This window comes from Oratosquilla oratoria, chromosome 3 (genome assembly GCF_046742065.1).
Source record: "Oratosquilla oratoria isolate Oo_2021 chromosome 3, ASM4674206v1, whole genome shotgun sequence".
Classification (NCBI taxonomy): Eukaryota; Metazoa; Arthropoda; class Malacostraca; order Stomatopoda; family Squillidae; genus Oratosquilla; species Oratosquilla oratoria.
The window spans coordinates 28,925,364-29,059,530 of record NC_134779.1 but is presented as its reverse complement, the minus strand read 5'-3'; the positions used below and the strand labels follow the sequence as shown (position 1 = coordinate 29,059,530).

Here is a 134,167-nt window from a genome sequence, read left to right as displayed (position 1 = left end):
ATATGTTTATACATATATATACATATATATACACATATGTATGTATATGTATATGTATACATATATATATATACATATATGTATATATATATATATATATATATACATATAAATATGTATATATAATATATGTATCATATATATATATATATATATATATATATATATATGTGTGTGTGTGTGTGTATTTACCTAGTTGTATTTACCTAGTTGTATTTTACGGGAAGGGGAGCTATGCTCGTGGGGTCCCGTCTTCATATCTCATTTTATCTAAACTATTTTTAAATTCATGTATTGTTTTTGCACACACCACTTTCTCATCTAACTTGTTCCAACTGTCTATTACTCTGTGAGGAAAGCTGTTCTTTTTCAAATCTCTTCTATAGATGTCTTTTTTTATTTTCTTTCTGTGTCCTCTTGTATTTCTGTCATCCCATTTTATCAGATTCTCTCTATCAGTAATTTCTATGCCTTTCATGATTCTGTAAATAGCTATCAAATCTCCTCTCTCTCTTCTTTGCTCTAGTGTCTGTAGTTTAAGTTTTTGTAGTCTCTCTTCATATGATAGTTTTGAGAGTGTTGGTGCCAGTTTTGTGATTGCTCTTTGTATTCTTTCAAGTTTTTTTTATACATTTTTTTGTACTTGGTGACCATATCGTTGCTGCATATTCCAATCTTGGTCTTATCAGGGTGATTAGGATTTTCCTCACCATTTCCTCATCCAGGTATGTAAATGCCACTTTGATTGTTCTTATTAAATTATAAGTTTCTCCAAAAATCTTATTTATATGTTTCTCAGGTGACATATTATTCATAACAATGACTCCCAGGTCCTTCTCATTTTCTACTTTTTTTATTCCTTCTTCTCCCAAATTATATGATCCTGTTATTCTGTTTTTGCATTTTCCAAATTCCATTATACTACACTTTTTTGTATTGAACTCCATCTCCCACTTCCTACTCCATTCTTGTACTTTATTTAGATCTCTCTGTAGTGATTCACAATCTTCTTCAGTTTTCACTCTTTTCAGTAGTTTTGCATCATCTGCAAAGAAGCTCATATAGCTTTCAATTCCTTCATCCATATCATTAATATATATAGAAAACATTATTGGGGCCAGAACTGTTCCCTGCGGGACACCGCTTATTACTTCATTCCATTTTGAGTGCTGATCTCTTATCACTACTCTCATTTTTCTTTCTTGCAAAAAGTCTTCCATCCAATTTAGCAATTTACCTTGTATTCCTCCTTCATATTCTAATTTCTTAAGCAACTTCTTATGTGGTACTTTGTCAAAAGCTTTTTTTAGGTCTAGAAATGCACAATCAGCCCATCCATCTCTTTCTTGTATTATATCTATTAGCCTTGAATAGAAACATATTAAATTGGTGACACATGATCGTCCTTGTCTGAATCCAAATTGCCTTGGATTTAGTACGTTGTTTTTTTCCAAGTATTTTACCCATCTACTTTTGATAATTCTTTCACAAATTTTTGCTATTGTACTTGTTAGAGAGACTGGTCTATAGTTGGTAGGTTCTTCTTTATTTCCTCCTTTATATATAGGTACTATATTTGCTTTTTTCCAATCTTCTGGAACTTTTCCTTCTTTTAAGGAACTGCTTATTATGCTATGTATTTTGTCTGCCAGTTCATTCCTGCATTCTTTCAGAATCCAGTTTGCTATTTCATCTGGCCCATGCGATTTTCTGACATCTAAATTACCCAAGTGTGTCAATATTTCATTCTTTGTTACTTCTATTTCTTCCATAGGGGGGACTTTTTCTTTCCACTCAATCTCTTCAGGTTGTATATTTTCCCTTGTAAACACTGATTTAAAATGTTTGTTCATAATTTCTGCCATTTCCATTTCCTCAGTGTATTCAACTCCTCCTTGTCTTAATTTCTCCAAGTCTTGTTTGTTTTTCAGTTTATTGTTTACAAATCTGTAGAATAGTTTTGGTTGATCTTTACACTTTTCTATAACATCTTTTTCATATTTTCTTTTTTCCTCTCTGCACTTTTGTACATATTCATTTCTATAACCAGTATATATTTTCCATTTTTCAGGTCTTCTGTCTTTTTTCCATCTGGTCCAGGCTTTGTCTCTTTTGTCTTTTAACTCCCTACAACTTTTGTTGTACCAGCATTTTACATATTCTTTTTCTTGTTTTTGTCTTGGGACATACTTTACCACCACTGATGTTTCTTCTTTGTATATTTCTTCCCAGTTTTCTTGTTGGAAGAATTCTCTTATTTTATCAAAGTTTGTTTTTTCATACATCATTCTTCCTCTTCTATATTGTTCATTTCTTTTCATATATTTTTCTTCATTAAGTTCCAGTTCAATCAATATGTGGTCACTTTTACCTATTGGTGTTTTATATTCAATCTTGTCCACTATTCTAGGTTCAGATGTAATTATTAAGTCTAGCCTCGATGGTTCTTCTTCATTTCTATACCTAGTGTTCTCTTGTATCCATTGTGTCATTGAATGGTCAGTAATCATCTCAAGTAGAGCATTTCCCCATGAGTCATCACCACTCTTTACTGTCATTTCTTCCCAGCAGATTTCTTTGCAATTAAAGTCGCCCATCATAACTATTCTTCCTCCGTCTTCCATTATTTTAGTTAATGCTATCTTTGTGTCCTCTAACATACTTTTATATTCACTCTCCTCCCATGAGGCTGTTTTCGGAGGCACATAATTGATCACAAATTTTCTGCTCTTCTTATCTCTGTCTTCCACTTCTATCATAATCATCTCTACTGTATTCTTTCCATATATGACACCTTTCACGTTTATATCCTTCTTAGTCAGGAACATAACTCCACCCCCTTGCTTTTTCTCTCTGTTTCTAATCCAATAATTGTATGCATCATGTCCTACACTGTTGGGTGGTAGTGGGCCTTTTAATTTTGTTTCTACAATTCCCATTATGTCCGGTTCTTTTTCTTTCAAATAATCATTCAGCTCATTCAATCCTGTTATTAATCCATCTATATTTGTGTAAGACACTCTTAGTTTTCTGCCACTTCCATTGTGTTCTCTGTTTCCCTTATGTTTTTCTTTTGTATGTCGAACTTCCTTAGTTTCATGTTCACTACTCTCCAATAGAATCTCTCTTTCTCTGACTCCGTTCTGTTCTCGTTTTTTGCCTTGGCTTCCAGTCTTTTCTGCTTTTCTTCCTCTCTTTCCTCTTTATTCATTTCTCTTTTTATCCATATCTTTTTGTATTGTTCACTTGTTGCTAGTTTCCCTGTTTTGGATAAGATATTCTCTGCCGTTGTTTGTGACTTGAATTTAATCTTAATTGGTCTGGTCTTGTCTGTGCTATACTTTCCGAGTCTAAATTTCTCTTCGATTTGTTTCATAATTCCTGGTTCATCTTCCTGAACTGATTCTAGTAATTGGCTTACTTTTTCATTTTCCTCTTTGATTCTTGTGGTTCTATCTGTGTTGTGTTTCTCTTCCATTCCTAATATAATTATACATTTCTTCTTGTCTGCTAAATCCCTTACTATATTCTCCTTTTGTCTCATCACTTTAATAACTGAATCTTCAGTATGTTCTTTCAATTGCTGTTTGACTATGTCAGTGAATGAAACCTTATTTCCTTCTTGGGTTTTCTTCCAATTTTTACTTTCTTTAGCTATCGTTTCTCTGTTTTCTTTACTATTCTTCTTCAATTCCTCATTCTCCACCTTTACCTCTCTTAACTGTCTTTTTAGGTCTTCTATTTCATCAGTTAAGTTTTTATTCGCCTTTTCCAGTTCTTCCAATCTTTCAACCCTTTGTAAAATGGTGTTCATATGACCTAACCTACTCTCCAAGTCCTCGATCACCTTATCGACCTTCTCTTCTAGTCTTGTCAGTCGGGGGGGGGGGGTTGTGTCCCCCCCACCCTCTTTAAATCCCTTGAAAATATTCTCATCACTTTCTGCTATATTGCTCCTATCTATACCTCTAATCTTCACATTCCTATTAGACATGTCGTCATCATCCAGCTCGTCTTGGGGTCGTTTGTCTACCTTACGGCGGCCCGTCAGGGCCATTTCCTCCACCTCCTCATTACCTTCCATTTCCCCAGCAATCCCTCCCCCTCTCCTCTTTCCTCACCTTCCCACTACCCCACGAGCAATTTCCCCCCACCCTGCAAATACAAAAAGGCACTTCTCTTTGCGTTGGGATCCACAATCTTCACTCTTCTTCAGAACGTTCTTCAAGCCGTCCGTTCGTTGAAAGTGTGTGTGTGTGTGTGTGTGTGTGTGTGTGTGTGTGTGTGTGTGTGTGTGTGTGTGTGAATAATAATAATAATAATAATAATAATAATAATATACGGTTTATTGGGTATAGCAGCATTACTGCTGAAAATGCGTGTAATATATATATATATATATATATATATATATATATATATATATGCATATATATATATGCATATATATATATATATATATATATATATATATATATATATTGCAGTATTTCACAAATGACACGTGAATATAATTTGCAGAAAAAACACTGGTAAATAAGAAACGTAGTCCAAACGTTTTCGTCTATTTAAGACATCATCACGGGAATACAGTAAAGGAGATACAGACAGTATATATACTACAAAAGTAAAAATGTTGTAAGGAACACGGCGAGATGAATCACACAAGCCTGAGAAAATTACGCAGTCCTCAGGTCACAGATTGACCAAATGTCCGGGCAGGATAACATGTAACAATTTTCCTTGAAATAAAATGATCAAGCCTGTACATACCATAGCTTAGATTGATATTTTGATCAAAAGTTCGTTTCGTGTGGCTTGACTCAATGATGTTCCTTTCAGTAAAGGAATACAAGAGGTTATTTTACTGGCATTTTTCCAGTCAATTACACGATCTTGGTCCCTCACATGAACAAAAATATCACTAGACATTTGACCACTTCTCACACTGTATTTATGTCGGTTTATTCTTCCTTGTAAATCAGCCAGTTTGTCCGATGAAATTTTTTTAGCACGGAATGACATGGAATGGTGTATACGCAACCTTCAGTATTATGTGGAGAATTTTTAATTAGTATATTTTTAACAGTGCTATTGTTCTTAAAGACTACATTTATGTTGAATTCCTTAAGAATTTTTGGTAGTCTTGCCATACTCACATGAAAAGGAAGCACTAGGTTCTTATTACAAAAATGATTTTTCTCCTGTGGAATTTTATAGTAAGTTTTTATAGTCATAGTGTGGGAATTGTCTACCAAATGCTTTAGATATTTTAAGTCTGACGCAATGCTGTATATCTTGCTCACCTCATTATCCAGAAATTCAGGGCTGCAAATTCTGTACGCTCTGAGAAACATAGAACTAAAGACAGAAAGCTTAGTTTTTTCACTGTGAGCAGAGTAATAATGAACATTAGATAAATTATTAGTGTTTTTTTTTTCTAAAAGCATCATACTTAAAATATCTTCCGCTTCTGTGTAGTAAAATATCTAAAAATGGTAGCTTATTATCTATTTCCGTTTCGATGGTGAATTTTATTGATGGAACCAGATCATTTAATTTACAAAGAAAATAATCTAAATTGTGATCTACCGGCCATATGCATAAAATGTCATCCACATTCCGCTTCCACAAAACAAAAGGGGGAGGAATCTTGGGCAACAATTCTCTCTCAAAGAACTTCATGTATAGGTTGCTGAGTAATGGAGGTAACGGTATTCCACTACCTCCCAAAACCATCATTGAATTGATTAAGTTATGTATAGTTATAGTTGATGCAAAATTTGTTTTTAATGAAGGATACTATGTACAAAAGTTCGGAATTGCCATGGCTAATCCGCTATCTCCATTACTCAGCAACACCTTCGAGTCTGGCTTGGAGAGGGAGGGTGAGAGCCACAAGAATAGATAGAACTTCAGTCTCCCAAGTCTTGAGTGAAAGCCCAAGAGGCACAAGAATAGATGCTATGTACAACAGCTATACCCGGCCAGGGAGGGAGGGAGGGAGGGGGAAGTGGTAACGGTTTTTTTTAGGGAAGACCACAGAAAAAAGAGGTGTTTACCATCAATATCGTTAAGTTTAGACTAAACTAACTCCTCCAATACGGTGACGTTATTTATATATTTTCTACTGGCCAAGACCGTGATATTTCATGCAGACTTTTGACTTGATTTTATGACGTTTGTCTCCACGGTCGAGAGGAAAATGACACTTCAAGATCTTGTAGTAACGGGCGCTGCGGTTTCAATTTCTTTGAACTGCTGACGTACCTTTCAAGTGTTCAGAGGAGGTATAGTCGTACATCGGCTTGTGCTGAAGACATTGCCAAATGCATGATAAACGCACTTAAAGATGGACAAAACACCATAAGTTGAACAACATTCTGAGGGACATGAGAAATGCGATGACCAATTCTTTAAGATAACAAGTAAATCAATTAATAGATAAACTGTAGTCAAACTAAAAAAATAAAAACTGATAAGTATTACCTATGTTGAAAAATGGCTAAAAATGGAAATAGCTACGGATCCCCATCTCTTCTTACACAACACAACAACCTGATGCATAAAGCAGCGCCATCTTTCGAAATGGAAAAGCCCAATTCTAAAATTGAGAGTCACATCCACTTATGATAAAAAAGAAGAGAGCAGACCTGTTGTGTCTCGACTTTGTGAAAGCCTTTGATGAAAATTATGAGGTTCCGCCTGAGTAGTTGCTGACGAAGCTGCTTGCATCCTCGTTACTGTTGGGAGTTAAAGATCAGAATGCAAACAGATGAAGTCATTTTTCCAAACCACCCACTCCCTTCTAGAGACGGTTTCGTAAAATATCCCAGTCGATTCCACCATCGTAAAAGTCATATTTTAGATTAAAATACGTGTGTATAAAAGCGGATTTCCGAAGATCCCCAAGACGTGCAGCTATTCATCACGCATCAACAGAACGTCACAGTAGTCAAACATTGTATCTAGTTAATAGCGTCAAAGAGGTGATTACTGCGTAAACTCTCGCGGATTCTATTGAAAAATGTCGAAGAATATAACGGAATTTGAAGAAGCGGAGTTCGTTCATTATCCTTCCAACCATATATGTTTGAGCCCATAATACGATGTCAAAAGGCCAAAAGATGACCAGGAAATGACTGGACATGCTGAAGTTGGCCTTCTTGACGATGATGGCAATAAGGAAGTCCGACTATAGTAGTGAATAAAGTGGGGAGGAACAGGATCAGGAAGAAGAAAACCAGGGATACAGGACAGAAAGAATAGGAAATACGGATTGGTATGTCTAGGGGTAGGCTAGGTCTAGGACGAAATTAGATCATCGCCTTATTCTTAGTGTTAACCTAATCAATGAATTGGTGCTGTGGCCACAGGCCAAAGTATAACTTTACTCACCCCCTCCACTCCCCTATCCGGGCCAGGGAGGTGTGTGTGTGTGGGGGGGGTAACTATAGGCCTAGGCCTAGTACCAGTCATAATAGAATCAATTTCATGTCACGTAGGTTTAGGCCAACAACACAGACTATAACTTGGAAGAGTTGGGGCAGTCATATTCAGCTCAATGGTCTATCATAGGGCCTAGGCCTAGGCATATCATTTGTGTAAGCTGTCATGTACATTTTGTGAACATGCACATATTATGAATATTCATTAAAATGTGGAGCACCAATTATTTCATAACTGGGTGCACAGATAATGAATCAATTAGACATGCACACATTATGAACCTAATCTAACTTTTTACGAATCTTCATGTGTGCATGTCATATAGATTTGTTATCTATGCGCCCAATTATGCACATTTTATGAATATTCATAATCTGTGCAGATTCACAAAATGTGCGTTACACAGGCTACCAATCTATTGACTGTGTATGTGAAGGGTTGTTCTCATGTGCGCTGAACGTCCCCTAAGTTACTTTTCAGAATTATAAACTAGACCATAAGAAAAAAAAAAAGGGGGTAGACTTTCGCTACCCTGGCAATAACTGAGAAAATTACTCTTTCTTATGTAACCCTCTTGTGTCCAAGGAAAACTAGCATGGAAAAATGTGGCTGAAATGGGCATAGTCTTATAAGGGGAAATTCATCGGTCATCTAGAATTATGACATATATGTGTATATATATATATATATATATATATATATATATATATATATATATATATATATATATATATATATATATATGTTTAATCTAACTAGACTTTGCAAAAGAAATTGATACCGTCCCCCACGAAAGATTACTTACTAAATTAGCTTCACACGGAACAAGCGATAGCCTATTAAATTGGACTAGTTTGGTTGAACGATCGAAAACAGAGAGTTGTTTTAAATGGAAAAAACTTCTAGATGGAAAAAAATACGAGTGGAGTTCCTCAGGATTCCGTTCATAGGCCACTTCTATTCATAATATATATATATATGATATAGACCACGAACTGAAATCTAATGTCCCCAGATTTGCCGATGATACAAAACTGTGTGGAATGGCAAATTATCGCTTAAACCAATTAGATATTCAAGAAGACTTAGATATATTACAGCTATGGTCTGAAAATGGCTAATTAGATTTAACACAAGTAAATGTAAGGGTATGCACATAGGTAAAAATAACAGTAAGTACGATTACAAGTTATTTGGAAATTCGTTAACAAAAGTGGATAGTGAAAAGGATCTCGGGGTAATTATCAGTAGCGATCTCAAATCATCTAAGCAGTGTATTTCAGCCTCTGAGAAAACAAGATTCTAGGACTGATTGCACGATCTTCTGACTTCAGAAGTCCATCTCTCATTAACAACCTATATAAATCGTCAGTTTGTCCACATTTGGAATATGCTGTTTCCGTATGGTCACTGAATCTCATTAGATATAGTGACAGATTGGAAAAATTACAACGGCGAGCCACAAAACTGTTTCTAAATACCAAAAAATAACCAAATAAATCATACGAAAATCGACTAAAACATATGAATCTGTTTTCCTTAAAAAAACGTAGACTCAGAGGTGACTAGATACAGGTCTTTAAGATTCTAATGGGAATTGACAACATCAAAAGTAACACAATTTTCACACTGAATGAGAATTCGACAAGAAATAATGGTCTCAAACTGTCAAGAAATAGATTCATTTCATTTTGGAAGTGGGTAGAAACAACTTCGCCAACCGTGTAGTTAATGAATGGAATAAACTTCCTGCAGACAGTGCAAAGTACTTCAGTTCGAAGCTTTAAGATTCGTACATATAAACACCTAAACAAGATGCTGTAGTGCCTGCCACTTATTTTATATTATTTATTTGTCTGTTATTGTCTGTTCATTATTATTTCCTTGATTATTATCATTTACTATTACTTATCTGTCAATTTATTAATATTTACTATTTACCTGTTTGTTTATTATTTAACTTTACCTATATATTTACTTTATCTTATTACAAAATTTTATTTCGACCGCAAGGGTCTTTCAAATGACCGTTTCCGCCTATCAACAGTGTCCAACTTTCACTCGATGAACAGGATCTGAAAGCTGGGGAAGAAATATCTCCAACTTTGTCGGCCATTGTAGAATTCCTTGAATTGTATTGACTGAAATTATTCCGTGCGGCCACTGCTAACGCAGCCGTGAATGCTCGCTTCTGTAATGCCAAGACGTCAGGCACTAAAATGTCGACATTTTGGGAAAAGTCTCGCGAACAATCGCATGGACGATGTGATGAACGCCATGCACTGAATACTTCAACCATAAAAGATGAGCACCCTGTGACAGGCGTAAACGCCACATTAAACGTGGGCGGTTTGTTGAAAGTTTTGGTTGCGACGTAAACGAATATTTCGAGGGAGACTGGCAGATATGAAGAATGATGGGGGGCATTGGAGGGGAACGTGTTTACGTCGATGTTGGCTCGTCCGCCACGGCCAGGGAGCACTCCGCTCGGGTCAGGCGGAAGACAACTATTTCTACCCGAACATGACAAGCCAATGACGTCACTTGATGAACCAATACTCCTGGAATATGACGGCAGTGGCAGCATCCTGCTCATCATCGTCAAACTCATGAAAATTGAAATAGTAGACAGAAAGCAGTCATACAGATCTCTCGGCAAATTGACTGTCGGGAGGTATTTGGAAGGGGAAGGGTGGATGCATGGGAGCTTGCTCGGGGAGGCCGTAAGGGTGGGGGGGTTGGCATTGGCGTGTGGGTGAAGCGACGCCTAACACCCCCACCCCCCACCCCCCCACCGGGATTTCCTCTCAGTTTAGACCAACCTATTTTATAGAACTGCGCGACTCTTTTAAACTCTGGACAACACAGTAGTGATGCAATATACATATGTGAACAGACACCCACCCACACCCACACACGTGCATGTGGGTGTGCAGGCAGGTCGTGGGGGTGTCCCCCCGTCCGACCAGATTATTTCCGAGGTCGTCTTGCATTGGACACGAGGGTTCTGACGACGGCGTGGCAAGAACCACCACCCGACGAGGGAAGAGCTTCGACTTGCAGACCTCAGAGGCTGAATTAAGTCGCCTGGCCGCCGCCAGCCTGAATGAAAATTCAAAGATGGGCGTGGCGATGAAAGAGTAGATTTTGAAAAAAAAAATCAGTTTTCAATGGGACAAGGGCACCCCTACTCCTCTTCCTCCTCAGAGGCTGAATGAAATCGCCTGGCGGCATCCTCCATGTTAATATAACAAGTAAGTCGACTGTGGGAGGTGCACAGTGTGAGGTGGTAACTACAGCTCCCGTCATCATAGCCCAGTGAAGACTTCGCCGCAACCGAGGCCGCCACCTTTGCCCTGCGTGCTTCAACAGCCCAGGAGGAGCAACCTAGAGCTCGGTTAGAAATGACCTTTGGCTGGTCAAAGTTAAAGAAAGAGATTAGTTATTATTAGTATAATGTGAAATGACCTTTGATATTCTTTTTATGTTCCCTATGATATTCAACTCGGAGGCTTTGGGTTCCACTGAACTGCTACATGTAGTGTGTGTGTGTGTGTGTGTGTGTGTGTGTGTGTGTGTGTGTGCTGCTCCTCGACATCGTGTGGCGCCGCGGAGAAAAATCCAATTCCAGCGACGTAATCACTTAATTTCATTACGACACAGCTGGGAGCAAAAGTGGCGCTCACAAACAACAGATGGTGATGCGACAGCGGCGGGTCCTCACTATCCTAAGGAGACTGGAAATGAATGAAATGGCCCGGCTCTAGCTCCAAGCCAAGAAGCTCGCTCTGCCTGCTGTTGACCGAGAGGAGCCTGGTACAGGTCGGTCGTACTTTGAGATTGGCTGCCTCTATTCTTGATCAGTCGTTTTTGAACTGACGCCCCACTCTTATGCATTGCTGTTGTTCAACCTTACCCCCCTCCCGGAGAAGACCACACTCACTTCTTCTTCTTCTTCTTCTTCTTCTTCTTCTTCAACAATGACTGAATTGTACCCATAAGCCTCCACTCTCTCACCACTGGTTAGTGGACCACATTGTGACGCCCTGTGGTCCACTAGGGGTCCACGGACCAGAGATTGTGAACCAGGATGACCCAGACCACTGGTCTTGCCAAGCCCAGACAGACGATGTTAACCCCTCCGGCGGCGGACGACGACCACCTTGGGGGTAAAACGAAGAGCCCATCGATCGAGATCTCCTGTGGTTCTCTCGCAGCTGAATGAAGTCGTCTGTCTGGCGTCATGGCAGAACAGAGATCCATGAAAGGAGCGCCATGCCACGGGAGACCTCTCGTCTTGCGACTCCGGTAGGCGGAGTGCGCCGGCGCGGCGCGGCGCGGCCATCAGTTCCGCCACTTGGGAGGGGGGGGGGGGATCCGGCGCGGCGGTGTCATGTGTGGGGCATCACAGCGGCGGAACTCCGTCACCCACCGCCCCCCCCCCCCCCACCACGAGGGAGGTGCCGACCCATCACACCCCGATCCTCCTCCCTCCACACCTGGTGAACCATGCAGGTCGTCTCGTGATTGACTCGTACCCTTTTGACAGTCATGTTTGACCTAACTGCTGCTGCTGCTGCTGCTTCTGCTGCTGCTGCTGTTCGGTTGCAAAATGATGAGCTTCCTCTCCCTCGTCATGCTTCTGCTCCAGTATCAATGAGAGCTTGCTGGGTCGGTTGGCTAGGAAATTGGGCTACCTGTGTGCTTCTTGTGGTTGTTTCATCTGCATTTCATTTATTGCATTGTACACAGCCCGTTTACGAATGAGAGACGCGTGCCAGGAGAGGTCATCTCCTTTGAAGACCCTACTTTGGGGATAAGTAGATAACTTTGTATGCACACTTGACATTCTACCCATGAAAATGCTGTCAATAGCAAATGTCAGATCAAATAAATGGACATTGGAAATTTACTTTCTATTACCTTTGACTTCGAAGACGATATGAAAAATAAGAGGCATTCTACAAACTCAAGGTACATTTATAACTTTCAATATATTTTTTATTATTATTATTATTATGATTATAATTATTATTATTATTGTTATCATTATTATAATTCTTATTATCATTATTATTGATATTATCATTATCATTATCATTATAATTTTTATTATTATTATCATTATTATTATTATCATTATTACCATTGTTATTGTTATTATTATCATTACTATTACCATTGTTACTATTACAATGCAAGGAAGTGAGGGAGCAGGGGATGGGAGGGGTAGGGGGTAGGGAGGGAGTGGGGAGAGGTTGGTTAGGTGTGAATAGTGTTTTGACGCAGCCCAAAGGGATTTCTCCCCGTCTTCTCTATTTTCCGCATGAGGGGACGGAGAGAGGGAGGTCGCCGAAGCAGTGAAGCGGCCTTGATATTGTGGATGTGGTGTGTCATCCCTGTATCCCGCAGTGGGCGGGCGCAATACAGGGATGACCCATCGTCCATGAGGAGGAGGAGGAAAGAGTGGTGAATGGGTGGGAGTGGGTGGGTGCTGCCTGCCTTTTCACTTGGCTACCTCCCTTGTTTAAAAAAAGAGTGAATGGATAGATCGATTTATTATGGACGGGGGTGGGGGTGGGGGGCTAAGCCTGGCTCGTCCCCGGGCGGGGGTGCCAGCGAGCGAGCGAGCGAGCGAGCCTGCCGATGGGTCGGGGGATCTTCGCGAGAAAATTCCGGAGGAGGAAGGGGGTGGGTGGGTGGGTGGTTCCAGGGGTCCCAGGTCCAGTGACGGGGGGTGAGGGGTGGGGGGTGGGGTGGAGTCGAGGGTAGAGGCCGGGAGGGGCGAGCGGGTTTAAACGCGCTACATCCTGGGGCGGCCATTGTAAAGGAGTTTGGGTTAAAGGTTGCGTCATCCGGGTTCTATGATCCGCATCCGCTGCCGATTCGCACGACAGAAGTTGGCTATGGTTAGGTTCCCCAGTGTTGTGCCTCCTCTTCGGGGGGGGGGGAGCAGCATCTGTCCAACCTCTCGTCTTGGTGGCACCTTCGCTCACCGCCATGATGAATCAAGGTCTTATTTCTATCAAACCCCCGCTCCCCTTATTAACTGGACAAAGGCAGCAGATGATGTTAACCAGAATAAAGTCACATCATCTTTAAAATGTCTGTTGGCCTCTAGGAAAAATCTAAAGCCAAGTTTACGAATGAGAGACGCATTCTCTAGCACATAAAATAATGAAGACGCATTCTCTACCACATATACTAATGAAGACTAGTACAATGAATAAAGTTTAGCTAACACATAATACTGAAAACGAACGACATACAGTCGAAAAAAAACACTTCGGTCTGTACTAAAGTCCGTTCGCGCCTACTCTTTATTCTTGCTATTGACTCTTCAAACCTATTGGGTTTCTTCACTGAATATGCTGCCGTTAGGTTTTCGTCCATTCAGGTGCATCCACATCCCCCCCCTCTATACAGAAAGTTGCGACAACTCCAGATACGTCGCCATTTTGTGGCCATTCTGCGGAGTTGTCGCAACTCGGTATAAAGGAACTCTAGTCTGAAGATGCGGTGCCGCCGCCGCCGTTGCCATGCACGGAAACCTCACTTGGCAGCAACTGTGATTTAAGTCCAACCTAATCCTGAACTGCTCCACGAAGATCAAAGGCCGCGAATAGACACTTCCCCATTCTTCTCGTCGAGGTCTAGGTTCTCATTCCGGCTCTCACAGCATCCAGCATCCCACTACAAGAAAATCCATCTTCGCTGCATCGTCCAGCATCGCACTACGAGGAAATCCATCTTCGCTGCATCGTCCAGCATCGTACTACGAGGCAATCCATCTTCGCTGCATCGTCCAGCATCCTACTACGAGGAAATCCGTATTCGCTGCAATGCTCCCACGAGAACATGGCGCACATCATTCGCAGTCATTTCCTCATTCCACACGGGTTCACATCCCAATTCTACGCTGCGCATCCTTGAGCATCATACCTAGGCGGTAAGTCCTTGTCAGCACGAGCCAACAAGACTCATCCTCGCCTCCCCACAGCACGAGCCACGAGACTTCTCTTAGCCAGCAACAGCCAACGTGCTAGAAAAAACAGACTCATTCCCATTCCTAAAAATAGCAAGACTCGTGGAACATTAAAGGAAGTATCCTTCCACCAATCAAGCCAATTTGCCTTAGTTATTTAAAAAATTACTCTTAAGTGAATCCATATATAATACGCATTCATATTTCTCATTTTCTTTTAGTGTCCTATAACTCTATCTCTCACCAGCTTTAGCCATATCATAAGATTGTATATTAATGCCCGACTTATTTTACAGCATTGATTTTTCACACTAGTTCCTGTATTCAGGTTAACTATTGAAAATTTCTCCTAAGAGCCAAATTCTACATTCTCCTGACCTCCTTGTTTTCAAATAAGGAAGTTCCTGCGCACCACCCTTAAGTAAAAGACGTGTGGAAGACAGGTGGAGGAAGTGAATATAAGTGGGTGACCAAGGATGAGATGGATAGATGGGGTAAAAGAGGCACTGGGAAAGAGGGGAATGATTGTTGAGGAAGAGAGAAGACAGAAGATAGGGGTGACTGGAAAATGGTCGTATATGGATGATGCTGTAATGCATGGAAGGGAGTGAGTGGGGAATGGAAGAATATGTGTGAATGGTATTTGACGTATCCCGAAGGGATTTCTCCTCTTCTCCTTTTCTGTATAAGGGGACGGAGAGAGTGGGGGGGGGTCGCCGATCAAATGAAGCGGCCTTGCTGTGTCTTGCTACATTGCTTCTGACCCAGGGGAGTGGGGGAGATGCAGGGATGACCCCCCATTCAGGAGGAGCCAAGAAAAGAGTGAAGGAGGGGTGGTGAATGGGAGTGGAGTATGAAATGGGGATGAAATAGTGGGAGTGGATTTATGCCTTTGATTTTGGTTACCTCCCTTGAAAGGGGGAAAAAGTCCTTGGTATGTGCATATATATATATATATTTATATATATATATATATATATATATATGTATGTATATATATATATATATATATATGTATGTATATATATATATATATATATATATATGTATATATATATATATATATATAAGAACTTTGGAAAACCTTATGAAAAAGTTGAATAACTGAGAATGCTGTCGTTTTCAGCTCTTATATGTATATAAGATAACCTGCTCTCTTACTTCTCCAATATATACATATATATACATATATAATATTTATATATATATATATCTATATATACATATATATATTTCATTGAATGAAATGGCAAGCTTGTTGTGACAAAGATTTTTGCCAATCTTCTCTCTCTTTCGTAAGGCGACTTTGCCTTCCATAGGTAGGAGTCCGAGTAATTCGCCGTATGCCTCGATATAGAAATAGGCATAGTCGAAAGCCAAAACGCGTTTTCACACCTGGTGCTTCTTCAGTGACAATTGAAGTAATGGAGATTCCATGAAGATAAGCAACTTTTATACTCGACTTCATACCATCTGACATCAAGTGCACCTAAGAATCACTTCAAAGATACTCACCACACCATCTTACGAAGGGAAACCCTGGTCAACAACACAGAAATTTTAGCCACACACCAAGACCTAAGAAGATTACCTATCCTGGAGGCTCTTTACATAAAATATCTTTCCCCAAATCTTAATATACAAGCCCATGACCTGCAAGCGTTACAGCGTTACGAGGTCCGCCCATTACGGTGCTGGGGCGCAAACTGATGACGTCACGCACCTCTCAGCCAATGGGAGAACAGACCGTACCTAACCCGCAGCAATCCAGCCAGTCACCATCCTCCTTCCAGGTATAGAAGTTAGTGATCTTCATGGAATCTCCATTACTTCAGTTGCCACTGAAGAAGCACCGGGTGTAAAAACGCGTTTTGGCTTTCGACTATCCCTATTTCTATCTCATGGCATACGGCCAATTACTCGGACTTCTGCCATTTCATTCAATGAAATATGTTTGAGAGAGAATCTCCTGCCCATTTATACGAATATATATATAATATATATATATATATATATATATATATATACATATATATATATATTTACATACATACATACATATATATCTGCTGAGGTCCATATATTGATATGTTCCAGTTTGATATTTTTCGTGTGGACGATGGTATCATCAGCTGACTGAAATCGTCTAGCATCTTTTTACATTCATAGAATTTTTCATAGAATGATGACCGTTTGCGTAAAATCTAGTTCCTAAGAGTTAGTGTATAATGAGACAAATTTACAATTTCACACATCCCCTAAGTTGGGTACGTAGTCTTTAGAATCCGTTCATTCATTATCAAGCAACACAAAGTAAATTTCCTCTTGGGAGGGGGAACTTCTCCCTTTTACCAACCCCCCCCCCCCCCCGCCACTGCTTGACTCACCCATCCGGACGGTCACGGTCTGGCATCAGTCATAATAGAAATATAAACAGTAAAGTTCAGGAACATATCTAATAAGATGGGCCCAACTCTCTCTACGGGAAATGGGTGGTAGTGTCTGTCAGGTAAATACAATAATTTGACAGTAGCTGAAGCAAATGCGCAAAAAAAAAAAAAAAAAACGCAGCAAATTGAAGAATATAATTCTTCCCAGTTTTTTAATCCAGGCGTTTTTTTTTTCTTCCCGGAAAAAAATAATAAGTCGCTACGTCGTTAGGAAAGTTTTCTTACGATTTTCTAAAACCTCGCCCCTTTTTTTCTCTCTCTTGACCTCCCCTGTTTATTGTGCAACGAAGAGCCCTTCTGGCCCCCTTCATCTCCTTGAGAAGGTAGAACCCCCTATTGTAATAATGCGTAGTTTTCTCCTGCGCGCGCATTGCGGAGAATGTGGCGTCTTTCTAAAACGTAAACCACGACCAACTTTCCCAGCGAGTAGGCTTGCGAAGCAGCGTTCATTTGATATAAGCGGTACAGTCAAGAGCAAAAACTCCACCCCCGCTCCACCACCCCCACTCCCGCCCTTGATGGTCCGCCCGTCCTCATCCCATTGACTGGAGGGCGTTGAGTGCTCAAGGGGCAACGCTGTCACCTACACGGTATTATACTCGTACGGTGGGATCATTTTCTTCTTTGTCCTCTCTGCCCTATCCATCTCGCTCGCTCGCTGTCTCCCCTCCAACCCTCCCCATTTCTAAGAACACTATAGTACCCTTACTCTCTCTTCGCCCCCTTCTCTTTCTCCCTTCCACCATCTTCGTCTACACAGTTTCCGAAAGGTCTTTCCCGCTCGTATCTGCCTGCATCCTCGCTCTCACTCATTTGGCAAGGAACCTCTGTTGTATATTATATGAATTACCAGAGCTGATGCATACATAGTATTCATAAGTGATACAGTTTTTGAAACGAATTTACATGCAAAAATAAAGTAATTTGGATGGAATATACTAACCTCAAGATTACAATAGCAGTAACCAACATTAAATAATGGATGTATCCAATATAGGAATATTTTTAGACTATATCTCTCAGGCTTAATAAGTAATCTTGTCGAAGTCGCCATCTCTTTCATTATAATCACATGGAAAATATAAATGCGAATTCTGTCCCTCATCTGCACCGTATGAGAAATGTGTGGAGTTTTTGCATACGTTGTTCTTAGGTTTAATTGCTGTATGAAAAATAATACATTACAGTTCTGCTTCCAACATCGGTGCAGATGTAAGGCACTGGGACTAGCACAATAGTTTTCACTCTTCATAGTATGGAATGAACAATTACAATTAGTTATCTGAAACAAGACTGGAAATAACAATACAGTTGTCACAGCAAAACAGCACCTTTAACAAATCACTATAGATTCTCTAGTTGTGACAGTATGATTGTTGACACAAAGTTGTATTAGTAGTAATGAGGAGTAAGAATATTTATGCCATTAAATAGTGTTAATTATACCTTCTTCGAGTAGACTATGCGAATTCCCATTTCATCCAAGATGATGATGAGCACGCCCTTCTCAAACGAAGTTGTCAGACGTAAAATTCTATACATTGAAATAAAGTGGAACAATGCAGGTACAGTATGTAGATTTCTTATAATTATGTGCCTCGTCGTGCATACTATAAAGTTACATTACAATTACACATCAAGAAATCTTCAAAAGCTGTACGATATGTTTTCCGTATTTCGCCATCACAAATCTTCACCCCCTTCAGTGTAGTTAGGTTGTGGTTCACGAGTGTTGTGGGTTATGTTGCAATCCCGAGGTAATTTCTGCAGCCTTCCTTTGTGGAGTATATTCAGGAGTGTTCTCAATAGATCATCGTAGATGGTGTGAAGTGTTAATGGATGCAGAAAATTGTGCATACGGGCTACAAAATCCTACTGGTGAGAGTTGCCAAGGCAGCCAGCCAATGAGCTGTGTTGCCTCTTAACCTTTTCAAGGCTCTTCTTTCACATTTAGAACAAGTTACTATATACATAATTTTTCATCTGGATGAGTATGTAATGAATGTCAGTGTGTCGAAAAATGAGGTGGGCGTATGGTCATGTGCACACGAACGAATATTACGGGATGCGATCAGAACGGCTTCCATTATTCACAGGGTCTGCTAAAATAATAAACAGCGAGGACATGCATACGGTCATTATTAGTCAATCTGTAAATGCATCCTCATGTAATGGTTCGGATATAACATGTTCCTGTGGAAGTACTTCGTCGTAACCAATCCCCTCCATTCACTGGCTTTGGTTCGCGTTACTACGTCATGCCTTTCTCCAGGTCTCCAATTTTGTTGATTAAATCCTCACGAACATTAAGAGATTCAAGTCTTACAGGTAAAATATAATTTTCCGGTCGTTACCGAAGTAAAAGTCAAAAGGTTACATGTCGTTGGGTTTGTTATGGCATCGAAGTGGCCATTTCTCGAAAGGTACACCACAAAGACTCGGAGGAGTTTGTTTACAACCCAGGTGGGAATTAGGCCTATAGGTTATTGGCATTCCCAACCCACTCCCAAATATCCGCTCGTCTGTATTACCACTTATTTCGTTGGCTATGGTTGTCCATGAAACTAAGTGGGGTTTCGTCGCGGTATGGAGGTCATGAGGGAAGTAGAAATGGGTAATCATCTCTCGTTGTCGTAGGTTCACCCCCAGGCCCAGTCGAATTCCAGAACTTTGATGGGATCCTCTAATGTCTACTCCAGGTAGTGATTTTTTCAGGGCGAATGATCTTGATGCATTACTGTGACATTAATGTTGACCAGGTATTTACCTGAGTATTACAACTAGGCTGGATTTGAAGCAAACAAATGTATAATTATAGTATTAAAATAAGTTTCCCTATTATTATCTATCCAGTGTAATAAATTGACAGTTCTGTTCCAGTGTCACAGAAACATATTTTCACTTTTTTTTTTATTTGAAAGATGTATTTTTTGTGGAATGGTTAGGTTAGGAGTATTGGACGATGATTATGAAATTTCATGTATACATAATGTATGACCATAAGATTTATGGTCATACCGTACATTATACAGTTCAACAGTGCTTCCAATATTTATGATAAATGTTGGAAGCACTGTTGAATTGTTAGTTATGAAATATACAATATTGGCCGATTTTTTTTCTTTCTTTTTTTTTCCCTCCTGTTTGCAGTTCTGATCTAACATCCTCTAGGCATTGTTGTCTGAAAACATGGCTTATTGTTCACATTTCTATAAGGTTTTCAGTGAGATAGGTGTCAATGATATTCCCAATCAAACTACTCTTGACCCACCAAAACATCAAGAAAAGAAAAACTGTTGTTAAATCACTACTGGGACATGGTACCACCAATGCTTAAGATTGCTTCATATATCATTATTGCTGAACAGGGACAATAGTGGATAGGTTTAAAAAAATCAACCTACATTGAAATAGCATCATCAACATAAGGTTACTTTCTAGAAATGGCACAAATCAAATTGTCTGCATCCCTTCAGATGTCTACATTGACATTGCTTACCCATGACTGATAATAGATCAAAGAAGCACCCAGTGGTGTAATTGAATCGTCCTTGTCTCCTATTAGACAAACACCCGTCAAATAATTGGCCTGTTCATACTGATTATTGTCCTCCACCTTTACATCTTTCACCTTCCTCCAATTTTTTTCTACCACCAAATGGGTATTCTCAGTCTCATTTTACCTTATCATTTTATATTGCAGGTTAGAATGGTTTGAAATCACAGAACTTGTGGGGATTAAATACCATATTTGTATTTTGTAATGTAGGCCTTGGCTGGGTTGTCCAAATCACTGGTTTAATGCTATCTTGGCATTAAATCAACCAGACTTAACTGAAGGATTTAACATGGCCAATATATAGACTGAAGGATTTAACTTGGCCAATATATAGACTAATGCTGAGTAGTTAATGTGACAAGAGTTCCTTGGAACAACTGGGCCCAGACCTAGGCTACGTCAAAGCAAAAACAACTCTGTTTCAGTTTAATCCATGGTGATTTTTAGGGATTATTTGTTTGGCTCCTAGACCCTTGATCACGGCATGAGATAACTTGTGAAAGGCTTAATAAACTTATGATCTGGCCAAAAACTAATACAATTTGGGCTGGGTTAAGAATAATTATTCCTCTGATAACCCATGGCACACACTTCTTTGCAAGAGCTCTTGAAATTACCCATCCCTTTCATCACAGTACATAAACATAGCCTATCAAAAGTAACATAAAAACAACTCCAGCAGTATTCTGCAATAAGTTACTCCCAATACCCCACAGTGCTTCTTTACAAAACAGTACACACATGGATCTCATGTTACATTAAGTGTAATGTGTTTATCAAATTGTAGTATACTTTGGGCTCATATCTCATACTTTTCATTTGCCGTATATAGCTTTCAATTTGGCTATGAATGTGTTTTAGTAGAAAAAGGTCAATTGGTATTATATTGGTTATTATAAATTTATTGTGGTTAGGTTAAGTTTGTTAGATTAGGATAGGTTTTGTCATATTGTTGGGTGGGATTTCCAAATTACTACCATTTTTATGAACAAAGATAAGCTCGTATTTTGACATTAATAACCAGCGCTTTCTCCTTGGGGATAATATTGTGCCAATGAGGGGGAGAACATAAGGCTTTGGTGTTGGATAGAAAACTTGGCATATTATCTATTTTTGACCTATTTTCTTCCAGAAACTGCTGTAGCAATGGCAGTATCATCACCTACAGTTCTGGCTGTAGACTTCTTTGACCCATTCATGCAGTTCAAGAAAAGGAAGAACTTTTACTATCATAGTTGGGAATTAGTGCTTTCTAAAATTGCTTGACAGACTATATTTTCATCTTTTGTAGGGTGAATATAGCATTGCCCATAGTTTTATATCCCAATCCCAGTGAACTTGTACTGATTATTTGTATTTTACAAAGGATTACAAAGGAGGAGCATGTCGACAGGAGACCTTTTGGTCCGAAACTAGGTCGGATGTGAAAAATGATAATGATAAATGAATAAATAAAAATAATAATAGTATAAATAATAATAAATAGGTAAAGTTTGATAATAAACAAACAGGTAAATAGCACATACATATACCAAAGGCTTTTTCCCCCTTACAAGGAGGTAGCCAAAAAGAAAAAGGCATAAAAACCATTCCCACCTACTCCATCTCTAATACATTCCACTCCCCTCCACCCTCTTCCCTCCCTCTTATCTTGGCACCTTCTGGATGACGGGTCATTCCTGCATCTTGTCCACTGCCCTGGGTCAGAGGCAGTGTTGCAAGACACAGCACACCCACAGCAAGGCTGCTTCATTAAATCAGCAACCCCCCCTCTATATCCCCTCATGCAGAAAAGAAGAAGACGGGGAGAAATCCCTTCGGGCTGCATCAAATTTTTCTCACACATACTACCTCACCCCCCACCCATTCCACCTCATGCATCAGAACATCATCCAAATACAACTATTCTCCATTCACCCCTATCTTCTATCCTCTCCCGTCCTTCCTCAACAGACATTCCCCTCTTCCCCAAAGCCCCCTTCACCCCATCCATCCATCTCATCCTAGGTCGCCCCCTCATGTTCACTCCTTCCACATCTGCCTTCCATACCTCTTTGACTAGGTAAATAGTAAATAATAATAAATGGACAGAGAAATAATTATAACACAAATAATATAAGATAAATGGCAGGCATTACAGCATCTTGCTTAGGTGTTTATCTAAATGAATCTTAAAGCTTCGAACTGAACTACATTGCACTTCCTCTGCAGGAGGTTTATTCCATTCATTAGTAATACAGTTGGCGAAGTTGTTTCTATCCACTTCCAAATTAAATCTATTTCCTGGACAGTTTGAGACCATTATTTCTTGTCGGATTCTCATTCAATGCGAACATTTTGTCACTTTTGATATTGTCAATTCTCTTTAGAACCTTAGACCTTTGTCAAGTCACCTGAATCTATGCTTTTTTTTATGGAAAGTAGATTCATATGTTTTAGAAGATTTTTGATATTTAGAATCAGTTTTGTGGCTTACTGTTGTACTTTTTCCAATCTGGCAATGTCTTTAACCCCTTCCATACGGTGCCGCACACGTAGGCGTCATGGACTTGGATCTCGGTGGCAGCAGCCAATGCCAGCCGTACGACGTGTCGTAATAATACTCGCATCATAAAATATAGTCACCGCTTATATCGATCGTTCTCTCTTCACCCGTGAATTTTGATAACCATAGAAAATGCGATTACAAAAGAATTAGAAAGAATGTAATTATGGAGGGGCGACTACAATAAATATAATCAAGACGCCGATATGGCAGCCTCGCGAATACACTCGCTCCCCATGACGCCTACGTGTGCGGCACCGTATGGAAGGGGTTAATGAGATTTGGTGACCTTATGGAAACAGCATATTCCAAATGTGGACAAGCTAACAATTTATATAGGTTGTTAATGAGAGATGGACTTTTGAAGTCAAAAGATTGTGCAATCAGCCCTAGAATCTTGTTTGCTTTCTCAGAGGCCGAAATACACTGCTTAGATGATTTGAGATCATTACTGATAATTATGCCAAGATACTTTTCATTATTCACTTTTGTTAACTAATAATTGTACATATGTTATTTTTACCTATGTGCATAACCTTGCATTTACTTGTGTTAAATTTCATTAGCCACTTTTCAGACCATTGCTGTAGTTTATCTGAATCTTGAATATCTAATTGGAGGAAATTATCATTTGCCATACTGCACAGTTTTGTATCTACAGCAAATTTGGAGACAATAGATTTCAGTCCGTGGTCTATATAATTAATTTACACTATGAATAGAGGTGGCCCAACAACGAAACCCTAAGGAACTCCACTCTTAACATTTTTCCATCTAGAAATTTTCCCATTTAGAACAACTCTCTGTGTTTGATTGTTTAATCAATTACTAGTCCAACTTAATAGGCTACCACTTATTTCGTGTGAAGCTAATCCTGTAAGTAGTCTTTCATGGGGGACAGTATCAAAAGCTTTTGCAAAGTCTAGATATATTAAATTTATATTCTTTGGTCATAATTTGAGATGACTGTGTTGTAGAATTCAAGTAAGTCACACAAGAATGTTTACATCTGAATCCATGCTGACCATTTTTCCCTACAATTGAAGTCAGGCTTATAGATCTGTAGTTATTTGGTTTCTTTTTGTCACCTTTTTTGAATATGGGAGTAATGTTAGCTAGCTTCCATTCTCTTGGGACATCTGGATATGATGGATTTCTTAAAAATAATTTCTCATGGAACAACAATTTAATTTTTTATTTCCTTTAAGATTCTTGGGTGCCAACCGCCAGACCCTGGTGTTTTAGTAACTGAGTTTCCTAAACACCTTTTAATTTTTTCTTTTGTTATATTTACTGTAGAAGTTCACCTGAGACTTTTCACAGGTTTCAGTTTGGAGTTTACAAATACCAAGCTAAAATAATTGTTTAGAATATCACACATTCCTTCATTTGAATATTCAAGTTGACTGTCAGCAGATAATAGTGAGCCAATGTGATTCCTAATAACCTTTTATCTCTAATATAACTGTATTATTACATAACTTTCATAGTCATTAGGTGGACTTAAACACTTGTATTTCTTATAAGCCTGTCTCTTTTTAGCAATACTTTTTCACTTTCTTTGTCAAACCATTTTGGGGGTGTCTTTCCTTAAATGGGATGTAAGTATGAGTCATCTTAGTAAGCGTATTATGAAATATTTCCCACATCTGATCTACAGGTCTTTTGCTTAATTTTGCCTCCCAATCTGTAAACTGAAGCTCCTGATATAGTCCCATGAACTGAGCTTTACTGAAATCAGGTGTTTTAGATAACACAAGTGTCTATTCTAAAACTTTTTAACAGTTTGAATCTTAAGTTGTGATCACTACTTGCAATAGTTTCACCAACTTCTACATTGGTTATCATGCATTCATGACTAGTGATCAATAGATTGAGTAAATTTTCATGTCTTGTGGGCTCTCTTACATGCTGAACTAAGTAATTGTCACCGAGAAAATCTATCAAGCAATATCTAATCAATGTCAGTAAAATTGAAATAACACATCATCAGTAAGTCTCGGTTGCAAAAACTAGACAGTTCTTGAAACACCAGTTTGTTGTCTGCTAATGATAATGTTTTTGGCCTATGTATTACACTTACATTCATCTTTTATCCATTTGTTTGGGTTAATTCTACTCACAAACTATCATATGCATCCTGTTTTACTTTCTCTAAAACACAGGCAAGGACATTGCTTTTAATGTACAACAGAACACCCCCCCACCTTTCTTTCGGTTTCTTAAGGACCATTTACATGGTCAAATGGTTTGTCAAACATGTTTGATCATGTGAATGGAGTATTTGGTTGTCAGTGATGTTAGTCAAATGGTTTGAGGCAAGTCTAGCTGAGCCTGATTTTTGTGGGCATCATGACATAATCAACAAACAGTTTGGTTGTGAGGACAATTGTTAAACAAGAAACTACTGTAGCTGTTCACATCTTGAAGTGGACACAACAGTTACATCTGTCAGAAGTATGGATGTGGAGAAATATAATGGAAAGGGGCATGAGAGGGAGGTGTTATTAGAATTTGTCCACAGGTATAGAAAGCCTTCATCTTTATGGAAGTTGAAAAAAGGAATATTCTAATTGACTAGCCAGGAATAAGGGATTATCTGGCTCTAATTTTAAATTGACAGGCAACTGTGTCTGTGAACTGTCTCTTTTCAACAACCAACCCTTTGTCCACTTTGATCTTATCTCTTTCCTTAATACATACATACATATATATATATACATATCAAAGGCCTTTTCCCCCTTACATGGGGGGTAGCCAGAAAGAAAAAGGCATAGAAATCACTCCCACCCATTTCATTTCCCATATATTCCACTCTCCTCCACCCTCCTCCCTCCCTCCTATCTTGGCACCTCCTGGATGACGGGTCATCCCTGCTTCCTGTCCACTGCCCTGGGTCAGAAGCAGTGTCGCAAGACACAGCACATCCACAGCAAGGCCGCCTCATAAATTTGGCGACCCCCCCCCCCCCCCCCTATCCGTCCCCTCAGGAAAGGAGAAGACGGGGAGAATAATTTCAGGCTGCATCAAATTTTTCTCATACATACCTCCTCAACCCCCATCCCCCACCCACTCCCCCTTGTGCATCACAACCTCATCCATACACAACCCTTCTCCATTTACTCCTATCTTCAGTCCTCTCCCATCCTTCCTCTACAGACATTCCTCTCTTTTGTAAAGCCCCTTTCACCCCATCCAACCATCTCATCCTAGGATGCCCCTTCATATTCACTCCTTCCACACTTCTTTTACTAATCTTTCTTCACTTATTCTTTCCATGTGTCCAAACCATCCTAATACTCTTTCATCAACCCTATCTCCCAACTCCTTTTTCACCCCTGTTCTCCTCCTCAACTCCTCATTTCTCACTCTATCTAGCCTAGTAACCCCTATGAAGCTTCTCAGACATTTCATCTCAAACACATTCAAACTCCTTCTCTCTCCCTCTCTCATGTTCCATGTTTCTGCCCCATACATTGCTGTTCGCACAATCACTCCTTCATGTAACCTCCTCTTAGCATCCATTCCCAGATGTCTATTTCTCATTACACTTTTTAATGCACCAAGCCATTTACTCGCTTCTCTCAATCTACATTCTACCTCCACCCCCACTCCTCCCTTTCATGTCACATTCGCACCCGAGTACATGAAACTATCCACTTCCTCCAGTTTCTCACCCTTAATTCTCACTTCCAGCCTGCTGTCACTCTCTCCCCTTGAACATCTCATCATCTTACTTTTACCCACATTTATCTTCAGCTTCCTTCTTTCACACACCTTCTCAAACTCTGTCACAAACTTCCTCAATCCCTCCTCTGATCCTGCTACAAGCGCAGTATCGTCAGCAAACAACAACTGGCTCACCTCCCACTTTTCTCCATTTTCTTTAACCCCTTCCATACGGTGCCGCACACGTAGGCGTCATGGGGAGCGAGTGTATTCGCGAGGCTGCCATATCGGCGTCTTGATTATATTTATTGTAGTCGCCCCTCCATAATGACATTCTTTCTAATTCTTTTGTAATCGCATTTTCTATGGTTATCAAAATTCACGGGTGAAGAGAGAACGATCGATATAAGCAGTGACTATATTTTATGATGCGAGTATTATTACGTACGTCGTACGGCTGCCACCGAGATCTAAGTCCATGACGCCTACGTGTGCGGCACCGTATGGAAGGGGTTAATCATCTCCAACCCCTGACCCACTTAATGCAATCACTAAATCAATAGCAATTGATATGTCTTGGTTGAGAGGGATCTATGCTTAACAACTGCATGAGTCACCCTGAGGTTGGATGTATGTTTGGTATGATTAGATTTCTTCCTTTTGTGCACTAAATAGAGTTTACATTGCCCAAGTACTGCCTGACCCTGCCCTGTTGCATCTTGAACCTATTTAATCCAGTGATGCATCAGTGGTTGCCTTCCCCCACCCACTGGATAGAATGATAACCACTAATACCTCCAGAAAAGAGTGACCATTAAGCCATGGCTATCAGCTGCTTCAGCCATATACCATTGAAAGATATCGCTTTCCCCAACTTAGCTAGTCCTCAAGTTTTTTCTTGACCACAAAATTTCTAATTCTCAACATGACCAGTGGACCATCCCTTGCTTTCTAATATATCTTTAACCCCTTCCATACGGTGCCGCACACGTAGGCGTCATGGGGAGCGAGTGTATTCGCGAGGCTGCCATATCGGCGTCTTGATTATATTTATTGTAGTCGCCCCTCCATAATGACATTCTTTCTAATTCTTTTGTAATCGCATTTTCTATGGTTATCAAAATTCACGGGTGAAGAGAGAACGATCGATATAAGCGGTGACTATATTTTATGATGCGAGTATTATTACGACACGTCGTACGGCTGGCATTGGCTGCTGCCACCGAGATCTAAGTCCATGACGCCTACGTGTGCGGCACCGTATGGAAGGGGTTAAAGCAAATAGACTTTAGCTTCATAAGGTAAACTCCATCAGATGAGTCCATAATTGTGGATTTCTATTAAAAAACATAGTACCAGGTATAACCAGGTTCAGCCCATCATAAATCTTGCCAGTACATCAGCCCACAACAAGTCCCGTACAACATTCATCTTGTGTGGTGATGTGATTAACAGCCCATATGCATTACAATACAGATATTTTGAACTCCTTGAACTTATCGAACTAAAGGTAACCCAAGTCTACTACCCCAAATGAACAATTACAGCACAAAGTTTCTGTTCCCCTCATACTAATCTTTGTCCACCCCCATATCTCTACCATGGAGGATAGTTACTGTTGGAAATACAAAGATATTATCCTTGTCCATGGCACTACTTCAATTTGCTAGTTGTTTGGCCACATCAGACAACAATGTTGCCACCTGTGCACTTCTCCATGATGCAACCAAGTCATGTGTGCTCATTGTGGGAAAAACTACGGTGTCTTCCCAGTTCTGCACTGTATCTCATTGAACATGTCCTCTGCCTCTAAGCAACCTACTCCATCTCTCACCAGTTCACCTTGACTTTAGATGCCATGATTTTTTTTCCATACACCTTGCTACTCATAAACATGCCATTTAGTGAAAAGAAAAAACTCCTACAAGAGACAGCAGCAGCATATTGCACAGTATGGAGAGAACACTATGCCTGTAACCTGCCCACTACAGGAGTGCCACCAAAGTAATCCCATCTCAGAAATGAATATTAACCTCCTAGATATATCCCCCTCCTTTTCTCACAACTAAATGGGGCATGTGCCACCTCTTAGTTTGAGGGGAAATACTGCCCTGCCTGGCAGCTCTTTGGTATAACATTATCCCCAAAGATAGAAGTGCTTGTTGTTGCTGACAAAATATTATGGGTCTTTAATGTCAAACCTAGGCAACAGCAACTACTTCCTCCAGTTTCTATACACCCCACACAAGTTGTCTATTCGTACCACCCCAATGGTCCTCCCACCTGCTTGTGCAGACTGGAAAACCTTTTATTCAGCATCATGTATTCCCCAAAAAAGGAAAATTCTCATCAGCATTGACCCACTTGATATTTCACTTGGGACATAATAGGTCCTTTTTTTCTCATCTATTGACTTCACTTGGATCTCAGTGCTCCATTCCATGATGCAATATGGAATGCACCATATCACCAAGGATGCCTCCCTGAGAGAATTCCCATCACTTCAAAAATGAAGCTCGTGCCCAATGGTTGATGTGCCAAGCATACCAATCATTGTACACCTACATCTCATCACCTCTCAGAGCCTCATCTCCAAAAGCATGGAGATGAATACAGAATACCTACTTTTCTCTATCCACCACAATGATAAACAGTCATCTCCACAGCCCCTCAAATGGTAGATATTCAGAATAGAATAAGATTATCATTGACCAGGAAAAGGTGGAGTGAAGGTGGAGGTAGAATGTAGATTGAGAGAAGCGAGTAAATGCCTTGGTGGTTTAAAGAGTGTAATGAGAAATAGACATTTGGGAATGGATGCGAAGAGGAGACTGTATGAAGGAGTGATTGTGCCAACAGCACTGTATGGGGCAGAAACGTGGAACATAAGAGAAGAAGAGAGAAGGAGTTTGAATGTGTTTGAGATGAGGTGTCTGAGAAGTATGGTGGGGGTTACTAGGCTAGATAGAGTGAGAAATGAGGAGGTGAGGAGGAGAACAGGGGTGAAAAAGGATTTGGGAGATAGGGTTGATGAAAGAATATTAGGATGGTTTGGACACATGGAAAGAATGAGTGAAGAAAGACTAGTAAAAGAGGTATGGAAGGCAGATGTGGAGGGAGTGAACATGAGGGGACGTCCTAGGATGAGATGGATGGATGGGGTGAAGGGGGCTTTGGGGAAGAGGGGAATGTCTGTTGAGGAAGGAAGGGAGAGGACGGAAGACAGAGGTGAGTGGAGAATGGTTGTATATGGATGATGTTGTGACTGCATGAGGAGGAATGGGCGGGGGGGTGGGGGGTGGGGTAGTATGTGTGAGTAAATTTTGACGCAGCCCGAAGGGATTTCTCCCCGTCCTCTCCTTATATGCAAAGGGGGACGGAGAGGGGGGGGTCGCCGATTAAATGAAGCGGCCTTGCTGTGGATGTACTGTGTCTTGCGACACTGCTTCTGACCCAGGGCGGTGGGCAGGGTGCAGGGATGACCCGTCATCCAGGAGGTGCTAGATGAGAGGAAGGGTGGGAGGGGTGTGGAGTGTATTTTGGGATGAAATGGGTGGGAGTGTTTTTATGCCTTTCCCTTTTTGGCTACCTCCCTTGGAAGGGGGAAAAAGCCTTGGTATATGTATAAACTACAGAAAGATCAAACTTGAATTTCTGTCTCATAAGAGTTCCTTGGATCCTTTCCACCATAATTTACCCCTCTCTCTCGCTCTTTCTCTCTCTCTCTCTCTCTCTCTCTCTCTCTCTCTCTCTCTCTCTCTCTCTCTCTCTCTCTCTCTCTCTCTCTCTCTCTCTCTCTCTCCATCTCCATCTCTCTCCATCTTTTTGATGTGTGGTCTTAATTTACTACCATGACCTCTTAAAGCCCTCCCATCTTTAATCAGGATCTCTCTTCTATCTATGCCACCTATCCCCTTTAGTAACCTGAACACTGTAATCATGTCACCTCTTTCTCTTTAATCTTTCAAAGTTGGGAGACCCAGTACCTTTAGTCTTTCCTCGTATGGTTTATCTGCCAGGTTGGGGACCAGTTTGGTTGCTGCCCATTTCCATTTCTCTCAATCGTGCTTATATTCTTCACTCTGGGTTGGGACCATACTACTGATGCATGTGGTCTTGGGTGTATCAGGGTTTCAATGAGTTTTTTCATCATCTCTTCATCCATATAATAGAATGACACTTTAATCTTCTGCAGTAGTCTGTATGTCTGTTCCACAGTCCTGCTGATATGTTTGTCAAGTGACAGGTTGTCTTTCATCAACACTGAAGTCTTTCTCCTCTTTTGCTTTCGTAATGTGTTTGCTTCCCAGGGAATAGTTTAAGGATGGCCTTTTGCCACTATTGCCCATTTCCAGTACTTTACATTTTTGGTATTGAGCTTTATTTCCCATTATTAGAGCTTGTGTTAGGATTAGAAATGGAGAGAGTGAATGGTTTGAGGTAAAGGTGGGACTTTGTCAGGGATGTGTTATGTCGCCCTGGCTGTTCAATCTTTACAGGTGGTGCGAGAGGTGAATGCAAGGGTAGTGGGTCAGGGGTTGGAGATGAGTAAAGAAAATTGAGAAAAGTGGGAGGTGAGCCAGTTGTTGTTTGCTGATGACACTGCTATTGTAGCAGGATCAGAGGAGGGATTGAGGAAGTTAGTGACAGAGTTTGAGAAGGTGTGTGAAAGAAGGAAGCTGAAGATAAATGTGGGTAAAAGTAAGGTGATGAGATGTACAAGGGGAGAGAGTGACAGTAGGCTGGAAGTGAGCATTAAGGGTGAAAGACTGGAGGAAGTGGATAGTTTTAGATACTTGGGTGCGAATGTGACATGGAAGGGAGGAGTGGGGGTGGAGGTAGAATGTAGATTGAGAGAAGCAAGTAAATGGCTTGGTGGATTGAAAAGTGTAATGAGAAATAGACATCTGGGAATGGATGCTAAGAGGAGGTTATATGAAGGAGTGATTGTGCCAACAGCATTGTATGGGGCAGAAACATGGAACATGAGAGAGGAAGAGAGAAGGAGTTTGAATGTTTGAGATGAAATGTCTGAGAAGTATGATAGGGGTTACTAGGCTAGATAGAGTGAGAAATGAGGAGTTGAGGAGGAGAACAGGGGTGGAAAGGGAACTGGGAGATAGGGTTGCTGAAAGAGTATTAGGATGGTTTGGACACATGGAAAGAATGAGTGAAGAAAGATTAGTAAAAGAAGTATGGAAGGCAGAGGTGGAAGGAGTGAATATGAGGGGCATCCTAGGATGAGATGGATGGATGGAATGAAAGGGGCATTACAAAAGAGGGAATGTCTGTGGAGGAAGGATGGGAGAGGACAGATGATAGGGGTGAATGGAGAAGGGTTGTGTATAGATGATGCTGTGATGCACAAGGGGGAGTGGGTGGGGGATGGGGGGTGAGGAAGTATGTATGAGAAGAAATTTGACACAGGCTGAAGGGATTTCTCCCCGTCTTCTCCTTTTCTGCATGAGGGGACGGAGAGGGGGGGTCGCCGAATTTATGAAGCGGCCTTGCTGTGTCTTGTGACTCTGCTTCTGACCCAGGGCAGTGGACAGGATGCAGGAATGACCCGTCATCCAGGAGGTGCCAAGATAAGAGGGAGGGTGGAGGGGAGTCAAATGTATGGGAAATGGAATGGGTGGGAGTGGTTTGTATGCCTTTTTCTTTTTGGCTACCCCCCATGTAGGGGGAAAAAGCCTTTGGTATATGTATGTATGTATTAGTTCCATGTAAAAATATCTAGATCTTTTTGCAATAGTCTACCGTCCTTCAAAAAAATAATTAATTCACATTAATAGTTTGCTTCCTAGTCCTCCAACATGCTCCACTTTCCTCACAAGTCAACTGTGAAGTATCTTATCAAAAGCCCTCTCTTGGTTTAGGTACACACAGTCCACCCACCCCTTTCTCTCTTGCAGCATTGCATCAATCACTCTCGAGGAAAAGCTTAAAAGGTTTGACACACATGACCTTCCAGATCTGAAGCCAAACTGAGTGTCTGTCTGTCTGTCAGAATGTTTATCTTTTCAATATTGGTCCATCGATCTTTCACAATCCTTTCACATAATTTCATTATTGTGCTGGTTAGTGATACTGGCCTATACTTCAGTGGTATTTCCTTGTGTGAATGATATTTTGATGCAGCATGAAGGGATTTCTCATCTTTTTCTGCATGAGGGGGGTTGCTGATTATATGCAGTGGCCTTGCTGTGCATGTACTGTGTCTTGCTGCATTGCTTCTGACCCAGGGCAGTGGATGACCTGTCATCCAAGAGAAGCCAAGAAAAGAGTGAAGGAGAGGTGGTAAATGGGAGTGGGGATGAAATGGGTAGGACTTGTGCCCTTTGGTATATGTATTAGTTAACCTACTAGAGAGATTTAGGTAAGCACTGGATATGCAACACAGGATCTACAAGAATGTGTCTAAACATCTTGCAGCATTCTTGTCAATCCTTGAAGGCCAAAGAGAATTTTTAATGAAAACCTCAGAAAATGAGGGAGGAGTCCTCACAGGTTGAGGCTGTGATATCACTTAATATCTTTTACAACTGGTTAGGGACCAATACATAAATATAATGGCTATCTTCATGTGGTGGTCCTGCAACATGGATAGTGCAGCTGTCCATTTTCAAAACAGCCTGTCAACCCCCCTTGCCTCTGTAACATTACATAAATGTTACTTGGACTATGGTGATGAGGGAGTGAATGAAGCTCAAGTGAGATTCTTGGCTTTATTATGGTTAGTGCGAGTGTTGACCTAGGCTGGGTCGGCGGTCAAGCCCCAAGGAAACCCAACTGCGAAGTTGACTGCATGTCCTTGGGTCGCGCTCTATTGAGTTACAAGTACTGAAGAGAAGTGCCTATGGAGACCAAAACCTGGCTCCTTATATACACAGCCGGGCTATGCTAAAGTAGGCGGTGGTGACGTCAGTCTGTTGATTGTGTCGTCAAGCTACGGCGATTGTGACATTGAGTGAGGAGGTGGTTTTGAATGGTGTGCCATAGTGGCTGTAGCTGTGAAGGCTGTGGTGATTACCACAGTGGTTGACAGTGTGGTGGCTACGACTGGTGTGGGGTTGAAGAATGTCCATGGAGTCACACAAGTTGTTGATGAACCAGATCAGAAGGCTGGGGTGCACTCGTGTCAAGACTCCCGGGGTCACCAATGTAACATTACATGAACATTACTTGGACTATGGTGATGAGGGAGTGAATGAAGCTCAAGTGAGATTCTTGGCTTTACAGGAGTCCCTCAAATAACGCAGATTCGAATAACACAGATTCAATCAGACGTGGATTTTATTTAAAAACCATCTCAAATGTAGAGAACTGTTTTAAATTTCGCGCTGAGTTGGGCACGCATACGCACACATGCGGCAACATCGCAAACATTTGTGGTGACTGCTTTCTATTGTACCATATACAGTCGATCCTCATATAATGCGGTCATTATGTACACTGGGAACTGCTCAAACAAGGGTGTGGGGAGAGGGGATAGCCGTGGGTGGCTGCCTGCGGTCACGTGTCAACTTCCGGGTACTGATGCAAGAGGGAGGGGGGGAGTAGGGGGGTAGCCAACAAGCTTTAGCTTGTCGATTCCGCCACCTGCGCCGTGCTATCGTGAAATTTTACCGCCCTAACCTGTTGAAGTGTAATGTTTTTTTCGTTTGGAACACAACTAATAAATCTGATAATGACTGCGCTTGTCGTGTCTTAATTTCTCTTATGAGGTTCTTGTTGTTACTGGTAGTGGTGGTTTGGGAGATCAAAAACAGACATATACACGCTTACACACGTGTAGACATGCACACGTAGACATGTGTTAGACAACCAGTGTATGTTGTGAATGTGCGTGCGTGTACACACAAATATGAACACAGACACACGCACGTACATGCTTACTTGTACATGTGAACAGACACATACACGCACGCATGCACACACACACACGCCACACACACATACATATGCCACATACACATATACATATGCCACATACACATATACGCCACATACACACACATGTATATACGCACAAACACATACATACACCACATACACGTGCACACACACACGCACACACACACACACCCTTTTGTCGAATGGACGGCGAGAATTAGTGTTCCGAGGAAAAAGGAAAATCTGCGTGGATCTCAGCATCCAGGAAGTGCCTTATTGTATTTATAGGGAAGGGGAGTGCTCGTGGAGTAGTGGGGTAGTGATAGAGAAGGAGAAGGGAAGGGATATTGAGGGAAATGAGGAAGAGGGAGACATGGTCCAGGAGGCCAGGAGATTTGTAAACAAAAGGCGAACTGAAGACAATGACTTTGGAGAGGACGGGATCAACAAAATTGTAAAGATTAGAAGTATAGATAAGAGCAGCACAGTGGAAGGTGATGATAATAGCTTCCAGGGATTTAAAGAGGGTGGGGAGGATACCAACCTCCCCCGATTGGCAAGACTAGAGGAGAAATTTGATAAGATGACCGAGCATTGGGAGAACAAGTTCGGTAAGGTAGCCAAAATTGCACAAAGAGTTGAAAGATTGGAAGAACTAGAGAAGGCGAACAAAAACTTAACTCTAGAAATAGAAGAATTAAAAAGACAGTTAAAAGAAGTCAAAGAAGAGAATGAGGAATTAAAGAGGAATAATAAAGACAATAAAGAGGCTATAGCAAAGGAAGCACAGGACTGGAAAAAATCCAAGAAAACAGTAAAGTTGCATTTACTGACATAAACAACAAATGAAAGAACAAACTGAAGACTCAGTTATTAAAGTGATGAGACAGAAGGAGAATATAGTAAGAGACTTAGCAGACAAAAAGAAATGTATAATTATATTAGGAATGGAAGAGAAATTTAACCAAAATAGAACCACAAGAATTAAAGAGGAGAAAGAAAAAGTAAACAGTTTACTAGAATTACTTCAGGAGGATGAACCTGAAATAATGAAACAAATTGAAGAGATGTTTAGGCTCGGAAAATATAGTACAGATAAGACCAGACCAATTAAGATTAAATTCAGGTCACAAACAACAGCAGAGAATATCTTAGCAAAAACAGGGAAGCTAGCAACAAGTGAACTATATAAAAAGGTATGGATAAAAAGAGAAATGAATAAAGAGGAAAGAGAGGAAGAAAAAATGAAAAGGAAAGAAGCTAAAGAATAAAACGAAACTAGAACGAAGTCAGAAAAAAAAAAGAATTCTACTGGAGAGTAGTGAATATGAAAGTGAGGAAATGGACCATAACAGAGAGAAACAAAAAAGAAACATGAAATACAATGGAAATAACACAAAGTTAAGAGTGTCCTACACAAATATAGATGGATTAATAACAGGACTGAATGAACTGAACGAGTATCTGAAGGAAAAAGAACCGGACATAATGGGAATTGTAGAGACAAAATTAAAAGGTCCACTACCACCCAACAGCATAGGACACAATGCATACAATTATTGGATTAGAAACAGATAAAAAAAAGGGGGTGGAGTTATGTTCCTGACTAAGAAGGATATAAACGTGAAGAGTGTCACATATGGAAAGAATAGAGTAGAGATGATTATGATAGAAGTAGAAGACAGAGATAAGAAGAGCAGAAAGTTTGTAATAAACTGCGTGCCCCCAAAAACAGCCTCGTGGGAAGAGAGTGAACATAAAAGTATGTTAGAAGACACAAGAATAACATTAAACAAGATAATGGAAGATGGAGGAAGAATAGTTATGATGGGCGACTTTAATTGCAAAGAAGTCTGCTGGGAAGAGATGACCGTTAAGGGTGGAGAAGACTCATGGGGAAATGTTCCAGTTGAGATGATTATTGACCACACAATGACACAATGGATTCAAGAGAACACTAGGTATAGAAATGAAGAAGAACCATCGAGACTAGACCTAATAATCACATCAGAACCAGAAATAGTGGAAAAGATAGAATACCAGGCACCAATGATTAAAAGTGACCACATATTGATAGAACTAGAACTAAATGAGAAAAAATACATGAAAAGAAATGAACAATATAGAAAAGGAAGATTGATGTATGAAAAACCAAATTTTGATCAAATAAGAGAATTCTTTCAAAATGAAAACTGGGAAAGAATACACAAAGTAGATACAACAGTAGAAGAGAAATGGAATATTTTGACAAAAATTTATATAAAAAAAAAAAAGGAGTGGAAAAGTATGTCCCAAGACAAAAACAAAAAAAAGAATATGTAAAGTGCTGGTACTACAAAAGTTGTAGGGAGTTAAAAGACAAAAGAGACATAGCTTGGACCAAATTGAAGAAAAACAAAAGACCTGAAAAATGGAAAATACATACTTTTTATAGAAATGAATATGTACAAGCGTGCAGAGAGGAAAAGAGAAAATATGAAAAAGATGTCATAGAAAAATGTAAAGATCAACCAAAACTATTCTACATATTTGTAAACAAACTGAAAAACAAACAAGATTTGGAGAAATTAAGACAAGGAGGAGTTGAATACACAGAGGAAATAGAAATGGCGGAAGTTATGAACAAGCATTTTAAATCAGTGTTTACAAGGGAGAACATACAACCTGAAGAGATCGAATGGAAAGAGAAAGTCCCCCTATGAAAGAAATAGAAGTAACAGAGAATGAAATAATGAAACACTTGCGTATTCTTGATGTCAGAAAATCGCATGGACCAGATGAAATAGCAAACTGGATTTTGAAAGAATGCAGGAATGAACTGGCAGACAAAATACATAGCATAATAAATAGTTCCTTGAAAGAAGGAAAATTTCCAGAAGATTGGAAGAAAGCAAATATAGTACCTATATATAAAGGGGGAATTAAAGACCCTACCAACTATAGACCAGTCTCTCTAACAAGTACAATAGCAAAAATCTGTGAAAGAATTATCAAAAGTAGACGGGTAAAATATTTAGAAAAAGACAGCGTGCTAAATTCAAGGCAATTTGGATTCAGACAAGGACGATCATGCGTCACCAATTTAATATGTTTCTATTCAAGGCTAATAGATATAATACAAGAAAGAGATGGATGGGCTGATTGTGCATTTCTAGACCTAAAAAAATCTTTTGACAAAGTACCACATAAGAAGTTGCTTAACCACTTCAATACGGGACTTAAATCTCGCGGGCAGCAGCCAATGCCAGCCGTACGACGTAACGAAATAATATTCGCATCATAAAATATAGTCGCCGCTTATATCGATCGTTCTCTCTTTCACCCGCGAATTTTGAAAACCACAGAGAATGGGATTAAGGGCGCATTTGGGAGAATGTAAAAACACAGGGGCGACTACAATAAATATAATCAAGACGCCGATATGGCAGCGTCGCGAATCCACTTGCTCCTCATGACGCCTACGTGTGCGGCACCGTATGGAAGGGGTTAAGAAATTAGAAACTGAAGGAGGAATACAGGGCAAACTGCTTAAATGGATGGAAGACTTCTTGCAAGAAAGAAAAATGAGAGTAGTGATAAGAGACAAACACTCAAAATGGGATGTAATAAGCGGTGTTCCACAAGGAACAGTTCTGGCCCCAATAATGTTTGCTCTATATATGAATGATATGGATGAAGAAATTGAAAGTTATATGAGCTTCTTTGCTGATGATGCAAAACTATTAAAAAAAGTGAACATGGAAGAAGATTGTGAGTCACTACAGAGTGATCTAAATAAGGTATGGAAATGGAGTAGGAAGTGGGAGATGGAGTTCAACACTAAAAAGTGTATAATGGAATTTGGAAAAAGCAAAAACAGAATAACAAGATCATATAAATTGGGAGAAGAAAGAATAGAAAAATAGAAAATGAGAAGGACCTGGGAGTCATTGTTATGAATAATATGTCACCTGAAAAACATATAAGATTTTTGTAGAAACTTATAATTTAATAAGAACAATCAAAGTGGCATTTACATACCTGGATGAAGAAATGGTGAAGAAAATTCTAATCACTTTGATAAGACCAAGATTGGAATATGCAGCAACGATGTGGTCACCAAGTACAAAAAAATGTATAAAAAAAACTTGAAAGAATACAAGGAGCAATTACAAAATTGGCACCAACACTCAAAACTATCATATGAAGAGAGACTAACAAAACTTGAACTACAGACACTAGAGCAAAGAAGAGAGAGAGGAGATTTGATAGCTATTTACAGAATCATGAAAGGCATAGAAATTATTGATAGAATCTGATAAAATGGGATGATAGAAATACAAGAGGACACGGAAAGAAAATCAAGAAAGACAGCGATAGAAGAGATGTGAAAGAGAACAGCTTTCCTCACAGAGTAATAGACAGTTGGAACAAGTTAGATGAGAAAGTGGTGTGTGCAAAAACTATACATGAATTTAAAAATAGTTTAGATAAAATGAGATATGAAGACGGGACCCCACGAGCATAGCTCCCCTTCCCGTAAAATACAACTAGGTAAATACCATTACACATACACGTACACATATATATGGTTCTCAGTATTTAATATGGAAAGTCAGCATACGCGGTAATTTCAGGAACCTAACCCCTGCATTATTCGGGGGATTCCTGTATTATGGTTAGTGTGAGTGTCGTCCTAGGCTGGGTTGGCGGTCTGGCCCCAAGGAACCCCAACTGCTAAGTTGACCATGTGGCCTTGGGTTGTGCTTTGCTGAGTTACAAGTACTGAAGAGAACTGCCTATGGAGACCAAAACTTGGCTCCTTATATACACAGCCAGCATACGCTAAAGTAGCAAAGGACCCAGCCTCACCAAAACATGGCTTGGCAGGGCCTAGTTGTGCTTTCATTTGGATACAAATGTTTGTAGTACAGGCATAATATGGACTTAATCTACACAATAGTAATATAAGGCTAAAGGCCAGCGGTTTCTACACAACATATTATTTCCTTGTCCATCCCATTCCTGCAGTGACAATACTATAAGCCAAAATGTCATGTAGATGCACATGTGGGGGACTCTGTTCATCACACCTCCATCAGGAGGTCAGGGCTGACACTTTCTGGACTGCTTCTCTCTGTCAAATTTAGCTGTGTTTCTTACTTTTTTCACACAAGGAGAGCTGACAGCTGGTGACTGCTTCCCCCCTCCTATCACTTTTAGCTGGCGATATAAAAATAAACCCGCATTTCCACAGCACAGAAAACAGTCCAAAGTTTCTATCCAGAGAGGTTTGTGGGAGGGCCTAGGAACTGTTGCCAACTATTGCTGGGCTCCAGGTCTACTTTGGGTAACATTTAATGAGTTATTATTACAGGTTAAAGTTATAGTAGAGAAGCTTTAGGTATATACTACATTAAGGTCCTTTTTATGATAAACTTAATAAAAACCTTATGTTATGCAACATTCCTATCCACCCATGCATGATAGAAAACAGTGCCGTATTTACCTAGTTGTATTTTACGGGAAGGGGAGCTATGCTTGTGGTATCCCGTCTTCAAATCTCGTTTTATCTAGACTGTTTTTAAATTCATGAATTGATTTTGCACACACCACATTTTCATCTAACTTGTTCCAGATGTCTACTACTCTGTGGGGAAAGCTGTTCTTTTTCAGGTCCCTTCTATAACTTTCTTTATTTTCATTCTGTGCCCTCTTGTATGTCTACTATCCCATTTTATTAGATCCTCTCTATCAATAGTTTCTATGCCTTTCATGATTCTATAAATAGTTATCAAGTCTCCTCTCTCTCTTCCTTTTTCTAATGTCCGTAGTTCAAGTTTTGTTAGTCTCTCTTCATATGATAGTTCTGAGAGTGTTGGTGCTAATTTTGTAATTGCTCTTTCTATTCTTTCAAGTTTTGTTATACATTTTTTTTTTGTAATTGGTGACCACATCGTCGCTGCATATTCCAATCTTGGTCTTATCAAAGTAACTAGTATTTTCTTCACCATTACTTCGTCCAGGTATGTAAATGCCACTTTGATTGTTCTTATTAAATTATAAGTTTCTCCAAAAAATTTGTTTATATGTTTCTCAGGGGACATTATTCATAATAATGATGCCCAGGTCCTTCTCATTTTCTACTTTTTTGATTTCTTCTCCCAATTTATATGATCCCACTTCTTTTTTTGCTTCTTTCAAATTCCATTATACTACACTTCTTAATATTGAATTCCATCTCCCACTTCCTACTCCATTCCCATACTTTATTGAGATCACTCTGTAGCAACTCACAATCTTCTTCGGTGTTCACTTTTTTTCAATAATTTTGCATCATCTAAAAAAGAAGCTCAGATAACTTTCAATTCCTTTATATCATTAATATATATAACAAACATTATTGGGGCCAGAATTGTTCCTTGTGGAATACCACTTATCACTTCATCCCAATCGGAGTGTTTGTCTCTTATCACCACCCTCATCTTTCTTTCATGCAAGAAGTCTTCCATCCACTTCAATAGTTTGTCCTGTATTCCTCCTGCAGTTTCTAATTTCTTCAGCAACTTCTTATGTGGCACCTTATCAAAAGCTCTTTTTAGGTCTAGAAATGCACAATCAGCCCATCCATCTCTTTCTTGTATTACATCTATTAGCCTTGAATAGAAACACATTAAGTTTGTGATGCATGATCGTCCTTGTCTAAATCCAAATTGCCTTGGATTTAATACTTTGTTTTTTTCCAAATGCTTTTCCCATCTAGTTTTGATAATTCTTTCACAGATTTTAGCTATCGTACTTGTAAGAGAGCCTGGTCTATAGTTAGTAGGGTCTTCCTTGTTTCCCCCTTTATATATTGGTACTATATTTGCTCTTTTCCAATCTTCTGGAACTTTTCCCTCTTTCAATGAACTGTTTATTAGGCTATGTATTTTGTCTATTAGTTCATTCCTGCATTCTCTCAAAATCCAGTTTGCCATTTCATCCTGTCCATGCGATTTTCTGACATTGAGATTACTCAAGTGTTTCATTATTTAATTTCTTGATACTTCTATCTTTTTCATAGGGGGAACTCTCTTCTCCCATTCGATATCTCTAGGTTGTATGTTCTCCCTTGTAAACACTTATTTAAAATGCTTGTTCATAATTTCTGCCATTTTTATTTCCTCTGTGTATTCGACTCCTTGTCATTTCTCATATTCTTGTTTGTTTTTCAGTTTGTTGTTTACAAATCTAAAATAATTTTGGTTTATCTTTATATTTTTCTATTACATCTTTTTCGCATTTTATCTTTTCTCTGTGCACTTGTACACATTCATTTCTATAACTAGTATATATTTTCCATTTTTCAGTTTTTTTGTCTTTTTTCCATTTTATCCAAGCTTTTATCCCTTTTGTCTTTTAACTCCCTACAACTTTTGTTGTACCAGCACTTTACATATCATTTTTCTTGCTTTTGTATTGGGACATACTTTTCCACTCCTTTTTTTTATATATAAATTTTTGTTAAAATATTCCATTTCTCTTCTACTGTTGTTTCCCCCTTGTGTATTCTTTCCCAGTCAGCTTTTTGAAAGAATTCTTTTATTTTGTATAAGTTTGTTTTTTCATACATCAATCTTCCCTTTCTATATTGTTCATTTTTTTCATGTATTTTTCCTCATTTAGTTCCAGTTCAACCAATATGTGGTCACTTTTACTTATTGGTGTTTTATATTCGATCTTGTCCACTATTTCGGGTTCTGATGTGATTATTAGGTCCAGTCTTATGGTTCTTCCTCATTTCTATACCTAGTATTCTCTTGTATCCATTGCGTCATTGTATGTTCAATAATCATATCAAGTAATACATTTCCCCATAGGTCATCTCCACCCTTCACTGTCATCTCTTCCCAGCAGATTTCTTTACAATTAAAGTCACTCATTATAATTATTTGTCCTCCATCTTTGTCTTAGTGATATCCTGGTGTCTTCTAACATATTTTTGTGTTCTCTGTCTTTCCACGAAGCCGTTTTAGGAGGCACATAATTTACTACAAACTTCCTGCTCTTCCTATACTTGTTCTCCACTTCCATCGTAATCATCTCTATTCTTTCCATATGTGACATTCCTCACATTTATATCCTTCTTAGTCAAGAACACAACTCCACCACCTCTCTGTTTCTAATCCAATAATTATATGTACCATGTCCTACACTATTGGGTGGTAGTGGACCTTTCAATTTTGTCTCTACAATGCCTATTATGTCTGGTTCTTTTTCCTTCAGATAATCATTCAGTTTGTTCAAGCCTGTTATTAAGCCATCTATATTTGTGTAAGACACTTGGTTTTCTGTTACCTCCATCCTGTTTACTGTTTCCCTTCTATTCTATTCTACTATGAACCATTTCCTCACTTTCAAATCCACTATCCAATAGAATTTCTCTTTGACTCTGTTCTTTTCTCGTTTTTTTCCTTAGCTTCCATTCTTTTTGCTTTCTCATCCTCTTTCCTCTTTATTCATTTCTTTTTATCCATAACTGTTTATACTGATCACTTTTTGCTAGTTACCCTGTTTCTGCTAAGATAGTCTCTGCTGTCGTTTGTGACCTGAATTTAACCTTAATTGGTCTGGTCTTATCTGTACAGGTATTGTATTTCCCTAGTATAAAAATTTCTTAATTTCTTTCCCTGTTTCTTGTTCATCCTCTTGAACTACTTCTAATATCTTGTTTATTTTTCCTTCTCCTCCTTTGCTCTTGCAGTCCTATTTGGATTAGGCTTCTCTACCATCCCTAATATGATTATACATTTCTTTTTATCTGCTAAGTCTCTTACTATATTCTCCTCCCTCATCACTTTAATAACTGTGTCCTTAGTTTCTTTCATCTGTTGTTTTACTATATCTCTAAATTCAATTTTGTTGTTCTCTTGGACTTTTCTCTTTTTTATTCTTTAATTCCTCATTCTCATCTTTTACTTCTTTTAACTGCCTTTTTAATTCTTCTATTTCTTTATTTAGGTTTTGGTTCTCCTTCTTTAGTTCTTTCAATTTATTAACTGTGTAATCTGTGTAAGTTAACTGAACCTAACCTCCCACTGTTCGTTTATTTTCTCTATTTTTCCTCTAGACTTGTTAATCGGGGGAGGTTGTCATCTCCGCCCTCATTAAATCCATGGAAATAATTATCTTCACCTTCTGTTGTGCTGCTCTAATCTATATTTCTAATTTTTACATTTTTACTAAGCTCTTCGACTTCACCTCTATCATCTGCACACCTCTTGTTGATATTCCCTCTGACTTCTGGGGTCCGTTCGTCCCCTTCCTCATTTCCTTCCATCAGTAATCCCTCCCTTTCTCCTTTTTCTTCACATTCCCACTACACCATGAGCTTTCCCCTTCCCTACTAATACAACACAGGTACTCCCTTGTTGAGATCCACTAAATTTGAAGTTTTTCCTGGAGTTCCAAACTTCGCTGTCACTTTGACTATTGTGTGTTTGTTGTGTATTTTGCCTTGGGTTATCACCAGCACATGCACCTAGTCATTCATTGGCACTTGTGGCTTCTAATATCTGAATGGTTGATGTGTTAGTTTGTATTTGGAAATAAAGCAGCCATGAGAGGACGAAACTGCTCATTGGTTATGAGGGTCATTAACCCACTCAGTGTCCCCTATGCATAACCGATCAGGCTAGCCTAATTGTGTAGATATATTGTTGATCAAGTGGATGAATGAGAGTGATGCATTACGACTGCAGGAGGAGGCCCTTTGGAAGTGTGGTGAACTTGAGCAGCAGCTGAAGGAAGACACAGAACAAAGAAGAAGCAAAGAAATCACTCACTTCCTTCGAGATGACAGAGGCCAGGTTGGCTCCCCCACCAACTACAGACTGCTGTGACCCTCCAGGCAACTTGACCACCTCACTCTATAGTTAGGTAAATACAATTAGGTAAATAGTCAACTGCCTGGTGACATCATCCACACCCAAAGCATCTGTTCTCTTATCACCCACCCTCCTGCCTTATGTGATGTATCATTAAGTTTTGTGGATGAAGGTGGTATTGTATGGAATATATATATATGCTGGTACATTGTGACAAGTTGATGAAGGTGGAAAAAAGTTGTGAGTCTAGTTCCGAGTTTGAGTTTATTCCTGACTGGTTTTGCTCTATGCTTCTGAGCGAAACCAGTCAGGAATAAACTCAGAAACTTTGAACTAGACTTGTGACTTCTTTTTCCTCCTTCATATATATATATATATATATATATATATATATATATATATATATATATATATATATGTATATATATATATATATATATATTTATTCAGAGTGTGTCTGGTATGAGGCAGGAATGCCTATTAGCACCATGTCTCTTTAACCTTGGCCCTGGAATGGGTATTCTAACAAGTAGTGAGGGATGAGAGTGGAGTTATGATAGGCAGTTTAGGGGTGAAAGAACTCGCCTATGCAGATAACATGGTCATCCTTGCAGAAAACATGAGATCTTTAGACTTGGCATTCTGTGAACTTATGAGAGCCGCTGGAAAAATAGGGCTAAGAGTAAACGAAGCTAAAACAAAGCTTATGCACGTCCAAAGGAGAAGACCTTTTGCTGGTGGACATGAAATTGTAGTGGGATTCAACTTGGAGCATGTTGACAGTTTCACATACCTTGGCTCCAAATTGTCACCTGAAAATAATATATATCTTGAAGTGATACGGCCTGTGCACAAATTTGGGGCCAAAACTTGGAGCCTCAATCAACTCAGAGACTAAATTGCTCAGATTTGAGAATAATACTCTCAAATCAATCTGTGGCCCAGTATATGATGATGAGTTAGATTTATGGAGAAGACGTTCCACACATGAATTCCGGGATCTAATACCCATGCCTTAAGTGACTGACTACATTAGATCATTGAGACTGAGGTGGCTTGGCCACATTCTCAGATACCAGACAGATTCACTTCTCATGTTTTCACTGAGAATATAGTGGGCAGGAGAACTCGAGGACGCCCCATACTAGATGGAAGAATGTGGTGGAGAACGACTTGCAAGCCCAGGATGTCGACCCCGACAATATAGAGATGTTAACAGCAGATCGGAGAGTCTGGAGGCATCTTGTCGTAGCAGCCAGGGACCTCAATGGGCCTGTAGCACCAGGGGAGTAGAGTAGTATATACAGGTACTCCTCGTTTAACGACCTACTCGGTTAGCGACGACACGGAGTTACGACGGGCTTTATGACAGATGTTTAACGTAAATCTCCTGAAGTTACAACGTCGTGTACGATGATTAAGTTGACTGAGGCAAATTTGTATGATGTTATAATTGAACTTGTACAGTGGATATTAGCTGTGAGGTAAAGTGTTCTGAAGCTTAGGTCTACATTACCATCCTGCAAGCTGCAAAAACTACCTGGGGTACAGTATATACCGGTAGTGGTAAATTTTTAGTTTCGACCATAGGCGCATTATAGCAATAGAAAATTAATTATTAATTTTGTAAATTATAATGTATCAAAGTAATATGCAATTTTGTGAGCGGAAATAATAAAAAGGTGCTAAAACAAATTTCATAAGTAACGAAGTCATGTCGGACGAATGGTACACCATGTTTGTTATGATAGATGCCGATGTTGAAGAAATAGAAGGATGATGAATTCGTCTAAACTAAACTAACCTGACCTGTGTTTGATAAATCATTACCTGCAAATTAAATGTCATCTGGCTTGTCCTCGTTGTCGTCGTCGTTAGAGATGTTGGCAGACGACAAGATGGCGTCCCAATCCTATGCTACCAACTTCGTTCATTAGCATATTTTCTTGTAGCAAGGTATTTTTTTACTTTCATTTCCGCCCACAACATTGCATATTACGTTGATACATTTTAATTTACAAAATTAATACTTAATTTTCTATTGCTATATTGCGCCCATGGTCGAAACTAAAAAAAATGCTCCGGTATTCAATATGGAATGTCAGCATACGCGGATTTGGTCATATACGGTAATTTCAGGAACCTAACCACCATAAATAAACAGTAAATAAAGCTTTAATGTACTGTATAAAAGAGGGAAAATACACGAAAATAAAGATACATGTATTGCTGGACATTGTACATACAGTACATGTACGTATATGTATACACTTTCGCTTAACAACCAATTCGGTTAACGACGGCGCGCTGGTCCCAATTGTCGTCGTTAAACGAGGAGTGGTTGTATATATATATACAACCACTCCTCGTTTAATGACAACAGTTAGGACCAGCGTCGCCGTTGTTAACCGAATTGGTCAAGTGAAAATGTATACATATACGTACATGTACTGTATGTACAATGTCCAGCAATACATGTATCTTTAATTTCGTGTATTTTCCCACTTTTATACAGTACATTAAAGCTCTACTGTTTTGATAGTACAGAAAGCCCTCACATAACGCGGTGGTTAGGTTCCTGAAATTACAGTGTATGACCAGATCCGCATATGCTGACATTCCATATTAAATACCGGGGTATTTTTCAGTTTCGACCATGGGTGCAATATAGCAATAGAAAATTAATTATTAATTTTGTGAATTAAAATGTATCAACGTAATATGCAATTTTATGGGCGGAAATGGAAAAAAAAAAATACCTTGCTACAAGCAAATATGCTAATGAATGAAGTCGGTAGCATAGGATTGGGATGACATCTTTTCGTCTGTCAGTTGACGGCCTCGGTACTTCTGACAGTACCTTGCCAGTACCTTGCCAGGTATATTTTCTTGAAGGAATGTTATGGAGCAGAGATACATGCATTCCTTCAAGCTGCAAGAACTTTGTATACCCCGCAAGCTGAGAGAGTGGTTGAAAAGCCCGCCAACGTCTCTCACGACGACGACAACGAGGACGAGCCGGATGACATTTAATTTGCAGGTAATGATTTATTAAACACAGGTTAGTTTAGTTTAGGTTAGACGAATTTATCATCCTTTCATTTCTTCGATGTCGGCATCTATCATAACAAACATGGCGTACCATTCGTCCGACACGACTTCGTTACTTACAAAATCTGTTTTAGCACCTTTTTGTTTTTTATTTCCGCTCACAAAATTGCATATTACTTTGATACATTATAATTTACAAAATTAATAATTAATTTTCTATTGCTATATTGCCCCCATGGTCGAAACTAAAAATTTACCAATACCAGTATATACTGTACCCCAGGTAGTTTTTGCAGCTTGCAGGATGGTAATGTAGACCTAAGCTTCAGAACACTTTACCTCACAGCTAATATCCACCATACAAGTTCATTTATAACATCATGCAAATTTGCCTCAGCCAACTTATTGTACATGACGTCGTAACTTCGGGAGATTTACGTTAAATGAATTGGTCTCATAAATCCCGTCGTTACTCCACGTTGTCGTTAAACGAGGAGTGGTTGTATATGTATGTATATACAGGTATATATATATATATATATATATATATATATATATATATATATACTGTATATATATATATATATATATATACACTATATATATATATATATATACTGTATATATATATATATATATATATATATATATATATATACTGTATATATATATATATATATATATATATATATATATATATATAATATACTGTATATATATATATATATATATATATATATATATATACTGTATATATATATATATATATATGCATGAGAAATCACATAAACTCGTGATTCTAAATATGCGGAAAAACCCAAGGAAAAAGAAAAACTGATGACCAAGCGCTTTCGTCTATTCAGACATCCTCAGGGTACATAGAAAAGAAAAAGTACACAAGAATATATACAAAGAGTATGAGGTCAGGGAAGGAACCAGGAGAGGTTGCAAGGATCTAATGTCAACCTGACCCGTTCGCGGCAGCGGACGTTTGGGCTACTACTTTTTTCACAATAAAATTGTCTAACTTATACATACCATGACTTAAATTTAAGTTATTGACAAATGTATCTTTGATCAGACTGGATTCTATTATATTTCTCGTCAAATATGACTTATCTTTAACAATTTCTTTAGCACCCTCCCAATTTATACAATATATATTCTTGTGTACTTTTTCTTTTCTATGTACCCTGAGGATGTCTGAATAGACGAAAGCGCTTGGTCATCAGTTTTTCTTTTTCCTTGGTGGTTTTTCCGCATATATATATATATATATATATATATATATATATATATATATATATATATATATATATATATATATATATATATAATATGCAAAGTAGACCACTTGGAAAATGAAACTAACGAAACAGAGCGCTTTCGTATATTACATCTTCAGTGCAAAAAGTACTTTTTGCACTGAAGATGTAATATACAAAAGTGTTCTGCTTCGTTAGTTTCTTTTCTTTTTCCAAGTGGTCTACTTTGTATAAGTGAACACATGTACCCGTGTTCTTATTAGCATATATATATATATATATATATATATATATATATATATATAATGTACATCCATATACCAAAGGCTTTTTTCCCCCTTACATGGGAGGTAGCCAAAAAGAAAAAGGCATAGAAACCACTCCCACCCATTCCATCCCCTACATACTCCACTCCCACCCATTCCATCCCCTACATACTCCACTCCCACCCATTCCATCCCCTACATACTCCACTCCCACCCATTCCATCCCCTACATACTCCACTCCCACCCATTCCATCCCCTACATACTCCACTCCCACCCATTCCATCCCCTACATACTCCACTCCCACCCATTCCATCCCCTACATACTCCACTCCCACCCATTCCATCCCCTACATACTCCACTCCCACCCATTCCATCCCCTACATACTCCACTCCCACCCATTCCATCCCCTACATACTCCACTCCCACCCATTCCATCCCCTACTCCACTCCCACCCATTCCATCCCCTACATACTCCACTCCCACCCATTCCATCCCCTACATACTCCACTCCCACCCATTCCATCCCCTACATACTCCACTCCCACCCATTCCATCCCCTACATACTCCACTCCCACCCATTCCATCCCCTACATACTCCACTCCCACCCATTCCATCCCCTACATACTCCACTCCCACCCATTCCATCCCCTACATACTCCACTCCCCTCCACCCTCTTCTCTCCCTCACATTTTGGCACCTCCTGGATGACGGGCCATCCATGCATCCCGTCCACTGCCCTGGGTCAAAGCAGTGTCACAAGACACAGCACATCCACAGCAAGGCAGCTTCATTAATTTGGCGACTCCCCCCCTGTCCCCTCATGCAGAAAAGGAGATGGGGAGAAATCCCTTCGGGTTGCATCAATTTATTTCTCATACATAGTCCCTTGCCTCCCATCCCCCACCCCCTCATGCATCACAGCATCATCCATACACAACCCTTCTCCATTCACCCCTATCTTCCGTCCTCTCCTGTCCTTCCTCAGCAGACATTCCTCTCTTTCGTAATGGCCCTTTTACCCCATCCATCCATCTCATTCTAGGACGCCCCCTCATATTCACTCCTTCCACCTCTGCCTTCCATACCTCATTTAGTAATCTTTCTTCACTCATTCTTTCCATGTGTCCAAACCATCCTAATACTCTTTCATCAACCCCATCTCCGAACTCCCTTTCCACCCCAGTTCTCCTCCTTACCTCCTCATTTCTCACTCTATTTAGCCTAGTAACCCCCATCATACTTCTCAGACATTTCATCTCTAACACATTGAAACTCCTTCTCTTCCTCTCTTATGTTCCATGTTTCTGCCCCATACAATGCTGTTGGCACAAACACTCCTTCGTATAACCTCCTCGTAGCATCCATTCCCAAATGTCTATTTCTCATTACACTTTTTAATCCACCAAGACATTTACTCATTTCTCTCTCAATCTACCTCCACCTCCACTCCTACCTTTCCTGCCACATTTGCACCCAAGTATCTAAAGCTATCCATTTCACTTTTGCCCACATTTATCATCAGTTTCCTTCTTTCACATACCTTCTCAAACTCTTGTCACTAACTTTTTCAATCCCTCCTCTGATCCTGCTACAAGTGCAGTGTTGTCAGCAAACAACAACTGGCTCATTTCACACTTTTCTCCATTTTCTTTAACCATCTCCAGCCCCTGACCTACTACCCTTGTATTCACCTCTCGCACAACCCCATCCATATATAGATTGAACAGCCAGGGCAACATAATACATCCCTGACGAAGTCCCACCTTTACCTCAAACCATTCACTCTATCCATTTCTAATCCTAACACAAGCTCTACTACTCTCATAAAAACTATTGACTGCTCTTAACGTATTTCCTCCTCTCCCATATATCTGCAATACCTCCTACAGTGCCTTCCTGTCTACCCTGTCATAAGCCTTTTCCAAATCCATAAAAGCCCAAAAAACATCCTTACCTTTTCCTATAGCTTTCTCACATATCCGTCTTACCATAAAAATCTGATCTACACAACCCCTACCTGTCCGAAGTCCACACTGTTCCTCATCATTTACTCCCTCCATTCCTCTCCTAATCCTCTCAATCAAGACCCTCCCATAAGACCCTTCCCAACTACACTCAACAAGCTGATCCCTCTGAAACTACTACACTCACACTTGTCCCCCTTTCCCTTGTAAAGCATAACTGTACAGGCACTTCTCCAGTCCTCCAGCACACTACCCTCTCTTAAACTAACCTTAGATAACCTCACCAGCCAGTCCACCATAACTGTACCTCCTTTTTTCAGGCATTCTACACAGCATCCATCCAACTGAGGTGCCTTACCTGCTCTCATCATGCTAACAGCTGCTTTCACTTCATCTCTCCCTATTTCTGCTCCATTTTCCTCACTCATCACTCTCATATATTTATATATATATATATATATATATACACATATATATATATTTAATTATGGAGACTGCGCACTCTACAAATGTGCATACATTCGGTTTACGACTTGTAGTCTCAGCCGTTGCCTAACGCTCCATCTCCAACAGGGAGCAATTAAATATCATTTTCAGCATGAGCACCAATTTTCCCTTGATAGAGCAACCATTGTTAACAGCACTGAAGTAGTTACACAGTGTAATGATGTTAGAGAATTAAAAATGTTAGAGGCTATGTATATTAGGGAATGGGCTCCTACCATCAATATTCAATCTAATATGGTAACGGCCATTCCCATATTCAATAGCTCCTCAGGACATGTGAGAACTAATCCCACCAATAGTGGGATTGTATCCACCCCTCTTGCATTACCTACTGCCCCGACTCCCCCGACTCCCCCTCCCCCTCCTCTGAGATGATCAGCTTGGGTCAGGTTGATGGCCCACACACTTATGTAAGCCTTTCCATGTCACCTTAGAACTTGTTTATAAGGTATATGGAAATGTGTCGTCTTGTTCATTCTGTGAAAATGTTTATAAGGTATATGGAAATGTGTCGTCTTGTTCATTCTGTGAAAATATAGTTGTTCTGTGCCTGTTCAATTGTGTTGGATTGATTTGTAATTTATTATTTTGAGAATGACTCCTTGAAGTCAAAACGTCAAATTGAGTGTTATTAAAATGGATAACTTTGGACAGCTCGTTTATGCTCATCCTTCCAGAGTCAGAACTATAGTGAGGAGAATTGAAAACATTAGAAAAGAATTAATAATTGTAACAATGCTGTCGTGTTTAACTCGGTTTGCATAAAGAGAACCTGCGCCCCAAGTGTACGATATATGCAGTGAGTCCTCCTTATATGGTAATTCTTTATCTGGTAGATTCACAGTTACAGTATTTGGTAATTACTACCCTCGATTCTATTTATGGTAAGAAAAACTCACAGATACGGTATCCGCTTGTGTCTTGGTTACACCGTACCGTAGCACCACCACGCCATGCAGCCACCACAACAATCAGTCTCTTCCTGCGTTTCCCTTTGAACACAAGTTAAATCCTTACGGTGTGTTTTTTGTGGATATTATTATCACGATGCACAGTGATGCACCCATAATGGCCACAAAATGTTCTGCAGACACTGCTGGAGTTGAAAAGGCAAAGCAAAAGAGGAGTAGTTTAAGATTGGAGGTAAAATTAGGTATTTTGAAGAGGAAAGAGCAGGGAGAAGGTACATCTGCCATAAGTCGCATCTTGGACCTAGCCTAGTCGACAGTCTGGACGGTGTTGAAGAATCGTGAGGCTATAAAAAAGCTGGGGAGAATGCAACGCATCTGCAGAGCAAATTGCTAACAAAACACCGTGAGCCAATAATGGATAAGATGGAAAGGTTGCTCAAAATGTGGATCGACGACCAGAATCGTCAAAATATGTATATATTGTATATGTATATATGTATGTATATTTATGTATATATTGTATATGTATATATATGTGTATATATATATATACAGTATATATATTTATATATATATATATATATATATATATATATATATATATATATACATATATATATATATATATACAGGTAACTTGATTTACGTGTCTTTGATGTGCGTGAATTTGTTATAACACGACCTAAAAAATATTAGAATTAGTTTAATTTACGCTATTTATTTGCTAAGACGCGATTTGGCCCAACTGCTCCTCATTCATTGTTTACTGGCTTACAGGCCTCTTTCGCTCTGCTACTAACAATGAGAACAGGTCCTCCTCATATCAGCATACTATTATACTGTACTACCAGCCTATCATCATGGCCGCAAAACGTCCTTCATCGTCTTCTGCAAGCACCAGCGGCCCTGCGGGGAAGGGACTTAGTGAAGCGCTGGCACAACTTAAGGACTCTATTAACAAATTTGAAAACATGGACCCCAATGTGGAACGTAGCAGCACAGTCCGAAGAAAAGTCATGGATGCAGTATTCTGCTACACACATATGCACACAGAATTTCAAAAGAAACAGCGCCAGACCACTGTGTTGCAATTCTTCAAAAAAGCACCAGGGCAAAAAGACATGACAGAAGAGGATGTTGATGACCCTGCAGCTGTGGAAGTGCAGGTGGATGTGGATGTGCCAGAACAATTGGACAGTGAGGGTAGTGAGTGACTGTTGTGGTGTGAGTGATGAGTGGTAGAACTACGTAAGTAGTACAGTGTACAATTGTTTTTCTCTTTTATAAATACATTAGAAGGTTTAGAATTAGATATTATTAGTATTTTACAGTATTTACTGTACGTTTATTAGCCAAATAAAATGTGTTTTTTGTACAAACATTGCAACTTTTATGTCAAAAATTAATTTGATTTACGCGATTTTGATATATGCGACGTCTCTAGGAACCTATATCTCACGTAAATCGAGAGTTACCTGTATATATATATATATATATATATATATATATATATATGTATATATATATGTATATATGTATATATATATATATGTGTATATATATGTATATATATATGTGTATATATATGTATATATATATATATGTGTATATATATGTATATATATATATATGTGTATATATATATATGTGTATATATATGTATATATATATATGTGTATATATATGTATATATATATTTATGTATATATATATTTATGTATATATATATTTATGTATATATATATTTATGTATATATATATTTATGTATATATATATATATGTATATATAATTTATATATGTATATATGTATATATATGTTTATATATATGTATATATGTATATATATATTTATGTATATATAATTATGATCATGAAGAACCCAAAGTTAGAATAAAAGGAAACTTAGAAGAAAGTATAATTTGTATATTTCAGCTAATATCTATAGCCCTCTTCAGGAAAGTACTTTACTGAAGGGGGCTACAGATATTAGCTGAAATATGGAAGTTATACTTTCTAAGTTTCCTTTTATTCCGACTGTGGGTTCTTCATAATTATAATTTACAAATGTGCCACTACATTTTGCCCAAGTGGTGATTATATATATATATATATATATATATATATATATGTATATATATATATATATATAAAAGGTCTCCTGTCGCCATGCTCCGCCTTTGTAATCCTTTGTAATATATATATATATATATATATATATATATATATAGATATATATATATATATATATATATCTATATATATATATATATACACATATATACATACACACTATATTAAACATGACAGCATTTTGGCACTGATTAATCTTCTTACTGAGATTTTCAATTTTTCTCACGGTAGGTCTCATTTCAGGGGGGTGGGCAGACAAATATATAAAATTGCTTGAATCCATCCACATAAGGGAGAGAGCTCTAATAATCAACATTCAATCCAATATGATTTCTACCATCTTGTTATTTAATTCATTCTCCAGATTTGGAGCCCAACGACAGCAACACCCACCTCCTTCCTCCACCTCACCAACCCCCACTTGACCACTGGGAGAGACCGCCCCGCGAGTGAAAACAACACACGCTCATTGGCTACCATTCACCAATAAGCATCCAAATTTTCCTCGATACAGTGTCCATGATCCATACATCACATATATAATCTACACAGAAAACTTGACACAACAATTTGCCCTGGAAGATGGAACAAGAGAGTTCCGAAACGTCAGCCAATATAAGAGCTCTCCTAAGCAGACTTACAGAAAATGATGTCAAATATTCGTCGTATAGAGACTATACGCAAGAAGATAATAAAAAATGAATCTTCAATAGCTTTTAACCTAGTCTGCCTGCAAGAAAATATCCTACCTGGCTACACAAAAATATATATATATGTATATATATAATATATAGATATGTATATACAACCACTCCTCCTTTAACGACGACAATTGGGACCAGCGCGCCATCGTTAACCGAATTGGTCGTTAAGCGAAAGTGTATACATATACGTACATGTACTGTATGTACAATGTCCAGCAATACATGTATCTTTATTTTCGTGTATTTTCCCTCTTTTATACAGTACATTAAAGCTTTATTTACTGTTTATTTACGGTTAGGTTCCTAAAATTACAGTATATGACCAAATCCGCGTATGCTGACATTCCATATTGAATACCGGAGTATTTTTTTAGTTTCGACCATGGGCGCAATATAGCAATAGAAAATTAAGTATTAATTTTGTAAATTAAAATGTATCAACGTAATATGCAATTTTGTGGGCGGAAATGAAAGTAAAAAATACCATGCTACAAGAAAATATGCTAATGAATGAAGTCGGTAGCATAGGATTGGGACGCCATCTTGTCGTCTGCCAACGTCTCTCATGACGACGACAACGAGGACGAGCCGGATGACATTTAATTTGCAGGTAATGATTTATCAAGCACAGGTCAGGTTAGTTTAGTTTAGGTTAGACGAATTCATCATCCTTTTATTTCTTCGACATTGGCATCTATCATAACAAACATGGTGTACCATTCGTCCGACATGACTTCGTTACTTACGAAATTTGTTTTAGCACATTTTTTATTTCCGCTCACAAAATTGCATATTACTTTGATACATTATAATTTACAAAATTAATAATTAATTTTCTATTGCTATATTGCGTCCATGGTCGAAACTAAAAATTTACCACTACCGGTATATACTGTACTCCAGTTAGTTTTTGCAGCTTGCAGGATGGTAATGTAGACCTAAGCTTCAGAACACTTTACCTCACAGCTAATATCCACTGTACAAGTTCAATTATAACATCATACAAATTTTCCTCAGCCAACTTAATTATCGTACACGATGTCGTAACTTCAGGAGATTTACGTTAGACGTCTATCATAAATCCCGTCGTAACTCCGCGTCATCGCTAACCGAGTAGGTCGTTAAACGAGGAGTACCTGTATATATATATGTATATATATATATATTATATTATATTATATATATATATATATTATATATATATATAATATATATATATATATATATATATATATATATATATATATTTTATATATATAACATATATATATATATATATATTTTATATATATATAACATATATATATATATATATTTTATATATATATCATATATATATATAACATATATATATATATATATAACATATATATATGTGTATATATATATGTGTATATATATATATATGTATATATATATATATGTATATATATATATATATGTATATATATATATATGTATATATATATAAACTGTGTTTCTCGCTTTATTGCAGATCGTAATTTTGTTAATAACTTGAATGATATCAATAATAAAAGTTTGAAATTTTGCACACTGTAAGAGTACTCCTAAAAAGGTAAGCCACCAAAATCTTTTTTAAATCTATACGATATTTTCTAAGTTATAGGCATTTATGTATTTTGGAGTCATATTCACTGTTTCTCGCTTTATTGCAGGTTTGTAAAGATACAATATAAAGGTATTGAAATCCCAATTTAGCTTAACAGGTGTATTTAATACAATAAATCAAATCATAAGTAACAAAATTAATGACATGTAAGGAAGAATTCACTAGATATATTCCACAAAATCAAATCATTTATCAACATAACTCCCATTCCTTGAAATTACCCTCAGCAGTCTGCTATCAACAGATGAAGTCAATCTCTTGATTTGAGAAGGTTTTATGGTACTAGCAACGGCAACAATTTTATTCCAGAGGGCATCTTTTGCGGTAAACTGTTGTCCTCCCTCATAAACCTCCCTCTTCAAAATTGACCAAAGCTGCTCAATCGGGTTTAAGTCAGGAGAACAAGGCAGCCAAGTCATGAGAGTCTCTCCCTTGATGCCCAGAGATGCGAGGAAGGAAGTCGTGGCCTTTGCTGCATGAGATGGATCATTGTCGTGCATAAAAATTAGCTGACGTCGACGAAGTAAAGGCAGATCGTACAACCAAGGGGACAAATGCTCATCCAAAAACGATATGTATGCTTGGCTTGTGAGCTTCACACCTTCTGGCACTCGGAAAGGTCCAACCAATGTATCTCCTATGATACCCGCCCAAAACATAACTCCCCCACCTCCTTGTTGGCGACGAACCCGATGTGGGACAGCAGCTCCAGTAGGACTCCAAACTTTAGCCCATCCATCCGGACCATCAAGTGTGGCCCTGGCTTCATCTGTGAATAAGACCTGTTGGAAGTTTGTTTTCATGTATATTTCTGCCCACGCAATACGTTTTTCCTTGTGAGTTCTGTTCAAGGGAGGTCTGGAAATGGGCTTCACGTTCCTGGCCATCTCATTCAAGACACTGCATCTGGTCTTTCTGGACATCGGATCAATGCCAGCTTTTGCAAAAATGGAGGCGCTGGTGCCATTGGGTTTCCTATTGACCTGCCTGCGTATTTTTCGCATATCACGAGGGGAAATGCTTCTTCTGATGCAGTAGTCGTCACTCAGGTCAGGTCAAACCGGGTAGCTGCTTCAGTTAGCGATATGGCGAGTGAATGTGTCACTGTGTTCAGCGCCGAAGAGGTACAATCTCTACTTAGTAGAATTGAAGCCTTGGAGGATGCTGTTAAGTGCCTTAAGGAGGAGAATCGAGTTCTCCGCTCGAAGGCCCATGATACGGAAGGCAATATTAGCGATGAGCATGGATGGAATACGGTGAGAAATAAGATGCGGAAAAGTGGAAAAAAGTCCTCACCAGCCCCACTGAAATGCGAAAACTCGTTTCAAGTGCTGGCAAATCTGCAGGAAGAAGGAACTAATGAAATCCAAGAGAAGAAGGAAAGGGCAGACGCTGGATCCCTGCCCACAGGTAAGATTTTGGTAGTAGGAGACAGTCAAGTGAGGTATTTAGACAGGGTTTTCTGCGACAAAGATAGGAAGCATAGGACGCAGGTGTGTTTCCCCGGCGCGGGCATAGGTGATGTTAGAGATAGGATTGAAGAGTGTCTAGTAGGGGAAGGTAAGGACCCAGTAGTTTGCTTAAGTGCCGGAGGAAATGATATAGGTAAGGTAGGGAGTGAGGAATTATTTGCGCGGTACCGAGATGCGCTAGACAAGATCAGAAATAGGGGAGGTGTTCCTGTAGTATGTGGAATCCTTCCGAGGCGTAGAGTTGGAGGCATGTGGCATTCCAGGGCTATTGCAATGAATTGCAGGCTGGCAAAACATTGTAAGGCTAATGGATGGGCATTTGTCGACAACTGGGACCGCTTTTACGGTAAGAATCATCTATATACAAGGGACGGGGTCCACTTGTCACCCATAGGATTTTGGCTTCTTACTGAATCCCTTGAGCGAGAAGTAGGCATCATGCAGGGTTTTTTTCGGGTAGATTATTTGGGAGTCGGGGTTGGGGGAAGTATCGGAATATAGTTTAGAAAATAGAAACAACTTAGAGGACTGTACAAAAAATCACCAAAGCAGGTGGAGGGAAGATAAACTTAAAGTTTACTATACAAATAGTAGGAGCATAATTAACAAAATTGATTTGCTGCGAGGTAAAGCATGCGTAGAAAATTTCGATATTATAGCCATTACTGAATCCTGGATCAACATGGCTGATAAACATTTCCTTCCGGAAATCGAAATAGAAGGATATAAGTTTTTTCATAAGGATAGGGTCGGCAGGAATGGGGGAGGTGTAGCACTTTTCGTTAAAAATACATTAAACTGTATTATCAACAATTCGATTAAGGAAGAGGACTGTACGGAATCTATTTGGGTAGAGATTATAGGCAAGAATAAGAAAGTTATTATTGGCGTCTTGTATAGACCTCCTAACCTTAGCATTGAGCAGACTGATTCCCTAATTCATGAAATTCATAGAGCGTCCCAGTACAAAAACGTTGTAATCATGGGAGATTTTAACTATAGAAACATTGACTGGGAAACTTTAATAGGAGATCATGAAGCGAAACAATTCCTAGATGTGGTGCAGGATAATTTCCTAAAACAAATGATTACCGATCCTACGAGGGGACAAAATACCCTGGACTTAATTCTAACAAATAATGAGCACCAAATTAGCAGCATAATAGTGGGCGATAGTCTAGGCTTTAGCGATCATCAAGAAATAAGATTTAATATTATTTGGGAAAAAATAAAAAGTACAAATAACGTTCAAGTACCAGACTTCAGGAAAGCAAACTTTGACAATATAAAAACCTATTTGAAATTGAATACGAAAAACAATCCGGACGTTTCAAACATTCTTGATTCTCGTTGCGGGGCTGATAGTCAGAAGTGGGGCAAGGAGGATACGCGTACCTTGGGTCAGGTCTGGGTCAAAGAGAGAAATACGCTTACCTTAGGTCAGGTCTGGGTCAAAGCGAGTGATGCGCGTGCCTTGGGTCAGGTCGATTCGGGGCGACGGCCCAAAAATCAGGTCAGTACTTTGGATGAGATGTATAGCAATCTGGCAGATCTAATTATTAATGCACAAAACACATTTATCCCCCTAAAGTCAATACGAAAAAATAGTAATACTCCCAAATGGATGACGGACAGATTGAAACATGAGATCGGAATTAAAAGAGGACTTTACGTAAAAATAAAAAACGGGGAATCACACCTTAGATCAAGATATAACGAAATGGCAAAGCTGGTTAAAAGGAATACACGTTCAGCGAAACGTAATTATGAAATCAAGGTTGCCAGTCAAGCAAAATCCAACCCAAAGGGTTTCTTTCACCTCTATAGAACAAAAAATAAAGAAAGAATAGGACCAATTAAAAACGACGAAAATGTCATGATAGAATCGGAAGAAAAAATGAGTGAGGAGTTTAACAATTATTTTCTATCGGTGTTTACTAATGAGAGGTTAGATAAAGTACCTGACTGCGATCCGATTTTTAGAGGGGATGAAGAAAATAGCCTAACTAATATCAGCATTAGTAAAGAAGAAGTTATCAAGCAGATTGACAGACTTAAAGCTACAAAATCTCCGGGTCCAACTGCTTGGAGGCAGGCAAACGTTGTTCCTGTTTTTAAGAAGGGAGATAGATCGACCATATGCAACTACAGGCCAATCAGTTTGACATCGGTTATAGGAAAAATGCTTGAATCAATAATAGTAAATAGACTCAGAGAACACATTGAAGGGCATAATTTAATTCGTGATTCACAGCATGGTTTCTCCAAAGGTAAGTCATGCGTGACTAATCTTCTATCCTTTTACACTAAGGTATATAAGGCGTCAGACAACAATGAAAATTACGATGTTATTTACCTTGACTTTAGCAAAGCGTTCGACAAAGTGCCACACCAGAGACTACTAAATAAAATCAAAGCCCATGGCATAGGAGGAAAAGTGTTAGAATGGATTAGAGCTTGGATTAGTAACAGAAAACAGCGGGTCACCATAAATGGAATAAAATCTAGGTGGGGCAATGTTACTAGCGGGGTCCCCCAGGGCTCGGTTTTGGGTCCCTTATTGTTCATTATGTATATAAACGACTTAGACGATGGGTTAAATAGTGATGTTAGTAAGTTTGCGGACGACACTAAAATAGGACGCCTAATTAGGTCAGGAGAAGACGCCCAGATTCTGCAGGAGGATCTTAATAAACTGTTAACATGGTCGGTGAAATGGCAAATGAACTTCAATATCTCTAAGTGTAGCGTGTTAAACGTAGGGCTACACAACCCCAAAAATAGATACAACTTAGATGACACGTTTTTAGAAAAATCTGAGTGCGAGAGGGACTTGGGAGTTCTGGTGAGTCCGGACCTTAAAACCAGGAAGCAGTGCATTAGCGCCAGAAATAAAGCAAACAGAGCATTAGGCTTCATTGCTAGGACGGTAACAAATAGAAGTGCAGAGGTAATTATTAAACTCTATCTAGCGATAGTTAGACCCATCCTTGACTATGCGGTACAGTTTTGGTCCCCGTCCTACAAAATGGACATAAATTCACTAGAATCAGTACAGAGAAGAATGACCAAAATGATACAAGGACTCGGAAATTTGCCTTACGAAGAGAGGCTTAGGCACCTAAACTTATACTCTCTGGAAAGACGCAGAGTGCGGGGTGATCTAATAGAAGTGTTCAAGTGGATCAAAGGCTATAACAAGGGTGATGCAAACAAGGTCATCATAATAAAACAACAGGGCAGGACTCGCAGTAATGGGTATAAACTGGACAAATTTAGATTTAAGAAGGAAATAGGCAAGAATTGGTTTACAAATAGGGTGGTCGATGAATGGAATAAACTTAGCAACCACGTAGTAAGCGCTGAAACTATCAGTTGTTTTAAAAAACGATTAGACAACTTTATGGATGGGGACGACAGGTGGTGATGGATACGGAGCTGCCTAGTGTAGGCCTTATGGTCTTTTGCAGTCTCCTTTATTTCTTATGTTCTTATGTTCTTATGTTCTTATCTTTCCTTGGTGTGGTACTGGGCTTCTCCACAAAAGAAGCCAAGGTTCTCTTGTCCCTTCCCAGTTCCTTGGCTAAATCCAGAAGAGTCAGTCCTTCTGCAAGGCCTGCTACAATCCTATGCTTTTCAGTAGCAGTCAATCGTACATTTCTGGGCATTTTCACAAACCTGCAATAAAGCGAGAAACAGTGAATATGACTCCAAAATACATAAATGCCTATAACTTAGAAAATATCGTATAGATTTGAACAATATTTTGGTGGCTTACCTTTTTAGGAGTACTCTCACAGTGTGCAAAACTTCAAACTTTTATTGTTGATATCATTTAAGTTATTAACAAAATTACGATCTGCAATAAAGTGAGAAACACAGTTTATATATGTATATATATATATGTATATATATATATATGTATATATATATATGTATATATATGTATATATGTATATATATAATATATGTATATATGTATATATATATACTACTGTTCCCAGGTAGGCTTTCAGGCTGTCAGGTGGGCCAGCACACTTCTCCAGTTAGTCCTCTCAATGTTTTCTTCTTCCCCGAAATCCTGTATTTTTCCTGATCCATTTGCCTCTAGGATTTCTTTAACTCCATCTTTTCTTTGGTCTACCTCTAGATCTACTTTCTGGTCTATATATATATATATATGTATGCACCATTGGTATACCTGATGAGTCCAATCCAATGCAAGCATCTCATTCAGTTGTGTATATTTTATTTCTAGAGGTGCACAGAGTGCTGGAGCACACCTGAAAGGTGCCCTCAGACACAGCATTTACAGTTGAAGATGTGCTCAACAAACTACAAATCACATAAAGGGCCATGGTAACATGGCATTGTGTAGATGGGCATTCTTTTCCTGCAAACAAGTGGAGGGTGGGCTCTTTTGCCAACATCTTCATGCACTTGCACATTTTGTCCAAGGAGACAGATGTATGATGTAAGGACCACAACAAGGAGTGTGGAAGCATGGACCAGGCACAGGATCCCCACAGGCATTTGAGACAGCGAGTTCATACAGAAGTTCATCCTCATGAATGCCCACAGCACACTCTTGGAAGTAATTACAATGAGTTGCAGTGATAAAGCATAGTGGAAGAAGACCCTTTTAATTCCAGGAGGTTGGATGCCAAAAAGAAAGCAAAACTAAATATTTTTGTTTAAGTGTTCATCCAAGTGAATTTTGAAACTTGGAACTATATTACACTTATTTGCCTCAACTGGAAGCTTATTCACTTCATTGATGGTGTGGTTGGCAAAATTTTGTCTACATCTCTGTTAAATCAATGTCCTGACAGCTTGAGGCCAATATTTCTCATTGCTTAATATTCAGAGTGGAATTATTTTCTTTTTTGTTATCAGTTCTCTATAAAATTGAAAGACCTGTAGTTTTTTTTAAGAGAAAGGAAGTGAATAGGTCAAGATATTTTAATAAGTTTTCATAAAAATGAAATGTAGATTCCATGATGCTCTCAGGCTCACCACCTCAGCCATAAGTGTTCCACTTTCAATATGTGTGATCTCCTTATACAAGAAGGGCAAAAGGGCAGTTCACACAGTGACTGGAGATGCGCCTCAGTTCACTTTAGTCCAGAAGCTGTGGTATGCAGCTTGAACCACAGGTAAGCCCCTGCTGCTCAAACAAAGTGTCATGATTTGTTGTGGCAAGAGCCTTTGGTCAAACAAAGACAAGTGCCCCACCCAGCAATACCAAGTACAGTTCATGCAACCAGCATGGCCACATTGACAAGGGCTGCAGGCCAGGGAATTCCAGGGATGTGATGGAGGGAGGAATGTAAATATACTCCCTTAACATGATATGTCCAGAGCTGCCCCCCCCTTCCCCAAGTAACAAATGGCACCCCAAGCAGCATACATGCTACATAAGGAGAATGATATCATTGGCATTCCCTAGGGGTAAGCCATTTCCATCCATTTGTTATGTAATCACCCAGTACACAGGTGCTGATGTGTGAGATGGATTCACAACATCTCAAGTACCTGAGCATGACCAAATAACTTGGGACAGCCTCTGAGCTTAAGTACTACAGTGCTGATTGTTCTAAGATGTTCAGCATCATAGGCTTCTTTTAAGTGGTGATATACTATGGCAAGGATACACATTCCATTAGTGCTGATGTGTAGAGCTTCTTGACTATTCTCTTGCTGTCATGGGAGCAGTGTAGGGAATTTCCAAAGAAAATTACTACTCCTTTGTATACACTGCTCACAGGATCAGTGGAGCAGATGATGATACACAAACATCCATTGTTTCCACCCTGCCCCTTACAGTACATGGACAGGATGCTGAATGCACTTTTGCTGAAGGACAATAAGCCGAAACCAAGATGCAGAATGAACACAATGCCGAATGGACACAAAGCCAAACAGACACAAAGCCGAATGGCAGAGGATAATATCCCCAGCAGCAGTGAGAAAATACTTTCCAAAGGAGTATTAAGACATGTTTATGACAAAGTTAGGCCTGTAGATGAAGCCAGAGAAAATGATGAAATCACTGATGATGTTCCTCCTGAGGGAGAATGCTCTTTCTTTTACTACCCCTTAACAGCCTTCATTGATCCCTCTCACCTTCTGTGATCCAGTTAACCCATTCAACTCCGATGACAAGATGTCTTGTCATTTGGTCAAATAAAACAAAAAATCATAATAAAACAACAAAATGTTTGATGATCAAACAGCACCAGAAAAATATGACGTCATCAGTCCTCCTCGAGGAGGACTGATGACGTCATATTTTTCTGGTGCTGTTTGATCATCAAACATTTTGTTGTTTTATTATGATTTTTTGTTTTATTTGACCAAATGACAAGACATCGTGTCATCGGAGTTGAATGGGTTAAGCTGGAATTAAAACTCCATAGTAGCCTGGGGAGTCATTACCCCCACCCACTGGCACTGACTCCTCCCCCTAATGGTGTCACCTGTCATAGTGGCTGTTGCAGAACTTAACCTCTTTACTCTGAGTGAAATTCTCTCGCACAGCATCGGATACCTGATTGATGCATCACAATACTCATTCTCTTTCACTGAGTAATAATAAACAGAAAACATAAGCCAGTTCACAGAATTTTGGGGTCACTCAGCTACAACTACAAAATAAATATAATCAAGATACCGAAACCGGCATCTTCGTGTACCCACTAGTGCTTCATGATGCCTATGTAGGCATCATTGTATGGAATAGGTTAATTGAGGAGTTCATATCACAACAGACTTGTACAAACTCGAGCGAAGTGATGCAGTCCACCCACCTTTCACTCTTGCCCCACAGGGCTGTACAGAGCATTGACCCAAGGACTTGCAAGTACCACACAGCAGTCAGTGCCCTGTATGGATAATGACAAATTTCCCGTGCTTAGAAAGACCAGTCACCCTCATCATACCCCATTTATGCTTGTATGTGCTTTATTACCACAGAATTTTTTTCTCTGTGGTGAAAGGGCACTCCAGGGTATATATGTTAGAGGTGAAGGTCATGGGCATTGTACAAGAAGGACCTCAATCAGTTTCTAGGATATCATTGATGTACTGTCCAAGTGCAGAGCCCACTGCATCACCCTGTATTGAAGTGTGTTCTGGCTGAACTTGCAGTGCCATTTGTTGCTCCTGGCTCCAAGGATGGCATGACCTCATCTTGAGAAAGTGTGCCATTGCAGACATTACAGATCTCTGATTCTTCATATGCCTGACATATTGTTTAGCAGACTTTTCACCAGACATTTATGCTGCCACCATGTGCCCTCTGGCCTCTGTGGAGTCTGAAGAAGATTTTCTCTAGGATTTGACCAGTCAAACATTCAACAAGTTTGAACAGGCCCAGTCAAGTCCACCTGTCCTCATTACCTTCAACCTAGTGTTCCCCATTATGCTGCAGACATGTGTCACACCTGTACAACATCAGATGTTCTCTCCTGAAGGACTCAGTTGGAGGTATGTCTTGTATTGTCCAGTGAATCTCACTGACAGAGTGTCTTGACACACCATTGCAAAGATGGTGAAGTGCAAGTTCTACCTCATGGGCCTGTATCACTTCAACCTCATCATAGACCATTGCCTACTAATCCTCCTGCTAAACCACCACTTGCTGAATGCCATAGAGTATAACAGTGGATCAAACTTGAAAGTTTATTATCAGTAGATTTGGGGATCAGGAGCTCCATGATCAATTGATAAGTTGAGATCAGAAGTATTGAAACTTTCTACCTGTTTATTAAATATAAAAAGCTAGAGAATTGCAACAAGGGCCACACAGGACACTCCCCAGCTAAGGTCCTGTATAGATTCTCATGATGTGTGTTTCAACCAAATCTTTTGTGAAGGAGAGTGGCAGGCCAGAGGACATGTGACCATAAAGCTGCCAGCAGTGCCTGATACATCCAGATCTAGTATGAATTTACTTACCATCTCCAACCTCTGTGGATTTGCTCCTAAGTTAGAGCCCACAATCCAGTTATGGAGCAAGGAGACAAAGCGAGCACCATTATGAGCATCAGCTGTTCGTAGGACTACCTGATAAGGATGCCCAGCAGCTGTGACTGTTGGAGGAACCATAGATTCCCTAGGTCAGAGTTGTGGCTAGGGAAGTTGGTTGAGATATATGAGGGAGGAAGATATGGGGCACATAATTATGTCATAAAATAAAACTGTTAGTGCCCTCTAGGAATGATGGCACCTTCCCTTACTCATCCCATAGGAGCACACCTTGGCTCATTATTATGCTTTTATTCCAGTCACTGTCGATGATTTTCTCTACATCAACAGGAACAGTAAAATAACATAGAGGTTGTTTTAACTTTTGATATCCTGCAAAGACAGATACATTATGAACTCTTAATGATTTCTTGTTATTGGTTATTCAAGTTGCCTTGTGTGTGGTTAGTAGATTAATGTTCTCCCCCTTTTATTTTTACATCCTTTTGTAATTTTTCTCATTTGTGGGTAGATGAAGTGTGGAGGAAGCACAGGGTCCAGAAAGAGCTTTGATTAGGATCGCAACACACCTCTTGACTGGTTTTGACTTCCATCTTACTCGAGAGTGGGTCTTAAACACAAACTGAAACTAGTGAAGTGGTGTGTTATTATCTGCCTCGTAAAGGTTCTTCCAGAATCTCATATTTACCTATCCTTGTCTTTTCATGCCTGTCTCTTACAAAGATCTTTACACACTTCCTCTTTTTTTTCTGGTTTTATAAGATAGGTGTTCTTACATGTACTTGGGGTCATATTTTTTCCTATAGCTTCTAGGGATGTGTTTTTGTTTGGTTTCAGTATTGAGTTTGTGATCTGTTCTGTAGTTTTATCCAAGTAAGGATACTAAGTTACATCAGTTTGCAAGTTATTTTCCTGTCACCTGTGTATTCAATCCATATTGTTTTGTTGTACTTCATGTACATCTTTGTATTTGGATTTTAAAATCAGTTGTATGGTGATTTTTTGAAAATTTTGTCTGAACAGAAGTATTGAATAACCTCCCAAATTGTCTGTGAGTGGAGCAGAGATAAGCACATTGAATTGTCTGTGTGTGTGTGTTGCTGTTGTTGTTGCCTTTCCCTAGACTGCCTGGCTGAGCAGTCTCTTAAGTCCTTTAGAGAGTGTATATTGTGATTTTATGCCTTTCCCTTTTTGGCTACCTCCCTTGTAAGGGGGAAAAAGCCTTGGTATATGTATGTATGTATGTATATTGTGTTGTTGGCATGTGTGATTGTGCACAATGCAGTCCTCCATAATGTGTATGGGGTGAAGCATTGCATCCTGGAAAGTTATCTGCGATGTGGTCATCCACCACAGTCTGGCCAGGTGAACTTTGTCCTTTTGGAGTAGAGAGGACTGATAGGGATTCAGTGTTGCCTGTTGGTTGTGTTTACGGATTGTCATGGTGGATGTTCACTAGAGTTTAGTATGTTCAAGGTGTGGAGTTGGTAAGGTTATTATTGCATCTTTGGTGTGCAGTTTTGGTGTGGCCAAGAGGGATGAAGGATGCTCAGGTCACCACCCAGGATGTTTTTTATGTTGAGAGGTTGGAGTTAAGGGGGTGGGGGTGTAGCTGTGGGGTGGTGATGTAGTTGGTGGTATGTTGTTACATTAGTGGTGTTTTGCTCATAGAAATAATAATTTATGTCTCAAGTTTCACTGACAGAAATGTTGCAGCCCCACAGTGGCTAGCTAAAGTCCTCAGATCTTCCTGAAGATCTCCTCAGAAAGAAACCTTGAACTTGTCTTTATTGTATAAGTGTGGTATTGTGTCTCTGTCAGCTCTCCTTGTGTGATAAGTTGGAAGAAGTACAGTTGAAATTGATAGAGATCTTGGGCTGAGTAAAGAGACTGAGTGTCAGCCCCTGAAGGCTGCACCTTTAAAGGAGGGAGTTGACCGGTTTTATTAGTTGGTAGCTGGGGAATTTTTCTGTAGTCCTGTAGTCCATCATTGGTCCCTGTTTTATTTAGTGTGTGTGTAGAATGTGTACTCAGTACTTTGTGGTTGGAAGACTTTGCATGCATCTTGTGTTGTGTTTATGAGACATCAGAAGAACTACCTGACTTAGTGCAAACATATATAGTGATTATGTATGAATAACATTAGTTTGTTCATGTTGAAGTCACCACTTGGCACTGAAACAATACCGACACCGTGGCATACACCATTCACTCCACGTCCATTTTTCTACAGCCATCCAAGACTCCTTCACACCCCTGATCCCAAACACCTCATGGATGAATTGTCATCCCTGTCCTCTGCCACACTGCTTGGGTCACAAGCTATGTAGCAAGACTTAGGGTCTTCAGAGGGGCACAATAAAGTATTAGAGTAACAGAATGCACCAAAACCACCTCACTGGGACATCTACACTTGGAAACCAAAATCTTCCCTGTAGAACAGCACATGTAAATAGTAGATATGCAGTTCAATTCTAGAGCTCTCAAACATGTCCTTCCTACCAGAACACATGAGCACAAGCACATCCTGTTGTCCACACCCTTTTTGGAAGTCTTTCTTCACTCATTCTTTCTCGGTGTCTGAAGCACCACAGCACTCTCAGCTCTCCTATCTGACAGATCTCTTTCCACCTATTTTCTGCCTCAACTCATTTCTCTCAATCATTCTTGTATCATCCACCATACTTTTCAGACACTTCATCTCAAACATTTTCAGGCTTTTCCTATATGCCTCTCTTAAATTCTAAGTCTTTGCTCAGAACAGTGCCTTCATACAACCTACTCTTTATATTTATGCACAGACGACTGCTTCTCATAATACTTTTCATTTCACCCAGACATTTACTTGTCTCTTGATTATAATCATCTTAAAAGAATACATTTTGTTTCAGAAGTTGGTTGGAATTATGACCACTGGTGGACAAGGTACAAAGCAACATCTGATTGAACTTGGAAAAGACCCCCCCATGGGTAGAGGGGGTTGGTTTTGGTGCTTCTGCTGCCCCTTCCTGCCTGGATCTGCTCGCAAAGTCTTTGTTGTTTTTATAATATTCGTGGGAGTTAGTCTTCTAATATACTGTTCGAACCCTTTTAGATTTGCCACAGAATATGGTAAGAGGTTGCTGTTTAACTCACTGTGTTGAACATTGTTCTGATATTTGTAAATCACTTTGGTTTGAAGGTTGAAGTTTTTCATTATCATCATGTATTTATTTATTAATTTCAGCACATATACCAGAGCAGAGTAGAGGGTCTGGAAGTGGCTACACTCCCACAGAAACCATTTATCACGACCGAATACGTTTCAGTGGAACGCAGAGGAGACTCCCACAGGTGATCATTGTGGGAATACGTAAGTGCGGAACTCGTGCTTTGCTGGAGATGCTTAATCTTCATCCGTATATCAGAAAGACAGGGCAGGAGATGCACTTCTTTGATGATGAAGAAACTTACGCAAAAGGGCTGGAATGGTATCGTAAAAAGATGCCATATTCCTTTGATGATCAGGTATGATGACATTTCTGTACTGGCTATTTAATTTAGACTAGTGTGGTTTGGATGGGACTAAAATTTGTATTTATTTTTTGTTGATGTAATGTACTGTGGGGAATAAAGTGTTATTACAGATAGGTACCAGTGGATGAATGTAAAGAGTGTTATTGTTCCCATGACACTGTATGGAGTGAAGATGTGGAATAGAAAGGAGATGGAAAGGAAGATCCTAAACATTTTAAAGGCAAATTATTTGAGAAGAGTGATAGATGTTACAAGGATGGATAGGGTGATAAATGTGAAAGTGAAGTGGTGGGGATAAACCAGTCCTGGCTGTCAGGCCCTGCACCTGGGTCTCACGGCAGCATTGCCTTCGACTTGAATGGCGTCTCGAGGGAGATGGATGACATTTCGTCCAGAAAGTCCCAAGATGTGAGGAGTGATCAATGGATGTAGACAGCTTTGATTCTCCCTTGTAAAGGGGGAAATGGCTTATTGTTAGTTATTGTGGTTTATTTTTTTATTCCTTTTCAAAACGCACTAGCATGCATGAATTTATCGTGAAATATGAATATAGATTTTATGGGTTTAAGTAAACCATATATAAATGTGGGTAAAGGTGAGGTGAGGATGGCAGCAATTTGAAAGCAAGCCTTAAAGGAGAGAGGATAGCTTTAGGGATTGCATATGGCAGGAAAGGGGGGGGGGTGGAGGTGGATTGTAGATTGAGAGAGGCAAGTAAGTACCTTGGGGGATTAAAAAGTGTAATAAAAAATAGACATTTGGGAATGGATGCAAAGAGGAGTATGAAGGGGGTGATTGTTCTGGCAGCACTGTATGGGGCAGAGACATGGAACATAAGAGAGGAAGAGTTTAAATGTGGTAGAGATGAAATGTTTGAGAAATGTGATAGGGGTTGCAAGGTTGGATAGAGTTAGAAATGAGGAGGTGAGGAAGAGAATGGGGTTGGAAAAGGAGATGGGAGATAGGGTTGATGAAAGAGTATTGGGATGGTTTGGACACATAGAAAGAATGTGTACAGAAAGATTATTAAAAAAAAGTGTTGAAGGCAGAGGTAGATGGAGTGAACATGAGGGGTTGACTAAAGATGAGATGGATGAATGGGGTAAAAGGGGGTGTTGAGCAAGAGGAGGATGTCTGTTGAGGAAGGAAGGGAGAATGCAGAAGATAGGGGTGAACAAAAAGTGGCTGTGTATAGATAATACAGTGATGCATGAAAGGGAGTGGGTGGGGGATGTGGGGTTATGGTTATGTGTGAATGATATTTTGACACAGCCTGAAGGGATTTCTCCCTGTCTTCAATGTTTCTGCTTGAGGGAACAGAGAGTGGGGTTGCCGATTAAATGAAGCAGCCTTGCTGTGGATGTGCTGCATCTGACCCAGGCAGTGGGTGAAATGCGGGATGACCCATCATCCATGAGAAGCCAAGATGAGAGGGAGGGAGGGGTGGTGGATGGGGATGGAATAGGTATGGATGAAATGGGTGGGAGTGGATGTATGCCTTTTGACTTTGGCTACCTCCCTGATAAGGGGGAAAAAGTCCTTGGTATAAATATATGACACTTTGCTTGCGGCAGGATCGGAGGAGGGATTGAGGAAGTTGGTGACAGAGTTTGGAAGAGTGTGTGAAAGAAGAAAGCTGAAGATAAATGTGGGTAAAAGTAAGGTGATGAGATGTACAAGGGGTGAAAGTGGTAGCAGACTGGAAGTGAGCATTAAGGGAGAGCGACTGGAGGAAGTGGATAGTTTTGGATACTTGGGTGCAAATGTGGTGGGAAAAGGTGGAGTGGAGTTGGAGGTAGAATGTAGATTGAGAGAAGCGAGTAAATGCCTTGGTGGATTAAAAAGTGTAATGAGGAATAGACATTTGGGAATGGATGCTAAGAGGAGACTGTATGAAGGACTGATTGTGCCAACAGCACTGTATGGGGCAGAAACATGGAACATAAGAGAGGAAGAGAGAAGGAGTTTGAATGTGTTTGAGATGAGGTGTCTGAGAAGTATGATGGGGGTTACTAGGCTAGATAGAGTGAGAAATGAGGAGGTAAGGAGGAGAACGGGGGTGGTAAGGGAGTTGGGAGATAGGGTTGATGAAAGAGTATTAGGATGTTTTGGACACATGGAAAGAATGAGTGAAGAAAGACAAGTAAAAGAGATATGGAAGGCAGATGTGGAAGGAGTGAATATGAGGGGACGTCCTAGGATGAGATGGATGGATGGGGTGAAGGGGGCTTTGGGGAAGAGGGGAATGTGTGTGGAGGAAGGACGGGAGAGGACAGAAGACAGATGAATGGAGATGTTGTGATGCATGAGGTGGAATGGTTGGGGGGATGAGGGGTGAGGTAGTATGTGTGAGCAAAATCTGAAGCAGCCCGTAGGGATTTCTCCCCGTCTTCTCCTTTTATGCATGGGGGGACGGAGAGGGAGGGTCACCAATTTAATGAAGCGGCTTTGCTGTGGATGTGCTGTGACTTGCGACACTGCCTCTGACCCAGGGCACTGGACAAGGTGCAGGGATGACCCGTCATCCAGGAGGTGCTAAGACAAGAGGGAGGGTGGAGGGGAGTGGAGTGTATTTAGGGATGGAATATTTGGGAATGATTTTATGCCTTTTTTTTATGGCTACCTCCCTTGTAAGGGGGAAAAAGCCTTGGTATATGTATGTATATAAACTTGCTTCTGTCATTTTCATACATGGAAACCATTCTATTTACATTTTTCCTTTTTAGTATATGAGATTGAATAACAAGTCATTGGTATATTTTTATACTGTCATAAGTTTAGTACATTATTTATGTTTTGCACAGTTGACAGTGGAGAAGACTCCATCGTATTTCATCTCCAAAGAAGCTCCAGTTCGTATCAGAGCTATGAATGAATCTATACGACTTCTGATAATTGTTCGGGAGCCAACCATGAGAGTTGTCTCAGACTACACTCAAATATCCTACAGTAAACACCAGCGGGGTATCAAAGTTTTACCTTTTAAGGAAAGGGTACTCTTGCCTGATGGAGAAGTAAATGAAAGGTATGTCATGTATTTAGATTTTAATTGGTAGAAAATATATATATATATTTTTTTTTTCACAATTTCTTATTGAGACTTGTGCTTGTCATCCTTTTTAATATACTTTTGATATACTGGATATTGACTGAATAATAACATGCAATTAGTAACTTTTGCGGCACATATGTGCACTCTTTCCTTTTTTTTTGAGGGGGAAGCATCCTTGAGCTAAAGCTACACATTCATTTATGAAAAAAAATTGATCATAGAAGAATGATGAGCTAATTTTATACTATTGTTGTCTCCTTTCTAGTGTTTCCTTGAATATATCCATGACCATAGCCAGTCATAATAATAGCAAAAGTGCCACATGTTATTGAAGATGTTAAGATATACACTAGTCCTTCCATATATGAAAGGGACATGTGTGAATTTGCATGAAGTGAATAACCTCAGTGAGAAAATTGGGTTGACTTTTGAGGTGCATCCTATATGTGTGATGATGATGATGATGATGATGATGATGTTTAAGATCTCAAACTCCCTTCCCCTATTGGGAAGCTAGGATGGTGCCCCATACAGAGGACTTTGTAGCATGAAGTTTAATGAACCATAATGCCCCTTGGGTTCAACTTTGCTGGAGGCAGGGTTCGAACAGCCATCCCTATGACCTTTGTTGCAAGTGATGATGCCCTAACCTGCTTGGCCAGCGAGCTTCCTCTTATATTTGTAGTACAAACAATTTGTTCACATTTTTTATTTAATACAACAAAGAGGCACCACAGAATCAGCAAATAAACAAAAGTATTGCTTGCAAACAGTGGTTAGTGCATAGGTCTCAAGACAAATAGTAGTGGAAGTGACAGATTTGTATGAAGAAGGTAGTAGGTTATTATAATTGTCAAGCACATTGAGAGGTGATGGCAGATTTATAGATCTGATACATTAGAAGTTTCAGAAGCAAAAGACTGGAGAAGAGTTGAGCACTAGGTGGATCTGGAGATGGTGTGGCTGACATTGGTTTGAAGAAACTGGAGATTCTTCTGTAGCTGATCTTTTGTTATTCAGGATGAATTTGCTTCTAGGGAAGGTTAGATTGTAGAGAGGAACTAAGGTTATGAGTTTGCTCTATACTATGATCCATACTTATGGCCATTTGTTCTTCTGTTGTATATACTTCAGGGGCTTTTTCCCATTACAAGGGAAATAGAAAAGTAAAAAAGCAAGTACTACTCCCACTCCCACGTATTCTATTCCTATCCACCACCCTTTCTTCCCTCTCATCTTAGCTCCTCATGGATGATGGGTCATCCCCTTAGTCTGCCCACTGCCTTGGGTCAGAGATAAGGGAGCAAGACACAGCACATCCACAGCAAGGCTGCTTCACTTAATTGGCAACCCTCCCTCTCTATCCCCTCATGCAAAAAAAGAAAAGGTGGGGAGAAATACCTTTGGGGTGCATAAAAATATCATATGTCACCACTTCCTCCCTCCATACCCTCCCATCCTTGTATCACTGTAATTTCTACATACAGGCATTCTCCACTCACCCCAATCCCCTGCCCTCTCCCTGCCTTGCTCAACGGACTTTCCCCTCTTGCTCAATGCCCCTTTCACCCCATCCATCCATCTCATCCTTGATGGTCCCCTCAAGTTCACTCCCTCCACCTCACCCTTTCACATCTCTTCAACTAATCTTTCTTCACTCATTCTTTCCATGTATCCAACCCATCCCAATACTCTTTCATCAACCCCATCTTCCATTTCCTTTGCCACTCCAGCTCTCTTCCTCACCTCCTCATTTCTCACTCTATCCAACCTTATAACCCCTACCATATTTCTTAGACTTTTGATCTCAAACACATTTAAACTTTTCCTCTGTGCCTCTTAAATTCCATGCCTGTCCCATACAGTGCCATTGGCTACAATCACCCCTTCATATAGTCTCTTCACATCCATTTCCTAATGTCTCTCATGACACTTTTTAATCCCCCAAGGCATTTACTTGCTTCTCTCTGTCTATTATTTACTTTCACTCTTACTCCTCTCTTTTCTGCCTCCTCATGTGACCCCAAATACCTAAAGCTGTCCACTTCCTCAAGCCTCTCTCCTTTAAGATTTACTTCCAACTCACTGCCACCCTTGTACATGTCATCATACTTTTACCCACATTTACCTACAAATTTCTCCTTTTGTATACCCTTCCAAACTCCATCACTAACTCTCTTAATCCCTTCTCTGACCATGCCACAAGTACAGTGTCATCAGCAAACAACTTGCTCACCTCCCATTTTTTTCCATTTGCTTTAACCATCTCCAGTCGCCTGCCCATTACCCTGCCTATACCTTCTGCACCTCCCCATCCATGTACACATTGAACAGCCATGACAACATGACACATCCCTGTTGCAGTTCCACCTCTGCCACAAATCACTCGCTCTCTCTATTTCCAATTCTAACACAGGCCCTACCACTCTTGTAAAAACTCTTGATTGCCCTTAACCGCTTTCCCCCAATTCCATATATCTGCAAAACCTCTCACATTGCCTTCCTGTCTAGTTTGTCATGAGCCTTTTCCAAATTCATAAAAGCCCAAAAAACATCCTTATCTTCCACTAAAGCTTTCTCACATATCTGCCCTACCACAAAAATCTGATCCATGCAACCCCTACTTTTCGTAAACCCACACTGTTCCTCACTAATTATTCCCTCTCTTCCTCTTCTAATCCTCTCAATCAAAACCCTTCCATAAGCCTTCCCAACTACTCTCAACAAAATGATCCCTCTGAAACTACTACACTCACACTTGTCCCCTTTTCCTTTGCAAAGCAAAACTATACAGGCACTCTTCCAGTCCTCTCACACACTATCCACCCTTAGACACACATTAAACAACCTCACTAGCCAATCCACCTTCCTTCTTCAGACACTCCACATAACACCCATGTAATCCAGGTGCCTTACCTATGCTCATAATTTTCAAAACTGCATGCACCTAATCTTTTCTTATTTTCCTCTCTTATCACTAATTTTTTCAATGTCTCCCACCGTTATCACCAATCCCTCCCTATCCTCCTCCACATTCAACAGCTCTCTAAAATACCCTGCCCACCTTACCCTTACCACCTCCTCTTCTGTTAACATCTGTGCCTTTTACCTCTTCTTTTCTAGTTGACTTACTCCTCTTTCTTTTGTGACTTCTATCCAAAACAACTTTTTATTACTTAAAAAAAAAAATTGTCATACTCCTCCCCATTTTACATCTGCTCTCCTTTTTGCCTTCTTTATCTTTTGTATTGCTTTTCTTCTTCTTCTTCTTCTTCTTTTGTTGTTGTTGTACCTCCCATATATTTCTCTTGTCCTACTTTGCAACCAGTCCCCAGGAGAAGCAGAGAGAAGTGTGGGAGGTAGTAGGATAGAGTAGAGGTAGGAGTGCAAGAGGAATGGGGGTGTTTCAAGGAGGGAGTGACTAGGTGTGCAAAGATTGTATGTGGAACAAAGATGATGTGTCTTCATTCTTTCCATTATTGCCATTTTCTGCTGTTAACTCTTAAAGATCATCTACACTTAGTTCCTTAGTGTGAGCATCCAGAAATTCCACAGCATCATCAATCTCAAGACTTGAAAAGCTTTCATCACCAGTGAAATGACCCTGGATAACACAACTTCAATATAGGGAGGAAATTCCTCTAAGTTGTGGACACACTCTGACCAAATGAACTTCCACAATCTATTGAGAATTGAAGATTTTTTTTTCCCCTCTCCTCAAGATTCTTCTAATATGCCTTAGGTTGAATGACTACAATTCTCTGACTGTAGGTTAGCTGCCAGGATTGTTAAAGTCATTGGTAGCTCAGAGCATCAGAGAGATGGTTTGTAGTAAGGAATTCGGAATGTTGATTACACCTTAGTCAAGGTGTTGTATCAGTGAGGTTGTGTTGGATGCCAGGAAATGCACAGTTGTATCAGGATAAGTGGGATCTATGTTTTGAGCATTATCTAGAACCAAGAGAACTCTTCATTGAGAATTTTCTGCTCCTTGCAGTAATATTCAGGTTCAACAACATTGTTTACAAACCAGTTTTCAAGAACGTGCACAGTGACCCAGGCTTTTTTGTTTGCTGTTTAGTGGACAGGAAGCACATACTCTTGAGATCATGTGGGTTTTTGGCAATGATAAACTAACAATGGTTTCATTTTACAGTTCCCCTCAACACTTGCACACAACAGCAGTCAGCCTTTCTTTTACATAAAACCAGAAGCATCTTCTCTTCTTTGCTGATGTAGGTGCGTTTAGGCATCCGTTTTCAAAATGAATTTGACTTATCTACATGAAACACTTGCTTTGGAGCAACTCCCAGCTCAGTCATTACATGCTGTAGCTGCTTATGATAGTGTGCTGCAGCCTCATGGTTAACACAAGCAGATTATAAATTTTTTTCTGGTTAATAAATTTCCAAAACTATCTCTTACTGGCACTGAAGGAAGCAGCTTCATTTGGCACCTATGAGCTTCAGAACACAGCCAACCATGAACATACAAAGCTTTCATGTGAAGAACACTAGCTTTAAGGGTCAAATGATTTTGTTTTCATACTTCAATATTTTCTCCACATTTTGTCATAATATGGTGATGCACTTGAATAATGATATTGGATAACACCTGTGATGAGTCGTTCACTGACCTAGTACTGTCTACCTTCTTTCTTGTTTCATATTGTGGACTTACCAAGGATGTTATTGTGGCCCAATGTAGCATCATTGTCTTCTGCTTCAGCCCTCTTAATCATTTCCAGCTTTTGTGAGTTAAAGTAATTCTGTGGTGCTTTGCTAAAGGTTTAGCACTAGGCAAAGGATGTTTAGGTGGCATGGTTAAAAATCAACACACATTATATGGATTCACTTCAAGAACAATGAACAAGTGGAGAGTGAAAATGCACAGCCATGCACTATGACAGCCTATGCAGTACTGACTTGTGTTGCAGAAAGGCAATGGATGTGTGGAGAGTGGAAATGCACAGTCATGCACTATGACAGCTTATGCAATACTGACTTGTGTGGCAAGAAGGTTTATGAGCTGCCTGGCCCAGCTAACTCAGTTGAGAGTTTGGCATGGAAAAAATCACAATATTTCACATTCTACCACACAAAACTCTTGTAACCATGAACATTTTATGTATAAAATGGAGACTTCATAGAAATAAGTGTGATGCTTACAGATAAATTCACATTTTAAGTATATATATAATGAGAGAGAGGTGAGGAAAGAGAGCTGTCAGATTGAGTGGTTAGATGGTTTGGGCATACAGGAATAATGTGAGAAGCAGAACTTCCAAGAGAAAAACAAGTATAAAGTGGTTAGATAGAGAAATGTTTGTTGAACAAGGAAGATAGCACAAAGGACAGCAGTAAATGGAGAAAGGTTGTAAATAGATAGAAATGGCATGACTTGGAAGGGAAGTTTTTCTCCTCTTACTCTGTAAATGATTTCAAGTGAGTGAAGAGGTGGGGTATCATATGATGAAGTAGTGGAGGTAAACCAACTATAGCTGATGGGGCCTGCTGTATTACCTTTGATGCAAGCAGTGTGGTGAGGGACAGGGGTGACCCATCATCCTTGAGGTGCTCTGATGGGAGGAGCAGTGAATGGGTGAGGGATAGTGTATGCTTTGACTTGGCCACCATGGTCATCTTTGAAATAAATAGGTCTCCATCATACTTGCTCTTAGTTTGGTCATAGAGTGAAAGAGAAGTTGGAGAAGGTAGACTTCTTGAGAGTTGCATGCATGGGTCAGGAATGGAAAAGAAAAGTGTAAAAGCAGTGGAAATAAGGTAGAATATAGAATTAGTTTATGAAGAGGTGGTAAGGGACATGGAACTGCCTAGGGTAGGCCTCGTGGTTGCTTGCAGTCTCCTTCATTCTTATGTTCTTATGGGCAATGTTAGGATTTGTAGAATTTATAAATTTGCAGAGTAAGCCAATGATGGTTTGATCATGTTATGAGAAGGGATAAGAGTAGATAAACTCAAAGGATATATTAGGGTATGGTGTTGGGAATAGAGCTAGGGAAATGTGGATAGATGGGTGATGATATCAAGATGTTGAACAAAGGGAGGTGTGGGTGATAGTTAAAGTAAGGGGTATAGACTAAGGCACTTGTTCCGTGGAAGGGTTCACCAAGGAACTAGCAGTACTGCTAGGAAAGACATGTGGTAAAGTTTTCTCATTGTGAGGGGAGGTGCAAATGGGACAAATGAGGATTTCTTTCATAAACATCATACCTTGTGGGAAGTATTGTATATAGTTTAAGGGTAATATAATTTTCCTGACCAAAGTAGGATTTTTCCTGCAGATAAGAGCCATGGAACAAAGGAATTGAAGTAAGATTTATTACCCCCTTGTTTATGCCTGCACGTGCGCACACACACACACACACACACACACACACACACACACACACACACACACACACACACACACACACACACACACACACACTTTCAACGAACGGACGGCTTGACGAACGCTCTGAAGAAAAGTGCAGATTGAGGATACCAACGCAAAGAGAAGTGCCTTTTTGTATTTGCAGGGGGGGGGAAATTGCTCGTGAGGAAAGTAAGGAAAGAAGAAAGGTCAACATGAAACGACCACCGGATGACGAAATGGCAAATAAAAATGTAAAGATGAGAAGTATAGAGAGGAGAAATACAGTAGAAAGTGACGAGAATATGTTCCAGGGATTTAAAGAGGGTGGGGGGGACACAACCCCCCCCAGACTGATAAGACTAGAGGAGAGAGTTGATAAGGTGATCGAGGACTTGGAACGTAAGTTAGGTAATGTAGGCTCCATTCTCCAAAGAATTGAAAGATTGGAACAACTAGAGAAGGCTAACAGAAACTTAACTGAAGAAGTAGAGGACCTAAAAAGACAGTTAGGAAATGTAAAGGAGGAGAATGAGAAATTGAAGAAGAATAGTAATGAAAACAGTGAGAAAATAGCTACAGAAGCTAAAAATTGGAGAATAACTCAAGAAGGGAATAAGGTTTCATTCACTGACATAGTCAAACAGCAATTGAAAGAACATAATGAAGACTCAGTTATTAAAGTGATGAGACAGAAGGAGAATATAGTAAGAGAATTAGCTGACAAAAAGAAATGTATAATTATATTAGGAATGGAAGAGAAACATAACCCAGATAGAACCGCAAGAATCAAGGAGGAAAATGAAAGGGTAAGCAGTTTATTAAAATTAGTCCAGGAAGATGAACCAGAAATTATAAAGGAAATTGAGGAAAAATTCAGACTCGGAAAATATAGTACAGATAAGACCAGACCAATTAAGATTAAATTCAGGTCACAAACAACGGCAGAGAAAATTCTATCCAAGACAGGGAAACTAGCAACAAATGATCAATATAAAAAGGTATGGATAAAAAGAGAAATGAATAAGGAGGAAAGAGAGGCAGAAAAGCAGAAAAGAATTGAAGCTAAGGCAAAAAACGAGGAAAGAACGGAGTCAGAGAAAGAGAGATTCTATTGGAGAGTAGTGAACATGAAAATAAAGCAGTTCGACATACTAAAGAAAAACATAAGGGAAACAGAGAACACAATGGAAGTGGCAGAAAACTAAGAGTGTCTTACACAAATATAGATGGATTGATAACAGGATTGAATGAACTGAATGATTATTTGAAAGAAAAAGAACCGGACATAATGGGAATTGTAGAAACAAAATTAAAAGGCCCACTACCACCCAACAGTGTAGGACATGATACATACAATTATTGGATTAGAAACAGAGAGAAAAAACAAGGGGGTGGAGTTATGTTCCTGACAAAGAAGGATATAAACGTGAAAGGTGTCATATATGGAAAGAATACAGTAGAGATGATTATGATAGAAGTGGAAGACCGAGATAAGAAGAGCAGAAAATTTGTGATCAACTATGTGCCTCCGAAAACAGCCTCATGGGAGGAGAATGAACATAAAAGTATGTTAGAGGACACAAAGATAGCATTAACTAAAATAATGGAAGACGGAGGAAGAATAGTTATGATGGGCGACTTTAATTGCAAAGAAATCTGCTGGGAAGAAATGACAGTAAAGAGTGGTGATGACTCATGGGGAAATGCTCTACTTGAGATGATTACTGACCATTCAATGACACAATGGATACAAGAGAACACTAGGTATAGAAATGAAGAAGAACCATCGAGGCTAGACTTAATAATTACATCTGAACCTAGAATAGTGGACAAGATTGAATATAAAACACCAATAGGTAAAAGTGACCACATATTGATTGAACTGGAACTTAATGAAGAAAAATATATGAAAAGAAATGAACAATATAGAAAAGGAAGAATGATGTATGAAAAAACAAACTTTGATAAAATAAGAGAATTCTTCCAACAAGAAAACTGGGAAGAAATATACAAAGAAGAAACATCAGTGGAAGAGAAATGGAATATTTTGACAAAAATTTACAAAGAAGGAGTGGAAAAGTATGTCCCAAGACAAAAACAAGAAAAAGAATATGTAAAATGCTGGTACAACAAAAGTTGTAGGGAGTTAAAAGACAAAAGAGACAAAGCCTGGACCGGATGGAAAAAAGACAGAAGACCTGAAAAATGGAAAATATATACTGGTTATAGAAATGAATATGTACAAAAGTGCAGAGAGGAAAAAAGAAAATATGAAAAAGATGTTATAGAAAAGTGTAAAGATCAACCAAAACTATTCTACAGATTTGTAAACAATAAACTGAAAAACAAACAAGACTTGGAGAAATTAAGACAAGGGGGAGTTGAATACACTGAGGAAATGGAAATGGCAGAAATTATGAACAAACATTTTAAATCAGTGTTTACAAGGGAAAATATACAACCTGAAGAGATTGAGTGGAAGGAAAAAGTCCCCCCTATGGAAGAAATAGAAGTAACGAAGAATGAAATATTGACACACTTGGGTAATTTTGATGTCAGAAAATCGCATGGGCCAGATGAAATAGCAAACTGGATTCTGAAAGAATGTAGGAATGAACTGGCAGACAAAATACATAGCATAATAAGCAGTTCCTTAAAAGAAGGAAAAGTTCCAGAAGATTGGAAAAAAGCAAATATAGTACCTATATATAAAGGAGGAAATAAAGAAGAACCTACCAACTATAGACCAGTCTCTCTAACAAGTACAATAGCAAAAATATGTGAAAGAATTATCAAAAGTAGATGGGTAAAATACTTGGAAAAAAACAACGTACTAAATCCAAGGCAATTTGGATTCAGACAAGGACGATCATGCGTCACCAATTTAATATGTTTCTATTCAAGGCTAATAGATATAATACAAGAAAGAGATGGATGGGCTGATTGTGCATTTCTAGACCTAAAAAAAGCTTTTGACAAAGTACCACATAAGAAGTTGCTTAAGAAATTAGAATATGAAGGAGGAATACAAGGTAAATTGCTAAATTGGATGGAAGACTTTTTGCAAGAAAGAAAAATGCGAGTAGTGATAAGAGATCAGCACTCAAAATGGAATGAAGTAATAAGCGGTGTCCCGCAGGGAACAGTTCTGGCCCCAATAATGTTTGCTATATATATTAATGATATGGATGAAGGAATTGAAAGCTATATGAGCTTCTTTGCAGATGATGCAAAACTACTGAAAAGAGTGAAAACTGAAGAAGATTGTGAATCACTACAGAGAGATCTAAATAAAGTACAAGAATGGAGTAGGAAGTGGGAGATGGAGTTCAATACAAAAAAGTGTAGTATAATGGAATTTGGAAAAAGCAAAAACAGAATAACAGGATCATATAATTTGGGAGAAGAAGGAATAAAAAGAGTAGAAAATGAGAGGGACCTGGGAGTCATTGTTATGAATAATATGTCACCTGAGAAACATATAAATAAGATTTTTGGAGAAACTTATAATTTAATAAGAACAATCAAAGTGGCATTTACATACCTGGATGAAGAAATGGTGAGGAAAATCCTAGTCACCCTGATAAGACCAAGATTGGAATATGCAGCAACGATATGGTCACCAAGTACAAAAAAATGTATAAAAAAACTTGAAAGAATACAAAGAGCAATTACTAAACTGGCACCAACACTCTCAAAACTATCATATGAAGAGAGACTACAAAAACTTAAACTACAGACACTAGAGCAAAGAAGAGAGAGAGGAGATTTGATAGCTATTTACAGAATCATGAAAGGCATAGAAATTACTGATAGAGAGAATCTGATAAAATGGGATGACAGAAATACAAGAGGACACGGAAAGAAAATAAAAAAAGACAACTATAGAAGAGATTTGAAAAAGAACAGCTTTCCTCACAGAGCAATAGACAGTTGGAACAAGTTAGATGAGAAAGTGGTGTGTGCAAAAACAATACATGAATTTAAAAATAGTTTAGATAAAATGAGATATGAAGACGGGACCTCACGAGCATAGCTCCCCTTCCCGTAAAATACAACTAGGTAAATACAACTAGGTAAATACACACACACACACACACACTTTCAACGAACGGACGGCTTGAAGAACGTTCTGAAGAAAAGTGCAGATTGTGGATCCCAACGCAAAGAGAAGTGCCTTTTTGTATTTACAGGGTGGGGGGGAAATTGCTCGTGGGGTAGTGGGAAAGTAAGGAAAGAGGAGAAGGGGAGGGATTGCTGGGGAAATGGAAGGTAATGAGGAAGTAGAGGACTTGGCCCAAACAGACCGCCGAAAAGTAAACAAGCGACCGCAAGACCAGCTGGAAGACGACGAAATGTCTAATAAGAATGTAAAGATTAGAAGTATAGATAGGAGCAATACAGTAGAAAGTGATGAGAATATTTTCAAGGGATTTAAAGAGGGTGGGGGGGACACAACCCCCCCCCCCCGACTGACAAGACTAGAGGAGAAGGTTGATAAGGTGATCGAGGACTTGGAGAGTAGGTTAGGTCATATGAACACCATTTTACAAAGGGTTGAAAGATTGGAAGAACTAGAAAAGGCGAATAAAAACTTAACTGATGAAATAGAAGACCTAAAAAGACAGTTAAGAGAAGTAAAGGTGGAGAATGAGGAATTGAAGAAGAATAGTAAAGAAAACAGAGAGACAAAAGCTAAAGAAACTAAAAATTGGAAGACAACCCAAGAAGGAAATAAGGTTTCATTCACTGACATAGTCAAACAGCAATTGAAAGAACATACTGAAGACTCAGTTATTAAAGTGATGAGACAAAAGGAGAATATAGTAAGAGATTTAGCAGACAAGAAGAACTGTATAATTATATTAGGAATGGAAGAGAAACACAACACAGATAGAACCACAAGAATCAAAGAGGAAAATGAAAAAGTAAGCCAATTACTAGAATCAGTTCAGGAAGATGAACCAGAAATTATGAAACAAATCGAAGAGAAATTTAGACTCGGAAAGTATAGCACAGACAAGACCAGACCAATTAAGATTAAATTCAAGTCACAAACAACGGCAGAGAATATCTTATTCAAAACAGGGAAACTAGCAACAAGTGAACAATGTAAATAGATATGGATAAAAAGAGAAATGAATAAAGAGGAAAGAGAGGAAGAAAAGCAGAAAAGACTGGAAGCTAAGGCAAAAAACGAGAACAGAACGGAGTCAGAGAAAGAGAGATTCTATTGGAGAGTAGTGAACATGAAACTAAGGAAGTTCGACATACAAAAGAAAAACATAAGGGAAACAGAGAACACAATGGGAGTGGCAGAAAACTAAGAGTGTCTTACACAAATATAGATGGATTAATAACAGGATTGAATGAGCTGAATGATTATTTGAAGGAAAAAGAACCGGACATAATGGGAATTGTAGAAACAAAATTAAAAGGCCCACTACCACCCAACAGTGTAGGACATGATGCATACAATTATTGGATTAGAAACAGAGAGAAAAAGCAAGGAGGTGGAGTTATGTTCCTGACTAAGAAGGATATAAACGTGAAAGGTGTCATATATGGAAAGAATACAGTAGAGATGATTATGATAGAAGTGGAAGACAGAGATAAGAAGAGCAGAAAATTTGTGATAAATTATGTGCCTCCAAAAACAGCCTCATGGGAGGAGAGTGAACATAAAAGTATGTTAGAGGACACAAAGATAACATTAAATAAAATAATGGAAGATGGAGGAAGAATAGTTATGATGGGCGACTTTAATTGCAAAGAAATCTGCTGGGAAGAAATGACAGTAAAGGGTGGAGACGACTCATGGGGAAACGCTCTACTTGAGATGATTATTGACCACACAATGACACAATGGATACAGGAGAACACTAGGTATAGAAATGAAGAAGAACCATCGAGACTAGACTTATTAATTACATCTGAACCTAGAATAGTGGACAAGATTGAATATAAAACACCAATAGGTAAAAGTGACCACATATTGATTGAACTGGAACTTAATGAAGAAAAATATATGAAAAGAAATGAACAATATAGAAAAGGAAGAATGATGTATGAAAAAACAAACTTTGATAAAATAAGAGAATTCTTTCAACAAGAAAACTGGGAAGAAATATACAAAGAAGAAACATCAGTGGAAAAGAAATGGAATATTTTGACAAAAATTTACAAAAAAGGAGTGGAAAAGTATGTCCCAAGACAAAAACAAGAAAAAGAATATGTAAAATGCTGGTACAACAAAAGTTGTAGGGAGTTAAAAGACAAAAGAGACAAAGCCTGGACCAGATGGAAAAAAGACAGAAGACCTGAAAAATGGAAAATATATACCAGTTATAGAAATGAATATGTACAAACGTGCAGAGAGGAAAAGAGAAAATATGAAAAAGACGTCATAGAAAAATGTAAAGATCAACCAAAACTATTCTACAGATTTGTAAACAATAAACTGAAAAACAAACAGGACTTGGAGAAATTAAGACAAGGGGGAGTTGAATACACTGAGGAAATGGAAATGGCGGAAATTATGAACAAACATTTTAAATCAGTGTTTACAAGGGAGAACATACAACCTGAAGAGATTGAATGGAAAGAGAAAGTCCCCCCTATAGAAAAAATAGAAGTATCAAAGAATGAAATATTGATACACTTGAGTAATCTTGATGTCAGAAAATCGCATGGACCAGATGAAATAGCAAACTGGATTCTGAAAGAATGCAGGAATGAACTGGCAGACAAAATACATAGCATAATAAGCAGTTCCTTGAAAGAAGGAAAAGTTCCAGAAGATTGGAAAAAAGCAAATATAGTACCTATATATAAAGGAGGAAATAAAGAAGAACCTGCCAACTATAGACCAGTCTCTCCAACAAGTACAATAGCAAAAATTTGTGAAAGAATTATAAAAAATAGATGGGTAAAATACTTGGAAAAAAACAACGTACTAAACCCAAGGCAATTTGGATTCAGACAAGGACGATCATGCGTCACCAATTTAATATATTTCTATTCAAGGCTAATAGATATAATACAAGAAAGAGATGGATGGGCTGATTGTGCATTTCTAGACCTAAAAAAAGCTTTTGACAAAGTACCACATAAGATGTTGCTTAAGAAACTAGAATCTGAAGGAGGAATACAAGGTAAATTACTAAATTGGATGGAAGACTTTTTGCAAGAAAGAAAAATGAGAGTAGTGATAAGAAACCAGCACTCAAAATGGAATGAAGTAATAAGCGGTGTCCCGCAGGGAACGGTTCTGGCCCCAATAATGTTTGCTATATATATTAATGATATGGATGAAGGAATTGAAAGCTATATGAGCTTCTTTGCAGATGATGCAAAACTACTGAAAAGAGTGAAAACTGAAGAAGATTGTGAATCACTACAGAGAGATCTAAATAAAGTACAGGAATGGAGTAGGAAGTGGGAGATGGAGTTCAATACAAAAAAGTGTAGTATAATGGAATTTGGAAAAAGCAAAAACAGAATAACAGGATCATATAATTTGGGAGAAGAAGGAATAAAAAAAGTAGAAAATGAGAAGGACCTGGGAGTCATTGTTATGAATAATATGTCACCTGAGAAACATATAAATAAGATTTTTGGAGAAACTTATAATTTAATAAGAACAATCAAAGTGGCATTTACATACCTGGATGAAGAAATGGTGAGGAAAATCCTAATCACCCTGATAAGACCAAGATTAGAATATGCAGCAACGATATGGTCACCAAGTACAAAGAAATGTATAAAAAAACTTGAAAGAATACAAAGAGCAATTACAAAACTGGCACCAACACTCTCAAAACTATCATATGAAGAGAGACTACAAAAACTTGAACTACAGACACTAGAGCAAAGAAGAGAGAGAGGAGATTTGATAGCTATTTACAGAATCATGAAAGGCATAGAAATTACTGATAGAGAGAATCTGATAAAATGGGATGACAGAAATACAAGAGGACACGGAAAGAAAATAAAAAAAGACAGCTATAGAAGAGATTTGAAAAAGAACAGCTTTCCACACAGAGTAATAGACAGTTGGAACAAGTTAGATGAGAAAATGGTGTGTGCAAAAACAATACATGAATTTAAAAATTGTTTAGATAAAATGAGAAATGAAGACGGGACCCCACGAGCATAGCTCCCCTTCCCGTAAAATACAACTAGGTAAATACACTTCAACGAACGGACGGCTTAGAAGACGTTCTGAAGAAAAAGTGAAATTTTGTGGATCCCAAAGCAAAGGAAGTACCTATTGTATATACAGGGTGGGGGGGAAATTGCTCGTGGTGTAGGGAAAGTAAGGAAAAAGGAGAAGGGGAGGGATTACTGAGGGAAATGGAAGGAAATGAGGAAGGTGAGGACTTGGCCCAGGCAGGCAGACGAAATCTAAACAAACTAGGTCCGGACCAATTTAGCGACGACGAAATGTCTAACAAAAATGTAAAGATTAGAAGTATAGATAAGAGCAATACAGTAGAAGATGATGAGAATATTTTCCAGGGATTTAAAGAGGGTGGGGGGGGGACATAATGGGAATTGTTGAAACAAAATTAAAAGGTCCACTACCACCCAACAGCATAGGACACAATATATATAATTATTGGATTAGAAACAGAGAAAAAACAAGGGGGTGGAGTTATGTTCCTGACTAAGAAGGATATAAGCGTGAAGAATGTCACATATGGGAACAATACAGTAGAGATGATTATGATAGAAGTAGAAGATAGAGATAAGAAGAGCAGAAAATTTGTAATAAACTACGTGCCCCCAAAAACAGCCTCGTGGGAAGAGAATGAACATAAAAGCATGTTAGAAGACACAAGAATAACACTAAACAAGATAATGGAAGATGGAGGAAGAATAGTTATGATGGGCGACTATAATTGCAAAGAAATATGCTGGGAAGAGATGACTGTAAAGGGTGAGAAGACTCATTGGGTAGTGTTCTACTTGAGATGATTACTGACCACACAATGACACAATGGATCCAAGAGAACACCAGGTATAGAAATGAAGAAGAACCTTCAAGACTAGACCTAATAATCACATCAGAACCTGAAATAGTGGAAAAGATAGAATACCAGGCACCAATAAGCAAAAGTGACCACATATTGATAGAACTAGAACTAAATGATAAAAAATACATGAAAAGAAATGAACATTATAGAAAAGGAAGATTGATGTATGAAAAAGCAAATTTTGATAAAATAAGAGAATTCTTCCAAAATGAAAACTGGGAAAGAATACACAAAGAAGATACAACAGTAGAAGAGAAATGGAATATTTTGACAAAAATATATAAAAAGGGAGTGGAAAAGTATGTCCCAGACAAAAACAGGAAAAAGAATAAAGTACTGGTACAATAAAAGTTGTAGGGAGATAAAAGACAAGAGAGACAAAGCTTGGGCCAAATGGAAGAAAAACAAAAGACCAGAAAAATGGAAAATATATACTTGTTATAGAAATGAATATGTACAAGCGTGCAGAGAGGAAAAGAGAAAATATGAAAAAGATGTCATAGAAAAGTGTAAAGATCAACCAAAACTATTCTACAGATTTGTAAACAACAAACTGAAAAACAAACAAGATTTGGAGAAATTAAGACAAGGAGGAATTGAATACACAGAGGAAATTGAAATGGCGGAAATTATGAACAAACATTTTAAATCTGTGTTTACAAGGGAGAACATACAACCTGAAGAGATTGAATGGAAAGAGAAAGTCCCCCCTATGAAAGAAATAGAAGTAACAAAGAATGAAATATTGAAACACTTGAGTAATCTTGATGTCAGAAAATCGCATGGACCAGATGAAATGGCAAACTGGATTTTGAAAGAATGCAGGAATGAACTGGCAGATATAATACATAGCATAATAATCAGTTCATTGAAAGAAGGTAAAGTTCCAGAAGATTGGAAGAAAGCAAATATAGTACCTATATATAAAGGGGGAAATAAAGAAATCCCTACCAACTATAGGCCAGTCTCTCTAACAAGTACAATAGCAAAAATTTGTGAAAGAATTGTAAAAAATAGATGGGTAAAATATTTAGAAAAACACAATGTGCTAAATCCAAGACAATTTGGATTCAGACAAGGACGATCATGCATCACCAATTTAATATGTTTCTATTCAAGGCTAATAGATATAATACAAGAAAGAGATGGATGGGCTGATTGCACATTTCTAGACCTAAAAAAAAGCTTTTGACAAAGTACCACATAAAAAGTTGCTTAAGAAACTAGAAACTGAAGGAGGAATACAGGGCAAACTACTAAATTGGATGGAAGACTTTATGCAGGAAAGAAAAATGAGAGTAGTAATAAGAGACCAACACTCAAAATGGGATGAAGTAATAAGCGGTGTTCCACAAGGAACGGTTCTGGCTCCAATAATGTTTGCTATATATATTAATGATATGGAGGAAGGAATTGAAAGCTATATGAGCTTCATTGCAGATGATGCAAAACTATTGAAAAAAGTGAACACGGAAGAAGATTGTGAATCACTACAGAGAGATCTAAACAAAGTACAGGAATGGAGTAGGAAGTGGGAAATGGAGTTCAATACAAAGAAGTGTAGTATAATGGAATTTGGAAAAAGTAAAAACAGAGAAGAAAGAATAAAAAAAATGGAAAATGAAAAGGACCTGGGAGTCATTATGAATAATATGTCACCTGAGAAACATATAAATAAGATTTTTGGAGAAACCTATAATTTAATAAGAACAATCAAAGTTGCATTTACATATCTGGATGAAGAAATGGTGAAGAAAATTCTTATCACCCTGATAAGACCAAGATTGGAATATGCAGCAACGATATGGTCACCATGTACAAATTTTTTTATAAAAAAACTTGAAAGAATACAAAGAGCAATTACAAAATTGGCACCTACACTTGCAAAACTATCATATGAAGAGAGACTAGCAAAACTTGAACTACAGACACTAGACCAAAGAATAGAGAGAGGAGATTTGATAACTATTCACAGAATTATGAAAGGCATAGAAATTGATAGAGAGAATCTGATAAAATGGGATGACAGAAATACAAGAGGACATGAAAATAAAATAAAAAAGGATAGCTATAGAAGAGACCTGAAAAAGAACAGCTTTCCTCACAGAGTAATAGACAGTTGGAATAAGTTAGATGAGAAAGTGGTGTGTGCAAAAACAATACATGAATTTAAAAATAGTTTAGATAAATTGAGATATGAAAACGGGACACCACGAGCATAGCTCCCCTTCCTGTAAAATACAACTAGGTAAATACACACACACACACACACAACACACACACACACACACACACACACACACACACACATTCGTCGGATTGACGGCGAAGATTGGAGCTCCGAAGAAAAAGTGAAATTTTCTTGGATCTCAACGTCAAGGAAGTACCTTTTTGTATTTACAGGGAAGGGGAAAGCTTATGGTGTAGTGGGAAGGTGATGAAAAAGGAGAAAGGGAGGGATTACTGAGGCAAATGGAAGGAAATGAGGAAGGAGAGGACTTGGTCCAGGCAGGCAGATGCCATATAAACAAACGCGGGCCAGATCAATTTAGTGACGATGAAGGGACTAACAAAAATGTAAAGATTAGAAATGTAGATAAGAGCAGCATAATGGAAAGTGAAGATAACAATTTCCAAGGATTTAATGTGGGGGGGGGGGCAAGCCTAAGAAAAACTTGAGAAAATTGTCAAACATTGGGAGGATAGGTTCAGTGAACTCATGAAGATCAAGCAGAGAGTTGAAAAATTGGAAGAATTAGAGAAGGTGAACCAAAAACTAACTAAAGAAATAGAAGTATTAAAAAGACAGTTAAAAGAAGTAAAAATGAGAATGAGGAATTAAAGAATAATAATAAAGAGAATAAAGAGTCCATAGCAAAAGAAGCTCAGGGTTGGAAAAAAAATGCAAGAGAACAGCAAAATTGCATTTAATGATATAGTAAAACAATAGATGAAAGAACAAACTGAAGACACAGTTATTAGAGTGATGAGACAGAAGGAGAATATAGTAAGAGACTTAGCAGATAAAAAGAAATGTATAATTACATTAGGAATGGAAGAGAAGTATAATCTAAATAGAACCACAAGAATCAAAGAGGAAAAAGAAAAAGTAAACAGTTTTCTAGAATTAGTTCAGGAAGATGAACCTGAAATTGGGAAACAAATGGAAGAAATCTAAAGGCTTGGGAAATATAGTACAGATAAGACCAGACCAATTAAGGTTAAATTCAGGTCACAAATGACAGCAGAGAATATCTTAGCAAAAACAGGGAAACTAGCAAACAGTGAACAATATAAAAAGGTATGGTTAAAAAGAGAAATGAATAAAGAGGAAAGAGAGGAGGAAAAAATGAAAAGACAAGAAGCTAAGGGAAAAAAATGAGAACAGAACAGTCAGAAAAAGAGGAATTCTATTGGAGAGTAGTGAATATGAAAGTGAGAAAATGGGCCACACCAGAGAAAAACAAAAGGGAAACAGAAAATACAATGGAAGTAGCAGAAAATTAAGAGTGTCTTACACAAATATAGATGGATTAATAACAGGATTGAATGAACTGAATGATTATCTGAAGGAAAAAGAACTGAACATAGTGGGAATTGTAGAGACAAAATTAAAAGGTCCACTACCACCCAACAGTGTAGGACATGATGCATATAATTATTGGATTAGAAACAGAGAGACAAAACAAGGGGGTGGAGTTATGTTCCTGACTAAGAAGGATATAAATGTGAGGAGTGTCACATATGGAAAGAATACAGTAGAGATGATTATGATTGAAGTGGAAGACAGAGAAAAGATGAGCAGAAAGTTTGTAATAAATTATGTGTCTCCAGAAACAGCCTCGTGTGAAGAGAGTGAACATAAAAGTATGTTAGAAAACACAAGGATAACATTAAATAAGATAATGGAAGATGGAGGAAGAATAGTTATGATGGGCGACTTTAATTGCAAAGAAGTCTGCTGGGAAGAGATGACAGTAAAGGATGGAGACGACTCATGGGGAAATGTTCTACTTGAGATGATTATTGACCATACAATGACACAATGGATTCAAGAGAACACTAGGTATAGAAATGAAGAAGAGCCATTGAGACTAGACCTAGCAATCACATCAGAACCCGAAATAGTGGAAAAGATTGAATATAAGACACGAGTAAGTAAGTGACCAATTGATTGAACTGGAACTAAATGAGGAAAAATACATGAAAAGAAATTAACAATATAGAAAAGGAAGAATGATGTATGAAAAAACAAATTTGGATAAAATAAAATAATTGTTTCAAAAAGAAAACTGGGAAAGAATATACAAAGAGGAAACAGTGGAAGAGAAATGGAATATTTTGACAAAAATTTATAAAAAAGGAGTGGAAAAGTATGTCCCAAGACAAAAGCAAGAAAAAGAATATGTAAAGTGCTGGTTTAACAAAAGTTGTAGGGAGTTAAAAGACAAAAGAGATAAAGCTTGGACCAAATGGAAGAAAAACAAAAGACCTGAAAAATTGAAAATATATACTTGTTATAGAAATGAATATGTACAAGTGTGCAGAGAGGAAAAGAGAAAATATGAAAAAGATGTCATAGAAAAATGTAAAGATCAACCAAAACTATTTTACAGATTTGTAAACAACAAATTGAAAAACAAATAATAATTAGAGAAATTACGACAAGGAGGAGTTGAATACACAGGGGAAATAGAAATGGCAGAAATTATGAACAAGCATTTTAAATCGGTGTTTGTATTACAAGGGAGAACATACAACCTGGGGAGATCGAATGGGAAGAGAAAGTCCCCCCTATGAAAGAAATAGAAGTAACAAAGAATGAAATAATGAAACACTTGATTAATGTTGATGTCAGAAAATTGCATGGACCAGATGAAATAGCAAACTGGACTTTGAAAGAATGCAGGAATAAACTGGCAGACAAAATACATAGCATAACAAATAGTTCCTTGAAAGAAGGAAAAGTTCCAAAAGATTGGAAAAAGCAAATATAGTACCTATATATAAAGGGGGAAATAAAGAAGACCCTACCAACTATAGACCAGTCTCTAACAAGTACAATAGCAAAAATTTGTGAAAGAATTATCAAAAGTAGATGGGTAAAATATTTAGAAAAAACCACGTGCTAAATCCAAGGCAATTTGGATTCAGACAAGGAGGATCATGCGTCACCAATTTAATATGTTTCTATTCAAGGCTAATAGATATAATACAAGAAAGAGATGGATGGGCTGATTGTGCATTTGTAGACCTAGAAAAAGCTTTTGGCAAAGTACCACATAAGAAGTTGCTGAAGAAATTAGAAACTGAAGGAGGAATACAGGGCAAACTGGTTAAATGGATGGAAGACTTTTTACAAGAAAGAAAAATGAGAGTAGTGATAAGAGACACTCTAATTGGGAACAAGGAACAGTTCTGGCCCCAATAATGTTTGCTATATATATTAATGATTTGGATGAAGAAATTGAAAGTTATATGAGCTTCTTTGCAGATGATGCAAAACTGTTAAAAAAAAAAAGTGAACACGGAAGAAGATTGTGAGTCACTACAGAGTGATCTCAATAAAGTATGGGAATGGAGTAGGAAGTGGGAGATGGAGCTCAATACTAAGAAGTATAGTATAATGGAATTTGGAAAAAGTAAAAAAAGAATAATAGGATCATATAAATTGGGAGAAGGAATAAAAAAAGTAGAAAATGAGAAGGACCTGGGAGTCATTATTATGAATAATATGTCACCTGAGAAACATATAAACAAGATTTTTGGAGTAACTTATAATAGGAACAATCAAAGTGGCATTTACATACCTGGATGAAGAAATGGTGAAGAAAATACTGATCACTTTGATAAGACCAAGATTGGAATATGCAGCAACGATGTGGTCACCAAGTACAAAAATTGTATAACAAAACTTGAAAGAATACAAATTACAAAATTGGCACCAACACTCAAAACTATCGAATGAAGAGAGACTAGCAAAACTTGAGCTACAGACACTAGAGCAAAGAAGAGAGAGAGGAGATTTGATAACTATAGAATCATGAAAGGCATAGAAACTTTTGATCTAATAAAATAGGATGATAGAAATACAAGAGGACACGGAAAGAAAATCAAGAAAGACAGCTATAGAAGAGATCTGAAAAAGAACAGCTTTCCTCGCAGAGTAGTAGACATTTGGAACAAGTTAGATGAGAAAGTGATGTGTGCAAAAACAATACATGAATTTAAAAACAGTTCAGATAAATGAGATATGAAGACGGGACACCACGAGCATAGCTCCCCTTCCTGTAAAATACAAATAGGTAAATACACATGTCGGTCGAAGTGACAACGAACTTTGGAACTCCAAGAAAACTTAAAGTTTCATAGATCTCAACAATGAAGGAGTACTTTTGTTGTATCATGGTGTAGTGAGATGGTGAAGAAAAAGGAGAAAGGTAGGGATTACTGAGGGAAATGGAAGGAAATGTGGAAGGTGACGAATGGGTTCCCCCAGACGTCAGGAGAAATGTCAACAAGAGGGCTGCAGACGATACAGGCAAAGTAAAAAATATCAGTAAAAGCATTAAGTTTAGAAATATAGATAAGAACAGCACATTAGAAAGTGGAGATAATAATTTCCATGGATTTAATGAGAGGGGGGATGCCAACCTCCCCTGATTAGCAAGTCTAGAGGAAAAACTAGAGAAAATGACCAAACATTGGTAGACTAGGTTCAGTCAACTTACACAGATTACTGAAAGAGTTGATAAATTGGAAGAACCAAAGAAGGAGAAGCAAAACCTAACTAAAGAAATAGAAGAATACAGTTAGAAGTAAAAGATGAGAATGAGGAAGTAAAGAATAATAATAAAGAGAATAAAGAGTCCATAGCAAACAAAGCACAGGGTTGGAGAAAAGTCCAAGAGAACAACAAAGTTGCATTTACAGATATAGTGAAACAACAGATGAAAGAACAAACTAAGGACACAGTTATTGAAGTGATGCGAGAAGAGGAGAACATAGTAAGAGAATTAGCAGACAAAAAGTAATGTATAATGTTATTAGGGGTGGAAGAGAAGTGTAATCTAAATAGGATCACGAGTAAAAGACGAAAAGGAAAAGGTAAACAACATACTAGAAGTAGTTCAAGAGGATGGACAAGAAACAGAAAGAAATTGAAGAAATATATATACAATACTAGGGAAATATAATACAGATAAGACCAGACCAATAAAGATCAAATTTAGGTCACAAATGACAGTAGAGAATATCTTAGCAAAAACAGGAAAACTAGCGAACAGTGAACAATATAAACAGGTATGGATAAAAAGAGAAATGAATAAAGAGGTAAGAGAGGAGAAAAAAAGACTAGAAGCTAAGGAAAAAAATGAGAGTCAGAAAAGGAGAAATTCTATTGGAGAGTAGTGAATATGAAAGTGAAGAAATGGTTCATAGAGAAAAACAGAAGGGAAACGGAAAACATAACGGAAGTAACAGAAAATTAAGTGTCTTGCACAAATGTAGATGGCTTAATAACAGGCTTGAACAAACTGAATGATTGTCTGTAGGAAAAAGAACTGAACATAATGGGAATTGTAGAGACAAAATAGAAAGATACACTACCACCCAACAGTGTAGGACATGGTACATATAATTATTTGATATTGAAACAGAGGTAAAACAAGGGGGTGGAATTATGTTCCTGACTAAGAAGGATATAAATGTGAGGAATGTCACATATGGAAAGAATAGAGTAGAGATGATTATGATGGAAGTGGAGGAGGGGGATGGGAAGAGCAGGAAGTTTGTAGTAAATTATGTGCCTCCTAAAACTGCCTCGTGGGAAGAGAGAGAACACAAAAGTATGTTAGAAGACACAAGGATAACATTAAATAAGATAATGGAAGATAGAGGAAGAATAGTTATAATGGGTGACTTTAATTGTAAAGAAATCTGCTGGGAAGAGATGACAGCGAAGGGTGGAGACGACCTATGGGGAAATGTACTACTTGATATGATTATAGAACATACAATGATGCAATGGATTCAAGAGAATACTAGGTGTAGAAATGAGGAAGAACCATCAAGACGACCTAATAATCACATCAGAACCCGAAATAGTGGACAAGATTGAATATAAGATACCAATAAATAAAAGTGACCACATATTGGTTGAACTGGAACTAAATGAGGAAAAATACATGGACAAAAATTAGCAATATAGAAAGGGAAGATTGATGTATGATTTTTTTTTTTTTTTTTTTTATAAATTAAGAGAATTCTTTCGAAAAGCAGACTGAGAAAGAATACACAAGGAGGAAACAAGAGTAGAAGAGAAATGGAACATTTTGACAAAGATTTATAAAGGAGTGGAAAAGTATGTCCCAAGACAAAAGCAAGAAAATATGTAAAGTGTTGGTACAACAAAAGATGTAGGGAGTTAAAAGACAAAAGGGATTAAGCTTGGATAAAATGGAAAAAAGACAAAAGAACTAAAAAATGGAATACATATACTAGTTATAGAAATGAATATGTACAAGTGTGCAGAGAAGAAAAGAGAAAATACGAAAAATGTCATAGAAAAATGAAAAGATCAACCAAAACTATTTTACAGATATGTAAACAACAAACTGAAAAACAAACAAGAATTAGATAAACTGTGACAAGGAGGAGTTGAATACACAGAGGAAATAGAAATGGCAGAAATTAGGAACAAGCATTTTCAATCGGTGTTTACGAGGGAGAACATACAACCTAGAGATATCGAGTGGGAGGAGAAAGTCTCCTCCATGAAAGAGATCGAAGTATCAAGGAACAGATGAAATGGGAAACTGGATTATGAGAGAATGCAGGAATGAACTAACAGACAAAATACATAGTCTAATAAGCAGTTCATTGAAAGAAGGAAAAGTTCCAAAAGATTGGAAAAGAGAAAATATAGTATAAATATATAAAGGAGGAAACAAGGAGGATCCTACTAAATATAGACCGGTCTCTCTTACAAGTATGATAGCTAAAATTTGTGAATTATCAAAATTAGATGGGTAAGGCATTTGGAGAAAAACAACGTACTAAATCCAAGGCAATTTGGATTTAGACAAGGACAATCATGCATCACAAACTTAATGTGTTTTTATTCAAGGCTAATAGATGTAATACAAGAAAGAGATAGATGGGCTTATTGTGCATACCTGAAAAAAGCTTTTGATAAGGTGCCACACAAGAAGTTGCTAAAGAAATTAGAAACTGCAGGAAGAATACAGGACAAACTACTGAAGTGGATGGAAGACTTCTTGCATGAAAGAAAATTGAGAGTAGTCATAAGAGACACTCTAATTGGGATGAAGTGATAAGTGGTGTTCTGCAAGGAACAGTCCTGGCCCCAATAATATTTGCTATATATATTAATGATATGGATAAAGGAATTGAAAGTTATGTGAGCTTCTTTTTGAATGATGCAAAATTGTTGAAAAAAGTGAAAACTGAAGAAGATTACGAGTCACTACAGAGTGATCTCAATAAAGTATGGGAATGGAGTAGGAAGTGGGAAATGGAATTCAGTAATAAGATGTGTAGTATAATGGAATTCCCTGTGGTGGGGGAAAAGAATACTGCCACTAAGTATTTCCACTTGGATCGTAAGAGGCGAGAAGAAAGGGATGGGGAGTGGGACTAGGCATCCTTCTCCTTGTAGCCCCACAGGGGACATTCCTAAACGAAAAAGTAAAGGCATAAGAGGGTCTGGGAGTTTTTGGAACAGCACCCTAAGGTTTGGGTCTTTTAATGAGCGTGGATGTGGTAGAGATGAGAATGAAAGGGAAGAGAAAGGTAGTATGTTTGTGAGAAGAAAGATGGATGTGTTGGCTTTGAGTGAAACTTAAGTTGAAAGGGAAGGGTGAGTGTAAGTTTGGGAGTGTAAGTGAGAGGTTATCAGGAGTGAAGAGAGGGTGAGGGAGGGAAGGGATGGCTATTCCAGTAAATGAAGAGATAGGTAAATGTGTAGTGGAGGTTTCCTCAAGGATAATGTGGATGAAGGTGAAACTGGGAAAGGAGATGTGGGTCTTTGTAAGTACATATGGGCCTGGCAGTGAGAAGAGTGTAGAAGAAAGGGAGGCCTTTTGGATAGATTTAAATGAGTGCATAGAAGATTTAGGGAGAAATGTCAACGTAATAGTACTGGGAGACCTTAATGCTAGGGTAATAAATGGTCCAATTGATGGAGTGGTTGGGAAATGTGGAGTTCCAGGAAAGAATCGTAGTGGAGAGTTAATGGTGGAAATGTGTCTAGAAAGAGAGTTGATGATAGCAAGTACAGTGTTTTGGAAGAAAGTCAAGCATAAGTACACATGGGAGAGGGTGGTGGATGGAAGGGTGGCAGACAGAGACCCTGATCCCTCCAAGACTGGAGTATGTGTTAATAGGATGATCCCCACACAGCAGTGAAGGGTACAAGCACAAAATTGGGAGAATACTACAAAGAGCAGCAGCAACCAAACTGGTTCCCAGCCTGCCTGGCAGATGAACCATAATGAGGAGAGACTAAAAGCACTGGGTCTGCCAACTTTGAAAGATTGAAGGGAAAGAGGTGATATAATTACAGTATTCAGGTCTGAAGAGATCTGCTGATTAAGGATAGGTGGGCTTTAAGAAGTCATGGGAAGAGCAAAGTAAGAAAGACTATATGTCTAAAGTATGTGAAGAAATGGTTTTCCAAATAGATGCATGAATACTTGGAATAGCTTTGAAAGTGATATAGCCCAAGCTCAAACAATACATGAGTTCAAATCTCAATATGATAATTGGAAATCGAGGGTGTAGGTTAAGTAGGAACTATACATGAATTTGAGGCTAAGTAGGATAAAGAATAGGAGACAGGACCCAATGAGCATTGCTCCTTTTCCTGTATACTATGATTAGGTAAATAGACACAGATGTCTAAAGGATGTGAAGAAATACAGTTTTCCAAATAGATGTATGAATTTGTGGAATACATGAGCTCAAATCTAAATATTCATTGGAAATCAAAAATATAGATAAAGTTGGAACTGTACATAATTTTGAGTCTAGGTGGTAGGATAAAAAATTAGTGAATAAGAGACAGGACTCAATGAGCACTGCTCCTCTTCTGTATACTACAATTAAGTAGGTAAATACATACATGTATGTATGTATTAACAAGGCAGTATTATACAACAACTGAAGTGGTTAAGGTCATCTCATTTGAGCCCCCCATTGCCCTGATGATGGTGACCTTTACATAATATTTTCCTGACTTAGTATTTTCATTCAGTAGAGGCTAGGACCCAGGCTGAAAGTGTTTAGGCTGTCTCAATAAGGAAATATAAACACCCAATATTGATCTTATCAGGATACTGTGAAAAGTGCAGAACATAGTTAGTACTTATGGATTTTATTTGCTCTTCTCTGTGAGTGATTGTATTCTATCATATTTTTTCAGCTACAAAGCAATATATATAAGCAAATATGCTGTGCACATCTTGAGGTGGCTCAGAATGTTTTCGAAAGACCAGATTCACATTGTGGATGGAGACAAGCTGATTGAAGATCCATATACAGAAATGGATAAGGTATGTTGAATTGCACACACAGATGACATTGAATTGGATTGATGTTGATACAATTGTAGAAAATTTTATATATTATCTGATATTGGAAGATTAAATATGATCAAGAACCATTTTTTGTGCCCTTTCACAAGGTAGGTTGAACTTTTATTGTATTGCTATGTGTGAGTAATAGTAATAATAGTTGCTGTCTCATGTTTCACTGAAGGAAACTTGCAGCCTTTGGCAACGGTGAGAGGGTTTGGCTGTGTAGTATTACTATTGGATGTTTCTTTGATTCATAGTTGTCTGGGGTGAACAATGTTACTGATGACTTCTTGGGTGAGGCCTCCAATTCTATTATTTTTAAGCCATTGTTCTACTTTGTCTAAGTAAGTTTGGGTGTTCTTAGGTGTTAGGTTGTGGTTGCTATGTTGGATTATTGTCAGGTCATCAGTGTAGTGAGTGCTTTGGTGTAGTTGGGGTTCTGGTGTTGGGAGGTCACTTGCGAAGAGGTAAGATGCATAGGTGGGAGAACTGTTCCTTTGGGGCATTCCATTGTACAGTCTTGTAGTTCTTGAAATTTAATTTGTTTATGTGCAAAGGAGTCATTCAAATTGGCATAACTATATTTTTCCATCCTTACTTGGTAGCCAATCTGGAATGAATAGTTTCAATGTGCAGTGTTGTAAAGTGGTACATTCACTTGTTTTTATTTGGATTTGGGGCTACCATAGATTACCACTAGCCTTCATTGTGTGAGCAAGGAAACAAAAAGAAGGTTTGGCCACAGCTAAGCTTCTTGTGGCATAAGCACCTCAGTAAGATAGTTTAGACATTGCAGGAGTGATAGTGACCAGAAAATTAAGTTAAATTTGTTTGGAAGATCAAACATTGATATAGATATATTGATAATAATAAGATATAATATGGATGGATGGGATGAAAGGGGCATTGAGTAAGGAGGGGATGTCTGTTGAGCAAGGAAGAGAGAATGCAGGAGAGAGGGGTGAATGGAGAATGGCTGTGTATAGATTATACTGTAATGCAAGGAAGGCAGGGGGTGAGGGATGGGGGGGATTAAGGAGTAGTTATGTGTGAATGATATTTTGATGTAGCCTGAAGGTATTTCTCCCTGTCTTTTATTTTTCTGGACGAGGGGTTGGAGAGGGAGGGTTGCCAATTAAGTGAAGCAGCCTTGCTGTGGATATGTTGTGTCTTGTTACATGGCTTCAGACCCAGGGCAGGGGGCAGGATATAGGAATGAACTGTCATCCATGAGGAGCTAAGATGAGAGGGAGGAAAGGGTTGTGGATGGGAATGAAATGGGTGGGGAGTGGGTATTTGCCTATTGACTTTGGCTACCTCTCTGAGGAGCTAAAATGTATATGTACTTAGGTTATTAGGAAAAAAAATTAGTGTGAATGTGAATGATATATTTTTAAAAGCATTTGATGTTAGTCATCTAGTCAAATTGTGTGAAATATTGCTTACCAAAACCTGTTCTCCGTAGGTGCAAAAGTTCCTGAATCTTCCACCTAGAATTACGCCAGAGAACTTTTACTTTAATGAAACCAAGGGATTCTATTGCATGAGGAACGAAACATTCCGGAAATGTCTCAATGACTCCAAAGGACGACGTCATCCGGACGTAAATCCAGAAGTCGTCTCACGGTTGAGAAAATTTTTTGCACCACTTAATGACAAATTCTATGAATTGGTTGGACACAATTATAGCTGGCCCACCTCCTGAGAAGTCTAGACTTTCAGAAATAATGTTATGTGTTTTAGGTGCACTGTATCAGTGTTTAGTTATTTTTGTAAAAATATTATAGTATTTTTGATGATAAGTTTTATTATGATGAGCCATAGCCTTTGTTTACGCACTGCATCAGTGTCTTGTTTATTTTTCTATGGGGAATTACTAATAAGCTTCAAGTAAATGCAAAATAAGGAAAAGCTATTTGTTGCATTTTTTAAGGATCCCAATGGATAATTTGACTTAAATAGTTCATGAGTAGTTGTTGTGAAGCACAATTCATTAGCACACCAATTGCTATGCTGTTCAACAATCCAATAAATGGGACCTAGCATAAGCACTCGTAATGGTACTTGTGCAAGTGGACCTTTGTGTTCATTGACACACTGCATTGATGTGTGTTGTGCAGTCTGAATCTACACTAATTATTACATGTATAAAAGAATCCATATACTTCGTGGAACTGTGAGTTATATTATTTTATTATGCATGTATAGAATATAATTAGTTGAAGGAAAGGAATGAGTTGTTTCAAGATTTTTTTTCATTGATATTATTTTTATTATAATTAGTGTATGTCAAGGACAGCAAGCTAAGTTAACTAGTTTTAACTCTACTTTGGAAGTACAACTAGTGAAGACAAAGTTCAGGTATACAAATACTCCTTTCATTACTTTAGTGTAAGATTATTTTCTCTTCACTGTCTTTGCACATTGTTTTGAGAAATCAACGTGATGTATTTTAATTATTGATTTGTTTATATTTTATTTTTGTGTATTTTTATTGAATTTGTTTAATTATTCTTTTTTATTCTTATTTGTCTTGTTAATTATTTTTACTTAATTAATTTATTTTCATTTATTCCTTCTTAATGGTGAGTGATAGAACATGCAATAATAATGGGTACTCCAATAACAATTTTGGAGAACAATTGAGATTTCAATACAAGTTTTACCTCACTTTAGGAATTGGTTTGCAAATTATGTATGGGGAAGTTTGATGCATATCCATAAAATTTAGGTGCTTAGGCCTTATGATAAAAGATAATTCTTTTTTGTTTCCATGTTAAGATAGTAACATTACGATGTGTGTAAAGACATTTATATAAATATTTATTTCATTGAAATTTGCAGTCTTGTTCTAGTCTTTTCTATTTTGGAATCTAGTGAAGCACCACACAGTGTTTGATGTATCAGTGGAGGGGGAGCCTGACTGTTGTCGTTTGTGAGGAATGATTGCTGTATTGATGGATGCAGAATGCTTGCAGTGAACATATATCATATTTTAAGCTTGAGTGGTCATTGTTGTCATTGTTGTTGCCTTTAGGAGGAGGAGATTCATCAGAGTGCCTATTGAATTACAATCAAAACAGGTGGGTTCAAATTTTAAAGAGGGCAAATATTTGTTGTGCAAATTTCAGGTGGGGTAAATATAATCGTCCTTTATGGATCACTTAATTCAGAACTTCATTTCAGTTTTGCAAGGTACAATTTATATGATGGGCTTTAGTCTTCAGTTATCATGTATGAGAAATAATTACATCTTGAAGAAATCATGTTGGTGTTTTAGTGCAAGAGGCATTGTAGCACCACGACTCCTGTAATAGCTTTAAAAAGTGGGAAGTAAGTCTTCCTTTAAGAAAATTACTTTAATGTTAGATTTATTTGTACCAGAGTAAATACAGGAAGTGCTATGCTGTTTTGGATGCTAAGATGAAGTCTCTTCCTCCTCCTCCCCTCCTCCCCCTTCCAGCACACTAGCAACGAGTCTGTCCAGTTCTGCACTTAGCGAAGTCTTGTACACAGTTGATACTGTGCACCTCTCGTCGCCTTCTTGTCACACAAGTCAAAGTCTACATTAAAGATTCAGTAAGGGCAACAGTCAGTGTATTATTATGTTCAACTGATCTGTTTAGGGAATCCAAATGTATTAGATGAGACACATGTGCTTTAAACAATTTAGGCTTTATTCCTGGTGTCAAAGTGATTGGGTAGTAGGTATATATTATTGTTATTATAGGGGGAAGAAGCTTATTGGTATGTGTATATATATATATATATATATATATATATATATATATATATATATAAAATATGAGTGTGTGTTTGTGTAGATGTTATTATGACCAAAGATAAAGAAGCTTGGGTAATCCCTGATGCTGGGGAGGACCTTAAAGTACTTCTGTTACTTAAAAAAGGATGAAAAAAGGTGTACTGGTAATGAATTTAAGCAGTAATGTGGACATGTTGCCCTTCTGAATCTTCAGTTTTGGCTTTATTTATTAATTTTTTCTTACTTTCGTTTAAAGAAATACATCTTAAGTTAAGCCATTTGTGAGTATGTCAGTCTAATGGTCTTGCTATTCTGGCTTGTGGTTGCAATGCTATCAGACAATCATTCGTAGTGCTTTGAAAGAGTTGGGTTATCACTAACCTAGGCTTCCTGATTTTCTTTTTCCTTTTCTCATGTGACCTAGGCATTAATATAAACATAGATTCAAAAGGTTAATGAAAATCATCTCGATTGTCTTCTTGTGCCAAGGTTGACCATAAAAAGCAATACTAGAAATAAGTAATTTTTATTTGTATTTTGCATGTTTTGTAATTTCAATGCTCAAAGTAAACTTTGGTTGACGATAAGTAAAGGCAAATCTGTGCCTTTGAAATTTGTGTAGCTTCATGGCAGCAACTTGATTTGATTTTTGTTTTCTTTTTTTATTTATTTATTTTTTTCAACTATTAGTTAATGGCTTTGTATCATTCTTTACCAGTGAATTGTGAAATTACACATGAAAGAGTTATGCCTGTTCTCATGGTAGAGAAAGTGGAATGATTGTTGTTTTGAATTATCAGCAAGGTTGGTGATGGAGGCCAAAATGTTGTCCACTCACTGGAGGAGAGTGGTCAGGCAGGTGATGGTTTTGACAGACACCAAATTTTGTGTTCGGATGTTTGTTGGCCTGGAATGATGCAGTATTTTTACAAACAGCATCTAATTTATGGATATTTTTCTTTTTAATGGGTTGTGTAAGAAAATGCCATAGTCCCATTTAAAATGCTCTTATATAACCACAGAAAAAGCTGATTGTCAATCATTATCAGGACCAGTGGTCTCTTCATTTATGATATTTGGTCAGGATAGCAAGCTTTTTCTGAGAAATAGATTGTTTATAGATTCTTGTCAAGCCTTGTCCTACAACATTCCACTAGGAGCCAAATAACAGACCACATTTTTACTTTTCCCTTTTAGGGATTGCTACAAACATTTCATATTGAAAGAGTATGTTACCAAATTTTATTATGGCTGCCTCACTTCAGTTTTATGAGGTGGTGATGCCCAGTTGTGTAAAGATTGATGGTTATATCCTTTTAGCCTCCTTGCTTCAGTTTTATGAAGTATTCATATCGATCATACTAAGTAAAAGTTTCATTTGATATATTCCTTTAATTTATTCATACAAGCTTAAATGTGTCTTGTGTACATACACACACATACAGACATACACATATGTATGCACAATGATTAAGCATGCATACCCAAATTTGTATTTACCTAGTTGCTCTCACATGAATGAACACATATCCACAGGATGAAGGGCAGTCATCTGAGGGGGGGTCAGCACTAGCTTTTGTAATGTTCCTTAATCATGTGAACAACATAATGGAAGGTAGAACAATCTATACAAACATGTTTGCTGATGATGCAGAGATCATGAGAACAGTAAAAGATGAGGGTGACTGTTGTTACAAAAACATTTGGACAACTGGAAAATTAATTTCAGTCCAATAACATAAGGTATTAGAAATGAGTACTAGCTTTAAAGGACCCTCATTGAATTATTCATTGCAAACAAGTCAGTTATAAAGGCAAAAGGAAGAGAAAGGTTACAATGATAAGGGACAACTGTTCACTTGACAAACAAATCGGTAAGATTATGGGGGAGACATATGGATTGCTGAAGAACATAAAGGTGGCCTTTCACTGCATGGGCAAAGAAATTAACAAAATCAGAGGCCCTAATCCAAGATGGTGTACACACAAGGTAGCAACCAAAATGATTCCCAGCCTTCAAATGATGTATAAGGAGAGATTAGAAGCACCAGTCCTATCATCATTAAAAAATTGAAGAGAGAAGGTAGTTGCAGTGTTCACGTTACTGAAGGTGCTAGACAAAATTGTCAAAGAAGGTATCTTGATTTGGGAGAGAGGGCATCACAAGGTCATGTGTATGAAGGATGTAAAAAATTACAGTTTTCCATACAGATCTGTAAACTCCTGAAATATCCTAGGGAGGTGATATAGCACAAATTGAAATATACATATTGAATCTAAACCAACAGAAAACCCCTCATCACATGTGTATTGCCAGCTGAATGTAACACCTCTGCAGCTTACTACTCAAACATAATACAACAACCTACCACTAGTACCACACAAAAACACATTCATATGCAGGCCACAAAAAAAAAAGTTCTCCAAGACAGAGCAGCAAAGTCAATACTCCATGAACACCCTGCAGACATAAGTCCCATAGGAAAGTACCTTTCAAGAGAAATAAGAATCACGCTGGCATGCATTCAGGACACCACCATCAAGCAAAGCTGTATCAGCACAGAGTAGGACTGATCACAGATTCAAACTGCCCTAGATGCACTCACCACATGATTCTATAGTGCCCCATACTAACAATCCCCAGATAATAATACATTATTTCTTCTTTGAGTGACTTATGATCTTGTCTGGTGAATGTAACTGGTTACCTGGGAACAGTGGATGTCCTGCAAGAGAGATCAGGGGTAAAGGACTGACTGACTTACCTATCTGACCTGCTGACCAGTCTTATTACTCTTCACTACATTCAAGCTGATGGAAAGACTAATAGCAGAGAGAAACAAATCTACTATCCCCCTAACCAACATGGGCTACTCCACCAGCACACTTTTCACAAATGTCACACAAGTCCTGGAGGGATTTAAGAATAAAACTACATTAGAAAGAGTGGTCATGGTAGCTATTGACATGAGACATTTGATAAAGTTCCTAGACACACACATACTGCCTAGTATTAACCCACAAAGGAGGAAGCAGAGTTATTAGTAAATTGTGGACCAGCGCATATTGTGTTAACCAGCACAACAGTGACACCATGCAAGAGAATTGTGGAAGCTTTAGGAGTTGAATACCTTGAAGAGATGAACATTTGATGGACAATTCAGCTTTAGATACAGAATGAGTGCTAGCTCCTATCAGGAGGCTTGGATGGTCCCTCTTACAGAGGAGTTTCATGTGTGGAATTTAATGAACCATGCATTTGGTCCAACTTGCTCGCAGCAGGGTTTGAACTACCATCACCTCCTCCGTCACAAGCAGCAACACTCTTACCTGCTTGGCCAGGAGCACTCCTAAAGGCCACCATTAAATTATTCTCTGGAAAGTGACTGATTTACAAAGGCAGAAGAAGAGATAAGTAAATCAATCTATTGCCCCAGGTGTTTTTTGCAGAAGACCCACCACACACAGAACATGGGCAAAAGAGAAAAAGGATCTAAGAGTGTTGACGGTCATTCATTTAACTTGTGGCTCTACACCTCTGCTGAAGACAAGTGGCTCTTAGGTGATGCATCACTAGGACTGTGGGGGAGATGCAAAGATTGATGGATAACATAGAGGCAGTTTTTCACTGCATGGATGAAAAGATGGAGAGACCCTAATCCATCCAAGATTGGAATGTGCAGCAGTGGTATGGTCCCTAAGGTGAAAGATATAAGCCCTTAGGTACAAAGAATACAAGGAGTGGAAACCAAAACAATTTACAGCCTTACAGAATAGTCATATGAAGAGAAGCCAGAAGCACTGTCCTTATCATCATTGAAGGATCAAAGAGAGAAGAGAGGGTACTTGATTGTATGTTCAGGTCATTGCTTCAGAGGTAGACAAACTTCCTAACAAATATGTGAAAAAAAAAAATTCTACAGATGCATAAACTAGAATAGCCTAGGTGCTAATATAAGATAAACTAGAACAATATAGATGTTGAAGGTGAAGAATAAGTAATTGAGGAATTTCAGTTTTTTTGTAGATCCATAAATTCCTAGAGTAGCCAAGGAGATGAAATAGCACAAGCTTGAACAATATATAAAGTTACAAACAAGTTATGACATTGGGGAGTAAGAGATGAGACCCTACAATCATAGCTCCCTCCCTTCTACAATTAGGTAAAAACACACACACGATTGGCAGAGAGACAGCATCGATTGGAACTCCACAAAAAAAAAAACCCATCAGATTTCAACGACAAAGGAGTACCTGTGTTGTATTAATAGGGAAGGGGAAAGCTTGTGGTGTAGTGGGCAATTGGAGAAAAAGGGTAAGGGGAGGGATTAGTGAGGGAAATGGAAGAAAATGACGAAGGAGATGAACGGGCTTCCCTGGACGTCAGAAGGAATGTCAACAAAAGGGCTGCAGACAATGCAGGTGAAATTGAAAATATCAGTAAAGGCATTAAAAGTAGAAATATAGATAAGAACAACACAATAGAAAGCGGAGATAATAATTTCCATAGATCTAATGAGGGAGGGGATGACAACCTGCCCCGATTAGCAAGTCTAGAGGAAAACTAAAGAAAATGAATGAACAGTGGGAGGTTAGATTCAGCCAACTTACACAGATTACACAAAGAGTTGATAAATTAGAAGAACTAAAGGAGAACCAAAACCTAACGAAATAGAAGAATTAAAAAGACAAAAGAAGTAAAAGATGAGAATGAGGAAGAATAATAATAGAGAATAAAGAGTCCATACCAGAAGAGGTACAGGGTTGGAGAAAAGTCCAAGAGAACAATGAAATTGAATTTAGAGATAGTGACACAACAGATGAAAGAACAAACTAAGGACACGGTTATTAAAGTGATGAGGGAGGAGAATACAGTAAGAGACTTAGCAGACAAAAAGAAAAAAAAAAAAAAAATGTATAACTATATTAGGGATGGAAGAGAAGCATAATCCAAATAAGACTACAAGAGTAAAAGAGGAGAAGGAAAAGGTAAACAAGATATTAGAAGTAGTTCAAGAGGAACAAGAAATGGGGAAAGAATTGAAGAAATATATAGACTAGTGAAATACAATACAGATATAACCAGACCAATTAAGATTAAATTCAGGCCACAAACGTCAACAGAGAATATTTTAGCAAAAACAGGGAAACTAGCAAAAAGTGATCAGTATAAACAGGTATGGATAAAAAGAGAAGTGAATAAAGAGGAGAGGATAAGAAAACAAAAAGACAAAGCTAAGGAAAAAAACAAGAAAAGAACAGTCATTGAGTAGTGGGTATGAAAGTGAGGAAATGGTTCATAGCAGAGAAAAACAGAAGGGAAACAGTAAACATGATGGAAGTAGCAGAAAATTAAAAGTCTTACACAAATATAGATGGCTTAACAGGCTTGAATGAACTGAATGATTACCTGAAGGAAAAAGAACCGGATATAATGGGAATTGTAGAGACAAAATTGAAAGGTCCACTACCACCCAACAATGTAAGGCATGGTGCATATAATTATTGGATTAGAAACAAAGAGGTAAAACAAGGGGGTGGAGTTATGTTCCTGACTAAGAAGGATATAAATGTGAGGAATGTCACTAATGGAAAGAATAGAGATGATTATGATAGAAGTGGAGGACAGGGATGGGAAGAGCAGGAAGTTTGTAGTAAATTATGTACCTCCTAAAACAGCTTCATGGGAAGAGAGACAGAACACAAAATTATAGTAAAGACACAAGGATAACCCCAAATAAGGTAATGGAAGATGGAGGAAGAATGATTATAATGGGTGACTTAATTGAAAAGAAATCTGCTGGGAAGAGATGACAGTGAAGGGTGGAGATGACCTATGGGGAAATGTACTACTTGATATGATTGTAGAACATACAATGACACAATGGATACAAGAAAATACTAGGTATAGAAGAACCATTGAGACGACCTAATAATCGCATCAGAACCCGAAATAGTAGACAAGATTGAGTATAAGACACCAATAAGTAAAAGTGACCACATATTGGTCATATTAAAAAAGTAGAAAATGAGAAGGACCTGGGAGTCATTATTATGAATAATATGTCCCCTGAGACAAACAAATTTTTTTGAGAAACTTATAATTTAATAAGAACAATCAAAGTGGCATTTACATACCTGGACAAAGAAATGGTGAAGAAAATACTAGTCACTTTGATAAGACCAAGATTGGAGTATGCAGCGACAACGTGGTCACCAAGTACAAAAAAATGTATAACGAAACTTGAAAGAATACAAAGAGCAATTACAAAATTGGCACCAACACTCTCAGAACTATCATATGAAGAAAGACTATCAAAACTTGAGCTACAGACATTAGAGCAAAGACAAGAGAGAGGAGACTTGATAACTATTTATAGAATCATGAAAGGCATAGAAACTATTGATAGAGAGGATCTAATAAAATGGGCTAATAGAAATACAAGAGGGCACGGAAAGAATATCAAGAAAGATAGTTATAGATGAGACCTGAAAAAGAACAGTTTTCCCCACAGGGTAATAGATGTTTGGAACAAGTTAGATGAAAATGTGATGTGTGCAAAAACAAAAACGATACACGAATTTAAAAACAGTAGATGAAACGAGATATGAAGATGGGACACCACGAGCATAGCTCCCCTTTCCGTAAAATACAACTAGGTAAATACAACTAGGTAAATACACATGCATGCACACACAAAATTAGGAAGAGGTAAATGCAGTGTATACTGATGTGTTTAAAATATATACATATGTACTGGATGTAAGCCAGTATTTTATCTTAATATGGGGTACTGAATGATGGGATTAAAAAAAAAATCACTGCATGTGGAACCATGGTATGGAAGAGGCAACCAGTCAGCAATCTTTCTATTGTAATCAGATGTCAAGATGATTGTGTGCATACATTTTCCCATAGGTGTTCATATACCTCCCCATAATTTGACCATAACTGTTAAAACTATGTCACTGTCCACACAACTTTTTTTTTTCTTTCTTTCTTCTTTCTTTCTCTATTGGCAATACACCCAGAAATAATAATAATTATTGCCTCAAGATCCATTGGCTGGAAACTTGCAGCCCCTCATTAGCTGTCATTCATAGATCTCTCTGGGAAGGAACTTTTGACGGCTGTGTTGTATTAGTATGGGACTTAACATGTTGTAAGCTTACAGTAGTAGCAGAGGAAGAGCAGTCACTCTTGTTGAGCTGTATGTGAAAAGACAGAAAAAATACATTCAAAATGGATGTAAATATTGACCACCTCACTCAAGACCAAGTGCCTGTCCCTCAGAATTGTGTTTCTAGATGAAGTTGAAGGTCTTCATGGGTTTGGAAAATAGGACCACTTGCAGGTACCTATCATTGGTTCCGTACCTAGGAATTGGCCCCAGAAGATAAGACTTGTTACACCAAGTACATATGGTGTTTAAACATACAGTCAAGCACACTCAAATTAGTATTCACTTACATTGATTCACATGTGTGCATAAGATGTCTGGTTATGTGTGTATTCACTTTGCATGTTTAATACATTAGGCATAGGTATACTATATACATATGGATGTATTTTTTATAACTTTTCAAAGCTACTTTTTTCCCCTTTTTACTTTTTTTCTATCATGAATTTTATTTATATATTTATTTTTCCCTTTTTCTGTATAAACCTTCCCAAATATTCTTGAGTGCAGTTGCTTATGCATACAAATATAGAAATTTTCAATACTGGTACAAGAGGGTGTATGCAGTTTTCACCAGACAGTATATAAACAGGATAAAAACAGGTCAGAATACATTTTTTCTTGTATGGTCTTTTCTTTGCAGTACTATTGTAGTGGTGTACAAGTAGGTTATCTTTGTTGGAATGAAAGGGTGGAGAGATATATTTATGTTTTCAGGCCTTCTGGCATACATTCCTCACCACCTTTATAATGGTTTAAGAAATACATATCATTAGTAATGTGTCCTGTGTGGAGTGACCTTAGGGCTAATCCCATGTCTGTGACCAGATTTCTTGGGGCCACGGATCTCTTGGAAGAGAGGTCCAAGGGAATAGGTGGTTTGATTGATCCCCAACAGAAGTAAAGATAAATTTTGTGGCAATGCTTATCCCTATATACAGGACACCCACCATTCCTATTCAAAGATACACATGTTACTCTATTGATGTGTATCTTTGAATTGTGGGTAAGGGATGCCAAAATATTTCTATGAAGTAGGATGTTGTAGTTAGTGATTTGTATATGAGTTTTTTTTTCAATTTTGTGTGTGTATCAATTTTAAACTACAATTGGAACTCTTTAATCCACTTTTGTATGATCTGAAAACATACAAATTGTTCACTACTTTGATGGGAAGAGAATAGAACTATGAGAAGGTTTTGAATCAGGTGTGCTAGCAATTGTTTTGTTATAAATGCCATTGCCATCATATTTGCTACTGTAAGAGACTTGTGACATTTGACTCCATTTTCACTCTAAAAGTTATTTGGATTATAAAAGGATCATGATAGTTTTTGTGATCAGAACCAATTACAATATTCCAGTCCTCCATAAACTTAAAAACATCATGAGGGTAAACTTTTGTCATGGAGCCATCATTATGGAGGTCATAGCAGCAGGTTTGTATAGGTCTTCCGGATGCAGTTGATTGTTTTGGCTAGACACCTTTATTCAGGCTTGTATTCTGCATGTTTTAATTCTTATTAAATTGCTGAAATATGAATTAATAAAAAGCTTTTTTTGGCAGCATTAATTATTGTATGATTTATTGTTTCAACCTTCATTCTTTTTTAAGCAGACATGAGTACTGAGTTCTTAGAGATTCTTGGGAGTTGTGGGGGATTCAAGGGTAATTTGTATAGAAATTTGGCACTTGTGGCTGCCAGATTAAGGAGTTCCAACTGTGACAAATTTGGCAGCTCTCTCTTAAGATTCAAAGATCATTATTGGGCTTCTGAGACTTACTTTGAGACTGCTTTGTTGATCATCATCCCATTTATTTTGTGTTGCATTTTGCTGTGACTTGTGTACTTTTCCCTTTCTTTGGTTACCATCAAAAACTTCATTCTAGATTTTGGCATATTGACAAGCCTAGTAGGTCAGATTTATCATTTGACTCTTACTTTCTATATTATTTTTAATTCGCCTGTATTCATGACTAAAGTCATGCTTGGATATGCCAGTTAAAGTATATTTTAAAAGTAAAAATAAACACTAATTATTGGCTGTATGATGATAATTTCCATAAGATTTAGCATTGTATTTCAGATGATGATTGGCTGCTTAACCATTATGGGGTGGTGAGAGGTAAATGCAAGAATGCCAAGCAGAGGTTTGGAAATGGAGGGTCAGACTGTAAGGATATTGGAAGTGAACAAGTTGTTTGTAGAAGTCACTGCACTCGTGACTGATTGTGAGGAGAAACTCAAGTAAATGATGACTTGAGTTTGAAAGGGTATGTGAGAGAAAAATGTTATGTGGATAAATGAACAAATGTAAAGTGATGAAAAGTATAAGGAACAGTGATGATGCAAGGTTGGATGCGAGTGTGAAGGATGAGAGGCTTGAGGAAGTGGAGAGTTAAAGTATTTGGGATCACATGTGGTGGTGAATGGAAGAGTGGATTTGGAGGCCAATTATAGAGTAAAGGGAACAAATGTGTGGAATGGTTAATGTTATGAGAAATAGGTTTTTGAGAATGAATGAATGAATGGTTATCCATAACACTGTATGGAGTAGACTTGGAACAATCTGGAAGTTTAGAGGAAGGGACAATATTTTTGTGATGAACATGTTCTTGAAATACAAAAGGCATTACAAGAAGGATAGAGTGAGAAATGTGGAGGTGAGGCAGAGAATGGGGATGAGAAGGGAGCTGTCAGATAGAGTAGAACAGAGATTGAGGAGGTGGCTTGGGCATATGCAAAGAATGAGAGAGAAAAGAGAATGCAGAAAACAGAAGGGGATGGATTGATCTTAAGAGAGACTAAGAATGAGTTGGTTGTAGTGAAGGGGTGGAGTGTCAGTCCAGCAGGAATGAGAGAGTACAAAAGATATGAATGAATAGAGAGAGATAGTGAATGGGCAAATGAATGACATGGCTCAAAGGGATTTTTTTTCTCATTTGCTTCATTAATTATTTTGAGTGGATGAGGAGGAAGTTTGCTAAATATTGAAAATAAGGGACAAACCAATTGGCTGCTAGGCTCTGCTGTGAAAGAACTGTGCCTTGCTGCATTGTCTATGACCCAATATTTCACTCCAAAGGTGGTGAGATGGAAAGGGTAGTTAAATGGGTGTAAGTGGTTGACTCGGCAAATTCACTTGTTTGGTGAGAGGGCCTTCACTGCACACGTGCACACACTGAAGTTATGCCAACATGTTTGCAGATGATTAAAAAATCATGAGAAGAGTGAAAAATGAGGAGGATGGTAGAATATTGCAAAAAGATCTAGGTACTATTTTTGTATGGGGCCAACAATGGGAAATGAAGTTCAGTGCCAAAAAATGCAAAGTACTGGAAATGGGCAATAGCAACAAAAGGCCATCCTTAAACTATTCCCTGGGAAGCAAATACATAACAAAGGCAAAAGAGGAGAAAGACTTGGAAGTGTTGATAAAAGATAACCTGTCACTTAACAGACATATCAGCAGGATTGTGGGAGAGACCTATAAACTACTACAGAAGATTAAAGTGGCATTCCATAACATGAATGAAGAGATGATGAAAAAAATTCAAAACCCTAATACTTCCAAGACTGGAATATGCATCAGTAGCATGGTCCTCATGCAGAATGAAGGATATAAGCAAGATTGAGAGAGTACAAAGGGCAGCAACCAAACTGGTCCCCAGCCTGGCAGATAAACCATATGGGGGAAGAGTAAATGTAGTCTGCAAACTTTGAAAGATCAAAGGGAAAGAGGTAACATGATTAGTGTTCAGGTCACTAAAGGGGATAGGTTGCATTGATAGAAGATATATCCTGATTAAAGATGGGAGGGTCTAAAGAGGTCATGGAAGTAAATTAAGAAAGACTACATGTTGAAAGGATGTGAAGAAATACAATTTTCCATATAAATGTATAAATAAGTGAAATAGCTTAGAAGGTGATATGGCCCAAGCTCAAATAATACACGAGTTCATAACTAAATATGATAATTGGAAATTAAAGACATACCTCAAGTTGGAACCATGCATGAATTATTTGAGAATAGGAGACAGGACCCAATGAGCATTGCTCCTTTCCTGTATACTACAATTAGGTAAATACACACAACTTAGAAGGTGATTAGCCCAAGCTCAAACAATACATGAATTCAAATCTAATATGATAATTGGAAATCAAGGATATAGATTAAGTTTGAACTATACAAGAATTTGAGGCTAGGTAGGATGAAAATTGGACAGTAGGAGACAGAACCCAATGAGTGTTTCTCCTTTCCTGTATACAGCTAGGAGGAATCTTAATCCAACACTTGCCAACCACTACTAGTGTGGGTGTTTGGAGCCAGGATGTAAACCCACTTTGGGAATTGGTGGGGTTTTATGGGGGGGGGGGTCAATTCCCAAAGTGGGTTTATGTCCTGGGCCCAAGTGTCTGCACAAATGTCGGTTGGTGAGTGTTGGATTAAGAGACTTCTCCAAGTGTACTGCAATTAGGTAAATACACACTCAGATACTAAAAGACACTTTCTCCCTTGTAAAGGGGATGGCCCAGTCAAGGCACACACACCAACCCTTCACCCATCCAACAGCCAGTCTCTTTTATCCAGGTCCTTGTCCCCCTTCCCACTAACCAGACCAGAAGCAATACAGCAAGGCATGCCACCAAAACAGGGTCCAACAAATGAGGCTGGTTTACCCCCACCACATCATTACATGGCAACCCTCCCTACTTGTCCATTTAAGAATCTACAGAGAAGACAAGAGGACCATTATTACCTTTACAAGTATTGTTATTTTTTAGTTTCTAATTATGATTCATGCTTAGATGACAAAACTGGTTCTCTTTAAGTTTCTATAATACAGTATCATAAGGGAAAAATACAGATGGGGAACATAATTCAGGTAGGTTAGTGTCATTGCTGAATGCATTAATGTTGAAAAACCTTTTCTTGACCAAGTTGCATTTTCTATATACCACGGCTGTAAATGAATTGAACTGTCTTTCACAAATCTCATAGATCCAGCTATTACAAGGATCAACTGGGTATAAATGAGTTGTTTTTTTCTAAACTAACAAATACAAGTGACAGGAAAAACATAGGAAAATTCAGAATGAACAAGTCTTTTCTGCATGACACATATTTTTTAAACAAATTATTTTTTCTACATAAGACAGGGTTTAGAACAATTATCTTAACAGTTGAACAAAATCAAGGTCTCATTTTTAGTAATAGTGTAACTTTCAGTTAAATAATCTAGTCTGTAATTTATATGATTGTGTATGTTTATGAAACTGAATGCATGTGTGAAATTATTTATATACATAGATTTCTGTATATTATACTTGTCTATTTGTATAAAAATATATGTATATGTGTTAACAAATATATGTATAGATATTTCATGAATTGTGTGTGTCACCTTTTGCAGTTAAATGTATATTTGCATTGACATATCTAAAGTGAATGTGTGTGCATATGAGTGTATTTACCTAGTTGTATTTTATGGGAAGGGGAGCTATGCTCGTGGTGTCCCAACTTCATATCTTGTTTTATCTAGACAGTTTTTAAATTCGTGTATCGTTTTTGCACACACCACATTTTCATTTAACTTGTTCCAAACTTCTATTACCCTGTGGGGAAAGCTGTTCTTTTTCAGGTCTCTTCTATAACTGTTGATTTTCTTTCCGTGCCCTCTTGTATCTCTACTATCCCATTTTATTAGATCCTCTCTATCAATAGTTCCTATGCCTTTCATGATTCTATATATAGTTATCAAGTCTTCTCTCTCTCATCTTTGCTCTAATGTCTGTAGCTCAAGTTTTGCTAGTCTCTCTTCATATGATAGTTCTGAGAGTGTTGGTGCCAATTTTGTAATTGCTCTTTGTATTCTTTCAAGTTTTGTTTTACATTTTTTTGTACTTGGTGACCACGTTGTTGCTGCATACTCCAATCTTGGTCTTATCAAAGTGACTAGTATTTTCTTCACCATTTCTTTGTCCAGGTATGTAAATGCCACTTTGATTGTTCTTATTAAATTATAAGTTTCTCAAAAAATCTTGTTTATATGTTTCTCAGGGGACATATTATTCTTGATAATGACTCCCAGGTCCTTCTTATTCTCTATTTTTTTTAATTTCTTTCTCTCCCAATGTATATGATCCCACTATTCTTTTTTCCTTCTTCCAAATTCCATTATACTACATTTCTTGATATTGAATTCCATCTCCCACTTCCTACTCCATTCCCATACTTTATTGAGATCGCTCTGCAGCGACTCACAAACTTCTAGTGTTAACTTTTTTCAACAATTTTGCATCGTCTGCAAAGAAGCTCATTTAACTTTCAGTTCCTTTATCCATATCATTAATATATATAGCAAACATTATTGGGGCTAGAACTGTTCCTTTTGGAACTCCACTAATCACTTCATCCCAATTAGAGTGTCTCTTATCAACTCTCATTTTTCTTTCATGCAAGAAGTTTTCCATCCACTTAAGCAGTTTGCCCTGTATTTCTCCTGCAGTTTCTAATTTCTTTATCAATTTCTTATGTGGCACCTTATCAAAAGCTTTTTTCAGGTCTAGAAATGCACAATCAGCCCATCCATCTCTTGTATTACATCTATTTACCTTGAATAGAAACACATTAAGTTTGTGATGCATGATCGTCCATGTCTAAATCCAAATTGCCTTGGATATAGTACATTGTTTTTTCCAAAGGCCTTACCCATTTAATTTTGATAATTCTTTCACAGATTTTAGCTATCGTACTTGTAAGAGAGACTGGTCCATAGTTAGTAGGTCTTCCTTGTTTCACCCTTTATATATTGGTACTATATTTGCTCTTTTCCAATCTTCTGGAACTTTTCCTTCTTTCAGTAAATTGCTTATTAGACTGTATTTCATCTGTTAGTTCATGCATTCTCTCATAATCCAGTTTGCCATTTCATCCTGTCCATGCATTTTTCTGACATCGAGATTACTCAAGTGTTTCATTATTTCTTTCCTTGTTACTTCTCTTTTTCACAGGGGTGACTTTCTCCTCCCACTTTACATCTTCAAGTTGTATGTTCTCCCTCGTAAACACCGATTTAAAATGCTTGTTCATAATTTCTGCCATTTCTATTTCCTCTGGTGACAATTACTTAATTCAGCATGTAAAAGAGCCCACAAGATATGGAAACTTACTCGATCTATTGATCACTAGCTGCGAAAGCATGGTAACTGATGTAGAAGTCGGTGAATCTGTTGCAAATAGCGATCACAACTTAGATTCAAACTCCTAAATTTTTTTAGACTAGATACTTGTGTTTCTAAAATTCCTGATTTCAGTAAAGCTCAGTTCATAGGACTACGTCAGGAGCTTCAGCTTACAGATTGGGAGGCAAAATTAAACGAAAAACCTGTAGATCAGATGTGGGAAATATTTCAAAATACACTCACTTTTTCTGTCTCTGTTCTTTTCTTGTTTTTTCATTAGCTTCTAGTCTTTTTGTTTTCTCATCCTCTCTTTCCTCTTTATTCATCTCTCTTTTTATCCATACCTGTTTATACTGATCACTGTTTGCTAGTTTCCCTGTTTTTGCTAAGATATGCTCTGCTGTCATTTGTGACCTGAATTTAACTTTAATTGGTCTGTTCATATTTGTATTATATTTCCCTCTTCTATATATTTCTTCAGTTTCTTTCACTGTTTCTGGTTCATCCTCTTAAACTACTTCTAATATCTTTTTTACCTTTTCCTTCTCTTTTACTCTTGTAGTCCTATTTGGATTATGCTTCTCTTCCATCCCTAATATAATTATACATTTCTTTTTATCTGCTAAGTCTCTTACTATATTTTCTTTCTCCCTCATCACTTTAATAACTGTGTCCTTAGTTTCTTTCATCTGTTGTTTTACTATATCTATAATTTCAATTCTGTTGTTCTCTTGGACTTTTCTCCAACCCTGTACCTCTTTTGCTATGGACTGTTTATTCTCTTTATTATTCTTCTTTAATTCCTCATTCTCATCTTTTACTTCTTTTAACTGTCTTTTTAATTCCTCTATTTATTTAGGTTTTTGGTTCTTCTTTATTTCTTCCGAGTTATTAACTCTTTGTGTAATCCGTGTAAGTTGACTGAACCTAACCTCCCACTGTTTGTTCATGTTCTCTAGTTTTTCCTCTAGACTTGCTAATTGGAGGAGGTTGTCATCCCCTCCCTCATTAAATCCATGGAAATGATTATCTCCACTTTCTATTTTGTTCTTATCTATATTTCTAATTTTAGTGCCTATACTGATATTTTCAACTTCACCTGCATCGTCTGCAGCCCTTTTGTTTACATTCCTTCTGATGTCCGGGGGAGCCCATTCGTCTCCTTCATCATTTTCTTCCATTTTCCTCAGTAATCCCCCCTCTTTTCCTTTTTCTTCACCTCCCCACTACACCACGAGCTTTCCCCTTCCTTACTAATACAACACATGTACTCCCTCATCATTGAAGTCTACAAAAATTTAGTTGTTTTTTTTCTCCCAGAGTTTCAATTGTCACTGTCGCTCTGCCGACTGTGCGTGTGTGTTTGTGTTTACTTAGTAGTGTTTAGGACTAGAATTATTCTCATGGGGGTCCTGTCTCTGCTATAGGTCAAACTTGGCTTTAAATTAACTTTTGTTGTCAAGCTTAGGCTATATGGCCATGTTGTGGAGTTGCTGTTTCTTGTTACTTTGACTATGAACTGAACAGTCTGGTGGGGAGTAGGGATGACCTTTTATCCATGAAGCACTTAGGAAGGGCAATGAATGGATTTTGGATAGGTCTGGGGTGGATATGCTTTGATTCAACTAACCACACTTGTAAGGGGGATAAGGATATTTGGTATATATGTTGTCTGTATGATAATGTTTCATGCCAATTATGTAAAGAAAAGGAGAACAACCACAAGGAAAGAAATGACAAATGGAATTCTAGACACTTTTCTTGTGTACATAAACATCCTAACAGAAAAAAATATAGTCCATAATGGATCTTTTTCTTTTCTTTCTTTTTTAAGTTATGTGTAGTGTGACAAAAAGAATAGTAATGATAGAATGATAGTGGAATGGCTGATGAGACTGTTTAATTTGTGCCTAAGGGAAGGAGTTTTACCAGTGCACTGGAGTAGTGTATATCTAGTTCCACAAGACTGGGAAAAAAAGGACAAATCTAAATGTAAGTTTTAAAGGGATTGGTCTTAAAGATGTGGCTTGTAAGGGAGGGTGTGAGAGGATTAAGAGGTGAACAGAGGGAGCTGAAGAAGTTTTTGGCAAGGAGTAAGGATGTCTTTGGGCTTTCATAGAATTGGATGTATGTGACAGGGTTGACAAGAGGTGTTATGAAATATGTTGCAGATATATGAGATAGGATGAGGTTTGTTGATGATGGTCAAAAGTTTTTAATGTGAATAGTAGAGTTTGTGTAAGGGAAGGGATGAGTGGTTTGAGATGAAGGTGGGTCTGCCAGGGTTGTATTGCATCATCATGGTTGTTCATCATGTATATGGATGGGATTATGAGGGTGCTGGGTTTGGATTTAGTGAAAGTGGAAATAAGTAGGAGGTATGCCCATTGTTTGTGGATGACACTGGACTTGTAGCTGAGTCAGAGGATTGACTAAAGCATGGTGAAATTTGGGCAGGTGTGTGAGAGGAGAAAATTGAAAGTAAATGTGGGCTAAAGGTGATGAGATGTACAGGGGGTGGTAATGGTGGTGGATTGCAGGAGAGCTGAAAGAAAGAAGCTGAGGGAAGTGGAGAGCTTTGGTAAAGCCTTTAATACTTTTATGCATGAGAAACTGCTAAATTTGTTTTACATGGAATAAGGGGTAAGCTGGACTACAAACTGGTTGAACAATCATAAACTGCGAGTTTTGAATGATTAAACTTTTAATTAGAGAGATATTGCAATGGAGTTCCTTATGGTTCTGTTCTACTGTCTCCAAGTTCACCAATGATGTTAAATTTTGTGTAATAGGAAATAATCTCTAAATCAACTGGATATTTAGAAATTTATATAAACAAGAGGAACAATCTCAAAAGTGGTTAATGAAAATTGAAAGTGTAAGGTTATGCACATAGGTAAAAATGAATTACAACTACAAGTTATTTGGAAAGAAAGTGATAAATGAAAAGGATGATGCAATTATTAGTAATAACTTCAATTGAGATACTAGAATTGGCAACAAGATCTTTTGACTTCAAAAATCCATCCATCACCAAGCAGTTGTATAGATCACTGGTCTGCCCATGCTTGGAATATGTTTCTCTATGGTCCCCAGATCTCATGAAAGACACTGATTAATTGGAAAAATACAGCAGCAAGATGTGACACTCATACCAAATATACAAACAAAATAAATGAGTGAAAAAAGAAAGAAAAAACATATACCAATGGCTTTTTCCCCCTTACAAAAAAAGTAGCCAAAGTCGAATGGCATATATCCACTTCCACCCATTTCATACCCACACACTTCACTCCCATTCACCACCCCTCCCTCCCCATTTGCTCCTCCTGGATGACAGGTCATCCCTGTGTCTCACCCATTGCCCTGGGTCAGAAGCAATGCAGCAAGACACAGCACATCCACAGCAAAGCTGCTTCATTTAATCAGCAACCCTCCTCTCATTCCCCTTGTGCAGAAAAAGAGAAGACGGGGAGAAATCTCTTGGGTTGTGTCAAAATATAATTTACATATGCTCCCTAACCCCCTATCCCCTGCCCCCATTCCCTTCCATGCATCACAGCAGTATCCATACACATTCTCCACTCACCCTTATAACCTGTCTTCATCATTCCCTCCTTAACAGACATCCCCCTCTTTCCCAATGCCCCTTTTACCACATCCATCCATCTCATTCTTGGTTGCACCCTCATATTCACTCCATCCACCTCTGCCTTCCACACTTCATTTACTTATCTTTCTTAACTCATTTTTTCCATGTGTCCAGACCATTCCAATATTCAGAAAGCCAACCCTATCTCCCAACTCTTTTTCCACCTCCGCTCTCCTTACCTCTTTTCTCACTCTATCCAGCCTAGTAACCCCTACCATACTTCTCGGACATTTCATCTCGAACACATTTAAACTTTCTCATATGTTCCATGTTTCTGCCTATACAGTGCTGTTGGTGCAATCACCCTTTCATATAATCTCTCAGCATCCATTCACAAATGTGATTTCTCATAACACTTTTTAATCCCCCATCTACATTCTACCTCCACCTCCACTCTCTTTCCTGCCATATTTGCCCCTAAGTATCTAAAACTATCCACTTCCTCCAGCCTCTCTCCCTTTATATTCACTTTGAATTTGCTGCCATCCTCTCCCCTTGTACATCTCATCACCTTACTTTACCCACATTTATCTTCAACTTCCTTCTTTTGCACACCTTCCCAAACTCGGTTGCTAACTTCCTTAATTCCTCTTCTGATCCTGCTACAAGTGTAGTGTTGTCAGCAAATAACAACTGGCTTATCTCCCATTTTTCCCCATTTTCTTTAACCATCTCCAATCCCCAGCTACCCTTGCATTTACCTCTTGCACCACCCCATCCATGTGCACATTGAACAGCCATGGCAGCATGACACATCCATGGCAAAGTGCCACTTTTACCTCAAACCACTTGTTCTCTCCATTTCTGATTCTAACACAGGCTCTACTCCTCATGTAAAAACTCTTGATTGCTCTTAACAGCTTTCCTCCTATTCCATATATCTGCAAAATCTCCCACAGTGCCTTCCTGTCTAACCTGTCATAAACCTTTTCGAAATCCATAAAGGCCCCCAAAAAATCCTCACCTTTTCCCAAAGCTTTCTCACATATCTGCCTTACCACAAAAATCTGATTCATGCAACCCCTACTTGTCCTAAATCCACACTGTACCTCACCAATTACTTCCTCTGTTTTTCTCCTAATCCTCCCAATCAAAGTCCTCCCATGAGCCTTCCCAAATACACTCAAGAAACCAATCCCCCTGAAACTATTACAGTCACACTTGTCCCCTTTTCCCTTGTAAAATGGAAATATACAAGCCCTCCTCCAGTCCTCTGGTACTCTACCCTCTTTTAGACAAACATTAAACAACCTCACCAGATAGAGCGAGAGAGAGAAAAAAAAAGACAAGGAGATACTTAATGAAAGGGAATTGGTAACATAAAAGAATTAAAATATTTTCATTCCTAAATACTGACTGGATGAGAAATAATGGCCTCAAGGTGTCAGGACTTAGTTTTAACCTGAAATTAGGTAAAAAAAAATTTGCCAACCATATCAGTGAATGAAATAAGCTTCCACCTAAGGCAACTGACAATAATACAGTTTAAAGTTTTGAAATTCACTTGGATAAACACCATTTTTTTTCCCCATCTGACCTCATCATGGACCAAAGGACCTCGTATTGGGGTCACATGCAACAGGGATAAGAGAAATAGAGATGGAGGTGAATTATAGAGCAAAGCAAGCAAGTAAGTGTCTAGAAGAGTGAAAAGTGTCATTGGAAAACAAAGAGAACAAAGATGTGCTTGTGCCTATGGTACTGTGTGTAGCAGACTTAGAATTTGAAGGAGGCAGAATCAGTGGTATTAATTTAAAGCTGCAACATTCAACTAGCTTGAGTATTAACAGCATTAATTTAATGCTGCAATAGTTGCCATAGCAACTGCTTCCTGAGTGTGAGTAAAAACTATCCAAAGTATGTAAATATAAAAATGATAAATCATAAAAATACTGGTTACTTAACACATTATTTTTGTATATAAATGCTAAATAGAGAATGTGAACCATTGAAAATTATTATGTAACCAATATTTCTATGAAAAAAGTGGCACAAGATCAAAATATTTTGTACAAAGGTGTATTGCACTTGAAAATTATGGAATACAGTAGAAACTAACTTCAGATAGTGGTACTTTGCCAAAAACATATACCTTCTTGAAAATCTTCATGTGAGAGAGACTATTGACCCATCCCAGATTGACGAGTGGTCACAGATGCAGATATATTCAACTGTGAGTACTTTTATCATGCTCTACCTTCATTTTATGTTATCTTAAGAGAGATTGTACAAAAAATAAAGAGTCTAAAGTCAGCAGCTGATGCCAGCATGTATCAGAGCTATGGACTGAGCATATGATGTATGGATAAAGACATAGGTGGATGGATATAATAAGTGTGGTGGGATGGGTGAAGAGCTGATAAATGGGGGTGATCAAAAAATAAGGAGGATGGACAAGGTGACGGAGCACATGCTGCAAGTAAGAGTGCAAAAGATAGGAGTGAATGGAGATTGATTTTATATGGATGAAGAAATGATGCAGCTGTTGGGCCCTGCTGTGGAAGTGCTGTGTCTTGTGGTACTGCTTCTGACCTGAACAGTGTGGTAGAGGACAGGATGAGCCCTTATCCACATGGTTTACTGTGTGTGTAAATGAGTGTGTACATGTGTGTGCACATGCATTTTGCTAATTATAATATTGTATACAAGAAAGGAGCATCACTTGTGGGATCTTGTCTCTTATTCTTAATTGGTCTTTTTCAATTTGTTTTCATGCCCTCTTAAAAACCTCTCACCCCTAATGAAAAGACCTCATCCGCCAGTGCAGTTTACCCTTTTTAATTACCTGAACACTGTAATCAAATCACCATTTTCTCCTCTGTCTTTCAATGATGTATTTACCTAGTTGTAGTTTACAGGTTAATTCTGATCTTGAAATACTGTACTTATTGTTTGGCTTCACTATTCCTTCATCCAAAATATTTCATGAATCAATAATTCTGTATGGAAAATAAGATTTAAATGTCCTTCAAATATCTGACATCTGGTCTGTCTCTCTCTCTCTCTCTCTCTCTCTCTTTTTTATCTCATTACCTCTGGTTTTCCTTTGTTCCCACAGGTCCTTTATCAAGTATATCCACACCTTTCATGGTTGTATCTAATTGTAGTTTATAGAAAAGGAGCAATGCTCGTTGGCTCCTGTCTTCTATTCTCTAATTCTAAACTTAAAATTATGTACAGTTCCAACTTAACCAATATCTTTGATTTCCAATTATCATATATCTGAACTCGTGTATTGTTTGAGCTATTCCACATATTTATACATCTATACAAACACACTGAATGGTCCCCAGTGCTTTTTTTTTTTTTTTAAAAGATTTATACATGTATATATCTCTCCCACAATCCTACTGATATGTCTGTCAGGTGACAGGTTGTCTTTTTATCAACACTCCCAAGTCTCTATTCTTTTGCTTTTGTAATGTGTTTGCTTCCCAAGGAGTTTAAGGATGGCCTTTTGCTGCTATTACCCATTTCCAATATTTTTACATTTTTTGGTATGGAACTTCATTTCCCATTGTTGGTTCCATGCAAAAATAGTATCTAGATCTTTTTGCAATATCCTACCATCCTCATTTTTCACTCTTCCCCTGATTTTTGTATCATCTGCAAACATGTTGGCATAGCTTGTTGTTCTTTTCATCATGTCGTCATTAACATAGACAAGAAACATTATTGGTGCAAGCATTGAACCTTGTTGTACTCTGCTCGATAGTGCTCTCCAGCTTGACATTTTGTCCTATACTATTGTTCTCATATATCTTTCCTTCAAAAAGTCTTTAATCCATTCTAATAGTTTGCTTCTCAGTCCTCCAACATGCTCCAGTATCCACATAAGTCAACTGTGAGGTACTTTATAAAATGTTTTCTATAGGTCCAGGAACACACAGTCCACCCACCCCTCTCTCTCTTGCAGCATCGCATCAATCACTCGAGTAAAAGCTTAAAAGGACAGACACACATGACCTTCCAGATCTGAAGCCAAACTGACTGACTGACTGTTAGCATGTTCACATTTTCAAGATATTTGGTCCTTTCACATAATTTCACTATTGTGCTGGTTAGTGATACTGGCCTATAATTTAGTGGTTTTTCCTTGTTTCCACCTTTATGAATTGGCACCACATTTGTGGTGTGCTTGTGCATATGTGTTCACCAATTTGTAGTCTATAAGAAAGAAGAAATTATGTTTGTCCTGCCCTACTCCCCAGTTCTTATACCACATTTTAAAAATTAAATCTGGTTCTAACTAGGGCTATTTCATCTCCCAGACTGTTCCAATTTGTACTTGTGAATCAAACATGAAATTCCTTATGGCCTTCAGTCATTTATATTTTGGCTATCCTCCTTGTAAGGGGGAAGAAACCATTGGCATATGTATATGTATGTATATATTTATGTTTTTATATATTCTTCAGACATGTAGACTTTTTTGACTTGTGTCCATGACCTTGTGATGCCCTCTTATCCCAAATCAAGAGATCTTCTCTATTAACTTTATCCACAATGTTCAGTGATTAAACACTGCAGACAAGTCCTTTCTCTCTCTTTTAATCCTTCATTGTATATGTATATTATCTAATTGTAGCATACAAGAAAGGAGCAATGCTCATTGGGTTGCATCTTTCACTCTCCAATTTTACCTAACCTCAAATTCGTGTACAGTTCCAACTTAATGTATATCCATGATTTCCAATTATCATATTTACATTTTAATTCATGTACTGTTTGAGCTTGTGGTATATTACCTAAGCTATTCCAAGTATTTGTGCATCTATATGGAAAACTGTATTTCTTCACATTCTTTAGACATGTCTTTCTTAATTTGTTCCCATGACCTCTTAACACCACTGATATGATGACACCTATGTAGGCATTAGGAGCAAGTGGATATATGAGAATGGCAGTGTTGGCATCTTGATTAGATTTATTTTGTAGTTGTAGCTGAGTGACTCCCATATTCTGTGAACTGGCCTGATCATATTTTCTGTGGTTATTAACATTCAGAGTGAAAGAGAATGAGTAACTTTATATTCTATAATGCAAGTATTGTGATGCATCATCGTACATCAGGCGAGGATTTGACTCATATTGAAAAAGGTTAAAGCACTTCCATCCTAAATCAAGAGATCTTTTCTGTCAGTGGAATAACCTAACCCTTTGGTGACCTAAATACTGTAATCATATCACATGCATAGTGAAACATAACTTTGAAATTAAGGTTGCCAGACAAGCAATATCCAACCTAAATGGCTTCTTTTAACTCTATAGAAAAAAAAAAAAAAAAAAAGGATGGGCCTAATTAAAAACAACAAAGATTTCATGATAAAATTGGAGGAAAAAAATGAGGGAGGCATTTAGCAAATATTTTCTTTCAGTGTTTATAATTTTCAGTGGGGATAAAGGAAGTAAGGTAGAAGTAGTCAAACAAAATCCCCAGGTCCAGACAAAAAAATTCCAAGAGTGTTTAAAGAGTGTAAGTTTGAAGTTGTTATCAGTTAACGGAAATAGAAGTTGGTAGACACTGGTTTTGTGCCTATTGCTTGGGGGCAGGCAAACATTCCTGTTTTCTTTTTTGGAGATAAATCATCTATATGCAATTACAGGCCAATCAGTTTGACATCAGTTATAGGTAAAATGCTTGAATCAATAATAGCTAATAGAATCAGAGATCACATCAAGAGATATAATTTGATTCGTGACTCACAGCATGGGTTCTCCAAGGGTAAGTCATGTGTGACTAATCTTCTATCTTTTTACACTAATGTATACAAGGCATCAGATAACAATGATAGTTATGATGTTATTTACCTTGACTTTAGCAAAGCATTTGACAAGGTGCCCCACCAGAGACTACTAAATAAAGTCAAAGCCCATGGCATAAGAGGGAAAGTGTTTGAATATATTAGAGCTTGGTGTAAAATCTAAATGGGGGAGTGTTTCTAATGGAGTTCCCCAGGGCTCAGTTTTGAGTCCCTTATTGTTCATTATGTATATAAATGACTTGGACAATGGGATAAATAGTGATATTAGTGTGCAGACAACACTAAAATAGGATACCTAAATGGGTCAGGAGAAGACGCAGAGATTCTGCTGGGAGATCTTAACAAATTGTTCACATGGTCAGTGAAATAGCAAATGGACTTAAATATCTCAAGTGCAGCATGTTAAACATAGGGTTACACAACCCCAAAAGTAGATATCTTAAAGTGCAGCATGCTAAACATAGGGTTTCACAATCCCAAAAGCAGCTATAGCTTAGATAACACATTTTTAGAGAAAACTAAGTATGAGAGAGACTTGAGAGTTCTAGTGACCTTAAATCTGGCATTAGACCCATCCTTGACTATGCAGTATATTTTTGGTCTGTCCTATAGAATGGATATCAGTTCACTAGAGTCAGTACAGAGGAGAATGGCCAAGATGCTACATGGGCTCAGAAATTTACCTTATGAGGAGATGCATAGGCATCTTAACTTACACCCTGGAAAAATGCAGTGTGTGGAGTGATGTAACAGAGGTGTTGAAGTGACACAAGCAAGATCATCATATGAAGACAACAGGTCAGGATGCATAGTAATGGATTTAAATTGGACAAATTTAGATTTAAGAAGGAAATAGGCTAGAATTGGTTTACTAATATGATGATTAATGAATGGAATAGACTTAGTAACCATGTAGTGAGCTCTGAAACTATTGGTTGTTTTAAGAAATGGTTAGACAACTTTATGGATGGGGATGACAGGTGGTAATGGACATGGAACTGCCTAGTGTAGGCCTTATGGTCTCTTGTAGTCTCCTTAGTTCTTATATTCTTATGCTTATGTTCTTTTATTCAAAATTAGCAAGACCCAATCCTTTTTAGTCTTTCCTCTTATGGTTTATCTGCCACACTAGGGACCAATATGGTTTCCTGTCTTTTGTATTCTCTCAATCAAAGGATTACAAAGGCGGAGCATGCCGACAGGAGACCTTTTGATCCATATCTAGGTCGGATGCAAAAAAAAAAAAAAAAAAAAAAAAAAAAAAAAAAAAAATAATAATAATAAATTAAAACTATAATAATGTAAAAATAACAAATAAAATACATAAATAAATGCATAGGTATAGTTGAATAACAAACAAAAAGGTAAATAGTAAATTATTATAAATTGACATATAACTAATAATAAATGAAAATCAGACAGACAAATTATAACAAAACAAAAACAAATAATATAACATAAATTATAATCATTACAGCATCTTACTTAGGTATTTATCTAAATGATTCTTAAAGCTTCGAACTGAACTACATTGCACTACCTGTGCAGGAAGTTTATTCCATTCATTAACTACACGGTTGGCAAAGTTGTTTCTACCTACTTCCAAATTGAATCTATTTCCGGACAGTTTGAGACCATTGTTTCTTGTCTGATTCTCATTCAATGTGAAAATTTGGTCACTTTTGATGTTGTCAATTCCCTTTAAAATCTTAAAGACCTGTATCAAGTCACCTCTGAGTCTACGCTTTTTTAGGGAAAACAGATTCATGTGCTTAAGTCGATTTTCGTATGATTTATTTTTGATATTTGGAATCAGTTTTGTGGCTCGCCGTTGTACTTTTTCCAGTCTGTCAATGTCTTTAATGAGATTCGGTGACCATACGGAAACAGCATATTCCAAATGTGGACGAACTAACGATTTATATAGCTTGTTAATGAGTGATGAACTTTTGAAATCAAAAGATCGCGCAATCAATCCCAGAATCTTATTTGCTTTCTCAGAGGCTGAAATACACTGCTTGGATGATTTGAGGTCGTTACTGATAATTACGCCGAGATCTTTTTCACTATCCACTTTTGTTAACGAATTTCCAAATAACTTGTAATCGTACTTACTGTTATTTTTACCTATGTGCTTATATCCTTCACTCAGTGTGAAGACTGTATTACTGATGCATATTTCAGTCTTGGATATATCAGGATTTTTATGAGTTTTTTCATCATCTCTTCATTCATAGTGTGAAAAACCACTTTAATCTTTTGCAGCAGTTCATATGCCTCTCCCACAATCCTGCTGATATGTCTGTCAGGTGACAGGTTGTCTTTAATCAATACTCTCAAATATTTCTCCTTTATTTTACTTTTGTATTGTGTTTACTTCCCAAGGAATATTTGTAATTTAAAGTACTTTGCAGTTTTTCTTTTTGTACTGAACTTTGTTTTCCATTCTTGGCTTCATGCAAAAATAGTGTCTCGATATTTTTGCTATAGTCTACAGTCCCCCTAGTTTTTCAATCTTCTCATGATTTTTTTGTCATCTGCAAACATGTTGGCATTGCTTGTACTTTCCATCATACTGAAATAGACAAGCATTGAACCTCACAGAACTCCATTTGTTACTGCTCTCCATCTTGGCATCTTTTCCTTTACTTCTTTTTCATGTATATTCCCTTCTAAAATCTTCTATCTATTCTAGTATGAGTAATTTGCCTCTCAGTCCATCAATGTGCTCCATTTCCACATTAGTTGACTGTGAGGTTCTTTATCTAAAGCCTTCTTTCAGTCAAGCTACATGCAGTCCACCCACTCCTTTCTCTGTTGCAGTGCATAAATCACTCGAGTAAAAATTTAAAGGGTTTGACACAACTTCCAAAATCTGAAGACAAACTGACAGAATTCATCTCTTCGCAATCCTTTCTTATAATTTTGCTATTGTGCTGGTCAGTGATACCAGCCTAAATTTTGTTGTGTCTCCTTACTTCCACCTTTGTTAATTGGTACCACATTTGCCCTTTTCTAATAAAATGGCACTATGTCTTCTTTCAATGAACATAAGACTAAATCTTGTCCACTAGTTGTTATCCACATTTTTTAAGTATCCAATTTGAGATCCTGTCAAGTCCTGAAGCTTTTGTCACATCCAGTAATCCCTCACTTCTACATTTATATCTTCTGCTTTGCCTCTTACTTCCCCATTCCTCCCAGTTGACCTCACTGCATTTAAAATCTCCAATAAGGACTAAAATGCTACTTTGTTCAATAGTTTTGTTTTAGAGAAGAGTTGTGGTCCACAACATTTCTTGATATTCGGCTTCATTCCAAGCTTTTGTCAGGAGGGGACATATGGCACCGTGAAGTCTCTTTTATTCTACCCTTCAGTTCTAATTTTCAAGTGGATTGCTTCAGCCCTCCACCCATTTTATCTTTTCCATCTCTTCTCCAGGAAGTGTATCTATTGTTCCCCAACTGTAGATAATTTTTTTTTTTTTTAGTTTGGTACCACTAAACATCAGGTTCATTTATCCTTAAGTAGTCATTTATCTCCAACCTGGCCAATAGTAAACCATCAACATTAGTGTATGCTACTGTAAGTTTCCTTGTAGTGTATCCTTTGGAATACTGTCTTCTTCTTCTTCTTTAACTATTTCCCCACACTGATTTTCAAAAAAAGAAGAAAAAAAAAATCCTTTCATATTAACTTCCAAGATTTGCTGATTACTTTACCATGGCTTGTTACTTGAATTTCATTTTCATTGGACACACTATTCCTTTTGTATTGACCTAACCCAAACATGTTATCAATCTGGTCTGTTACATCTGAATCCTTCTCTAGAATCATAGGTGTAATTTCCCTAATCTTTTGCACCTCCTGTTCTTGGAGTAACTTCCATGAGGTGAAGTGGTCTTCTCTCTAACATCCAGTCTTGTCCTTTTTTTTAACCTTCATTATTCCTTCTAGGCTCTTGCTCTATGATCTCTTTGAAAGTTACTGTATCTCACGTACCTGCATTTGGTATTGGCATATCCTCAGTTTTCTCCCTAGTGTTGAGTAGTTTTTTCTCTCATTTGTCAAAGTTTCATTCTTCCTTCTTAGTTTATCAATCATTGCTTTCTGAGCCAGGTTTGTCCCTTTTTCTTGCTCAATTTATCATTGTAAATCACGTAATCTAGTCTCATGGGAGGAAATTGAAGCTCTAAATCTTTTCAACTCAATCACATTTTCAGTTACCTCTATGGAAGAGTATCTAACTTTATTTATTTATTTTTTTCTTATTCATTCCTAGGACTACATTGATTGAATTCTCTTATGAGTTGGAAACCTTTGAAATTTGTCATTATTAGTGTAAATACAAAAAAAAAAAAAAAAAAAACTGTAATGTAAACAAACTAGAATTAATTTTGATATTTTGTTTCCTATCATGGAGTTTGGAGGCAAAAAATCTTTATCCTCCCTCAATTTGTAACCAGCAAATTTTTTTTTTTTTTTTTTTTTTTTTGCCTTGACTGTGGATCTGAATAGTGTTGTATGTTTGTGTATCTAATTAGTAGTAATCATATTTATTTTCATGAGGTCCCACCCCTTTATACTTTCACAATTTTTTTTTCCTGTGGTTATATTGAATTGTAAGCTATTCTAAGAGTTGATGGATGCATTTTACCTAGTTTTATTTACCTAGTTGTATTTTATGGGAAGGGGAGCTATGCTCATGGGGTCCCGTCTCCATATCTCGTTTTATCTAGACTGTTGTTAAATTCGTGTATTGTTTTTGCAAACACCACATTCTCATCTAATCTGTTCCAAACATCTATTATCCTGCGAGGAAAGCTGTTCTTTTTCAGGTCTCTTGTATAAGTGTCTTTCTTGATTTTCTTTCCATGTCCTCTTGTATCTCTACTATCCCATTTTATTAGATCCTCTCTATCCATAATTTCCATGCCTTTCATGATTCTATAAATAGTTATAGTGGGTCAGGGATTGGAGATGGTTAAAGAAAATGGAGAAAAATGGGAGGTGAGCCAGCTGTTGTTTGCTGACGACACTGCACTTGTGGCAGGATCAGAGGAGGGACTGAGGAAGTTGGTGACAGAGTTTGGGAGAGTATGTGGTAGAAGAAAGCTAAAGATAAATGTGGGTAAAAGTAAGGTGATGAGATGTACAAGGGGTGAAAGTGGCAGTAGACTGGAAGTGAGCATTAAGGGAGAGCGACTGGAGGAAGTGGATAGTTTTAGATACTTGGGTGCAAATGTGGCAGGAAAAGGTGGAGTGAAGGTGGAGGTAAAATGTAGATTGAGAGAAGCGAGTAAATGCCTTGGTGGATTAAAGAGTGTAATGAGGAATATACATTTGGGAATGGATGCTAAGAGGAGACTGTATGAAGGAGTGATTGTGCCAACAGCACAGTATGGGGCAGAAACATGGAACATAAGAGAGGAAGAGAGAAGGAGTTTGAATGTGTTTGAGATGAGGTGTCTGAGAAGTATGATGGGGGATAGAGTGAGAAATGAGGAGGTGAGGAGAAGAACGGGGGTGGAAAGGGAGTTGGGAGATAGGGTTGATGAAAGAGTATTAGGATGTTTTGGACACATGGAAAGAATGAGTGAAGAAAGACTAGTAAAAGAGGTATGGAAGGCAGATGTGGAGGGAGTGAACATGAGGGGTGACCTAGGATGAGATGGATGGATGGGGTGAAGGGGGCTTTGGGGAAGAAGGGAATGTCTGTTGAGGAAGGACGGGAGAGGACAGAAGACGGGTGAATGGAGAATGGTTGTATATGGATGATGTTGTGATGCATGAGGTGGAATGGGTGGGGGGATGGGGGGTGAGGTAGTATGTGTGAGCAAAATTTGATGCAGCTCGAAGGGATTTCTCCCCGTCTTCTCCTTTTATGCATGGGGGGGACGGAGAGGAGGGGGTCGCCGATTCAATGAAGCGACCTTGCTGTGGATGTGCTGTGTCTTGCGACACTGCTTCTGACCCAGGACAGTGGACAAGGTGCAGGGATGACCCATCATGCAGGAGGTGCTAAGATAAGAGGAAGGGTGGAGGGGTGTGGAGAGTATTCAGGGATGGAATGGGTGGGAATGATTTTATGCCTTTTTCTTTTTGGCTACCCCCCTTGTAAGGGGGAAAAAGCCTTGGTATATGTATGTATGATAAAAAGTTATCAAGTCTCCTCTCTCTCTTCTTTGTTCTAATGTCTGTAGCTCAAGTTTTGATAGTCTCTCTTCATATGATAGTTCTGAGGGTGTTGGTGCCAATTTTGTAATTGCTCTTTGTATTCTTTCAAGTTTTGTTGTACATTTTTTTGTACTTGGTGACCACATCGTTGCTGCATACTCCAAGTTTGGTCTTATCAAAGTGATTAGTATTTTCTTCACCATTTCTTCGTCCAGGTATGTAAATGCCACTTTGATTGTTCTTATTAGATTATAAGTTTCTCCAAAAATTTTGTTTATATGTTTCTCAGGGGACATATTATTCATAATAATGATGCCCAGGTCCTTCTTATTTTCTACTTTTTTAATTTCTTTCTCTTCCAATGTATATGATCCCACTATTCTTTTTTTGCTTCTTCCAAATTCCATTATACTACGCTTCTTAATGTTGAACTACATCTCCCACTTCCTACTCCATTCCCATACTTTATTGAGATCACTTTCCAGTGATTCACAATCTTCTTCGGTGTTCACTTTTTTCAACAATTGTATATTGTCTGCGAAGAAGCTCATATAACTTT

The 134,167-nt window shown here is 38.1% G+C and overlaps 1 protein-coding gene across 7 annotated transcripts; it reads left to right on the top strand.

Annotated features, from left to right (window-relative positions):
- Positions 1–18,584: 18,584 nt before the first annotated feature.
- Positions 18,585–105,027, top strand: LOC143021030 (heparan sulfate glucosamine 3-O-sulfotransferase 1-like). 7 transcript variants are annotated; one of them, XM_076178237.1, is made up of 7 exons: positions 18,594–18,641; positions 44,276–44,453; positions 69,193–69,412; positions 69,528–69,808; positions 72,622–72,842; positions 99,729–99,858; positions 101,348–105,027. In XM_076178237.1, exons 3-7 carry the CDS (start codon positions 69,208–69,210, stop codon positions 101,585–101,587), a joined length of 1,077 nt encoding a protein of 358 aa, XP_076034352.1. In that variant the 5' UTR covers positions 18,594–18,641; positions 44,276–44,453; positions 69,193–69,207; the 3' UTR covers positions 101,588–105,027. The 7 variants fall into 7 exon arrangements, with proteins under 7 accessions (XP_076034379.1, XP_076034371.1, XP_076034352.1 ...); XM_076178246.1 differs by having other exon boundaries at positions 18,606–18,762; positions 69,196–69,412; XM_076178228.1 differs by having other exon boundaries at positions 18,606–18,762.
- The last annotated feature ends 29,140 nt before the right edge of the window (positions 105,028–134,167 follow it).

Excerpts from the sequence above, each read along its gene's own strand:
- LOC143021030 (XM_076178210.1), top strand. The coding sequence starts at position 18,724 with ATGCAGAAAATTGTGCATACGGGCTACAAAATCCTACTG. Across the intron at positions 18,763-69,192 it reads CGGGCTACAAAATCCTACTG|AAGTTGGTTGGAATTATGAC; the intron begins GTGAGAGTTGCC and ends ATTTTGTTTCAG. Across the intron at positions 69,809-72,621 it reads CATATTCCTTTGATGATCAG|TTGACAGTGGAGAAGACTCC; the intron begins GTATGATGACAT and ends TGTTTTGCACAG.